This window comes from Ursus arctos, unplaced genomic scaffold (genome assembly GCF_023065955.2).
Source record: "Ursus arctos isolate Adak ecotype North America unplaced genomic scaffold, UrsArc2.0 scaffold_7, whole genome shotgun sequence".
In the NCBI taxonomy this organism is placed as follows: domain Eukaryota; kingdom Metazoa; phylum Chordata; class Mammalia; order Carnivora; family Ursidae; genus Ursus; species Ursus arctos.
Genome location: NW_026623089.1, coordinates 34,482,134 through 34,626,312, shown reverse-complemented (window position 1 = coordinate 34,626,312; position 144,179 = coordinate 34,482,134). Strand labels below are relative to the sequence as shown.

At 40.5% G+C, this 144,179-nt stretch overlaps 2 protein-coding genes across 8 annotated transcripts; one reads left to right on the top strand and one right to left on the bottom strand.

Moving 5' to 3' along the window:
• Window positions 1–15,717: 15,717 nt before the first annotated feature.
• On the bottom strand, window positions 15,718–16,617 carry LOC113243072 (ADP-ribose pyrophosphatase, mitochondrial-like). The gene has a single exon (XM_044378020.2). It carries the CDS (start codon window positions 16,615–16,617, stop codon window positions 15,718–15,720), a length of 900 nt encoding a protein of 299 aa, XP_044233955.2.
• An 8,322-nt stretch (window positions 16,618–24,939) lies between these two features.
• PCGF5 (polycomb group ring finger 5) lies at window positions 24,940–143,505 on the top strand. Of its 7 annotated transcripts, none has more exons than XM_026481641.4 (10): window positions 24,940–25,042; window positions 76,150–76,443; window positions 94,554–94,650; window positions 102,345–102,400; window positions 102,515–102,574; window positions 105,041–105,189; window positions 121,672–121,770; window positions 124,424–124,513; window positions 132,005–132,064; window positions 137,757–143,505. In XM_026481641.4, exons 2-10 carry the CDS (start codon window positions 76,332–76,334, stop codon window positions 137,802–137,804), a joined length of 771 nt encoding a protein of 256 aa, XP_026337426.1. In that variant the 5' UTR covers window positions 24,940–25,042; window positions 76,150–76,331; the 3' UTR covers window positions 137,805–143,505. The 7 variants fall into 7 exon arrangements, with proteins under 7 accessions (XP_026337426.1, XP_057164215.1, XP_057164216.1 ...); XM_057308233.1 differs by lacking the exon at window positions 137,757–143,505 and adding an exon at window positions 137,102–137,679 and having other exon boundaries at window positions 24,949–25,042; XM_048218746.2 differs by lacking the exon at window positions 24,940–25,042 and adding an exon at window positions 73,794–73,900.
• The last annotated feature ends 674 nt before the right edge of the window (window positions 143,506–144,179 follow it).

Here is a 144,179-nt window from a genome sequence, read left to right as displayed (position 1 = left end):
CTCCAACATCTAATTTGCAAAATTGGTGACATTCATTGCTCAAGAAGGTATTTTTAAAGGCTTTGTATTATTTTTTTAAATGAAATACAGGTATTTATTTCAATGTAGCAATTTAGTTTTATTTCCCGTTTAAAATTAAGCATCTTGATGGATTTTTTCTTACTTTCCTCTCCCTCTAGATTCTGAATTCAATCATGCTGTCACTGTTGTGTAACAGTTCACACACAGCTACTTCCATAGCTATTCCTGACCACCACTCAGGACAAAATACAATGTATTTCTTTCCTTGTGGATTTAAATGCTAACTTTTTAAAGAAATAATTCGTATTGTCTCAGACTCTTTATTTCTATATCTCGTCCTGGTTCAAAAAAGTACTGCTATATATGCGTATAACACCCAGTGCACCATGTAATATGTGCCCTCCTTAATACCCATCACTGGCCTATCCCAATCCCCTACTCCCCTTCCCTCTGAAGCCCTGTTTGTTTCCCAGAGTCCAAAAGTTCATATGGAACTTCAGGGAACCAATAATAGTCAAACCAATCTTGAAAAATAAAAAGTTGGAGAATTCACACACACACAAAAAAAGTACTGCTATAATTTGTATAAATCCTTCTGGGGGAGAGGGTAAGTCTGTGGCTATTATCATGTGGTCTAATTTTGTAGCTTCCCTTCTTATTACAAAATGTCAGCACAGGTTCATCATTCAATTCAATAAACATGTCGAGTGCGCAATAAAATAAGTGCTTTGGGCACACAAATATGAAAGACAATATAAAATACTAGACACACCATGGTTTCGGAGCCCCCAGGAGTCCAGTCTAGTGGGGGAGACAGAGGCTGACATGAATAACTCCAACTGGTACCAACAAAGTGCTTTGGGAGGGCAGCGGGAACTCCTATTACCATAGCTGCATTGGGTATTGAGGGCAGCTGTGCCTTAAGGTTCTCCAGCACCCTCATTGTGTAGCTCTTGTCTCCCTGAGCTATGCCAGTCTTGGGATCTATGAGGCTTGGGTAATAAGTGAAAGGGCATTTGTACCCACCCACCTCAAGGTCATATCTGACACCCTGTATTTCCCAGGGTACGCCTTTCTGGTGGGTTCTTCCACTGTGGTCATTCTGCACTGCTTCTTCTAACACGTGCCTAGAAACCCACTCCACTCCAACACTGTGGGCATGCCTTCCAGTCTCTTTGGTGCTGGGCTCTACTGCCCCATCACCATCACTGAAGAAGTTCTAGAAGCTGGGACAGTGTTTTTACCCAGTCTTTGAGTTATTTTTAAGCTCTTAGGATGGCCTCTTTTGCTTGTTCCCCTCAGGAGAGGGATTTGGTGAAAACTCTGCAAAGTAGGGATGGAGATGGCAGACACAACTTCAGAGTCTCACCATCCATGCGTTGAGCACTCATACATATATATTTTTTTCTCCTCACAGTAAATACTTCACCTTCCTGGAGGCATACTGATTCCAGACGTTGGGAAGCTCTTTATCTCCTCTCTGTTGAGCTATATGACTCAGGTATCCTAAAATCTGATTGTCACCTTCAAAGTCCCTTCACCATTTATCCCAGGAATAGAGTCAGTCCCCCATGCAAATGGGAGTCTTGGTGAACTGCCTGGCTATCCCAGCATTTCTGAGGTGACCATTCAGAAGACCTACCACCACCCCTCGCCCCAGCCAATCCTCAGTCCTCTTGCTAGTGCTTTTCTAGCAAGACTTTTTAATTATCAAAGTAATACATGTTCTTTTTCAAAAATTAAAATGATACACAAAATATATATAAAGTAAAAAAGGTCCCCATTGTACCCTCTCACTAATCTCACTTCTCAGAGATAGTTATCATTTCAAATTTGGTGTTTTTTCTGTTTTCACACGTACACACACACACACACACACACTTTATCGTTCACATACAGATTTTTAACAAAATAATATGTTATGCATATTATTTTAAAACTGAAGTTTTACCAATAATAATATATGGCTGTCTTACCACATTGATTCATATAATTCTGTGTTTTTCTTTTCATGGTATTCATGGTATCCCATAATATGAATATGCCATAATGTATATAATCATTTATACCCATGCTATTAATATTATTCCCAATGTTTTGTTTTTTTCAAAAAATACAACTAACACCTTGTATGACCAATTGTGTATATGCACATTTTTATAGATAATGCCAAAATAATAGGATTTTCAAATTCTTTCCAATCATGCTGCTCCTCACACAGACGCTGCACCCTCTTTTATACGTCAGCCCTGCACTTCATCAAGAATTTTTTGTAGGCTGGTAATTCTCTGTGCCTTTGTTTGCCGAAATCTTAACTACAGGGTTTCATTCTACCCCAATTACCAGCATAATGCCTAGCATATAATAAGTACCCTATAAGCACTTGAAAGGGAGGAAGGAAGGAAAAAAGGAAAGGACAAATGCTAAACACTACAGCACATTTGTTGTTTTATTAGCTGATACCTGCATATCTTTAACGTGACTTCTCTGGCACACTCCATGTCAGTAGCTGCTTAAAGAGATCTTAGTTTAGGGGACCTGGGTGACTCAGTCAGTTAAGCATCTGCCTTCGGCTCAGGTCATGATCCCAGGGACCTGGGATCAACCCCCTCATCGGGCTCCCTGCTCAGCTGAGAGCCTGCTTCTCCCTCTCCCTCTGCCTGCTGCTCCCCCTGCTTGTGCGCTCTCCCTCTCTCTGTCAAATAAATTAATACAATCTTAAAAAAATGAGAGAGAGGTCTTAATTTAGTCTATTTTCCAGGCTATGGGTGATGGAAAGTGATTGTAGGAAATTCTTGGTCCTTGGCCTTGAAATTCCTAAGCTATCTCAGAATTAGGGACGACTCAAGATGTGGTAAGTTATTTGTTAAAAAGGCCACCATAATTCCCATCCTTTTTGTGTTATCCTCTCATGTGTCTTTAGATGGCCGTGTAACTTGCTTTGGCCAATGGGACACAGTAAATATGACAGAGAGTCTTAAAAGTATTTGCATATTTGGGCTTATTTTTTCTCGCGGCTCTTGGAAACCCTGAGACTAGCATGTGAAAAAGCTACAATTTGAGCCAGGCTTTTAGAAGGTTCAAGACTATATAGAGCAGGGACAAACCTTCTCAACCAAGGCTTCCTAAATCAACCATCCTGCCAAGCACCAGACATGTCTGTTGCTATCTCAAATCATCCAGGCCCAACCAAGCTGCCACTTGATTGACCTCTGATCAGAAACAGCACCCATAGGGGTGCCTGCATGGCTCAGATGGTTAAGCATCTGCCTTCAGCTTAGATCATGATCTCTGGGTCCTGGGATTGAGCCCGCATCGAGCCCCACATCGAGTCCCGTATCAGGCTCCCGGCTCAGTGGGGAGTCTCCTTCTTCCTCTCCTTCTGCCTCTCCCCCTGCTCATGCTCTTTCTCTCTGTATGTCTCTGTCTCAAATGAATAAATAAAATCTTTAAAGAACACACACACACACCCAGAGCTGACATAGAATCATGTAAAATAATAAATGTTTGTGTTTTAAGCGACTAAGTTTTGAAGGGGTTTTTGTTTTTGTTTTTTCTTTTATGTAGCAAAAGCTAATTGATACACAAGAACTTACTGGAAAATGACAGTATGAGAAACAATAATTTAGGTTAATATTATACCTTACCAAAATGCAAAACCCTACATAACACAGTAGCAAATTGCGTACCACTTGTAAACATGGTATCATCAACAACATGAGTTATCTCAAGAATATATAGGATTTGCCACGTAAATCATCCTATCAACAGAATAAAGGGAAAATGTTTCTAATTGTCTTAATAGATGCAGAGAAAATGCTCAATGAAATGTAACAGTGATTTCTAATAAAGCTCTTAGCAATTCCTTGATTTCTCTTTCTTCTCCCTCATTGACAGCGTATAGAAATGCAACTGACTTCCATGGATTGATTTTATATACTGAGACTTTGCTGAATTTCTGTATGAGTTCTAGAAATTTTGGAGTGGAGGATTTTGGATTTTCTACATAGAATATCATGTCATCTGCAAAGAGTGAAAGTTTGACTTCTTTGTCAATTTGGATGCCTTTTATTTCTTTTTATCTGATTGCTGAGGCTAGGACTTCCAGTACTATGTGGAACAACAGTGGTGAGAGTGGACATCCCTGTCATGTTCCTGACCTGGGAGGAAAAGTTCTCAGTTTTTCCCCATTGAAGATGATATTTTCTGTGGGTTTTTTCATATATCATTTATGATATTGAGGTATGTTCCTTCTATCCCTACATGGCAGAGAGTTTTTATCACAAAAGGATGCTATATTTTGTCAAATGCTGTTTCTGCATCTATTGAGAGGATCATATGACACTGAACTCTAGGAAACAAACTGAGGATTGCTGGAGGGGAGATGGGTGGGGGGAAGGTATAATTGGGAGGGCGCTTGATGTGATGAGCACTGGGTGTTATATGCAATGATGAATCACTGAATTCTACCTCTGAAACTAATAAAAAAAAATACTTCTAGCAAATAGGAACAGAAGGAAACTTTAACCTTATAATCATTATCTTCTTAAAAACACATCTAAAGGGCACCTGGGTGGCTCAATCAGTTAAGCAACTGACTCTTGATTTCGGCTCAGGTAATGACTCTGAAACTGAGCAACCGGTCTCGAGCTCCATGCTAGGGATGGAGCTTGCTTAAGTTCTCTCTCTTTCTCCCTCTGCCCTCCAGCCCCTCTCACGTATACACTCTCTCTCTCAAAACAAAAACAAAACAAAACCAAAACCAAAACAAAACAAAACAAAAAACAACCACATGCATCGAATACCATAGTTAATAATAAAATGTAGAATTTTCCCTTTAAAATGAAGAACAAGATAAGGATGCCTCTATCACTGCCTCTATTAATAACGTTCTGGAAGTCCTAGTCAGTGCAATAAAATAAGAAAATAAGATATGAAAGAATTAGAAAAAAAAGAAAACAAATTTTCATTCACAGAAAATATGATTCTGTAATACAGAAAATCCAAGAGCATCTAAATATATTACAAGTTTAAGAGATATAAGCATACTGGCAGGATATGAAACCAATATATAGAAATCAATAGGATCCTGCATAACAGTGGTAACCAACTGGAAAATTAAATTTTAAAAAAATACTAATCACCATGCTCAAATCCCAGTCTACCCCTGTCTGCTTACTCGTCTTGGTTGTATTTCCATGTGATATGGATGGACTAGCTGCAGATTTCTAAGTTGCAGGAGGGTGGGGACAGTGTGTGTTTTGTTCAACACTGTAACTCTAAAGCCTGGCTCATAGTGGGTCAACCAACTATCCCGGTTTGCCCGAGGCTGAGGGCCTTCTAAGGACATGGAACTTTCAGTGATAAAACCACAACAGTCCTGAGCAAACTGGGACAGCTGGTCACCCTACCTGTTGACAAACCCAAAGGAAAGAGAGAATTTGCCTGTCCATATGCACTGAAAAATTCAGTTCAGTCTACCTCTGTTGCAGGGAAAAACACCACTCTTCCCTACTGTGTGTCTCCTCCTTGTGACTCTCCTTTATTACTAACACAAAACAATTCACTTTTGGTCACCAAATACATGGTTTTCCCCCACACCAACCAAGTCTCTCCAATACCAGGTGGGCATCCTACAATTTAACTCAATCCTGACACTATCTACCAGACACTATCTACCACCCCCACCCCAGCTCCCATCCCCCACTTCACACTCCAGCCACAAGCCCAGGTTAACGCCTTGTTTCTGACCAACTGGCTATAGATTGAAGATTCCAACAACCCCTCTTTGGGTTCAGTTAATTTGCTAGAGCGACTCACAGAACTCAAGAAAAACTCTTACGTTTACCAGTTTATTAAAGGATATGATAAAAGATACAGATGAACAGCCAGATGAAGAGATACATAAAGGAAAACTCTGGGAGCAAATGAGCACCAGAGCTTCTCTCCCCATGGAGTTAAGGTACATCGCCCTCCTGGTGTATATGTATTTCCCACCTGGAAGCTCCCCGAATCCCGTACTATGGGGATCTTATGGAGGCTTTGTCACATAGGCACGATCAATTATTAACTCCATTTCCAGCCCTTCTCTCCTGTCTGGAGGATGAGGGGGTGAAGTTGAAAATGCCAAGTATCTAATGATGGCTTTGTCTTTCTGGTGACCAGCCCCCACCCAGGACCCACCCAGGACCCCACCCAGAGTCACTTCATTGGAACAAAAGATACTCCTAGTACTCTTTTCACTTAGGAAATTACACGGGTTTTAGGAGCTCTGTGCCAGAAAGTGGGCAGAGATCAATATATATCTTCTATCATTGCACACCATGGTTAACCAAGGAATAAGCTGTTGGCTTCAGGGTTAAAAAAGAAAGTGAAAGAATTTTCATTGAGTTTGTTTTGGTAGGTTATTAACCAAATCAGGCTAAGTTAATGAAACAGTGCCTCTCCATGCTAAAAATTATACAGTGGTATTTTAGAATCTAAGACAACGTTAAAACCACCAAGAGTTTGTGGAACTTTTAAGTTCTACACCATGCCAACACAATCTAACAGCATCCCAAAGTGAGAAGCCATAAAAGAATTTTCTTCATTAAACTGCAAGTAACTGCAATGTCTTTTTTCCTAAAAGTAATCTGAAAAATTCAAAAGGCCCTGTTGCTCTGAAAATGAAATAATAATGAAATAATACTCATCTGATAAAACAACTACCTCTGGTGAGAAATATAAGTAAATGAATTTGCAATACCTTCAATACTTGACAATTTTTCTAAAATACCCTAAACAACCATAAGGATTTCCTATTTCAAGTTAATATTCATTACATTCGAAACATAGGGGAGGGGTACGGTGGCATTGATTATTCAATAAGTAAAAAATATCATTTACCAAAGTGTTCTGTCATGGTCCATGATTTACCTATCCACAAATACATGCAAATTCCTTCAGCATGCCTATGTAATTTATCACATCCAATTGAAATCGTAGACTCCTGTGTGGCTTCCGTCTTATTCTTCCTCTGTGCAAGACAAGTCTCGATGATTCTGCCTTTATGGTACTTTTCTAATTCCTCTGCCCAAGCTCATCCTAGCTCTAACATAAGGGGAATAGAAATAGGAAAGAGATCAATCTACAGTACTCTCAGGTTGATTAGCCAAGCAGGAATGAAAAAGAGAGGACAACATATACAGACTGCCTACAATGAATGTGCCAATAAATAAGTTGCCTGATTTAATCCTTAAAATAACTCGAGTGGTAGATATTATTATCCCTGTTTGCTTACGAGAAAACTGAGGCCCAGAAAGTTTGAACAAACTGAACAAGTTCATTCAGCCCCTGAGCTGCAGGATTCAGATTTAATTCAGATTTAATTTGTCTGGGTGAACACACCTGGGTGGCTTGGGTAGTCTATGATAAATGAATCATTTGGACCCACATAATTAGAAAGTGAATTTTCCTGGCTTTAACTGATAAGAAAATGTAAGAAAACTAACTTCTATGAATGTGTAATTCTACTTTTAGAATGTATTATGGACATGATTTTAGAACTCCAATTTTGATTAAGCTGAACTAATAAACCACATATATATAATAATTTTTTCCTGACCCCCTCCCAAAATAATAAAACTTACCACTTTGTGGATAAACATGTTCTCTTATTTTAGTTTCAATGTATGTTAGTAGTTTAAGTTGGAATTTTATATTATTTCAAAAGTACGTCTAATTTAAGATACTTCATTTTGGATCAAATTATCTGATACATGATGCAATGGATCATCCACAAAACCATTATTTCTAAATAATGTTTCTTTCATTAAAATTTTTTTTTAGTCTCAAATGCTTAGCTTTATTAAAACTTACTTTATTCTGTTCAGGTGATATTGTATTCTATGTTAGATTCAGTAATGCTAATCCCGTTTATTTTTAGATTATGAGATCTAAAATATGTCATTATAACAAATTAACAATGCAGTTGTGTAGAAAGAGAAATATGATAGAACAGAGGAGGTTAGAGAAACAGGCAGAAGTCCGTTTACGTAGGGTCTTATAGATCAGATAAAGGAGTTTGGACTTTATTTACGTTCAGTAGGAAGCTAATGAACGATTTTAAGCAGGAAAATAGCATGATCTGATTTACATTTTAAGAAAAGCACTCTGGCTATTGTATGAAGAGTGGATCATAAGAAAGAGCAAGAGTGGAATCCGGAAGGTCAGTTGAGAGGTGCAGTCAAAATGTATTTAGGGGAAAGACATTGGTAACTGAATGGTGGGGAAACAGTGGAAATAGGCAGAAGGGTCGTATTTGGTATCTTATCGGTAGGCTGGGTTGGGAGTGGGCTGGCTAGAGAGAGCCAAGAGCCAAGCGTATCTCCCAGGTTTGAAGACTGAGCTGGATGGCAGCATTTTCTGCAATGGAGAGTGAGAGAGAAGCAGGGCGTTTCCCTTTTTGCAAGGTCTCCGTGTGTGCTTGTCTGGGGATGATGTCTCTCCTAGAATTTCACCCTACTTTACTGCTCATATATATTTTGCAATTTTCCAGTTGTGGCACATAGACTCCACAGTGGTCCCCTTGATCCCAACTTCCTGGTGCTCATTTTTTGTGTGACCCCTTCCCCTTGAGTACCAATGGGACCTGTGACTTGCTTCTCACCAATGGAATACAGCAAATATGATAGAATATACTCGAATACATGTATGTGACAACATTATGTAACACTGTTGCTCATTTTGCTAGGAAACTCTCTCTCTCCTGTTGGCTTTGGAGAAGTAAGCTATCACGTAGGCTGGCCAAGAGGGGAGTCAAGTGACAAGTAACTGAGGGCAGCCTCTGGTTAATGGCCACCAACATACTAAGTCCCTCAGTGCAACAACCTGGAACAAATTGAATACTTCCAACAACTACATGAACTTGGAAGCAGCTCCTTCCCCAGTCAGGCCTCAGGTAAGATAGCAGGCCCAGTCAATGCCTTGATTGTGGCCTTTTAATATCCTAAAACAGCTAAGCTGTGCTCAGATTCCTGATCCATAGACACTGTGACATAAGCAATGTGTGTTGTCTTAAGCCATGTATTTGAGCTAATATTCCTAAGTAGAAATAGATAACTAATAAACCAATTTTCTTAAACTATTCTTTAAAAGAAATTATAATCACAACAGGATTCAGGTTTCTCCCATAGAAAGATCCTTATTACTGTTTTGGAAAAGTTGCTTTTTATAAATGTATAATATTTACAAATGTGTAAGTCCATGTAGTCTCTCCAACAACATACATATACAAGTAGTGCACATATCTGTCAATTTAACACTTAGAGAATTTATAAGCTACGAGGAAATTTGGAGAAGTGAAGCAACTTACCCAAGTTCCTACAGCCAGTTAGTGACAAGTCTGGGTGCAAAATTTACCACATTGAAATGTGATTTTAGCATTCACAGTACATGCAACCAGGAGGAAAGTCTTGACAATCTTCCATTTTTAAAGTGTATACTATCAAAATCTTTCAAGAACTCCCAAAAGACAAAAATTTTCTCACCTAGAAAGTACACTGCCATCTGTAAACTTAGCATTAAACAACTCATCAGAGCGAAATAAAATGGCTTTTATTTGTATTTGACTCCCTATTTCACTCTAAAGTATTTCATGATGCATGTTTTTAGCTTTTATATTTCATTCAGGATCTTATTAAATACATATGAGCCATAGTAGATGCTGAGAAAGAAAGACAGCCCAGCCTCTGCTTATACAAAGCTGCTGGTTTGAAGTGGCATAGATAGTTCTGTCTTGGCTTCGTAAAAGACTGTCTTAAAATGTTTTGTTTGATCCTCATAAGAAAGCATTAATGCTGATGCATGCATAGTCCCTGGCACAGAACGAAAGTACCTGCTCTTATTAGACAGAAAGGAAATGGGAGGTACGCAGGGACAGTGTGTTCCAAACTTTTAGCAGATGATGAAGCAAACCTCCCCGCCCCATGACTATGGAATTCCCCATAATTTCACTGTCGATAGTTTGTCATTTTATTTGATAATGACCCTGATAGAAAGAAAAGCAAAGTGCTCAGCAGCATGCGGAGAGCAACCAGAATGATTCACCAAAGTGAACAATTGCCCAACCATTACCAGGTGTAGAAAGTGGCTGACAGGTGCACCAGTACAAACAAATACTTCTGGACTTCTGCCAGAGGCCCAAGAAATGACAAATGGGTAAACTGGTGGGTTGAGGTGGCAAAACCTTGTGTCTCTTCTTTTTGGTAGAAAATTATTGAGCACCTACTATCACTCAGACACTGTGCTAGATAATGGGAATATAAGAAATGAATGAAGTACAATGTTGGGCTTCAATAAAAATAAATTGTAATAGAGTTCTGCAATAGAACAATATATACAAGACCACACAGGGGAATAAAGGATTAACTCAAGCATGGGAGTCAGAGAAACTATCTTGGAGAAGGTACAGGGTTTCTTTACAGGGTGATGAAAATGTTCTAAAAATGATAGCGAAAATGCTTGTACAGCCTCGTAATATAGTAAGAACCATTGAATTGTATACTTTAAATGGGTGAACTATATGGTATGTGAATTATATCTCAATAAAACTGATAGAGGAAAAAAAGCACAATAGATCTAAGATCATTGAGTGCTCAAATGGCCTCAATTTTTCACATGTCTCGGTGTCTATGCCCTTTGACACGTGACTTTCCACTTCCTCTCACTAAAGAGTTAGAGTCATTTCCCCCATCAAATCTCTGTTGACCTATGACTTGCTTCTTCTAATAGACTGCAGGGAAATGGCTCAGAGCCAGTTCTGAGCCTGGGGCTCAAGAACCCTTCCAGGTTTCCCTTTGACCTTTGCTCCTCTGCCATTGCCTTAAGCACGTACCTGGGTTAGCCTGATAGAAGATGAAAAGACATGTGGTGCCGAGAAGATTCTCTTTAATCATCCTACCTGAGGTCATTTGAGATTAGCCAAACCCAACCAATTACCAGACATGAGTCCCAGTCATGACCAGAAAAAAAAAAAACACCCTATCAAATCCAGCCCTGTCAGCTACAAACTTATAAAATAGATGTTTTTTGTTTTAAGCTACAGCATTTTGGGATTGTTTGCAGGAGTTTTTTGGTAGAAAGAGGTAACTGATCTTAAGTGGTACAACACATCATTCAAGAGTCATCTCATGAACTTCAAGAAAGAGGATAAAGAGTATAGTGAATGAAATTCAGAGCTTTCTGGACACCTTCTCTTACAGAGAAGGAGCGGGAGGGTTAGAATACATACATTCAGGGGCGCCTGGGTGGCACAGCGGTTGAGCGTCTGCCTTCGGCTCAGGGTGTGATCCCGGCGTTATGGGATCGAGCCCCACATCAGGCTCCTCCGCTATGAGCCTGCTTCTTCCTCTCCCACTCCCCCTGCTTGTGTTCCCTCTCTCGCTGGCTGTCAAAAAAAAAAAAAAAAAGAATACATACATTCAATTATATGTGTGTGTGCATAAAAATATGAAAATGCTGGTTAAAAATAATACAAAGTCGTTGGAAACTCCACAGTGACATTTTAAAATATAGCATGTACTGGGGTTCCTGGCTAGCTCAGTCAGTAGAGCATGCAACTCTTGATCTCAGGGTCATGAGTTCAAGCCCCACGCTGGGTGTGGAGCTCACTTAAAAAAAAATTGTAAATAAAATACAGCATATACTAGTTAGTATCTGGTAGTGATCACATTGAAAAATAAACCTTAATTTTTTCAGTATAAAAGTTTAGCCAAACAACATGACATCTGTGGTATTCTAGCCAAAGATGTATAACCTTGACCTATTCATAAGAAAATGGTAGAATAATCCAAATTGTGGGACATTCTAACAAAACAACTGGCCAACACCTTGAAAAGTGTCAAGATCATGAGAGACAAAAAGAGGAATTTTCCCAGATTTGTAGGAAATAAAGGAGACATGGCAATTAAATGAAATGTGGAATCCTTGGATTCTAGAACAGAAAAAGAACATTAGTGGGATGATTAGCAAATTTTGAACAAGATCTATAGATTAGTGAATAGTAAAAAATATTAAATCGAATGTTAATTTTCAGGTTTCAATAATTGTATAAATAAGTTCTCAACATTTGTAGAAGCTGGGTGAAGGATTATACAAGAACTCTATGTACTATTTCAGCAACTTTTTTGTAATTCCAAAATTATTTCAAGATAAAATGTTTTTTAAATAAGAAAGTTAGATGAAGAATAATGTGATCACATTTATATACTTAAAAAAAAAGACGAGAGTATATAGAAAACTGTTAGCAGCAAAGGATTTGTGGACATGCCAGACATTATTCTAGATACTGGTGGTAGAGCAGTCAATAAGACAGAAAAAATCCCTACACTCACTTGTAAGCAGACAGAAATATATAAGATAATTTCAGCTGGTGCTAAACACCATGTAGAAAATAAAACAAGGTGGAAGAGTGAAAACAGATTGGGTAGACTACTTTAGACTAAGTGGCCAGGAAAACTCTTTCTGAAGAAGTGTTATTTGAATGAGATCTGACAGACCTAAGGGGCCTATTTGTGAAGATACAGAAGGAATATTTTAGGCGGGGAAAAGCAAAGCAAAGGCTCTGAGGCAGAAGCAAATAGGAAATATGACAGGAAGAGAAAGGCTAGACTACCCCAGGGTGGAATGTGACCAGGTCAGACCAGACGTAGGGACTATTCAGAACAGGTAGGCTTGGGTAAGGAGTTTGTGTTTTAGTTCATGTGCAAAAAGAAACCACTGCGTGGTTTTAAGAGAGATGGAGCACGCTATGACTGACCTTCTTTAAAATGTCATTTCATTTTTTTGCGGAAATTGACCTGTGAGAGGACGAGAGTGGAAGGAGGAGGGCCTGTGGGGACTGTGATGGCAACAGGTCTAGAGAAGGAGAGATGGTGGCTTGACGAGGGTGTTCAGTGAAGGCAGAAAGCAGGGAATGATTTAGGATATATTTTGTTGGCGGTGGAGCAAAATTGTGCAGATGGATTGGATGTGGGAAATGAGCGAAAGCAAGGAATCTAGGATAATTCTTTGTTTTCTTGTGCAACTTGCATAGATTTGGGTGCCAGTTACCAGAGCAGATTGATGGAGGAAAGTTTTCTTGGGAGAAAAAATTAAGAGTTCTTGGGGGGAAAAAACCAAGAATTCTGTTCTAGCTATATTAAATTTGAGACATTAGACCTTCGTTATTTCAGGGGTTTTGCAATAATTAGTGTGTGTGTACGTGTGTGTGTGTGTGTGTGTGTGTGTGTGTAAGCATAAGTGTCTTTTCTTTAAGGATCTTACATTTTTAAAAAAAAAATAATGAAGGTTGAGGAACGTTCAAAATATGCTTGGCCAAGCAGGTGCCTCAATTATTCAAATAGGGAGCATATCTCATCTGGAAAAGTTACTGGAATGAGACTAATATATAGGACAAATGGCGCCATCCTAAAACTAGCAGTTGTAGAATTCACAAAGAAAAGCAGTGTGTTACATTTGTTCCTGAGCATCAGCAATGCTGGGCATCCATGGGTGAACCTTTTTATAATCATCATCACCCATGTAAATACATCTTTCAAGAGAAAATAATAGAGACCATGCACGTGTCCTTCAGGTTTAGAAAAGGGAACTTCGACCAAACGTGCATGTAGGAAGAGATATAATAGTAATCTCTTTTCTTTTTTAAAGGAACACTACACAGGGATCCTGGGGACTATAGGAGTGCAACTGCAGGAGGGACTATGGTACAGTGGTCAAGGAGGTAAGCCATGGCACCCCACAGGCCGTGCTCTATTCCCACAGACACTGACTGGTTGTACAACATGGTTCAAGTTCTATAACTTCTCTCTGCCTCCGTTGTTATCTGTAAAGCAGGGATAAGAATATGTGGTAGACCCTGTAATGCCCGTGTCCTCCACTTCCCCAGACTCCCCTTCCTAGCTGCTTGGAGTGTTACCAGAAGATGGCCTTCGGCTGTCAGGCCTCTGTTGGGATTGCCTTGCCTGAGGAAATTGTCTCTCCCAAGGTCACATCTCCTTCCAGGGGCAACCTCCATCCAGTGACTGGTCAACAAGGGATTTAAAGGCCTGAACTCCCAATTCAGGGCAGCTAGAAGGGCCTTCCAGCTCCTGAGCTCCATGTGGGTTTGGCAGATGTCCTCTCTGGGCTTCAACTTCAATGTCCCACTCTACCCAGATTCCTTCTCCTCCTTCCCCAGGAGCTCATCCCAAAACCTGTCCCTAAGAAACATCTTGCAATGCTAACCTCCCCCTCAGAGACTTCTCCCCAGGGAGCCCAACATGTGACATAAGAGTACCCTCCTCAGAGGTTGTCTCTTAGGAATAAATAAGTCACTGTACATAATGCACTTCGAAGAGTGTGTGTACACAGTAAGGGGAGAGAACCATTAGCTACCGGTACTAAGGTGCTTTCTTACGAAGTTGCCAATGCCTGCAACAGTCTTCTCCCCCCTAGCCGTAAAAGGCGCATTGCAGCGGCTTGAGTTTATTTTCCGTATGTTGTATTGCGTACCAATAAAGTTAACTGGCTTGTCTTCGGTGACAAGAGAGGAAAGAAATGTATTTCTGGCCTATTTGATGCCACCAGAATCCCTCATTCTTGACTGCCAGAGAAGCATCTTTGTGTTTGCAAACTGACTATGAAAACCTTCTCTAGTTTATACATATATATTTTTTAATTGAGAAAAGGCAGATATGAACTGTATTTTTATTAGGCCGGGATTACATACATCTCCTGACAAAGATTTCTTCACAACAGGAATTCACAGTTATCGAATCTCCTGAGAGGAGAGGAAACACATATCCTGAGCTTAGTCCATTCTGTTCAGAAATAGTTCTGACAACTAGAGGGCTGGATGTTAAGCTCATTTTGTGGCTGCATTTTGTTTTTCTGGCTCATTCATAAGTACTTGATCCTTATGAATAAAATAGAGATGAAACTTTTCCTGTAAAACTAAAGATCCTAAAAACAAGAATAACCAGAGAGCTTTCATTCTGGAAAGCAATGAATACAAGTCCACATAAAACTCAATTTGAAAAACAAATGTTATCCCAAAAAATCAGGTTATACATTAGATTAGACCACACTCAAATGCATCAGTAGAAAAAAAAAAAAGAGGGGGCGCCTGGGTGGCGCAGTCCTTAAGCATCTGCCTTCGGCTCAGGGCGTGATCCCAGCGTTCTGGGATCGAGCCCCACATCAGACTCCTCCACTAGGAGCCTGCTTCTTCCTCTCCCACTCCCCCTGCCTGTGTTCCCTCTCTCACTGGCTGTCTCTCTGTCAAATAAATAATAAATAAAATCTTTAAAAAAAAAAAAGGAATGACAAATGCCAGCTAGCTGAAAAGTGAAGGCTACGGTTGGTAAGAAGTTACCTTTGTACCACCTACAACTCTTCAAAGAGCATTAGTTGCGCAATGTGGTTAAAAGCCACGTACACAACGAATATAACAGGTGACTATACTCTGCTTTCAATTGGAAAATTGAAAAGTTTGTGATCCTGATCTCCTATATTTGTCTAATATTATCCCCTGACACAAAGCCTTCATAGTGCCAACAGTTTTGTAAATAGTCACCAAAAGAAGTTCCTTCCCTGTCCTGTTCAGTGGGAGTTTGGGCTGTTTGTTTCATATACACCCATGTCTATTTGAAGCTCGGGCCTTCATGAGACTCCAAGTCACTAATCATGGCAGTTGGAGTACATGCCCTCCCTCCAATGGGCACCTCGTTTCTCAGCCACGAGTTGAATAAATTGGGAATGGCTGGCATAAAGCTTGAGTTGATCGTTGATGTCCACCCATTTCACTTTCTTGGCATCATCACCAGCTTCCAGAGAAAGATGATCCATTATCTCACCTGTATCGTCGCTGTAGTTCACAGCCTCTGTTTCCATCCACGCATTATCTGTGTTTCGGGGATCATCCACGTAACCTTTATAGACCACAGAGTGTTCCTGACTGAATAGTTTGTGTAGTTGTTTCTCCAAATCCTGTGTTTCTGCTCTAGATTTCTGTAAGGAATTCATGGCTTCCTCCCCAACTTCTCTCTTCAATGTGGTACTAATTTTCTCTCCTGGCTCCACCATTCCCCCTGGGATGGCCCATTCTCCACAGTCCTTTCTTTTGATGGCTACAAATTGCAGGACGTTTCTCTCAGAAACAGGATGGATCACTTTCTTTCCCTTGCTATCCTTTTTCCACCTGGTTAAGATGGGATCAGCAACGTGATTGGGACCCCACCGCCCTAAAAGCCCTCTGCCCACCAGCCCTGTTCTACCCGCGGGATTTCTAGGTCTGCCATTCTCGACCTCATACAAACCATTCTGGCTCCTTCTTTCAACATGCCCATCCTCCTCATTGAATTTAGGCGAGAAGTTCCTTTTGCCCATCGGGGGGTCTGCCCACGTGGGCTGGGCCAAGACAGAACCCGCAATGTACTTGACAGGCTTGTAATCTGGCTGCTGGACCAGCCAGCTCACTTTCTCGTCGGGGACCTGGCTTCGCTCCACTTTAGAGCCAGGGTATGGAGACGTCCTGGCCTTCTTGTGCGGGTTCTCAGCGGCGCCGTTCGAATCTGACATGATGAAGCTTGGAAGAACCGCAAGTGAGGAAGACAGGCTCCAACCAGCCCAGATGATGGGGCAGCTGCCAGGCCTGCGGCAAGGTCATAGGGAGAGACACTGTCACTAACCCTTTGCCAGGCGGTGTCCAACCCTCCGCTGTTGCACGGCCGGTGGGGATGTTGGTGGCGCTTAGGAGTGCGGACTGCGCGTGAAGCCAACGGTGCAGGGGGGCTGCCGTGGGGGGCGGGGGGCGGTGCTCCCCCCCACCCCCGCCATGCATGCCTTTTCATTTTACACTGACAGATTTCGACATCTAGAAGGGCCTCCAAATGCGAAGTGCTGGGGTTGAGAACATCGTCCAAACACCTCAAACAAAATTAGCACACAACAAGGACAAAAGTGCTTTCTTGCTTACCGAGATATTAGCCATTTGGGGTAGATTTCCTTCCCTAGGTCCAGAACCACAGTCTGTTTGGAAGCGTGAAGAATGAATGTGCTGGTGGTGGCAGGTGAGGTGGTTGGCGGGGAGGTAGAGGGGGGACACAAAATGCCTTGTTTGGGATGATCAAAAGCCAAGTGAGTGCAACCTCCAAGGAGCAAGAGAGCTTACTTGGTCCAGAGAACATGGCCCTTGTGGGAAATCCGTGATGCACAAGTTATGGGAGATGGCTCAAATCTTGGGTCCACCATTTATAAGCTGAATGGCTTGGGCAAGTTGTTTCATCTTTCTCTTCAAAGAAGTGTTGGCTACAGCATGCCAGGTGCTGTGTCAAGCACAGAAGATTCTATTGAGGTCTGGACCACATGACCTTGAAGGATTCCAGTTGGGAAGGCAGCACTTACATTAAAAAGTAGAGCTAACACTGCAAGGGCAGGGCCTTGGAATCCTTAAGAGCTGAACAGAATCCAGTTCGATCCCAGCTTCCCTTCTTTCCCTGGGACCTTCTTGGGCAAAATTACTTAAGCTCACTTCAGTTTCCTCATGTGTAACATGAAAATAATAATATCCATCTCATAGGGTTGTGCTGACAATTAAGTGGGGTGTTACACGTAAAGCTGTTAGCACAATATCTGGCCCACTGTGTGCACTCAGAAATGCTACTTGTCATTACTATAATTATCATTACCTTCTTGACCCTGCACCTTGAAAACTGTGTAGAAAAGAACAGGACAGTTGAAATAATTATGGGGATTGAGTAACTCAGATATGAGGTCAGAGTTAAACAACGTACGATTTCTCTGTATGGAGAAATTCAGGCTGAGAAATAACAGCATCTAGATCCTAAAATGGTAAATAATGAGAAGCAGCAGCACTGGCTAAGTCATTCTACCTAAGAAAACAAACCCTAGGGAAGGGTATCTTAACATTCGAAACATAGTTTGGGAACAAATGGAATACTGTAGACTCTAACTGAGACCCGAAGGATATTTAACATTTCCTAAAGGTTGTTGCATGTTGCACCAGTCCCAGAAATGATCTGAGGGTCAAATATGTTTGGGAAATTCTACATAATTCACCACCCTCCCTTAGAAATTCAGGATTCACGTGACTGTTTTAAAGATACTGTGAATTCCAGTAAAAACAAACCGACTAACCCCAAACTATTTAATTCTGTTTCATTTAGTATTTTTCAGATTACCCTGTTTATCAGAATGCCTTGTTTATGCAATAGGCGGTATTATTTTAGGAACACACCTCCTCAACTTTAGATAAGTTACAAAATGTGCGCACTTGAGGGTAGGTCTCTAACCATCTGAAGTTACCACCCTCACAATGGAAAACCACCCATCCCCCTCTTAAAGAACTCTAGGCTAAATGAGCCAGGATTCCAGAAGGCTTGAAACCCAGAAATAGCTGGAACTATGGAGAACAAAAAGTAGAAAAGGACTGACAGCATAGAAATGTGAGACCTGATGGCTGAATAATATTCCTTTGTATATATGGACCACATCTTCTTTATCCATTCATCTGTTGAAGGGCATCTCGACTCCTTCCACGATTTAGCTATTGTGGACAATGCTGCCATGAACATTGGGGTGCATCTGGCCCTTCTCTTCACTACGTCTGTATCTTTGGGGTAAATACCCAGTAGTGCAATGGCTGGGTCATAGGGTAGCTCAATTTTTAACTTTTTGAGGGACCTCCACACTGTTTTCCAAAGTGGCTGTACCAACTTGCATTCCCAGCAACAGTGTAAGAGGGAGCCCCTTTCTCCACATCCTCTCCAGCAATTGTTATTTCTTGCCTTGTCAATTGGGTGTTATACATGAACAATGAAATATGGAACACTACATCAAAAACTAAGGATATACTGTATGGTGACTAACATAACATAATAAAAAATTTTTTAAAAAAAGGATAAAATGGCAAAAATGAAAAAAGAAAAAAAAAGGAAAATGAAATATGAGACCTGGTCATCATCAACCCCCATCATCGTCATTGTCGAGAATGTACGGTGCGCACTGTACAAAGAACCACTAGAAAAGAAAGACGATTATTAAGAGACACAGTCCCAGGTCTGTAAGTCATGTCTTCCTATGGTTGCATTTATTTTTTTTTCCAATTGTGGAATTCTTATTCCTCTGAGCCTCTGGGAAATGTAGTAGGAAAACTACTGATGTGAAAAGGTAAGCATGTTGAAAGAAGACGCTTGTAAATTCCTCATATTATTATTTCCAGGCATCACAATCTAACTCACAAGAAACGAATGAAGCAGGAGGCTTGGGCCTGGTTCTACCTTTCCCCCACCACAGGCTGCATAGCTTTGCATCTGACATTTGGCTTCTTTGGGTCTTGGTTTCTCACTATAAAAGGAATTGGTTGGCCTCTGTTATCTGCTACAGTCCTTCCAACTTTAACATTTTATGATTCTAGGATCTTTAAAAATCTCATTATTGGAAGGCCAAGGTCGATTTTTGCTATGAATCAAAGAAACCCCAGATGTTCAAATATAAACAACCAGATGCTCAGGGGAAAACAGACACTTGAGGAAAGCAAGGGAGCAGGGAAGGCCTGGTATGTCAAGTACAATGCAGAAATAGAGTGGGCCAAAGATGACTTCACAGAACACCTACCTGGAAAGGGACATTAAAACCAGTAATGAGAGGTTTGACTTGTTCTTACTATCATCAAAGAGAAGAAGACAGTTAAATCAGACCATTTGACGATCAAGGTGCAAAAGGAGCCCTAAGGGAAGGAAATGTACTAGAGTCGAGACCAAACAAATTATTTGCTGGGAAGCCACTGGGGAGATTCTCTTTTCTAAATCGTCATCCAAGGCAGAAAAACAAATAGAACTCAACAGAGAATGTTCTGGTCCATGCAGGAGAAAGCCCTGAAGGAACTGTAAACACAATCAGGGAACAAATCTTTGGTCTGTCACTATGAACTCTTCTTGGGCCAGAGATGGCCTACATGACTCCCATTTTATCAAAAAGATTATGGAGGGCACAGTGGGGATGGAGAGGACCGGGCTGATTATAGGACCCCCGCAGTGCACTAACTCCTAACCATCCTTCCAGCCTCTCTTTGGGAAGCAGAAACAAGTGGTACCCGGAAAATTGGATTACCATGAATTACCCATCTCTTCCTAAAGTGATGCTAAACTTCAACTTCTGAAAGAAATCTGGAAGGAAAGCAGAGAAGAGCTTTTCTCCTCTCAGTGATAATACTGATAATAAATAGCAATAATAAAATAACTACCATTTACTAAGTGCTTTCTGTGTATTGGTCTGCGGCGCACCGGTCAGTGAGCGATCAAGGTATTAGGTCACTAGTCTGGCTTTGAAGTCAAAGAGAAAAATGGGACAGTGACTAACTTTTTTGAAGATTAAAGAAAACTGTGCCTTTTAAGAAGTGACTTAGGCAGGATAATTAATTCAGCCATATATAGAATGGGGGCCGTGTACAATTTAGCCTAAGAAATCCGAGGTAGAATGTGTAACAATGAGAGTCAAATAGCCTTTATTTATAGGGGAGGTAAGTTTCAGTGTGTGTGGTGCGATGCGAAGGTGTTAGGAAAGTCCAGCTGCCCCCCCAAAAAAATGTCTTCCTGACCCTCTTAAAATACTGCCTGGATTTACACCATTAAAATAACCCCCTTTGAATGTGGTTTGTATTGTAAAATGCACATTTATTTCACATTCAGCCGTTGTCATGCTTTCCGGTGAATTAGTGGTACAGGCTGACAACTCACTAAGGACGTCAACTGAGGAGACAAAGATTCATAGTTGGAGGAGGAGGGACCCTGTGGGAGGATGTGGGGGGGGAGGGGCATTGCTCCGGTCAGTTCAGCAGCCTGTGGGTGCCAGGGTGGCCCCAGATCCTGAGCTAGGTCCCAGAGATGAAAAGGGAAGTAAATGGGGCTCATTGCTTCAAGAAGCTTACAGTCCAGAGAGTGAACTATGCGAAGCTCATGGGAAGTTTTGAAAAGTGGAGCCAGAGCCTCAGAAAGGAAAGGTGGAGGGACAAAGAAGATTCTCTTCCATCACAGTGTACTGAAGTCTTGGACAGTCGGTTAAAAGAAGGCTTTTTCTTTGTCCCAGGGAGCTCCCCCAAGGAACCATCAAAATCGAAGCTGGAAGGTCTGACACTGTAGGCTGCGGGATGGCAGATCATTCAAACCCCTTTGATTCAGTGATTTTTTTTGTCCTTTGAAATTTAAGTTCATCAAATTTGACTATATCAGAACTTTAACTAGATTGCTGACTGTGAAATAGATGCCCCTTGCCAATTTGTCCTGCCCCCTCCTTCTGCCAGAACCCCACCGTGTGCAGCCCCGATTGTACGGTGGGACTGCTGAGGCCGCTGTTAGAGCAGGCGGCAGGAAATGTAGAGGAATGGCAGCCGGGAGGAGAACGGAGAACTTCTTTAAACAACAGACCAGAGGAGCAGCATGTTTTCAGATGGTATTCAACGAGCACCCTAGAACACAGCTTCTAGGAATGGAGAGAACACTCAATTACTGCTTAAAAGATCTGGGGACTAGTTCTGACTCTGGTATTTACTAGCTGAATTGCCATGGGAAATCCTAATACTATTCACCTCTATTTATGGAAGACAGACTACATGCCAGGCACTGCGCTATGTGTTTTACCTGTAAAAACATTTAATTCTCACGACAACCCACTGGGGTAGATTCTCTCATTTTCCTATTTTATAGATGAGGAATCTTAAACACAGGTAAGTTCAAGGTCATATAACCTAACATTTGTCAAAGTAGTCATTTGAGCACAGGTAGTCAAACTCTGATGTCCACGTTTAGCTACCGTCATACTGCAGTTACCTAAGCCTGTTGGGGCTCAGGTCATTCACTTAAAAATGGACATGTTGGGCTAGACAATGTCTTGACTTCTTTCTGGGTTTAAAATATGATTCTAATTATATGAATTAGACCCATACTTAATAGTCTTAAGGTTAATCTGTGTTTCTGAGTAGTCTGTCTTACAGAACTGAAATCTAAAGACAGATATCTGAAATCTGGTCTTAGATCCCAGCTGTACCTTTTGTTTGGTCAAACTGGACCATATTATTCACTGTTCCACCAAGAAGGCCCTTCCTTCATCCCTGTTTATTGAATTCTACCCATCCTTCCAAAGCCAGCTGAATTGCCAAGTTAGAGCGCAGATCTATTAGGCTGTTGGGGATTGAGATTTGGGACAAATATTTGAGCTAGTGGAAGGAAAAGACATAGAGTAGGAAAAAGAAAGGGTTCAGGGAGCCACTCACAGATGTGGACACTAAGAGCAGAGATGTTGTTGACCTGCACCAGCAAAGCCTTCCCTCTGATGGGGCATAGTTGAAGCCACCAAAGTTATATTCACCGGTACCCAGTTAGGTGAGGTGAAGATGAAATGAGATACCATATGTGAACTATCTAGCACAGTGTCTGGAGAGGACAATGCCATAGTTCTGAATTCCATGGCCTACCGTAGGAATCTGCTCCTCTCCTGCATGCTGAAGAAGGCTGCCTCCTGCCCAGAAAGGAGTAGGACAAACAGAGGTGAGCAGAGACTCCAGGGAGAAAAAAAGAAGTTAGGAGAAAGTATATTAGGATGCGAAGAGAAAAATGAGAGCTAGAGAATAAGAGAGAAAAGGGAAATATAAGGGAATTATGGTAGAGAAGAGGACAGAGGGAGAAATGGAAGCAAAGGGGCAAAAAGGGAACAGAGGGAAGAAGGGAGTGCCAGGGCTTGAAAGGAAAGTTTGCTCAGCTCCTGCAGAACCCCGTGCGGGGGAAGAGTCCCCGAGGTAAGCAGGTCCTCACCCAAGCCCGGAATGCCAGTGGCTTGCCCCTGTACTCTCTGATCCACCTCCTTCCCCTGCTCTGATCTGTACTGTAGGGGCTCTGACCACTGCTCTCTGTCGTCCTGTCCCCTGGCTTCTGCTTTCTACCGCTGGGTGGCCCTGGAGGGTGGGAGGAAGAAACCAGGGGATTTCTTCAGTTTGGGAGGCACCTCCGGTAGTTGTAGCTTCCTTCATGGCTCCCACAACCACTGGGCAAGATCTTCAAGGTTCTGGCAGCCTCTTCCCTTTGTCCCTTGAGCTCTAGGGGCGGAGATGCACCCAGCAGTTGCTAATCTCATGATTGCCTCACTTTCCCCTGGTTGCACTTCCAGTTCTTTCAGTACCTTTGTACCTAATTCACTGCATTAAATCATCACTATTGAATTGCCTGGGAAAGAAAACTTTCACTTGGATTTACCCTCAGAGTTCAAAGGCAGCTTTCCCAGTGGGACTAGAAGCAGCAAATCTAAAGAGAGAAAGAAATCCAGCCATCCCAAGAGTCAGGAAGGGTCTGGGTCTACTTCCTCAGTGTTTGATTGGAGAGGGACAAATCCATACTAACTGTCAGAGCTGAGGGACTCTTAGCCTAGGAATTATCCGTAAAATGACTGGGTTCATGACCATTCGTGTCTATTCCTCCATGATTTACCATATTCACTTTAATCACCTTGAGCCTTAGCTTAAGGAACATCTCAGCTTTATTTCCCCAAGGGTTATCAAGTGCCCATTATGAGTATGGATGGCACATAGCTAGGTGTGGCGGGGAAGAACACAGAGCCACAGGGGAAATGGAGGACATGCTCAGTTTTTGGAAGTGTTTGCTTTTTTGCAAGATGAGGTTTGCAGACTATCAGGAGACCCTCTTCATAGACACTCTCTTGAGTTTTTCCAGTACAAACAGAGCTGCAGACACTCAGTGACAACTTTATTCTCACAGCATTCATCTCTCCCATCCCCAGGGCCCCGTTAAAATCAGGCTCTTGTTCTTAAGGAATCCACAGACTAGTGGGGGCACAGAGGAGGCACATGACTGACCCTCAAGCCAGACTGATGCCAACCACAAGGGGTGAATTCTGCATGGGGTTCGGGGAGACTGCACAGAGATGGTAGGAGATGCTAGACACTGAGCCTCCCAGGGTTTGACAAGCTGAGGGACCTACAGGGTTTTCTGGGTTTTTGGCAGAGCACAGAGCAGGATCAAAATCAGTCTCCGAAGAACAGAGGCGTCTAAGGTGTTGTCTATAGGCACGGGTTTTTGGGGTGAGGGTTGGGCAGTGGAGGGGAGGAGACTGACAGGTGGAGGCCCAGCTGTGGAAGGCTCTGAGACTAAGAAATTAGGGTTTGAGGTCATGGGGAGTCATCTGGGATCTTAGACATCTTGTGGCAAGGTCACTTCTGGGATGGCAACTTAGAATGCTGCGTGAGGACAGGATACAAGCCGAGAAGCTGGAGGCAGGGAAGAACTGAGCCTCCAGGGATAGCTTCTAGACCAAGGTTCGGCTTGACCATCGCGGAAAGTGAACATTTGAGCTGAGGCTTTCTATCCATTCAAGGGCAAGCTTCCTCCGTCTGTTGCGGGGTGGGGAGGGAAGTGCTCCTTCCACGGCCAAATGATACGAAGTCTCCAGCCTCAGAAGTTTCGAATTTCTCCTTGCCAAGGTCGGGCCACTACAGGTGGGCGATCGCGAGCCTTGGGCCAACGAGTGGCTCCATGTCCGTCCCCGGCGGCCGCCGCGGCTCGTCCCCTCCAGGCCCGGGCGCTGCCGCGGGCCGTGCCGGGCAGGGCGCTCCGGGAGCTGCGCGGCGGCTGCTTGAGGAGGCCTGGCGGGCGGCGGCGAGAGGCTGTGCCCCAGTTTGTGTCCAATCAGGGAGTGCGGGCTGTGCCCCGAGCCGGGCAGCAATGCGTAAACAAACCCACGGCAACTCCTCCGCCCCCTCGGCGCGCTCGCCCCGCGCCCGCCGCCACCGCCGCCGCCGCCGGCTCCGCTCTCCTCGCGCCCGCCCGCCGGGCCGGCCCCCCGCCCGCGCCGCTCGCACCCCCGCTGCCCCGCCCCGCCCCCGCCGGCGCGGGCTCCCTCACCTACCGCCCCACGCGCGCGCGCTCGCGCACCACGCGCCCCGCGCGGCCCGCCCGGATCGTGGCCTCCCGAGAGCAAGGTAAAGGCGATGCGCGGGGACCCGGGCGGCTTCCCCGCCCGGCGCGGCCCAGGGAAGTTTCTGGCGTCGCCGCTTTCCGCTGGGCCGGGGGGCGGGGGCGGGGGGCGGAGGGGGGAGGCCCCCGGCGCCGGGCGAGCCTGGCGGGCGGGAGGGGGCCGCCCGGCGCCCGGGGGTCACAAGTTGCCCAAGCTGACATTGGGGCGGGCTGGCGGGCTGCGCGGCGGGGCGGGCGTCGCGCAGAGAGGGGCTGGAGGCGCGGCGGGGCCGGGCGCGGTGCGGGCGAGGGGAGGGCCCCGAGGAACTTTCTCCTCCCCAGAGGGGCTCCTTCCAGCCCCGGCCGCGGCCCCGCCTCGGGAGCAGCCGGCTCCCGGGCTGGAGGGAGACCATGAAATGTGTTTGAAGAAGCTGACGCAGTTTGTGACGCTCGCGGCTTCCTGACGGGGACCGGCAGGAGCAGCGCCTTCTGCGAAGAGGGACGAGCCGGGGCGGCGCTCGGGCCCTTCCCCCGCCCCGGAGCCGCGCGCCCCGGCGCCTAGTTCGGGGGCCGCGGGCTTTGGGCTCGAGCATCTAGCCCGGGCCGGGAGACGGGCCCGGCAGCGCGCGTCGCTTCCGTTTTGATTAGCTCGGGTTATTATATAAGATGTCACGGAGAGGGAAGGGGCGAGCGGGAGGCGCGTTGGCGAGGGCGCGTCGGCCTTCGTCGAGTGGCGGGGAGGGGCGGGAGGCAGGGCCGGGCGGGGACCCACCTGTGCGCCCTCCGCGCCCCCTGCGGGCGCCGCCGGCGCGCGTGCCGGGGGCCGGGGGCTCAGGGGCCGGGCGGGAGACCCGGGGGGGGGGGGTGCGGGCGGACGTGTCCGCCGCTCCCCTCCCGCCCCAGGAACACTTGGGCAGCGGCCGAAACGTGCCGTTTCCTCTCGCCTGGCCTGGGTCCCCACGTTTCTGGCTCCAGGCATTTGTACTTTGAAACATTTGTTTAATATTAAGGAAGCTGCGTGTGCGGCGGTCATAGTACGCCCGGAACGTGTGGCCGTGAGCTCCAGGGCAGTGAATGAATCATCGCCCGCGGACCGGGCGCCGATGATTCATGCGGGGTACACACGCGCGCGTACTCGCCGTGTGCCTCTGACCCAGGGACGGCCGCCCTTCTGCAGCGATGACGCCTGGAGGGGCGGGGGAGTGTTCATGCAAAAGAGCGGCGGCTTGTTTTTTTCCCCCTTACACAATTTTGGGGAACTTTGGGGTGTCAGGCACCCCAGATTTCCCGAAGCTTGTTTCCAATTCTTGGAAGGGTTGCAGGATTCCACCTGGCTGCATTAATGAGTCGGTGTAGGAGCGCTGATGCGCTGCGAGGCTGGGTCCTGGCTCATTCAGAGTTTGGTTGGTGTCAAGTGAGGTATTGGGTTCTGAAGGAGTCTTTCTAGTAATTGCCTGTGTTTAAGGACCGCTAAAGTAATTAGCACAAACTTTAAAAGTTAGTGGATCTTAAAAGAAAAACAAGTGGCTCCTAATTAGGAGTCTTAAAGATTTAGGCTTTTGGGGGGGGTGCGTGTTTTAAGCCAAATTCAAAAAGGAACTTAGTTTGCCATTAATACAGAACTTTTAACCACTGTGACCACCCTTAAAGACTAACTTGACTCATTCCCACCTGACTCCACATTTGTAGGATTAAGAGTAAGGTTTTCTCATCACTCAGGACTCAGGTCAAATGGCATCTACTCAGCACAGGCCCTCTTGATCACCTTAAATAGCTTTTCACCCCTTACCCCAGGAAGCACACCCAGTCCTATTTTATTTTCTCCATGGCACTTAATCACTATCTGAAATGATTTTATTTTGTCTTTAAGTCCTGTCTCTTTGTACTAGAATGTAAGCTCCACGGTGACAGGGATTTTGGCCTGTTTCACTCACTGCTGTAAGTCTAGCACCTAGAACAGTACCAGGCATGTATTAGGCACTCAGTATTTGTTGACTCCTGAATGAATAAATTCTTTTTCCTGATTTCTTGGTAGGGCTGTCTTTGACAGTTGAAATTCGTCAATGCCTTTTGTGAGTAAGGCACTAAGATGGTACAGTTTTTTTCTTCCAGTTTTCTTTTGATTGATTCATTGCCTCCTCTGTGCTATTTAACTGACAACACAAGCTGGGTTTGAGCATCACATCCTAAGATGCTGAGTGTGAGGAAAGATAAGGCATATAGAGCCTCGTCAGAAGAAAGTGCATTACCGTAGAAGACCGTGGGTGACTAAAAATATTACCTGTGCTGATTGAAAAAGAAGTACAGGATATTGAAATGGAATCAACAAAGTCAAGTTCCCACAGTACTGTGTGTTTTCGCTCATATTTGAAATACTGGTAGTTCTCTATTCCTCCCTCCCCACCAGCCTCAACTTTAGCTAAAGTTTGGGAAGGTCCATAGTAAGTAGCACTTAATATGAAGTATGAATATAACTAAGTGAATGCAGGAGGTCTTACCTCTGCTTTATTGTTGTTGTTAATGTCAGTAACTCCACAGAAGAGTGGATAGAAGGAGTTACTTAATATTTTAAACCTCTTCAATGTATTGTAAAGAATTAACACTATAATGAGTCAATGAAATAATGGAAGAAGATTTCAAATGTAGTGCTGAATGCTGCCTCCCTAGAGGGTAAACTTTAGTATACTTTTTATTATTATAAATCATAAGTTTTGGAAAGATATTGGTCAGCTTTACTCATAGCAATGTTTTTAGAATTCAGTACTTCCAAAGTTAGAGAAGAGCGGGCATCCAGCAGTGCCCTTTCCCTGATAATAGTTGTGATCATTTTCAAAAGCATAATCTGATTTCAAGAGTAAGCTCAGCAATAACAGAAGTTTAAAGCTAAAAGTGACCTTGAAACTACTTAGCACAATTCTTTCCTTTGTACCAACCCCTTTGCTGAGGAAACTGAGACACAGTGAGATGACTCGCCAAGGCTGCAGACAGAGCAGGGATTAGGACTGGGCATCTTGACATCTTGTTGGAAGTCCCTAAATTAGCCAGAGCTCCCATAAGGGGGGGAGGCATGGTCTCTACCATTAGCCCATTGACTGACTGCCTCCTGCTTGTGAGCTCTCAGAGTAAAACTATGTCTTATTCAACTTTGTGCCCTCCCTTGTACCTTGGACATCTAGGAGCTCAACAAATGCTTGCTAAGTGTGGTTGGGCAAATGTGTTTTAAGTTGAGGAATATACTTAAGAATTGAAAAAACAAGAAATCATACCTATTTTCCAGGTTGAAGAAGTTTTCTGACAAGAGTCGGAATGTTGACAGTAATTAACCCTAGAACATTCATAGTAATGAAGCTACTACTTAGTTTTCATGCCTCCAGTTTCAAACAAAATGGCTCACAACTTATAAGTATCTGTGCTTGCTTAGTGGGCATAATTATTCACTGGAGAAATAGTAGGAGACAGGAGTCAAGACAGCTGGTAGGTCTTGCCTCTGCCACTGTGTCCAATTAGAAAAGCCCAGACTTGACAGCCAAATAGAATTGGGGCTGAGCTCAGCTCTGCCCCTAACAATCAGGGCTCTCTGTAGCAAGTTACTTCGCTTTTTTTGAGCATGCTCTCATCTCTAAGGTGGAAGTAGTAGCACCTCCCTTTAAGGATTGTTGTGGGGCTGGGATAACATTTGTCGTGACTGGTGTACACTAGGCCCATAATAAATGGTAATGGCTACAGTTATGACTTCTGATTTATGTGACTCTGGGAACAGCTTCATCTCTCAAAGCTTTGGTTTTCTCAACTAGAGCATTGGTTGTGGGGATAGGACAAGGGGTTTGGGGAAAGGGGCGTGGGGAAGAATTAAATGATTTCTAAGATCTGATCTATCTCTGTACATCTCTGTAGTTTAAGGAATCGATAAAGAATGCACAATTCTCCTGCAATGTTAGTCTAAGTAAAATGATTCATATATTCTTGAACTAACGGCAGAAATGGTTTGTTTCTGGGCTTTCCTAACAATTTGGCATATTTAACTTTGATGATATTAAGTATACTTTCATTCTTTTATATGATGTATGATGGATACCAAGTTAACTTGAATATCTCAGCCTCTCATTCAGCTTACTATACATAAAGCAGTATAAGGAGTCTACACGTTAATCAATCAGACATTGGTACCCTTTCTTTAAGAGGTTTGAGAGTCATGTAAGGAGCATAAGACGGGTAACCAAAGGCTGTATTACATGGAAGGACTGTGAGAGGCACAAAGAAAATGCTATGTGGGGGCGCCTGGGTGGCTCAGTCGTTAAGCATCTGCCTTCGGCTCAGGGCATGATCCCAGGGTCCTGGGATCGAGCCCCACATCAGGCTCCATGCTCCACTGGGAGCCTGCTTCTCCTCTCCCGCTCCCCCTGCTTGTGTTCCCTCTCTCGCTGGCTGTGTCTGTCTCTCTCTCAAATAAATAAATAAATAAATAAATAAAATCTTAAAAAAGAAAATGCTTTGTGATTTCAGAGAAGGAAAAGCTTAACTAAGACTTAATTAAGGCATCTTAAGCAAGGCCTTAAACAATTAGTAGGACTTCAGCTGGCAGAGATGTGGGAACTAGCCTATACTAAGACTTGAATGAGAGGATATATGCGCGTATCCAGGAGTGGAGAGGAATGTGGTTAAGGTGGAGGGTGAGGGACCTGGGGGCAGTATAGGGGGGGCAGAAGTGCACGGCAGGGTTAGGACTGTACTGTGATGATCTTGAAGGCTGGGCTTAGGAGCCTGTGTAGTAGTCAGTGGCTCACCATCAAACGTATTTTAAAGCGTGTGTATTGGGTGTGGGGGTGATGTGATTAGCGCTGTGCTTTAAGAAGATTAATCTGAGTCAGAGGAGCCATGGGTAGTCCCGGTTAGGAAGCTATTAAGATACGCTCCAGAAGAGAAGGAACAGAGAATACAAATTAGGGTGGGAGCAGGTGGGTTGGGTGTGACACCATAGAAGTAAACCAGACAGGAATTGTTGACTAATTAGATGAGGGAGTTGAGGGAGAAGTCAAGGATGGAAGCTGAGTGACTTTGGACAGCAATGGCAGGAATTGAAATAGTCAGGAAGAACCACTAGTAAAGGCACTTGCTGGTAGTGTGCAGTCAGTAAGTGTTTGTCTCATTAATGGAAATGATGATGAGTTTGGATTTGGATATGATCACATTTGTGTGCCTGTGGACCACCCAGATGGATGGGAGCCATTGCAAATAGAGGAAATTTGGGGCATCCTTATGAAGGGAATAAGTTGTGAGAAAGGTTCACAGTGTGGGTGAAAAGAATAAAAGGCTGGGGCAGAGCCTTGGAAAAACCAATATTTGTGGGCTTGGAGGGAGACAGAAAGAGGCTGTCAGGATGCTGAGAAGAAAGAAGCAGGAGAAGGAGGAAAAGGCCCGGTAAGGAAAGGTGAGAGAGGAGGATTGGTGGAGGCTGATCGGGTGGAGAAGCAGAGATCAAAGACTGGGAAGAGATCAGTAAACTTGTCAGGGAGACCATTGTCAGCAGCCTTTGAGGACGGGGTCAGTTGGGCAGCGGAGACAAGTCAGAAACAAGTCAGCCAGGTGCCTGAGGGGTACCTGAATGGGAAGAAAACAGTGAGTGTAAACCGTGATCGCACTGTGAAAATCTGAGAGGCCAGTGACTGAAAACAAAAGCATAAGAAAGGCCTGAGAGTATTATGGCTGTCTGTGGAGAGGAAGGGCCTGAAGATCCGGAGAGGTAGTGGGAGGGTAACTGCTGTACCAGGCCCTCCGCAAGTAGGGGGGTGGGAACAAGGGAGAGTGACCGGATGTCCAGATGGCCCAGGACAGTCTTGGTTCACACCTGCTACCCCAGTTTATTTATGGGCTAATATTTGGACAAATATTACAAATATCTGGAAAAATAATGCCTACTTTTATTCTAAATGAGGTTGCTTTTTGAATAATGAATTATTTGATCGCCCAGGTCATGGCACAGGTAGTTATTCATGGAAAAACAGATGCAACATGGAGGCAAAAGACACAGATTTAGAAAGAGAAATTGGGAGCGGGGAGGGCGGGTGGCTGCCTCTGAAATGGGTCCATTCCCTCCTGTTGGGAAACAAGAGCAATGAGGGAGGAGGCCAGGTGATTGGCCGAAAGTAAGTTGGGGTGAGGGGCAAAGTTGGGGAAGGGGAAGAGTTTGGAGTAGCTTCCCATCTGAGTGCCACAGGGAGCCAGAGGTGGCCGGGCCCGACACGTGGTAGAAGGAATCTTCCCTATCTTCCCGACCGTCTCCAGCAGTGCAGAAGGTTGGAAGTGGAGGTGGTGTGAGGACCACTGGCACTGCCGGCTCCGTCTGGGCCCTGGGTGGAGCAGGGGCAGGTGAGACAGTGCTGCTGGGCTGGGGGGTGGGCAGCACACAGGAGCGCGGGACATGTAGCGGCTGCTTCAGCAGGGGCGGCGGGAAGGGAGACATAGGAGAGCATGTGCAGGGGCTGGTGGCAACGGGCGCGGGGAAATTTTAGGGTCGCTTATCATTATGGAGAGGTCAGTTATGCGCGACCATGTAAACTCAGAATGTCCCTGAGCTTGAGAACGGTGAGGGGTCACAGCCATGAGGCAGAAGGTCATTGATCTTCAGGAACTATGAGGCCAGGGTGTATATTATTATATATTATATAATCTACATTTGTACATTTGGTGTGTGTGTGTGTGTGTGTGTGTGTGTGTATGGATATACATATCTCTCAAAGTCTGTTTTTTAAAATTCTGGAATACATTAAAGCCTTTTTGCACTTTAGAGTTGGAAAGTACCTTAAAAAATAGGGAAGTTGGGAAGTTATTCCTTCATTTAAAAGATGGGGAAGCTAAAGTCTTTTAAAGATTTTCGACAAAGAACGTAACTTGCCCCGTATCACAAGCATGTGTGACAGAGCTGGCTCTGGAAGGGGCCAGAATCTCTGAATCTCAGTTTAATATTTTCCTCTAGAGCAGAAGTAATTAAAGTATCCATGAAACGAAGTCTTAGAAACTTCCACTTGGCTTGCCCACTTACTACTATTAGAACACCGGTGTTTTTGGACACAGAAACCCATTGAGGAGAACTGTGGGATCAGGTCCATGTCCTCTGTCTTCTAACCCAAAGGCAGGTGGTGGCATCTTTGAGGAGGACCCATGAAAAGAAGCAGTTCTTCCCCATGAATTAAAAAACAGGCAAGCATCAACAGATAGACAAAATATTAGCTTCATTACTGATAAAGGCTAGATTCGAGGACATAGCTTGGTGTGAAGTTCAAAATGGCCTTGTGCATCTCCACCCTCATGTAGACTTTGGAACAACACGCAGGATAGAAGGTTTGAGGCTGAAGAGCAGAAATACTCAGACCTCTGCCTTTCGCTGCCCAGCCAGAGAAAAAGAGAAAGATGCCAAATCCCTTACGCTTAATCTCTTCCACAGAAAAACTCCATCCATTTGAGAACTGAGAAACAGCTGTCACAGACTAACCAAACAAATTGTTCCACCGCTATAGGGAAGAATGTGGTGTAGGGCAAGAAGACAGGAGTGGACCGGGAATAGCCCTCCGTTGGAAACCTTGTGGGTGGGAAAGCAGTGTTGTTCCCTTTGAACATAAGGCTATTGACCACTCATAGGTTCCTTGTTTGCATTTGAGTTCAGGTAACTTCTGAGGCAACAGGTGCATTTTTACACCAACTGGACGTAAGTGAAATGACTGAGTGTGGTCCTTCATCAGTCAGTTTCGCAGCCATACCTAGTGGGTCTCTGCTTCCTCCCTGGTGATCTCAGGAAACTCACAGACGTCAGAGCAAAGACCATCAGCTTTGATAACCTGTTTGTGAATTCAAAACTTTGGAAAAGTGGAAAGTTCTTTCTCTTCATAAAATGTTTAAGGGGCCCTTAAGTGGACATATAGCACTTGGAATTAGTGTTGATTCCATCACTATTAGTAACCTTACTAATTAACTATTAAATTCCTCCGTTTCCTCATCGGAAGATGACTATCGAAATTCGGTGAGACTTTGTTTTAGGCACTGAAGGTAAATCATGATGACTTTTCCCCCGTTATCCATGTCAGTATGTATAATAATTTTAGACAAGTAAGATTATAGCACTGTGTTTCATGACAAAGGAAATTTCTGACTTTTTATCCACTTCTCTTTTAATTGTTAAAAAAGTAATTTTTATTATCAAATATAACACATATATAACTTTTGAAATGCAAAATGTATAGTTCAATGAATTATTAAAAAGCGAACATCCATGTAACCACCAACCAGCTCGAGAAGTAGAACAATGTAATTTTTTCTCCCCATAGGAATCTTTTTCATTAGATGCTTGGTTTTCTTTTCAGGGAAGTCATGAGTATTTATACTCATGGCAATTATAAGTATGGACAGGTCCAAACTATGTGTTCCTTTTGAGTGGAATGAGATCAAAGATGTAATATTAGTATTTTACTCTGTAGTTATTTTTTATTTCTGTAACTACGAATTTAGTGTTTAGAACAAGTCCCGGGTTTTCAGCCTTAAAGATCAAAATCTTCAGGTTAAGAGTCTTCACATTTGTGTCCCTTGGATGGGAGTGAAAAATTGGGATCATCTGGATGTGAGAAAAGTCTTCATGCTTAATTATTTTTTAAACTTTCTGGTCATCCCTCTTTGCCTGCCTTTAGAAGCAAAACAGCTAAGCTTCCAGTATTGATGATGACGGTGTGCAGTCATCAAAGGTCTTCTTGGAAAACACCTGGCCATTATTGAGGCCAATACCTCTCTGTTCACACCACCGTCTTAGGCTAGATTTGAAGTGGCAAGAAGGAGTCAATGATAATAGCTTTATTGCATGAAACACCTATATTTTCTTTGTTTTTTTTTTTTTTAAGATTTTTATTTTTTTATTTGACAGAGAGAGAGACAGCCAGCGAGAGAGGGAACACAGCAGGGGGAGTGAGAGAGGAAGAAGCAGGCTCCCAGCGGAGGAGCCTGATGTGGGGCTCGAACCCAGAACGCCGGGATCACGCCCTGAGCCGAAGGCAGACGCTTAACGACTGAGCCACCCAGGCGCCCCTATATTTTCTTTGTTTAATCGTAATCTAGTATTGTAAATTCTTTCGTCTTTTAAGGCTAAATTAAAGAGTCAATAAATAAGTCTTTTGGGGTATCCACAAAAGGGTTCTCTTGGATAAGGGTTTTTTTTATGATTAAAAAAAGGAAATGATGATAAACATTAGAATAATTAGAAAAGTATCCTAGCTGATCTGGTGTATCTGTGAAAAGAGAGAAGCTAGGCTTGTTTTAAAAATTGATAAAGAGGGGCGCCTGGGTGGCGCAGTCGTTAAGCGTCTGCCTTCGGCTCAGGGTGTGATCCCGGCGTTATGGGATCGAGCCCCACATCAGGCTCCTCTGCTATGAGCCTGCTTCTTCCTCTCCCACTCCCCCTGCTTGTGTTCCCTCTCTTGCTGGCTGTCTCTCTCTCTGTCAAATAAATGAATAAAATCTTTTAAAAAAAAGTTAAAATTGATAAAGAAAGGCTCATCTTTTGGGGCAGTTTCTATGGTTGTAAGATTTGGTTGTGGGGACTTCAGGTTAGAATTTGGTGGGCTGCATCTATGAAAAGCCTACAGCAAATATTATTCTCAATGGGGAAAAGCTGGAATCCTTTCCCTTAAGATCAGGAACACGACAAGGATGCCCACTCTCGCCACTATTATTCAACATAGTACTAGAAGTCCTTGCAACAGCAATCAGACAACAAAAAGGGATAAAAGGTATCCTAATCGGCAAAGAAGAAGTCAAACTGTCTCTCTAGCAGATGACATGGTACTCTATATGGAAAACCCAAAAGAATCCACTCCCAAACTATTAGAAGTTATAGAGCAATTCAGTAATGTGGCGGGATACAAAATCAATGCTCAGAAATCAGTTGCATTTCTATACACGAATAATGAGACTGAAGAAAGAGAAATTAGGGAATCCATCCCATTTACAATAGCACCAAAAACCATACGTTACCTTGGAATTAACTTAACCAGAGACGTAAAGGACCTATATTCTAGAAACTATAAATCACTCTTGAAAGACATTGAGGAAGACACAAAAAGATGGAAAAATATTCCATGCTCATGGATTGGAAGAATTAACATAGTTAAAATGTCCATGCTACCCAGAACAATCTACACTTTCAATGCTATCCCGATCAAAATACCGAGGACATTTTCCAAAGAACTGGAACAAATAGTCCTTAAATTTGTATGGAACCAGAAAAGGCCACAAATCGCCAAGGAACTGTTGAAAAGGAAAAACAAAGCTGGGGGCATCACAATGCCGGATTCCGAGATGTACTACAAAGCTGTGATCACAAAGACAGCATGGTACTGGCACAAAGACACATAGACCAGTGGAACAGAATAGAGAACCCAGAAATGGACCCTCGGCTCTTTGGGCAACTAATCTTTGATAAAGCAGGAAAAAACATCCGGTGGAAAAAAGACAGTCTCTTCAATAAATGGTGCTGAGAAAATTGGACAGCTACATGCAAAAGAATGAAACTTGACCACTATCTCACACCATACACAAAAATAAACTCCAAATGGATGAAAGACCTTGATGTGAGGCAGGAATCCATCAAAATTCTAGAGGAGAACATAGGCAGCAACCTCTACGACATTGGCCAAAGCAACCTTTTTCATGACACATCTCCAAAGGCAAGAGAAACAAAAGATAAAATGAACTTGTGGGACTTCATCAAGATAAAAAGCTTCTGCACAGCCAAGGAAACAATCAAAAAAACTAAGAGCATCCCGCGGAATGGGAGAATATATTTGCAAATGATGCTACAGATAAAAGACTAGTATCCAAGATCTACAAAGAACTTCTCAAACTCAATACACGAGAAACAAATAAATCATAAAATGGGCAGAAGATATGAACAGACACTTTTCCAATGAAGACATACAAATGGCTAACAGACACATGAAGAAAAGTTCAAAATCATTAGCCATCAGGGAAATTCAAATCAAAACCACACTAAGATACCACCTTACGCCAGTTAGAATGGCAAAAATTGACAAGGCAAGAAACAACAATTGTTGGAGAGGATGTGGAGAAAGGGGATCCCTCCTACATTGTTGGTGGGAATGCAAGTTGGTACAGCCACTCTGGAAAACAGTGTGGAGGTCCCTTAAAAAGTTAAAAATTGAGCTACCCTATGGCCCAGCCATTGCACTACTGGGTATTTACCCCAAAGATACAGAAGTAGTGAAGAGAAGGGCCATATGCACCCCAATGTTCATAGCAGCATTGTACACAATAGCCAAAGTGTGGAAGGAGCCGAGATGCCCTTCAACAGATGACTGGATTAAGAAGTTGTGGTCCATATATACAATGGAATATTACTCAGCTATCAGAAAGAACGAGTTCTCAACATTTGCTGCAACATGGACGGCACTGGAGGAGATAATGCTAAGTGAAATAAGTCAAGCAGAGAAAGACAATTATCATATGGTTTCTCTCATCTATGGAACATAAGAACTAGGAAGATCGGTAGGGGAAGAAAGGGATAAAGAAAGGGTGGGTAATCAGAAGGGGGAATGAAACATGAGAGACTATGGACTATGAGAAACAAACTGAGGGCTTCAGAGGGGAGGGGGGTGGGGTAATGGGATAGACCGGTGACGGGTAGTAAGGAGGGCACGTATTGCATGGTGCACTGGGTGTTATACACAACTAATGAATCATCGAACTTTACATCGGAAACCGGGGATGTACTGTATGGTGACTAACATAACATAATAAAAAAACATTAAAAAAAAAAAAGAATTTGGTGGGCTGCACCTGTCAGTCCCTGCCAAAACCCCCCTGTAACGATGGTGTGAACATGAGAAGAGGCAATGGCAGGTGGGAGGCACGAACACATGTTCGGAGGACGAAAAGCAAACACACCTGTGGCAGTGGGCTTAGTGCAGCGGGGAAAGTTGGTACTTACGTGCTGTGAGAGGAAGTTGGGAGTAGATCCTGGGAAGAAACAGCCAGTTTATCTCCCAGAATCCCAGAAAGGCTCTGCAATGAGAGGCTCTGGAGTGGGGCTGAAAATAAGGCAGTGATTGCAGGTCTGTGAAAGGCACCAGCCCCCAGTTCACTTTCCCCATCCCATACAGCAAGATGAAGCCCTTGCTGGACACTCGACATTCTTTTCCGGAGAAGGTGAAGTAAATTCACAGTTCTGGATTTAGAGCTACCAGGCAAAAAAAAAAAAAAAGGGGGGGGGGTAAAGGTGAAATGCTCGGTGAAAACAGAGGAATTTAATGAAAGTCTGCATACTTAACACTGAGACCCTGTGCTCTCTTTCCTCTGCACAGTCCTAGGAGAGCGAGGTAATTACCAACCCAGGCAGGGTATTGAAGGGGTCTTCTCTGCCTGTAAAGAACAGCACTAGAGAAAAGACATATAGGTACTGACACTGAGGGCCCACACTGTAAAAACTGACTTACTACCCATTCTTCTTAAGTGAACCCACCAGCCAACAACCCTCTTCCCTCAACTCCATGAGTATACAGCTTACAGTCAGCTTTTTAGTACCTTACTCTTAAATACAAGTAGACCGTGTACACTCTTTCTGCTATGCCAGAATATGAGACTAATATGATGGAATGCCTGCCGGACTGGTCCTCTAATTGTGTTTCTTCTCTTCTATCTTTTCGTTTTTATTTCTGCTTCATCTTCTCCTTCCACTGATTTTTTTTTTTTTTGGCCATCTTATTTTTAAATTTCTAATATCTATTTCTTACTATTTTTGTAGGCTCATTTTATGAATTATAGGTGAGTTTAGGAATATGAAATTTAGTATCAGAAGAGATAGCTAGAAGTTTTAAACGTAGTGTGCCTTTAGGAAGTGGGTTTGGGGGTGACCATGAAGTAAGACAGGCTGCTGCTATATTTCATTTTAAGCATGGTAGTATTATATGAATGTTAAAGTCATCTGTATGAGTTAGGTTGACAAAACTAGTAAGAAAAAATAAGGCAGTGCTAGTAAGTGGATTAGGGAATGATTTACATATATCTAGAACTTTAAAAAAATATACATTACAAGTTAAGAGGTGATGTTTTGATATTAGAATCCTTCCTCACAACTGGGATTCCAGCCCTCTGTTTCAGAATCACTTGAGAGAGGTTTTTGAACATTCAAATGACTGCCTCTATCCCAAGATTCTTACTTATTTGGCTTTGGGTGGGCCTCTAGGAATCAGTAATTTTTAGAAGAATCCCATCAGCTTCTGATGTATGGCTTGGGCTAACTCCTAGCTCAATATTTTGAACACCTTTGCTGCTTCTTAAGTGTTTCTTGTATTCTTCCTCTTCTCTCTCTCTTCCTCTCTGTGTCTGTCTCTCTGTCTCTCTGCTTCTCTGTCTCTCTGGTTCTGCTGCAGGTCAGATCTTTGCTCTCTGTCAGTTCTGAACTGATACGGTCTATTTTATGTCAGTAGAGTAGGAGGAAAGAAAGGGAGACGGGGGAGAGGTCATTTGGATGACCATGAATTATGAGAGTGGCTACACAGGGAGCCAATATTTGTCTCCTTTTGTTTTGTAGAAACTACTTAAATTGATGACCTTATCTTGAATTTCCTCTGGAGTAATTTTGGAGCCCAACTTCAAGTAAATTTGAACTTAATAATATTTTGTTATTTCTTTACCTTCAGTGTTGCCTCTTGGAGCTAAATCAGCTGCATCCTGGGGTTACCCTCAAGTTCTTTTACCTCCTTGGGTTTTGCCCCTGCCTCCCAGCTGTGGTCTACCAGATGTTCACCAATAGCAGCATTTCCATTTTGCGCCTGGGATCACCAGCAACTTTCATGGCTTTCTAGTTTTCTGTGAGGGAATTCTTAGAAGGGTAGTTAGCAAGCAAGAGATGAAGGAATGTAAAAATTATATAATTTCCCGAGGGTGGAGGTCTCGTTGCATTAGACCTTTGACTATAGAGAATTCGTACATCTAAAAGAAGTGCTTGTTGTATGGAGGAGAGAAACATTTTAGACTCTGGGAATAAATTTCTTAAAAAAAAAATCTGACAAACTTTTAGGTTTATAAAAATATCAGTAATTACAGAGAGTTAAGGTTTCCTTTGAATCTTTCCCCAGTCCCATTCCCTGCCTCCCTAGATCCAACCACTTGTGAATTGGGTGTGTCAGTGACTGACTTGTAGTCACTTCACGTCAAGACAACGCCCTGCTCCATACAGTGACAGGACTTACCTCTCACATTCCGTCCAGTGCAGGGAGCTGTTCCGGCTGGTGTCTGAGGGACATGTAGCACGTTTATACAGCTAGGCCGAAGTATGCTCTTTAAGATGAGGGGTTGGTTCATCTCATCAGTGCGTCTTATTTAGAGCTTGCCCCCTTGATGCAAGACCCTTCCAGGCCAGGGCTTGTCACAGTTCACCGTGCCCACAAATCATTGTGGATGGCATTACACTGCACATTCCAATTCAGTTGATCTCAAGTGGGACCTGAGATTATGCATTTCTAATAAGCTCCCAGGGGATGGGGCTGCTCTGCAGACCACACTTAGAGAAGTAAGGTTCTGGCCAGTGGTTCTCAGCCCTCGTTGCTCATTAGAATCATCTGGGTGCTTCTTGGACCTATCCTTAGTGAGTCTAATTTAACCGGCCTAGGGTGGGGCCCTGACATGACACATACATGTGTGCAAGTGTGTGTGTGTGTGTTTTAACCCGCCAAGTGACACTAATGTGCAAATAGGGTTGAGAAGCACTGTTAGGAGTTGTGCCCACTTTTGCTGTGACTCATAGGTGAGGATCTTCATGGGTGGACTTTGTAGCAATCGGGGAAGCACCTTCTATGGCTTTTCTGTTGTGGCTACACTTGCTTAATGTTTCATGGAGAAGAGGTTCCTCTTGGATTGCTATGTTCCTAAAGATGAGGTGGGAGTGGCTATCAGCGGGGAACATATCTAGGAAGAAAAAAAGTGGCCTTTTCATTAAAATTGTCACCTGATACCGGAGTGAGAGTCGAAGTGATGACCAAGTACAAAGTTGGCGTCTCTTCATTCAGGGGATCCTTCTATTTTCTACATCTTTTCAGTAAGAGCTTTATGGGAAAAGTATGTTATAAACTTTGATGCTTTATGTTTTCTCCAGAGAAGTCTATAAATTGGCTTCTTACTATTTCTATGTATATGTTTGTCTATAAATATATGTACTTGCAAAGTTTCTGCATAACCAGAATTCTAGTATGTATTTATATTTTTCCTTTGCCAATTATTTAGAAAAATTTAGGGTATTTTCTATGCATTCACTTTTGGGTCTTGTCCTAAAAAATTCAGTGGCAGCATCTGATGAAGGGACTGTTACTCTCGGGAGCTTCCAGTGCTAATGGCAGATTGGTGATTCAGTTTGCTCAAAAATCATAGGCCTTCGCCCAGTCCAAATGTTAATCATTTTATTATTATTACAAGGATGATCCTAGAAGCAAATAATGCAATTTTATGTATATTAAAATTATGTGATTACGATTTCTTGGGAACAAAAAGCCTTAAAATCTGTGAAGTTAAATATAATTGTGCGGCTAAGACATTGGAATTCTCTCCCCCACCTCCCCACCATTCAGTCATAAAATAAGCCTTTGAATTTATTTCCTTAACATCTTGTCTACTTCACGACTACTGACTTCAGTCAGATCCTCATTACGTCTCATTCACCTTCAGTTCCTCCCTGGACCTCGCTCTCTCCAGACTTGCCCCTTCCAGTTCTTCTGCCAGAGTCCTCTCTTGTGGAGGTAAATATATGGTTCTCCCGTGTCTAAGGATAAAATCCAAATCTCCAGAGTATCACGTAGAGCCTCCAGCCTGGCCCTCCCCTTTCTCTGCCCTCGTCGCCTGTCACTTCTCTGGGTGGCATTGTATTCATTCCTCAGCTGAGCTTGAGGATGGGGGAGTTAAATATTGGAGACACAAACGAGTGGCTTAGGAGAAGGGGACAGGAGACTGCGTGAGGGCCATTAGGTGTGGCTGACGGGTTGATGGATGCAGAGTGAGACCAGTTAGCATATGGCCGCAGAATTACAGATGCAAAAGGGTGGAGCCTGGCATCAGGCCAGGTGCCTGACTGAGCCATTCCACTTCCCTTCTTGTCTTGACCTTTGTAGTGCTGGGTCCTCCATCAGAAACATTTCTTATATCTTCTTTGCCCAGAAAAATCTTTCTCCTCCTTTGAGAAACCCCAAGTGATAATTTTCTTCTTTTTCCGGATATTCTCTCTTCATTCCTGTGATAGTCGATCATCTTCCTCCATTCTGCCCCCATCGTTCCATTAGCCAGCCACCGTTACTGCACTGAACCACGCCACCTGTTCGTACCCGGGTCTCCTAGACTGTGAATTCAGCAAGGGCAGGAACTCAGTCTTTTAATATTCCAGAGCCTGGCGTATGGTAGACACATATAATAAATGCTGGATACGTTGACACAAGCTTTCTCTGTGAAGTGTTGAGAACCTGTTCCTACTGGATTGGAGGTCATTTTAAAAATGAATTCCACTTAGTCGTATATGACATGAAAAATTCTAATGCTTTAATTTTTAATTGATCTACCCCTACCAAATATCCAAGTTAATAAGATCTGTCCAAATATACACATATATGTACATGTGTGTATATATGTGGGTACACATACATCTCTGCATAAAAATGGAGGAAAGTTAGAGACCAAAGAGTATGAATCAATATTAAATAAGACTTCATAGAGGTTTGTACAATACCCAAGGCTGATCTGTTCTCTTTCAGGTGGGCCCCTTGGCTAGTAGGGAACAGGTTAAAACCCTAAGAGACATATGAATCAGTGTTGAACACATCTGTATTTTCAAGTCGTGTTGAAGTTATGAGTATAAAATGTAGTTTGAAAGGTTTTTCAAATCATGTAGAAACATGGAGATTTTAACTGCCAAAACAATTTTTTATAGTTTGCAAATGAATAAAACCCAGAGAGAAATTAAGGGGTACCTTCTTCCTGGGGTAATGGCTTCACATTTTTCCTTATGGGGGGGCACTTGAGTTCTGTTGTGATGTGTCATTAAAGGGCTGTGTTGTCAGATGACTTTCCCCACCTCTCTAAGCTTCAGTTTCTCCATGGATAAAATATGAGATTTGGTCTAAATTATTACCAAGGTCATTCTGAATCATCTGTGATTCTGTAAAGTTATGAAACATGGCCTGTAACCATGGTGAGGAAAGTTGATTGGTGATTCCAAAAATAGACTTATTTTCTTCTTCTGCATAACACTGATGCTTTCCCATTGAAAAGTCACTCTGTACATTGCCGTAATAAACCAATTCTTGATTTTTTTTTAATGCCAAGTGTTCAAAGTGAATGAAAGATTGTCTAAAGAAATACCAAAGAAGCTCTTGTCTCTTGTTTTAAATATAGATCCGAATTATTGTGCTCTTTTGCATTCCTGTTGTAGGTATTCAGAAAGCCGAAGGTAGTGATTTAGTAAATTAGAAACTATTTCGCATCCGTTCCTGCTGTCTTTTGTGTTTGTGTGAGAACCCCATTCAAAATATGTCTTATTTATCCTTCCCTTAAAATATACTTTCCTTCTTTTTTCACTTGCTCTGCTGGCAACAAGTCCATATCTGTAAATACTTACAGGTTTTCTCAAGATCCTTAGATAACAGTTGTTTTTCTCTATTTACATATAGATAATCTCGTCAGACATCATTACATTTTCTCCCTGAAGCCCTTTGATTTCTTGATGTATTGCATGATAAGCCTGTCCTCAGTGCAGGGGTGTCCAAAGGGGCCCTCCTGGAGTCACTCTGAGGTTGCAAGGTCTATGGCCACGCCCCTTGGGGACTGTCCCCAGTCTGCAGCACTCCACCTGAACTGAGATATCTTGACCTAGTTGGGCCAAATACAACGCTGGTAGGCAGAATCTCCCTGTCTGTGAGACTCTGTGCTGGATCCAGCCCTTTGAAGCGGAGAATCAGCTCATTAAATGAACAGTTTAAATGCCTAGAGAGATAATAGAAAGTGAATTTTCACTCTGTTCTGTAATAATATATATCCAAAGTATCATATCACCGACCAGCTGTGTGAGATCACAAAAGTCACTTACCTCTCTGAGCCTCAGTTTCCTCCTCTGTAAAGTTTGGATTTGATTTTTAAAATGTCTTTGGCTCCAAAATTCTTTTTTTTTTTTTTATAGACTTGTCATCTCTCTAGTCCTAGACTGACTGATAGCAATCTGTAGTTTTAAGCCCCAGCAAGTCTTAGTCCTTTCCATGGTGCTTCCTCAAACCAGTAATGTTCATTTTTCTACCCATAGGCATTTGTAGAGATTTTTAAAAGGCATCTATGATTATTTTAGTCCATTTATTTTTTTGTACAGCTTGAGACCAGATGACCTCAACAACTCAGTTGTTTTGCTTGTGTGCCCAGATAATGGCATAAAAATAAAGCATGCTTCTTTTTGTAGAAATAACCAACTTTTTTTTTTTTTCAGCAAGCATTGCTGTGAGAACTGAGCTGGTTAGTGAGAACTAAGCTAATTGGATAGTGTTGACCTCAGCTACGAGGCAATATGAAGAGAGCAGTTATTTGATATTTACCCATACTCCTCATCATCAATCAAGAAGTCTTTGTTCTAATTAGTGTATTAAAACCATTGAAACTAAAAAACAATTTGTGGAAGTGGGGTTAGAGAATGTTTTAGGATAGGATAATTTTATTTATTTATTCAAAAAATAGTCACTGAGTGCCTACCAGGTAGTCTTTGGATAATCAGTGAACAAAACAAAGATCTTGACCTAATGGAGTTTATTTTCTAGCAAAGGAAGACGGACAGTAATCAAAAAACATAATAAATATTTGTTATATAGTTTGTTATAAAGTGATAAGAGCTATGAAAAACAGAAAAAGTTGAGCAGGTAAAGGGGAATGAAAAGTGGGTGGGGAGTGGAGATCTGGGTTGTAGTACAAATACCACGGTCAGGAAAGGAGATGTGGAGGGCAGAATGGCCCCCAAAGATGTCATGCCCTAATTCCGAGACTCTGTAGATGGGTTAAGTTGCATGGCAAAAAGGACTTTTGACCTTTAGTTAAAGTTACAGGTCTTGAAATATGGAGATCATCCTGGACTATCTTGGCTAAACCAGTCTAATCAGAGAGACCTTGAAAGTAGAGTAATTATTAGAATCAGAGGGATGTGGCTGAGGTTGAAATCTGAGAGACACAACCCAGAGTGCGGGAGGGTAGAGGCATGGAAAGCGGAAGGAGGAAGGAGGAAGCCTCCAGGAGCAAAAAGCAGCCTCCTACTGAGAGTCAGTGAGGAAATGGGCCCTCAGCACTACAGCTGCAAGAAACCGAACCTGGAAAAGCCTGGAAGCGGATTTATCCTCAGAGCTTCATAAAGTAGTGCAGCCCTGCTGACACCCTGATTTTGGCCTTGTGAGACTGCAGTGGACCCAGCTGAGCCATGCTGTACCAGAACTTCTGACCTACAGAACTATGAGATAATAAATGGGTGTTGTCTTAAGCCACTGAATCTGTAGTAATTGCTCATGGCAGCAATAGAAACTAATACAGGGGACAAGGAAGTTAGCCAGGCTGATAACTGGGAAAAGAATCTTCCAGGCAGAGAGAACAATGAGAGCCAAGTTCTAACATGAGGTCCGCTTGGGGGTGGTAGAGATGGAGCAAGTGGCGAGTATAGCTGGATTGAAGAGACCAAGGGGTTGAGTAGTTGGAGATGAGGTCAGAAAGGCAACTGCAGTGAAGGGTGGAGATCGTAAAGGGCTTTGGCTATAATTCCAAGTGAGCCAGGGAGTCATTGCACCATTTTGATCAGAAAAGTGATATGATTTGACTTAATTATTAAGATCATGCTGGCTGCTCTGATGATAGACTGTAGGGAAGAAGCCAGGAAACCAGTTAGGAAGCAGTAGCAGAAATCCTGACACAAGGTGGTGGTGGCTTAGACCAGTAGTAGTGAAGATGATGAGAAATGGTCAGGTTCTAGATCGATTTTGAAGATAAAGTCTATTCCTTTGTAATTTAGATATGAGATATGAGAGAGAGAGTAATCAAAGATGATTCTGTAATCGGGGGCCTGAATAATAGGAAAGATGAAAGTGCCATCAACTGAGATGTGGAAAGCTATGGGTGGAGGAGATCTGGGGTGAAGGGAAGAATTAGAGTTCAGTCTGAACATAGCAAGGATGGGTTATCTTTTAGACATCCTGTTGAAGATGCATAGTTTGGTAGCAGAATAATGACTCCAAAGATATCCACATCCTAACCCCCAGAACTTATGAATATGTCACCTTAGGTGGCAAGAGGGACGTTGCAAGTGTGATTAAGGGTCTTAAGAGGGAGAGAGTTTCCTGGATTATCTGGGTCAGCCCAACCTAATCACATGAGTCCTTAAAAGTGGAAAACCTTTTCTGTGGTTATAGGAGGGAGATGTGACTCTGGAAGAATGATCAGAGAGATGCAATGTTGCTGGTTTTGAAGATGGAGCAAGGTGGCTCCTGGCCAAGAAATATAGAGGTGGCCTCTAGAAGCTGGAGGTGGGAAAGAAATGAATTTTCCCATAGAGCCTAAGGAAAAAAAAAAACACACAAAAACACAGCCCTGCCAGCATCTTGATTTTAGCCTCATCAGACCCATACCTGCCTGACAGAACTATAAGATAATAAATTTGTATTCTCTTAAGTCACTAAATTCATGGTACTTAGCTTCGGAGCCATAGCAAACTAACACAGGGTAAGCAGTTGGATATGAGTCTGGAGGTACTGAAAGCATAGAGATGCTACTTAATGCCGTGGGACTGCATGATATCACCAGTAGGATGAATAGAAATGGAGAAGAGAAGAGGACAAAGCCCTGCACAGTTAGCACTCAACACCAAGAGGTCAGGGAGGAAAAAGGCAGTAGCAAAGCACACCGAGAATGACCAACCAAGGAGGCAAGGGGCAAACGAAGAGAGGTCGGTGTCCTGGAAAGCAAGTGAAGAAAGCATGTCAAGGTGGAGGGAGGGGTTGCTTACGACAAATGCCACCGATGGGTTCGTGAGTGTGTCAATACTCAGGAAAAGCTTAGTGCCCGGGAGAGGAGCCAATAAGGATGGTTTGAGGGCCCAGGCTGGGCACCTGCTTCAGTAGGAGAATGGCGAGTTCTCTGTGGTGCCCGGAGAGAAGGCAGGGGCTGCAGGGAGGGTAGGTGCGGCGGGAGTGCATGGCGCTTCTCTTCTGGCGCGTGCGTTTCTCAGAGGAATAGGAGGCAGAGGAGAATGAGGATGAGGAGGGTGCCTTGGGTGACTTAGCAGAGCAGGGACACGGAGCGGGATCACATGGCAGCATTAAAAGCCCATTAGAAGTGTATGGTCATGAATTTGAAAGAGTAAATGCCACCACACATATTTGAGAAAAATGCCTCCTAATAACTAGATACCTCTTCCCTCCAAAGGAAAAAAAAGCCAAATGTTAAGGAAAATTTCAAATGGAATTATGTAAGGAAAGCCCAGTATATCTTTATTTTCTTATCATTTCTATCCCTACCTAGATTCCTAGAAGATAGCTGGCCTTGTAGGGTTATTAATATTCCTAAATCATTGAATATGTCGTATTTTACTAAGTCAAATTTAAATGCTATCCTAGCCTGGGTTCCTCTGAATATCAGACTGTGGACCAGTTTATGGACAATTCATCTATTTTGAGGAGTAACCCCAAAGAACAGGATTTGGGCCTGGGAAGAGTTGATAGGGAAAGAAGGAAACCCAGTTTAAGGTTCATTCAGCAACTTGATCACCACTGTGGGCGGCTGGGACGTGATCTCACAGGCGACTGGCTGTCCAAGACTGTGCCTTAGAATGGTCCAGTGCAGAGACAGAGTGAGGGAGGGGTAATTTATTTTCCTGCGCTTGCTCGTGTCCCCCACTGGTCAGGTGTTGCCCACGGGGTGTGGAGTCCATCCCAGGACCGTGCGTGTGTCAGAATGCGTGGCAGGTTCCTACGGAGGGCGAGGGTGCAGCGGAAGTCCCACGAGGGTGGCTTGACAACAGTACCCCCAGGACACATGGAAGGAGCTGAGTCTATACTCACTGGATGCATGGTTTTCATCATTCATCTTGTTCACTTTTTTCCATGCTGCGTGGTTCGTCTTGCCCCGTGAAGCCAGCTCCCACCCGAGGGGCTGCAGAGGCTTTGGGATTCCCTGGAGGACAAGATGCAGTCCCTGCCTTCAGGTCCCACAGTCTGCTGTGGGGCTTCCAGGTCCTTTTAGCCTGTGTGTGACGTGGAGCCCCACTTGAATCCTTTTTAAACAGAAAAACCCCATGACATGGTTTCTGTATTAGAAGCGGACAAGGGAGTTGATAGGCAGGATTCTGGTCCTCTAATGCTGAGTGACAAGCCACCCCAAAACTTAATGATTTTAAACAACCACGATCATCTGTAACTCTCACGGTTTCTTTGTGTGGGAACTTAGAATCTGGTAGCTGTGTGGCCTCTCTTCATTCCACTCAGCCTCAGGAGGGAAGGCTCAAGGGCTGGGGGCTGGCATCATCTTAAGGTTTGCTCGCTTATGTGGTGCCTGGTCCGGGACTCCTGGACTCCTCGAACGCGCTTCGCTCTGTGAGACCTCTCCGTGTGGTCTCTCCGGCATAGAGGTGTCAAGGGAGCCAGACTTGTTACTGGCTCCTGGGGGCTCTCAAAGCGCACGTCCCCAGAGAGAAAGAACCAGAGGAAAGCTGTGTCACCTTTTATGACCTAGCCTTGTGAGTCACATAGGATCACGTCTGCCTAGTCACAGTCCTGCCCAGATTCAAGAGGAAGGATCATAGACCCACCTCCCGCTGGAGGAGCACGTGGGATGGGACATATGTGTTGGGGCCGCATCTTAGGAAATGAAGTCTCATGGGTGGTATTATCATCACCATGACTGCTGGCCTGCAGTCTGAGGTCCAGGCATTGTGCTAAGTACTGGAGGTATTCTATTATTTTTAGCTCCTGATTTGCAAGGTAGCCCCCTTTTAACAATGAAACAGTGAGACCCAGTGAGGTTAAGTGACTGGTATAAACTCACAAAGAATTTCTAAATTTAGTGATAAAAGGGCAAATAGTTGTAAGGAGTATGTAGGAACCTTATTTCCAGAGGGCAAACTTGAACTGTGGGTCCCTTGCCGGACTCCTTCTTCAGCAGCTCCTGGCCAGTTTTCTGCCGCCCTTATTCCCTCCTCCTTCTTCCTCCCAGTATCAGCCTATTTTCAGTTTGTTCACTAAATTTCAGTGATGTTTTCCTGTACCTTTTTTGTGCGTGCAAATCATTTTAGTTATGTTTGGAGTCTGCAGATTGATCCAGAAGCATAAGTATTATGAAAAGGCACACAAACTGATTAAAAAAAAACTTTCTGGGTCATAAATTATTGATATGTTGAAAACTTCTATATATAAAAAGGACACATTTTCTTAAACCAGTGAATCTCCAGCATTTTTGCATCCTGACAAGTTGGAAATACTCCCCTCTGCTTCTTCCCTCCTGCCTTGAGAATGGCCAGCCTGTAGCTCCCAGAAATCCAGTAGCTCTGAAATCCTGTTCATTTTAAACCTCGTCATTGAGCGTCTCATAAACACTGCCGTTCGATATGTATTTAATGAATGAATTCCTTAAATGTAAGCCCTCCCAAACTGCTGGTGCTTCTGTCATCTTCTCCTGCATCTAGGAATCCAGTTTTTAGAAATTAGAAACATATTTGGTCTTAGAGCCTTGCCTAGGTGCCTAAAAGAGCTAATAAATAATTATTTGTTATTTGGCCTTAGAGGACTGATTTAAATACATACCTTCCAAGGAAGCAGAAACATTATTCTTTTTGTCTAGATTCATCTTGCCATTCAGAAAAGAGTTCTCCTGGGGTACGTGGGTGGCACAGTCGTTAAGCGTCTGCCTTCGGCTCAGGGCGTGATCCTGGCGGTCTGGGATAGAGCCCCACATCAGGCTCCTCCGCTGGGAGCCTGCTTCTTCCTCTCCCACTCCCCCTGCTTGTGTTCCCTCTCTTGCTGGCTGTCTCTCTCTCTGTCAAATAAATAAATAAAATCTTTAAAAAAAATAAAGAAAGAAAAGAGTTCTCCAGAGGTACCTGGGTGGCTCAGTCAGTCAAGTGTCTGACTCTTGATCTCAAGAACGTGGGATTGAGCCCCGCGTCGGGCTCCACACTTAGCAGGAAATCTGCTTGAGATTCTCTCTCTCCCTCCCCCCTCCTCATGCTTGTGTTCTCTCCCTCTCTCTCCTTCTCTCTCTCTCAAATAAATAAATCTTTAAAAAAGAGAGAGAGAGAGAGACAAGAATTCTGCAGGTTCTTCTCAAGATGTTCCATGCATGCATTCAATAAATATTGATTATTAAGTGCCAGACACTGGGTGTGGCCATGGGTGGGTGAGTCTACAGTAATGAATCAAAGAGACAAAACTTGTCTGCCCTTGTGGAGCTCACATTCTAGTGGATTGAGACAGCCAATAAATATATAACACATCTACTCTGTCAGAGAGCAAGAAATGCTATAGAGAAAAATCTATCCGTAGAAATGTCAGAGCATATCACTGTCCCTAGTTATGTTTCTGTGGTTCCCATCTTCCCCAAGGAGAAGGCCTTCCAGTGGCAAGAAGGCCCTGCGTGATCTGGCCTCTATTCTCCCTGACCTCAGCACCTTCTCAGTTCCCAGTCACCCTGGCCTCCTTGCTGCTCCTTGGGCATCAGTGTCATTCCTGTTGGTGGCCCTTCCATGTCTCTGTTCATCGCCGCTCTTCGTTCAGATAACCATAAGACTAGCTCCTCATCTCGTTTTGGTCTTTGCTCAGATGTCACCTTCTTGTTAATGTCTTTCCTTGTTTTAAACTTTAGTCACCCTCCTTTCCCACCCCTTGCACTCCTTACTCTCCAGGAGGTCACAGCCCAGCCAAGGAGGTGACGGGATGCCGCCAGCTGGGCACCAGCATAGGCAGAACAACATTATGGGCTTCCTCCCCAGAGGCAGGTCTGACTGTGGTCAGAGAGCCCTCTGACTTTCAGTGTCATCGAGAGTTCTCAGTAAAGGCCCTGCCTAGGGTCACGCTGTGGGGCTCTCGCTGGCTTCTTCAGTCGCAGTGATCCAACCCTGAACCTGGCGAGCGGAATTCCCAGATGGCACTTGCTTTTGTCATACCTCTTAGGGACTAGGTGTAGTCTCTCGAAATAGAGGGCCCCTTTTAGATGGATTCTTTCTCCCCCATGATTTTTGACTGGGTGTGTTGGGTATGTTTAGTCTGCTTCTCCTTGGCAAGGCCATTCTTGTTTTGCTTCTCTCTCTCATTACCCACTGTGACTGCCTCTTCTGAGTCCTCAGCTTGCAGTTTCACTGACTATGCTGACCTTTTATATGTTTCTTGTTTCTGTTCAGAAACCGAAACTGCATCTCATATAAGGCTGGCTTATATCTGCCTCATTCCCATTTTATTAAAAAAAAATAGCTTTTTTTATCCCTTGTCCCTACCACTTCCTTATAGCATTAACAAGAACATCCCTGCTTCCACAGGCCAAGTTCAAGAGTCTATGACTTTCGTGGCATAAAAAACACCATTTAACATGTGATTGTCACAGGTTGGGTTTCCTGGGAAGCCGACTCTGAGGTGTAGTTTAGCGTTCAGGATGTTTATTAGGGGGTGGGAAAGAAGCAAGGGGAAGAGGAAGTCGAATTTTGGTCCAGGCCCAGCAACGACCTTGGTCAGCCCCCCAGGCACCCCTGGAGATAGAATGGCTCTTCAGAGTTGTCTTGACTTGCATTGGGATGGTCAGGCCTTTACTCTCCAGCATCCCTCAAAGCGCGTGACCTTGAGCCAAGAGGGCCTCTGCAGCAGAGGTCATCCCCGTAGAAGTCAACAGCAGCCCCAGCAAGTGTGGCAAGAGAGAGGGTCTGGGCAGGGCCTCTCAGCTTCTCCCACATTAACGTAGGTGCAGGGCAGTGACGGCTCCAGGATGTGATGCGGGGCTTTCGGCAAGAAGTAACCTCCATTGTCACTTTTAGTTCGTGATTGAAATTCGCTTTATTTCGCTGAAAGCATAGGCTGTTGGAGCCTGAAGAGGCCATGGAGATGCCCTCTCCAGGCCTCTTATTTGATGGATGGAGAAACGGAGTAATAAAGGAGAGGAAATCTCCATTTGGTTTCCCCAGAAACATACCCTAAAACAAGGATTTGAAGAGGAACTGGCTCATAGGAGAGCTTCTCCCCCAGAAATATCAGCCAAGAAGTGGGCAAGTGGGACAGGGAAGAGAAGGAAGCCAGCAAAGGTGCATTTGCAAAAGAATTACTTCTGTGGGTTCCTGGAGCTCAGTCCCTTGGGGGAACTCAGGAGAACAGTGCACACACTTTAAAGTTACCCTCTCCAAAGGACAGAGAAGCTGGGATTTGGCCCTCCGTCCTTGGCTGAGGGCTTTTTCCTGGAGGCACTGACTTCCCTGCGTTCCCAGCTGGCTCAGTGCGTGAGCAGCCCGGGGCCCAGAGCCGGAGTAGAAGCCACAGGTGGTCACAGAAAGCTGCCTGCCCCCTGCAGAGGGGAGCCCTGAGGACAGGGGAGGGGAGTGAGGCAGAAAGAGCAGGGATCGGTGCCCCTTTCGGAAACAGTCTAGTCGGCGGGCCAGCACACCTGCGTGCCTGAGAGAGCACAGAAGCTCGCAGGCGTGCGTCGCGGTCTGCGTGCAAGGTGCTGTGTTCAGAGCCAGGCGTTGCCCACGTCCGTGCTGAGGTGCTGCCTCGGGAGGAAAGGGGTTTTTGTTTTGCTTTTCGTTTTAAAGAACAAGTCTCAGTCAAAATTTTGAACATGGGTGGGTACTGGTGACGAGCCGGGGGCCTTGGGCGTGGGCCGTCTAGTTTTTCCTCCTGCTGCCATCACTCCCGGGTCATTGGGTGGTGGGCACATGAAGCGTCTTTCCCTCCTCTGTGAAGTGGGGACGGGAATAGAACCTAATCCCTAGGAGTGCTGAGAGCACGCATGAAGGAGCTGATGTAAAAACATTGAACCGAGAGCCTGCCGCGTGGAAGGCGTTTGGTAGAGTCCGCGTGGTCCTGCTTCTTGGTGCGGGGAGAGCGGTAAGGTAAGGCCAGGTGCAAGAAGCAAGAAGAGGAGTGCCCTGGAGGACGACCTCTGGGACGCTGGGGGGAGGGATGGGGAAGGCTTTATAAAGTCGAAAAGGGCTGCCCACTCAGACCCAGTTCTCATGGGAGCCTGGGTCCCATCAGAATGAAAGTTTTTGGGGAAACCCAATATGTAAAAAATATAAACAGAGCCACTCGCTTGAAGGTGGAGTGGGGAAGCAGGGTCCCGTCTTCTCCCCGCCTCCCTCAACCACCCACAACCCCTGAGGGAATTCTGAGAAACCCCAAAGCTGTGAGAACAAAAACAGTTTCTAAAGAAGGATTTGAAAAAGCTACTGTAACACCTCATTTGTTCTGTATTGAGTTAGTTTTCCAGAAAAACATTTTTTTAGAAACTTATCTTGGTTGAAATTTTAAGTGTGTTACTTTTTTGCCTTCTTAACAAGGCTGAATGAAAACCTTTTAATCTGTTCTTGATGATTTTTGATTATAGTAGTGAACGTTTAGTTGTGGTTCTGTGCTTTCATGTGGTGATTTCCAACCTCAGAGGTTCTGAAGAGTTAGGACGGTTACTTCTACTGGGCTTTTTAAATTGATACAAGCAGCCGCGTGTCTTCAGGGAGGGTCTTGGAATTGGGAGCCAGACACTCTAGGTGTGGCCTTCAGCCTTGCAACTTATTAGCATAATGACCTTGGGTAAGTACTTAACCTCTCTGCCTCAGTTTCGTCTTCTGTAAATTGGGAACAATCATTCTACTTACCCTGTATGGTTATTTTGAGAAATACATAAGTTTTTGTACTCTCGTTGCTTAGAATAGTGCCCGCCTATAAAAAGTGTCATATAAGTGCTGCTGTGATAATGATGATAATGGTTGTATCTGTTTTTATAATTCTTCTTTCGTCTCCTTTGATGCAGCTTAGTGGTTATTAAGCCTATGGGCTCTCAAGCTAAATAACGTGGACTTGATTCCCACTACCATTGTGATTTGGGGAAAGTTCACTAATTCTCTGTGATTTAGTTTATTCATCTGAAGAGTGAGACTAATAATACAAACTAGTTCACAGGATTGTTGTGAGGATTCAATAGGATAAAATTTGTAAAGCCCTTAGCACAGTATCTGGAACTTTGTGTCCTAGCCATTATTATTATTAATTATTAAGGTTCTAGATGAAGGATACTATAACAGTAATGTAATATAGAGCCAGAAGTTTTTACTATATTGACCCCTTCGAAGCCTTAGAAGAAGGTTCCTTCTTGTTACTTCATTGGTTTTTAGTTAATAGAGATTGTTAATCTTACTTAAACAATAAACAATGCGCCTCTTAACATCGGAGTAAGGAGTGGATGGGCAGAGGGATTAACCATTGATGCTGTGTAATACAGTGTTTATTATCAAACGCTGGCTCAGAACTTTTAGATATATTTGTGTGGAAGGAATTAGATATTTTTCGATTAAAAGGTTGACATGATTAGTATTCATACAAGGGGATAATGTCAAAGGAAGAAAAACAGCAAAGAAATGTGTTGGTAAAAATGACTAGAAGCAACACGGGGTAGGCAGCAGATTTTCTGATATCGTATAGAAACCAAACGTGATAAAAAGCAGGCAAAGAGATAGTGATTTTGCAGCCTTGGTTGGGAGGCGGGGAGAATGTTCAGCCACCAGCCACCAGTGTACCCCTTGGTACTCAGCATTTTAAGAGCTAAATTAGGTCTACAGAGCATGCTGCTATCAAGACTAACCCATGCACGAGGGGTTTGTATAGCCAAGGTTTTATTGCATATTCAAGTGTTAAGAAAAATGAGCCAGTGCTTGGGAATAAGGCACAAGGATGATTGCGTGTCCCTGCAATGTTATGCTGGAGCCTTGTCAGTACCCAATCAAGGACCACATAATTCTCTAGGGAAATGTATGTTTATTTAACTAGCTATTGATTGAGAACCAGATTTTATAAAGTTAGATGTTAATTATAAATAACTTACAAATTATTTGTGTCTGAGGGAGAAGATAACCTCCAAGGTTTAGAGTTTTATTGACCTATAGGACCAGTTTTATATCTAAACTAGCAGTCTGTATTTTTAAGCTTATTGTATTCTTTCATTGACTATCTATACTTCAGTCTTTCCTATACTCACTGAACCAGATGTATCATCCTGCTGGTTTTCTCATTAATGATTTAAATAAGTAATTGACACGTGCTCAATTTATATTTGTATGAGAGTCACATTTTTAACTTCTTGAAAACTGTATCCCGACAAACAACCTACCTGTTAATGGTAATTTCCTTTCTTACTATTTTCTGCTTGCACTAACATTTTTGTTTACTTTTCATTGTAATTTCAAAACTAGAATATATTTAGAAGTCTTTTATTTATTTTTTTAGTAAAGGCATTCTGTGAAGAACAGAAGCAAGTGATGGTAGTTAAAAATTTTAAACCTGATTCTTATAGGTTAAGTTGAATTGTGAACCTAGCAATTGCAGTAAGATCCACGTTTCCGAAATGTGCGTAAGCTAGTGTAACACTTTTACACGTTTTCATGTGATTGCACAACTAGTTGCTATTTGTTGTAGTTGATTGAGTTTGCGGAGCATGACATTGAAGATTGTAAAAGTTGTTCCATTTTATGTAACCAGAACTACAAATGAGATAGTGATGACATCTCTAAATGTATTTTTTAACAGTTACTTGCTTTTATAAAGAAATGTTTTAGAATTATGAATATAATTTTAATTTGGATACAATCCTGTCCACTCTTTACTCCTCATACAACATTCTGAAAAGCCTTGTGATAGGGAGGAGAACTATTTGTTAGGGATGTCTCAGGATCCCAGCATTGGATCATAAATTTAATCTGTGACCTTTAAGGTCATGTGGATTGTTAAAGTTACGTGATCCTAAGGTTTTCATGAAAAACTTCTTATATTAGCCCCTCCTCCTTTTGTTAGAAGTTTGCTTTCAACTGTCTTAGATACCTTAACTAATAATTACATGATAGATACTTGTTTAATATTAATTCTTTCGGAATGGAAGCTCCATGCGGACAGGTGGTATCTGCTTAATTGACCATTGTGTTCAGGCACCTGTCACAGTTCCTGGTATGCAGTAGGCCCTCAGCGAAATATTGCGGGGGGAGTGACTACATGCTTGCCTTCACTCTGTTATAAAACCAGGAGCACATTTAGAACTTGATCATAGACAGATGATTTCGAATGCTGAATGTGGCTAGAGGTTTAGCGGTGAGAATCGTGGAGACACAGCATATCCTTCCAGTTCTCTTGTTGTCTTCTGTCTCAAACTCATCCATTCTCTGCAGTGTTGTTGTTGTTGTTTAATTAGCCTGTTTGGAAATGACCAAAATAGGAAATTAATTGATAGGAAATGGTAGAACCATTTCTATCCAGACAAACTTTTGGTTCTCAAAAGTCTTGGAAGATGATTAACCTGAGAACCCCCAAAATGCTAACAGAGAGAACTCAGAGGATAAAAGCAGTTAGTGTACAATAGCAGAAGATGCCCCACTCCCAAGTCATTGTTGCTCTGTTCTTTTTCTCTCTCTTCTGTCTGCAATTCCTTCCCCCTTTAACTGCCTTTGTTTCTTGTTCTGAAAATGAGTACTTTGGGTATTGATTCGGTGCTGTGTAAGAGTTTAAGAAATGTAATAAACTGCCTTTATCTGGGCACAGTGTTAGAAGTTTCCTAAGCGTTCCAAGTTTTAGCTTCTTTCTCACATGATGCCAAAAATGATGATTTTTGTAAAATTCAGAGCATGTATTCAGTGTGTCTAAATTGAATATATATATACATATATGTAATTGAATATTAAATTTGTAATTTTTATCTATATAAACAACTCCTTAAAATTTTGTGGGCAAACCAAAGTCTAGATAATACAGGTTTAGTATCCTTATCCTTCCAGTCCAGTGAGATTATATCTGTAAATACACTCATTTTTAAAGCATCAAATATGAGAGAACTCACTAGAGTCACTAAATTGGGCAAAATCTTCATCTCCTTGATTCTCTATCATCCATTCTTGAGCACAGTTGCTCCCAAATTGTTTGAAAAGATGTTGTTGAATTAATTTTCCTCTTTTTCTGAGTTTCCAAATTACAAAGAGCACATATCTGCCACCCCTCCCCGAATCAGCCCTCACCAACAGTATGTGAGTAAAAACATACCTGTAGTCCCAGACGGCAATATTCCAAGTGACGGTATTGCATCCAAAGTACATTTATAACCTGTCATGAACCAAACTTAAGGTACATTTTTTTTCCTCTAAAAATTCTGTTATAAATATTATAAATGATGGGTTTCATGTCTCCTATCTGACGTGTGCCCTCTGCCGGCTATGCCCTTCCCCAAGTTACTCATACAGTTTAGTCCCTCGCCTCATTCAGATGTAAGCTCCATGAGAGCAGGGTCTTTGCTTCACCTTTCTGTTTCCTGTGACAGTGACAGGCCACGGCACATTGTAGAATTATGAGGTGCATTTTCAAAGAATGGAATTTTAGCCCAAAAAGCTGCTTTTTCCTAAAAATCTTTTAAACAGGGATTTTTTTCAGCCTGCCATTTGATATATTCAATTTCAAGACCATTTTGGGTGAGGAGAGGGTGCAGTTAATGATGCTATTCTGTATTCTTCTACCAGAAGGTCGAGGTATGGGGGCCGTTTGCGGTTGCATTGTTTTTCTATCTTTCACTTTTTTTTTCTATTTCTAACTTTTTATTTTGACAGATTTGAAATCTGCAGAAAAGCTGCTACAATGGTTCAATGAACATCCAAATACTTTTCACTTAGATTTACCATTTGTTAACATTTTGCCATATTTGTTTTATATCTCTATATACATACATTATTACAGTTCTCACAGAACTACTAAATATTTAAGAATAAGTTGCAGATATGACCTTTTACCTCTAAGTGCTTCAGTTTGTTTCACCTAAGAAGGAGATACAGTTACCATATTCGGGACAGTAACATTGATACAAGAGTATATCTAGTGTGCACCCCTGTCTCAATGAACAATGGAGAACAATATACATATAACAACAGGAAAGAAGTCCCAGATCACAGATTAATCCAGGAAACAGTCCCAGATCACAGATTACATTTAGTTATGGAGCTTCTTTTTAACCCTTCTCAGTTTTCTGTGTCTTTTATGACATTAACATTTTTGAAAAGTACAGGCCATTTGTTTTATAAAATGTCTGTTGATGTGGGCTTATTTTATATTTCCTCATAAGTAGAGTCAAGTTAAGCACTTTTGGCAGAAGTCTTATGCAGGTGATATCGTATCCTCCTAATGTCACCTCAGCAGGTGCATGATTTCAGGTGGTCTCATTAGTAATGACATCAAGTTTGATCATGTGATCTGGGTAATGTCCAACAGATTTCTCCACTGTGAAGATACTTTTTTTCCCTTTGTAATTCAGAAGTAATCCGTGGAGAGATACTGTAAAACCATGGAAATATCCTACTCCTCAACAAACTTTCATGTAATGGTTTTAGGATCTCTGGAGATTCTTGCCTGAATCCATTACAACAGTGGTGGTTGCAAAATGGTCATTTTCTGACTCTTTCATTTATAAATTGTAAATTCCATGATATATTCCATTGTAAAGAGGGGCTTCCACTTTACCCATATGTTTATTTCCTTATTAAAAATATGGATTCATGGATTCTTTCCTTAAATTCAATGTGTTATAATCCATTACTGTCATTTGTTTTGTTGTTCAGATTGTCCTAGCATTGGCCTAACTGCACTGATCCCTAGCACCTGGGGAGAGAAATACCTAATCCCAAGAGTAGGAAGTATTTTTAGTACATTCACAATGCTTCTGAAATTTTAATTGCATACAGATCACCTGGGGCCCCAGATTCTGCATTCCTAACAAGCTCCCTGGTGATGCTGACGGACTGTGGACCGCAGGCGACATAGCAGAGGTGTAAGCGTCTGTGGGCTGATCTGGAAGACTTAAAATACATCTCGTTCTACCTCTATTAGTGTGAACATTAACCTTATTAACATGGAAGAGACTGATCGTTTGAAGAGTGTATGAGCTCTGGTAGGCAAGGGGAGAGAAGAGCTATACCCCACCGACGTGATTCCCAGAAATCATGATGATGTGGAACACTGTATTCCCCTCATTCATGCTTACTTTTGAATTTCCCTAGAAATCCTGACCTTTCAGGGAACTGTCTTCAGCTCCGATACCCGGGATCCGGGGAAATCGTGACGACCTCCGGGAGGATGTGTCTCTATCCATGTTTCCGTTAGTCAGGCCCAGCTTTACTGGTACCAAGGGAGGTTAGGCAGTTTGAGCTCTCCTCCTCAAAAAAGAAATATTCATTTCTTTTTTTTGCTCCACAAAACTTATGAGTTTCCTGTCTTTGGCAGATTTCAGTGGCTTTTGGTCAAATAATTTCCTTCTTCCCTTTTAAAGTTATTTTTAGACAGATAGTTGTTGGCGCTCCGGTCATCCGCAGTTTGTGACCACTGCATTCATAAAAACTCCAAATGTCCATGGGATTTTGTATTGGTTAGTCGTCTTGTCTAAGCTATTTACATTTTTATCAGTAATCTTCTTTTCCCTTGGCATAATTTCATTTACCCATCCGTCATCCGACTTTACTTCATCCTATTAAGAATGGATGGGAGCCTCCCTATAGAAGAAGAGAGCTTTACATCTGAGGCACTCCCTCTGTGGAGGTTGTAGAGGGAGCATCAGAAATCAGAGGACAGCTAGGGTGACGGACTGTTTGTGCTACTGACCAGCACTGGGGAAATAAGTGAGTGTGGAACCCATGGGCACATACCAACCCATTTAACAGAATCCAGAGGATTTCTAAAATGAATGTTTTGTTTCTGTTTGTTTTTGTGTTTGTTTTAATCTCTACCATTTATATCTTCTGCTGTTTCTGGCATTTAAATAGATAGCTGATAATAGTATTAGACTGAAGTAAAGCTTGGGCAATTTCTGACTTATGAATGGTTTACAAGTTCCCATGGCCCAATCAGCGCTCTCTGTTAGCTCCCAATTCCTTTCAGAAGGCCAGCTCCCACTTCCTGCTAAGGGATGCTGTCTTACTATTACTGCAAAGAATCTACCTGCTCCTAGAGCCTCCGTCTCTAACAGAAAGTGCTGTAACCCTCGTGCTCTCTTTCTTGGTCATGGCGCCTAATAACATGTTGATTGAATTATGTGGGGTTAGAAGGGATTTTTATTCCCCCTCTCTGAGTAACATAGGTTACAGAGGGTGTGTAATATGGCCACACTGTGAAAATATGATGTCTGAAAGCTAACCTGGAAATCTAGGGAGGTACATAAACAAGTGAATACCTTTTACGCTTTGTCTGTTAGGGGATACAACCTGAAGATTTCTAGTATCAAACTGTATAATTGGCTTAGCCTGGTGATAGATGGTTGTCCCTCAGAGGTTCAGTGGTTGCTGTAGAAGCTCGGGGCCAGAAGAACCGTGCCTGTGTGGGCCACGATGAGGGTGTTCGGGGCCTTGCTCATGGCTGGGTGCCAAGGCCCTGTGGAAAGCAGAAAGGCTGTTTCAGTGCCCCAAGTGCTAGACACCTGGTACCAATTAGACCACACCTGCTTTCTGCTGTTTGGCCTTTCCCTTTCTCTCTCTCCTGTGAGCTACTCTTTAAAAAAAATACTGGAAGTCAGAAATGGTTCAGATTCTGACTCAGATCTCTGTGTATCTTTATAACCTCTCGAAACTGTGAATTCTGGTGATGGTAGTAGGAGAAAAGTTTCACCTATTCTCTCATTCAAATATAGAAGAATATCTCATTCTAACGTTGAAGAATAGACAGGTGAGCTGCTTCGCACACATACAAGAGAACTCAGCAGGACCGAGGCAGCATCCTCCACGGTGCGCAAACCAGTTTAACACGTAGGTACTGGAAGTGCTTGTTAAGTGATCCAAAGCAAAAAGCAAAATGGCAACGAAGTGCCTTTTATTTTCATTTCCCATCGTACCAGCTTTTTCAAAACATCAATTTGATTCCAACAAACTTGGATCCCTCATTATATTCCCAGTGCTGTATTTGAGCATTGCTTGAATGTCTGTCCCTGGCTGTTTATGCACACACATATGCATACACTGATTTGCTGTATCCAGACGCAGAAATGCCTGCTTAGTTGACGTGATTAGCTAGAGGAATTGGTTGTTAGGCTGAGAATACCCTGGAAGTTATATGGGCCTTTAATTTTACCCAAAAAGTCTTGAGATGATTTCTTAGAGTGTTACTTTATGACAGTGAGCCACATTAATTTTACTTACTATGTTGCTAGAGAGGTTATTATAAATTCCACCAAGGATTACTAAGTATCCCTAGGTTCACAGACCTGTGCTGCGCCCTGTCTGTCTCTGCGCTCTGGTTACCTGCCATCTTTTCTGGTAGACTACAGAAACACAAAGCCTGAATAATGCCGCATCAGCTAAATACCAGGTGCAACTCCAGCAGTTCTAGAAAAGAGAGACTCCAATGAGGTGGAAGCGTTGGAAGAAGGAACAGTTTGGAAAGAGGTATCATTGCGGTTGGCCTTAATGGATGGTGAAAAGGAGGAGAAAGAAGAGAGCATTCCATTTAGTGGTGAACAACGTAAGCAAATAGAGGTTGGCATTCACAGCGTTTTCGTGGGTCAGTGGCAGCTTGGTCCAGTTGTGGTGGAGAGGTTTCCAGGTTGGAAAGAGTGCAGATAAGGTGGTGACAAGTCCCAGAGGTGTTAGGCTGCCACAGCCCGAAGTGGTCTGGAACGTGGTTGAGCCGCACCTGGACAGTCCCGGAGCCGCTCTGCTAGGTCCCACTCTTGCCTCCGTCGGCCCTGAGCTGTGTGAACCTGGTTGTCCCACAAACTCCATGCCACTGTTGCCTCATTTGTAAAATGACGACAGCGATTTTTATTTATTTCACAGGCTTGCTGTTGGAGCAAAAGAAATAATAATCACACCAATTGTTTAGCACCATTCTGGGTACTTGATAAGGCTTGTTGCATCATTAATTATTAGCAAGGGAGAGAAAGAGTGACAGCTATGCCTTAGAAAGCTGACTTTGATTCAGGATAAGCTGATTGAAGCTTGGGGAGGCTTTGTGGAGTTGCCTTTTGCCTGGATGGAGTTGAAGACAGAATTTTAGAGGTGTCACCATAATTTCCAACCTCTATAGGAAGGCACGGGAAAGGGTACAGGGTGATGTGTTGTGCAAAGCCATTCTGTTTCCACTACATCTCCATTTCACGGATTTTAGAAATGATCATGCTTGATAGTCATTCAGAAATGATTTGGTAAGAGTAATCAGCAGCGTTCCTTAATGGCCACAGAGAACTCAATGCTGGTCAGCTAGAGGAAGTGAATTGTTGAGCCAGAAGTAACTGGAAGTTTATTTGCTTTTTTTTTGTTAATATTTTATATTGTGTACCCAGAGGCTGCTGTGCTGACAGGGATAAGATAGAGAATTGAATCTGAATAAATCAAAATGGAAAATAACTCTGAATATCCCTACAAGAATTGCAGTGCCTAACTTCGGTAACTCATGCATGCTAATTCTGTTTGTTGTACGTACACTTTGGGTGAACAAGACAATGGAAGGCAGCTCTCTATAAAAACAGGAAATCTGTTGCATACCTTTCCTTGAAGTTGTTCTTTCTTTTAGTTATCAGATTTTTAGCTGGAAGTAAGTTTAATTCATCTAGTAGGAAGTTTAAATTTTTCTATGCTTGTCTTTATAAAAATATGAACAAGCTGTACTTCAGTCCTATCTTCATGGTGGAGAGTTGTATGAAAAAAATTTTATAGCGTGAAGAAACAGCATCCTCAGAGGATAACATTACAAAACATTTACATTTTTGTTTATCACAGTTAAGTTTTACTTCCTAAGTGCTACTTGTCTATATTTTGACTCTGAATATTAAAGATGTTTCCATATGTGGTATGGAGTGTTCTTATATGCAATTTAAAAATGGTTTCACATGAGAGACTATGGACTATGAGAAACAAACTGAGGACTTCAGAGGGGAGCGGGGTGGGGGAATGGGATAGACCGGTGACGGGTAGTAAGGAGGGCACGTATTGCATGGTGCACTGGGTGTTATACACAACTAATGAATCATCGAGCCTTACATCGGAAACCGGGGATGTACTGTATGGTGACTAACATAATATAATAAAAAATCATTAAAAAAAAAATGGTTTCAAGGGTCAAAGCTTATAAATGCTAATAGTTCTGGGATAGCGCTCCAAGTACGATACCATGCATGTACTGACATCAACAGCTGTTAATTTGTCTGGGTGGTATTTGTGCCTTATAAAACATAAAAGAGATAATCATTTAAAAATGAGTGTGACTGTTAATGTTTGAAGAAGCACATCTCCCTAGTTCTTCATCTGTGCAGTCTTTAATATATATTACGCATATGTGTGTACATACATATATGTTTATGTATGTATGTATGTTCTGTGACTCTGTGACTGTTTGGCTCTGTGTAGCACAGAGTAGTTCTATGCCAGGTATTGTAATAAGTGTTAACCTGAATCAGATTCCTTTGAATGAATCCAAAAGAATGTCTAGAATTAAACACAATATAATTTGATTTTAAAATAAGCATATTCTGGCTTATATACTTGGAAATTACATTAATATAAATGGGGATTCACTACCCCTCCCTTTCTGCGTAGTTCAGTCAACCCCTGTCTGGATTCCTTCTCTTCCTGGTCCTCACAGACCCCAGTGTGATCATCCTGACTTTTCTCTTAGCTCCTTTCTTCTGCCCACTGTCTCTATAATCTTTTACCCTTTTGGCCAGTCCATTTATCCGTTTGTGCTGCTTCTCTACCAGCAGGGCTTTCTGCAAATCAGTGCCACTAGAAAGATGCTGTCCAGTTCAGCTAGGGTCTGCGCTAGTGCTGCCGCTCCAGTCTCTGCCTGGGTCACCATACGGCCGTCTTCCCTCTGCGTCTGTGTCGCACATGGTATTCTCCCTGTCTTTCTCCTGTTCTTATCAGGACACTAGTCCTATTGGATTAAGAGCCCAGCTACTCTAGTACGACCTATTGTAAGTAACTTCATTATACCTTCAAAGACTTTATTTCCGAATAAAGTCACATTCACAGGTATGGGTTAGGACTTTAACATGTCTTTTTGAGGAACAAAGTTCAACCCATAACAGGCATTTAGAATACATCAGCGTAATATTTAACATGTAATACTTAACATGCATGTTAGTGTCTTAAGGGTTTGTGTTTAATGTGGCATAGTAGGATAATGAAGTTAATGAGCCAAGTACGGAAGAGTGAAACATTCACATGGTTGTTGAGTATGGGTATTCTAACACACATGTCAACTTTTAGAAGTTAAATTCTATTTATTCGGTTTTATTAATAACTGGTTTGTTGTTGGGCACTTCTAAAGTGATTTAATTTACATAACATAAAGCCTTCATGGAAGCATTCATGCCTATGCTTATAAATTCAGTTTCCAGTTACAGAAATGCTTTCCTTTTCCAGCAGAAATGAGCACTCCACTTAAAACTTCAGACTTCATTGGTAAAAAGATGATTAAAGAATAAATTGTTCAGGAAATACTATAAAGGAAACAGTGATCTATTAATTGATAATTATCAAGTTCCAATTAACTTCCTCATCAGTATTTGTGATAAGCATCATCCTTCTAAAATTTTTAGGAAGTGAAGTACCACCGTAAGTTGTTCAAATCAAGAACAACAATTCTTGACAAAACTTACCTTTTAAAAGCACAAGTACGTGCAATTTGCTCTCTTCTTTGGATTTTTCTTCAGTTTTCTTAAATTAGTAAATTAAAATGCCAGTATTCAAATGACCTAATCTTAAAGCCTCCTCTTTTGTAATTCAGCAGGATAGTAACGAATGGACCTCAGTGATGATGACTTATGTGAAAAGTACTTCAAAACCCTTTTCCGCTTTTCTCAGATTCTTCTTGATTTGCCTCTAGCGATCATCCAGAAAGCTGGAAGGGAAGACTGTGATTACGACCTGAGTTGCATCATAGGAATAGAAGCATCCTTCCTGCTCCTCAGGCTGTCAGGCCAGGTCTGGTTCCCACAGCTCCAGTATCCTCATTTTAAATATGCCCTCTCTTGTTGGAGCTGCTGTTCTTCAAAGGAAACAGGATGGTGAACCCTCACCACCCTGCCCTTCACGGCCTCTTCTCAGACAGGGATCCGGGCTGCTGAGGCTGGCCACAGGGAGACTGAAGGGGACACAGACCCACGTTCCAGCATGACTTCCCCAGGTCAGGCCAGCTTCTAGTGCGCTCTCCAAGTATATAAGCAGATAGCTTACCCCTTGATAAGCAGATAGCTTACCCCTTGAAACCCTGTTCTTTCTCTTAGATCAGCACTCTAGAATCCCAGGCAGCATGGGGAAATACTCTCTCTTTAAATGCCACTGGGACTATATGGTATCTTGAAGTCAGAGGTGAGAGACTAAGTCAGCTCTTCAGCAAACAGGAGAGAATGTTTCTATTTAATATTCCTTTTCTCTTTGTTGGTAGACTTTCTCCATTGTGACATAGGAGAAAGATCAGATTATGGCAACCCTTTACAAAAACAAAAGATAGTTTCTAACTCTCTGAGCTATTTGATGATGATGATGATGGTAATGATGGTGGTGGTGGTGATGGTGGTGATGATGATGATGGTAATGATGGTGGTGGTGGTGGTGATGATGATGATACCACCACCTTTTGGTAGTTAAGCCACTGTATTCTACTCATTGCCTGGGAAATAGAAATCATAAAGTTAAGTGTTACACTAAGATAAGAGCTTATTGGAATTACAGAAGTTTTCAACCCTGGAACACAGGAAAGTTTTTAATTGCTATCATCTATACATTGTTCACAGAGATATGCTCTAGATCAGGAATTGGCAAACAATAGCCCAAGGGCCAAATCTGGTTTGCTGCCTGTTTGCCTGTTTCTTAAATAAAGTTTTATTGGAACACAATTATATCCATTTGTTTATGTGTTGTTTTTGGCAGATTTACCCTATATGGGCAGAATGCAGTTACAATAGAAACCATACGATCCACAAAGCCTAAAATATTTATCGTCTAACCCATTACAGATATAATTTGCCAACCCCTGCTTTAGGTAATGCTTCCAAATTGTACAACCATATAATTGAAGAACTTTAAGGGTTATTAGAGATTATGTATCCAAGTCTAAAGCAGTGTTATAAATGGGTACACCGAGGCTTATGAAGTGCTTTACCAACGGTCTTAACTGTTTGCTGTGATTTTCTTTTCCTTTTTAAGAAGGGAAGATTTTTCCCATAACATTTTTTATCATGGCAAAATATACATAACATACATTTTACCATGTTAACCATGTTTAAGTGTATAGTTACACTTATAAATACATTCATATTGTTGTATAATCATCTCCACCATCTATCTTCAGAACTTTGTCACCATCCCAAACTGAAACTCTGTACCTATTAGCCTAACTCTCCCCCCCTCCCCCGAGTCCCTGGAAACCACCTTTGTGCTTTTTATGAATTTGACTACTCCGGATACATCACATGAGTAGAATCATACAATAGTTATCCTTTTGTAACTAGCTTATCCATAACTTTTTTTAATTGGAGGAAATGTGCCTTACAGAAACAAGAAAATTCTAGCCTTATCCCTGACTTACTTACCACTTGACTTGGCCCAAGGTAAGCTGATCAACTTTACTTAATGTCCTCAGCTCTTAAAATGGTACATTTTAGGGGCACCTGGGTGGCTCAGTCATTAAGTGTCTGCATTCGGCTCAGAGCATGATCCCAGGGTCCTGGGATCGAGCCCTGCATTGGGCTCCCTGCTCTGCTGGAGCCTGCTTCTTCCTCTCCCACTCCCCCTGCTTGTGTTCCCTCTCTTCCTGGCTGTCTCTCTCTCTGTCAAATGAATAAATAAAATCTTTTAAAAAATTAAAAAAAATAAAATGGTGCATTTTAGTATCTTTCTCTAAAGAATTCAATACAGTGTCATGGTATTAGTCAGTTATAGTAAAAAAGAAAGACCTTAAAATTTACAGTAGAATAATCACAGATATCAATTTTGCAGGTCAGGTATTTGCTTCCAGCATTTTGGTAAAAGGGAACACAAATGAGTACTCAGAAAGTAACTTTGTGGGCATTGGAATCAGAGTCAAAGGTGAAGGATGATAATTCAGGTCTCATGAACCGCTGATGGGTAGGACCAGAGCATACTTCTCTGGTGACTAGTTCAAAGTTTGCCAAATTCAGTGTCTCCCTGTCCTAGACAGTGCTCCCTATGCACAGCTCATATCTTGCCCTTTGCTCATTATTCTTTTTCTACTTACATAAAGTTACTCCAGATGGGGTAAAATATAATTGATTATGTCTTAGTTTACTAACTGTCCCATTTCAGTTCTGCCTCCCTAAGACTATACCCAGGTCACTCAGTCGGAATTTTGAGTGTCCATAAAACTCTCTAGACTTCTGTGTACGTCCTATTTCTTGATTTCACCTTGAGTAATTTAAGCTGTGATTTTCATATTTTACTCATTTGCCACTGAGAGAGTAACCTTATTTTAAAATTCTTACAGGGCAAGGAAGGGCAATTGGCAGGAAAGTTGGGTGACTAAGTGTTGACTCCACAGCATCCTCAAAGCAAGTAGATCGTACTAAGGCATTTGTTCTAAGTACTTGTCTGTCATTAGACCTTACGTTGTGTCTTTTGTTTTATTGCTGTTTTGTCCAAATAGCGGGGAAGGGTATAGATATGAAATTCTTAAAATTAATTCAGCATTTGATTGCTTACTGTGTACTAAGTGCATTGCTGGTATTATCTCCTACAATCCCCTTAAAAACTCCTGAAATAAGTACTTTTATTATATCCACTTTAGCGATGAGGAAACTGAGACACAGAATAGTTCTTTGCCCTATGACATATATAGCCAGTAAGATTGTGCCGGGGCACCTCGGTTAAGCGTCTGCCTTCGGCTCAGGTCATGATCCCAGGGTCCTGGGGGGGGGGTCCCTGCTCCACAGGGAGTCTGCTTCTCCCTCTGCCCCCCCCCCCCACTCCTGACCTCTCCCTCTGACTCTCATGCTCTCTTTCTCTATCAAATAAATAAATAAAATCTTTAAAAAAGAGAGAGAGATTGTCCCAGAATTTGAATGCTGGCAGTCTTGATTGCAAAGTTAAATTTCATTTATTTGCTTGTTCATCTGTTCATTTTTTCCAACAAATATTTAATGAGGTCCTGTTATGTTTTAGAATTGATTCAAGGGACACAGCAGTAATGATAAAAACCTTGTCCTCATGGAGCTTATGCTGCTCACCCCTTTTCTATGAACCAAATTGTATTCTCCTTCATCATGTGGTCTAAGATGCTTGGATGCTAGTGCTTTTTTCAGCTTCTCATCAAGAAGCTATTAGGAGGTTTTGGTAAGTGGTAGGAGCTTTTCCAGTCAGCTAGGATAACCCCTTTCAACAGACAGAAATGAAGAAACCATGGAAGACAAATATTGTTTCTTTCTTCTTGAACTATCACAGACAGGTTATCATAGCTTCTGAAACTTCTGTAGGGTTATCACCCTGAAGGCCAAGAATTAAGAGTATCTACCTTATAGCTAATGTTGCCCTGCTTTAATTTAGGCCAGTGTTCTTTTAGTTTTCCTGCAAACCTGAACACAAAGTTATCAGTATCTTAGTCATTTAGTCTGAATAGTGAAGACAGTAAGAACAGACTAATTTGCTTCTTGTTTTCAAGAGTAGTTTTTTGTTTTGTTTTGTCTTTGATCCAAGACAGAATTGTGAAGTACAAGAGAGAAGGTTGTCTTTCGTGGTTTGCTTTCCCCCTCTTTCAGTTACACTTTTCCTTCCTGCTGCTGGTTGCCCCACCTCCTAGCCAGCAAAGTGTTACAGTTAATATCCTGCTAAAGTGTTAAGTCATAACTAAAGCCTCCTGTCTTTCCCTGGCCTTTCTCCCTTCCTTTGGACTAAGAAGTCTACTAATCCTGGTGAGCTAGGAACCCATAGCTCAAGAGATGGCTCATGAGAACTTGACTGTGACCCCGCCTGGAGATTTTGCATTTTAATGAAAAACATACGTTTCTGCTACCCCTTCATTTGAGGGGAGCAAATAAAGATTTAACATACACTTCTGCAATGTTGAACTAACCCAAATTATTACACATTGGGGGGGGGATTAGTTTTCTTTGTGTGTCTTTGAATTGCTTAGTGTGAAATATTTAGGTTTTCCCATCTTATTTTTAAAAATTGGCTGTGATAAATACTGAGTTTGGAGGAAGGACTACTTTGTGACCATCACATGCCTTACTTTATGCTGTGTCCTCGAACTATTACCTTGCCTGGAGTGTCTCATTCATCCTGTAAACTATCTCAGCATCCAGGACCTCTGCTGGACAGTACAGGATTACCAGGTCCTATTCACTTGCTGGTGGGCCACAAGATTGCCACTTATACCTTAGATTTTGTAGTCCTTTACACTTTATAATTTAAAAAACATTTTTCACTTATCATCTCATTTAATCTTCTATATGCTTATTATAATAACATACAAATATATAAAGAAAAGACCAGTGATTAAGATAACATTAATTTCAGTTTTCATAGGAAAAAAAAATGAAGCCAAAGGAAGTTAAGTGACTTGCCCCAACTAAAAACCAGGTTCTCTTGCTAGGTCCAGTGTCCCTTCCTCTAAACCTCAGCTACCTGTAAAACGAGGACTTTTTCAAATCATGTACCTACTCTCCTCTGGTATTTGAATGTTTATGTGAGTAAATTTTTATATTGCATTTGCCCCATTTGAATTTCCATATCTTTTTTTGGTAGGGCTTTTTCCCCCTAACTTTCCTATAATCACTCCTAACTTAGAATACTCTACGTTCAGATTTGATAAAATAGTCTTAGTTTCTGCATGTCAGTCATTTGTCCATTGATGATCCTGTAGGATTTAATCTGACCTCCCAAAATAATATCTGGTTTGGTCATGATGTTTTAAAGTACCTGTAGCCCTGATGATCGGAGTAAATGCAGTTTTTCCTTAGAGTCTGTACCTATTTTAGTTACATTCTCTGTTCTTCCAGTATAAATGGAACTTGCTCCAGCCAACTGTTGAAATTGCAGTAAAGAAAATACAGCTAGTTTTTTCTGCTTCTCAAAAGAGGGGAAAAAAAACCCAAGTTTTGTTAGTCTGTCTTTTTAGCATAATGTATTTAAGGCACTTTAAAATATTTATTTAGCTAGTTGCACAGTCTTTCATAGACTAATCTTGTCCCTATGCCTAACGCTATTTATCTGTACCCAGTTTTAGTATATTGACTTAATTTCTCTTTTTTTCTGCCTTTCTCATTTATTTTTCATATCCATAGCTTTTAGTATTTTGCCTTGCAATCCTTATTACTGGCAGAGTCTTAAGCATGTAGGATTAATTTCTTGACCACCAATAGCACTCCTTCTTTCAGCTGAAGTTTTTGTCATTTAACACTTTATTAATAAATTTGGTGTATTGCTCCATAATTGTTTCTTGTGGATAAGTCTCTATTCCCTGTTGTGATTTTAATTAGTAGTCCTAGATGGCAGGGATTATGCCTAACATGTCTTTGGAAAGATCTCTCCAAGAAGAAACCAGAGAAAGAATACCCAGAATGTGTCTTAGAGTGCGTGCAAATATTCACCTTTTCAGTCAGTATTTATTTGAATGCTTACGTTTTGCCATCCATTCTGCTAGTGAAGCACAATCAAGCAATGGGTCTCCTGGGCTTACACACCAGGAGGCGGTTGACCAGTTAATTCATGACAGTGTGTTGTGTGGGGCTTGAGAGAATAAGTTGAGTTGTTATGTATGTATATGGTATGTGTATATCAAGGAAGCTCTTCAACAGCATCAAGGTGTCTGGGAAGGTAGCCTTTCATATCGTCTGATACCTGCGGGGTAAACAAGGGTTGACCAGATTTAGCAAGGGTGGGGAGGGGTGAAGGGATTGGGACAGGTTGCTCATTTAAAATAAGAAGATCCATCTCTCTAGCTAGAGGGTAAAAATGTTCATTAGGGCTACAGCATAGAGTTCAAGGGAGAGGCTGCAGAAGTGATGGGGATCTGGAATGGACTTATTAAGTGTTTGGGTGTTCTTTAAGCTGGGGAGCAGCACGATCAATTCGTAGTTAGAGAGTCCTCTGGCTATGCTGTAGGGAATGGTTTGACAGAGAAGAGCTATAGCTAAGAGTTCACTGAAGTAATGGAGGGTGGAGATGATAGTAATCTCAACCAGGGTAGGTTAAGTGGAAGGATTCAAGAGACGTTTAGCAGAGAGAGTCCTTAAGAATTATTGATTGCAGGGGAGGGGTGTGTTAAAAGAAAAAGAGACATGGCTGAGGGTGATTGGAGGTCCTTCAGTTCTGTTCCCTTCTCATTCCTCCATCACTGATTTTAGGTAGTCATAGATTTTTGAGCTGTAATATCCATGCCTATAAAATAAATACATTTGGGCCCAGGGGGACACTTTACATTTTAATATTTTCTAAAATCTCTGTAGGAAGACTTTTAGATTACAGAGGATGGTTTTACGTTCGAGATATTCTATGTAAAAAGATAAAATAGCATACTGAGGTATGTAAAAAGAATTTACAATAATGAAAAAGCCATCTTATTTAATATCCCAGGGGAAATGTAAAGTTCTAACCCTATTTTTAAACATTATGCTATTAAGTATCAGTTCATTGATAATATATTTATTAGCCAAGGAAAGAATCTGAAATTTTCAGTATAGAATTATCCATCCATTAGCTAGCCTTAATGGAAATAAAAACCTAGACATGAAATATAAAGTAATGAAAATGTTTGTTAGTCATACAGATAGCTCCAAGTAGTTTCAAGGGTTATCAAGAGCCATTTCTGGTTCCCTGGAAGAGTCTGAATCAATGATCAAATGAAACAAGTTATTGCTTTGGGATCATGCTTCTTTGGTAGGAACTCACCAGTGGCAGTTCCCTCCTAAATAAATACCGTATAGGCAGTTATTTCCCTCTCTCCCTTCACCCATTCTTCTCTCCTTTTGCTCCTTATTTTCTTTCAACTTAATTTGTTTCTTACCAAACCTCCCTTAAATTCTTGGACTTACGAAGTTCTCTTGAGAAGTACAAATGATATGGAACTGGTACCTTTGTTTTGGTCTTGGCTTTATCAAAAGCAGGTCTGTGATTATGAACTTGCCACTTCTCAGGATCTTGCTTTCTACATTTGTAAAATGAGAAGTCTGAAGTAGATTCGTGATAAGGGCAATCGCAGCGATGATTCTTTTTTTTTTTTTTTTAAAGATTTTTTTTTTTTATTTATTTATTTGACAGAGATAGAGACAGCCAGCGAGAGAGGAGGAGCCTGACGTGGGGCTCGATCCCATAACGCCGGGATCACGCCCTGAGCCGAAGGCAGGCGCTTAACCGCTGTGCCACCCAGGCGCCCCCCAGCGATGATTCTTTTATCTGCCTTTCCCCCCCCACTCCTGTATATCCAGTTGCTTCCAGGCCTTTGTTTATTGGAGGGTCCCAGTGGTACTTGAGATTTATCAGAGCCACCCTCTCATACTGAGGCTTCTGTGGTTTGTTCCAGCCCCACCATGAGAACCAAAGGACTAAGAGGTGAGTTACTGGAAAGCATTCCCAGGTGGGGTGTTTGCTGAAGAGGGAAAAGGAGAAACCACTAAACATTTTACTACAAATTGTACTACCTCCAGGGGCACAAGGCTCAGATTTCATTACAAACGTTGTAATTCTCTCTCCCACCCCCAAGGCCACCATTTGCAGTTTTGGTCATGTCAGTCTCACCTTTGCACCTATCTGTCCTGCTCTAGCATATTCATCACCTCTCCTTCCATTGCTAAGGAAAGCCTTCCTAATATTCATCCTCAAGTTCATTTCCTCAGGGAATGCTGATTAACCCCACTTACTGTCAATCACCAATCACATTTAAGCCCCCCTGAACCTTTGTTAAGTGTTATGCTTTAAAAATTTATTTAAAATAGGTTCAGATGCAAAATAGGAAAATACCAGTTTTTAATAGTATATACAGTAGTGTCTTCCATTTCTTGAAACAGGGTGACTTTTCACATATTGATCTGTTTTGTCTCCGAGATGAAAGATCTGAAAGTACCCTTCACCTGTAAAGTCATTTAACCAAACGTGTTTTCTGTGCTCATTGTGTTTGCTTGACTTATTGAAGTTGATCCTAGCTTAGAAATTGGCATGTATGCTTTTGCAAAATGGTTCTTATAAGGACTATAAAAATGTGATTCTTGAAAGCTGTTTGAGAAAATGTGTTGTTCTTGCTGTGATATTAACCATGGTATTTTTTAAATGTTATGTCCCCTCTACATAAGTTTAATTATAAATTGGGTATTTTTTAAAAGCTGTCTTTCTCTACTTTTTTGATGTATTCAAATTTGATGTAGATCTTGGAACACCTGTATGGCTGCTGGGCCCATGGTTGTTGGGTTTGCCACTAGAACCACCTCCAAGATCTATCCCTCTGATAATAAGGACCGTGACTCCTGTCAGTAGGAGATAAAACAAATACTTTGCATTAATCCCCCACCCCACCCCAATACTGTCAGTTCCCCAGCCCCCACTGCTCTCACTTCTACAGAAGCAAAGATGATGTAATTACAGCACCTTTTCTTCTAATACATAAATTGAAAGGACCCTTTACTGATTCCCGTTGGGATGTTTGTTTTAACTTTTGTTTTACTGGTGGAGACCACATTGATTTGGCTGCCACCCTAGGATTACTTGATTGCAGTCTTCTAAGAAGCAAAGAACCAGGTCTAATTTAATGTTTAGCAAAATAGTGGTTGTGGTAGAAATTTGTAAGTTTTTGGAATGCAGTAGAATAGGATTGAATGACGTTAAGGAATCCTTTAATGCATGCTTTTGAATAAATCCTTACCAGTGAATGGTCTCTTGTAGTTCTCAAAGCCACTAGAAAGAGAACTGGGGTGTTTGTTTTGAACCTTGCAGATAGTAATAACTCTTTACCTTTCTACTAATACCCCCACCCCCACCACTCTCCTGCTTGCTTACAGTTGTCAACTCCCCACCCCACAGTAGCAAGTTCGTTAGTGATTTTTACATAAGGTGCAAATCGAGGAATGTCTTCGTCCCGGCTGCGCGCAGGTGGGACTAGCTTGGGGAAGACGCAGCTGAGTAGACAGTTTCGCAGGGTGACTCATTATCAACACTGACCGTTGCTTTTAAACCCACCAGGGAAAATGTACCAGACATTGTTATGATGAAAACAACCGGGAGGGGTGGTGGTGAGGAGAAGAACCGAGATTAAATTTGGCCAAGGCTACGTGTCGCACTAAAGCCGAGGCAGCGGGGCGGGCAGGGAGGCCAAAGCACCTGCGAGGAGCGCGGGCAGGCGGGCGTGGCCTGCGGGCGTGGCGCCGGGGGCGTGGCTGGGGGCGTGGCCGGCCGGCGGCGCCGGCAGTTGGAAGGGGGTGGAGTTGCCCTTGGAGGCGGCACCGGCCCTGGGCCCCGAGGCCCGCCGCGCCCTATCGGGCCCGAGCCGAGTGGCCCCGCGGAGCCAGCGCGCTCCCGCCTGCAGGGGGAGGGCGGACGGGGCGCGGGGACCGGCCAGGCCGCGGCGGGCGCTGTTTCTCTTTCACTTTCCTTCCCTCCGAGGCCGGCGCGCTGGCGGGCGAGGAGCGGCGGTGGCGGCGGCGGCGGCCGCGGGGTAGGTACCAGGAGGGCTTGAGAGGCGGCCGAGGGACCCCGGCCGCCCCCGCGCTCCCCGCCCAAGTTTGCGCCCGGAGCGGGAGTGGCACCTCCACGCACCTGCCGCGGCCGGCCTTGCCTGGAGCCGGGAGAGCCCCTCGGGGCCGGGGACTGGGGAGGCCGGCGGGGGTCTGGGGGCTTCGGAGCCGCGTCCTGCCCTCGGGCGCGGAGAGGGCGGCGGGCTGCCGGCGCTCGGCCCCGGGAGAGGCGGCGCGTCTTCCTCCGCGTAGCCCGGGCCGGGCCCGAGCCGCGCGTCCTCCGGGCCCGGGCCCGCGCACCTGCCGGGCGGGCGGGGCGGACTTGGGCTTGGACCGCCCAGGGCCGTGCCGCCGGTCCTGCCTGAGGACGCGGAAAAGTTCCGTGCCGCCCCGTCACAGCAAGTACTTGCTTCCTTTAACTGTCTTGGTGACAGGACTCTGTGGCTTATTCTCTTCATACCACCCGAGGTCGGGACCGTGCATTTCCTCTTTCAGAAGACTTTCTCTTAACTCTGGAGCTTCCTGGCAAACCTGTGGAAAAGGCAGGGCCGTTAGTCCCGATGTATAGAGGAGAAGCCGAGACCCAGGCACGGGTGTTAAACGCCTTACTGAAGGTCGTACAGGGCTAAGGACCAGACCCCCCCAAACGCCCTTGACTGTTATTTATGCTCCCTTTGTGTTACACCCTCGACACAACTTTCCTGAGCGGGTAGGATGATACCACGCAGAACCTATTCCGTGCATATTCTTAATGTCGATGTGTCCATGAAATGATGCCTTTTGCCTCCCCGGTCGCTTTATACCCGTGAGTTAACAGCTAAGATAGGAGAAAGGTTCCTGTTTATAGGATTAACTTAGGAAATCAATACCTTCTTTCATGCTGTGTTTTCTCAGAGAACACATTTATTTGTAAGAAATCTTTTACACTTTATTTTTTCTTTAGCAACCCCATGTACCAGCAAACAATGCTAAACATTTCTGGGAAAAAAATGACTTAGCTTTTACTGTGTGCTAGCTTTATGTATATGGTCTCATTTAATCCTCACCACTCTAGGGAGCTGGCACTTTTAATTTTACAGTTTTAAAAAACTGAGATTTAGAAAGGATAAGTAAGTTTCCCAGGTTATAGATTTACTGAATGTGATTGGTTTCTATCAAAGATTGCATAGTCTATTACAGGACATAAAGAATGAATGTAACTAGAAATCAAAAGGAAAATGTAACAAAAGAGAAGGATTAAACTTGAGAAGACAATACACTGAGGATAACTTTGGAGAAGGGTTTCAAAGGATATAGGTAGGATTTAGACAGAGGGCTTTTTTTTTTTTTTTTATATATAGACCCTGCAGAATGGACTGTGTGAGAGTGATCCTTTCAGTTTGCCTAAAGAAAAGTGTTGAAGGGTATGCTAAGGTCAGCCTGTGGAAGGTTTTACATGGAAAGCTAAGGAGTTTAAATGTCTTTCTGTTTGTAAAGAGGAGACACTGACAGTCTCTGAGAAGAGGACCCAGATGTGATAGAATAAAAGCTGGTAGAAGGTAAGATGGGCTGCAGGTGGAGAGGTAATATTCAGGTAGGGTGACTATGGATGGAATGAAAAAGGAAATTAACTTGATTTCACTGACTGGATGTGGGGTACCCAATGGAAATAGGAAGCATATTGGTAAAGAGGACAGTGACTTCAATTTTGAATTTTTTTTAAAAGATTTTATTTATTTATTTGACAGAGATAGAGACAGCCAGCGAGAGAGGGAACACAAGCAGGGGGAGTGGGAGAGGAAGAAGCAGGCTCATAGCGGAGGAGCCTGATGTGGGGCTCGATCCCATAACGCTGGGATCACTCCCTGAGCCGAAGGCAGACACTTAACCGCTGTGCCACCCAGGCGCCCCTCAGTTTTGAATTTTTTAACTTGTATTGGCAAGAACTCCTAATAGAGCAGTGGAGCAAATAGCTGAAATGCATTACTAAAGAGGTAAAGATATCAAAACTGGGAGTTAATCGCTTTGGCTGTCATTTGTATAGAGGTGATAGTTAAGGCTCCAGGATTGGATGGATCTGTCATTATCCTGAATTAAATCATAGTAGGTTTACAAATTAATGTGACAGTAAGAGACACGTTGTATTCACCCGTTCACCCAATTTGGAGCATGTAACCGTTGCTGCTAATATGTTATTAATATAGAGGAATTTGACACTTTTTTTCTCTTTTTAAAATTACTGTGGAAACAGATATGGGAAAGCAGAACCACCAAAAGGAGTGATGACCAGCGATCTCATGATAAATCTGGATGTTAGTTCTCATGCCTCAGGACATCCAGTTGGGAACGCCACACCAGCTCCTGGGATCAGACTTCATCCACTTACTACCCCTCTTTGCCTGAACTACTAAAGCCAGTCCTAGCTAACCACGAATGGCTACCCAAAGGAAACACTTGGTGAAAGATTTCAATCCTTATATCACCTGCTACATCTGTAAAGGGTACCTGATCAAGCCAACTACAGTGACGGAGTGCCTACATACCTGTAAGTATTATTTTATGTCCTTTACCCGTCAGAAGTTATGGGTTACGCTTGGTTCTTTTAAAACTACCACATTTTGTTTTTATATCTCGATTTTCATTTTCAAAATGATGACTATTCCAAGAATCATCCTAACTTTGAATTTATTTTCAGGATTGAATTTGTCATTGGGATACCAGTGGCATGAAATTTTTCTTGTATTATTATGTAATAGTTGACTATTACTAATTTTAATGTTCTGAAAATCATAAACATGTTGTCATTGGTTATAATTTTTTAAAAAGTGAACTATTTTAGGTTTTTGATTTTAAAAAATTATGTTGAAGGAATTGATCTGCTCACAGGTTTTGTTTGGGTATGCACACTTTAATCCATTGGCTTTTTTAGACCACTTTATTGAGGTGTGGTTGACACACAAAAAACTATACATATTCGGTGGATACAACTTGATGATTTTAAGGATGAGTATACACCCACGAAACTATCACCACATCTATGCCATAAACCTGTCCATTACCCACAGAAGTTTTCTCCCATGCTGTTATTTATTATTATTATTTTTGTGATGTGAACACTTAAAATCTACCCTCTTAGCAAATTTTAAGCACACAACACAGTAATATTAACTATAGGCTATTCTGTTAGTAAATCTGTAGGACTTACTCATCTGTTTAACTGAAATTTTGTACCCTTTGCCCAAAAGCCTGCAGCCTCTGCGTCACCTGGGAACTTGTTAGAAATGCACATTGTTAGGCCCCACTCCAGAATTACTGAATCAGAAACTCTGGGAGTGGGCCCAGCATTCCGTGTGCAGTAAGCCCTCTAGGTGATTCTGAAGCACGATCAAGTTTGAAAATCTCTGTTCTAATATGATTACATCTGTGGAACTCTTATCAAGTTTCTTTCTCACCTCGCCTATCAGCAGAAAAAGATTTGGTGGATCGATGGTGGTGAGGTCCATGCGTGTGTATTTTGGAAAACCTTTCCAAGTGATGGTGATATATATTACCTTTGGGTATTACTGGCCTATGCTATTCAATTAGCAATTAACTATGAACTGTCTTGAAATATTAATTTACTGTTGCCCCATGTCATTATTTAACTTGAACATTTAAGTTAAATATCATCGAACAAATATTTATTGGATACCTTCTGTGTCCCAGGCACCATCCATTCCAGACAGAAAGGATACAGTGGTGAACAAGATAGTAAAAAATCTATACTCTGGAGAAGTTTAATATTCTATGGGTGAAAGTGATACTAAACATGTGCCATGTTAGATAGTGATAAATGTTATGAAGGGTTGTAGATAGGAGAGATGGGGTTATTTCACATAGAGTATCAGGGTTGACCTCTTTGATATGATGGCACTGGAACACAAACCTGAAGGAACTGAACTCCGGATATATGGGAAGAGCATTCTAGATGGGGAAAAGCAAGTATAAGGCCTTGGGGCAGGAATGTCCTTGGTAGGGTTATGCAACAGCAGTCACTGCAGGTCAACTAAAAGATTATAGAGTCTTCAACCAGAGTAACAAGGTGTAAGATTGGAGACTGGGAAGAGTGACTGGACTGCGGATGTATTTTGGAGGAAGAGCCAGTGGATGTAGCTACTCTAGCGCAAGGACTTCCTTCCTTCCTTCCTTCCTTCCTTCCTTCCTTCCTTCCTTCCTTTCTCTCTCTTTCTTTCTTTCTTTCTTTCTTTCTTTCTTTCTTTCTTTCTTTCTTTTCTTAAATTTTTTATTATGTTATGTTAGTCACCATACAGTACATCCTTAGTTTTTGATGTAGTGTTCCACGATTCATTGTTTGCGTATAACACCCAGTGCTCCATGCAATACATGCTCTTCCCAATACCCATCACCGGCCTATCCCAATCCCCCACCCCCCCTCCCCTCTGAAGCCCTCAGTTTGTTTCCCAGAGTCCATAGTCTCTCATGGTTCATTCCCCCTTCTGTTTACACCCCCTTCATTCTTCCCTTCCTTCTCCCACCGATCTTCCTGCTATTCCTTATGTTCCATAAATGAGTGAAACCATATGATAATCGTCTTTCTCTGCTTGACTTATTTCACTTAGCATAATCTCCTCCAGTCCCTTCCATGTTGCTGCAAATGTTGGGTAATCGTTCTTTCTGATGGCTGAGTAGTATTCCATTGTATATATGGACCACATCTTCTTTATCCATTCGTCTGTTGAAAGGCATCTCAGCTCCTTCCACAATTTAGCTGTTGCGGACAATGCTGCCATGAACATTGGGGTGCATATGGCCTTTCTCTTTACTACGTCTGTATCTTTGGGGTAAATACCCAGTAGTGCAATTGCTGGGTCATAGGGTAGCTCTATTTTTAACTTTTTAAGGGACTTCCACACTGTTTTCCAGAGTGGCTGTACCAACTTGCATTCCCACCAACAGTGTAAGAGGGTTCCCCTTTCTCCACATCCTCTCCAACATTTGTTGTTTCTTGCCGTGTTAATTTTTGCCATTCTAACTGGCGTAAGGTGGTATCTCAATGTGGTTTTGATTTGAATTTCCCTGATGGCTAATGATTTTGAACATTTTTTCATGTGTCTGTTAGCCATTTGTAGGTCTTCATTGGAAAAGTGTCTGTTCATATTTTCTGGGGCAAGGACTTTCTGTTATACTCCCATGTTTCCCTCTACACCAAGCGTGGTACCTGGACATGGCCCACAGTCTGTTTTGTTACGCTCCTTCTAACATTCGTGCATTATTTTCATATTCGTATTTCTCCAGCAAAAACCATCAACTCTGGAAAATGAGAAGAAAGCCCAAATTCCCCAATTTCTGCCTTTCTAACACAGATTTTATATCTGTTTTTCTGAAAGAAAATTTTCTCTGGGGCATAATGAAATCTCAATTTAAATGCCACTTTTTTGGAGGAAAACAAGAGATTCCAGAAGTATAGAAAGTCAGGTTATAAGCAAGGGCTATGTTTATGTTTGCAATAGCAGTTTAAAGTCTAAAGGGGTAAGTGACAGTTAAACTGCGCAAGTCATTCTAGTCTGAAAAACTCCTTGGATGTCATCAAATCCCTTTACTGAGAGAGAATGTACATGGCCGAAGTGGAATTAAAAGACAGTGGTGAATCATAAATGTGACCTTTATCATCAGCAGGAATACAGAGTAGTAGAGTAAATGATGAAGGAGTCAGATACTCAACCTGGTGTCTGTGGATACCTGAGGATCCTGTAGTACTTATCTTTATGCACTTTCTGGTGCTTGGATTTCTGGGGATTGTTTTGTTTGTATTTATATTAGGGCTTGTAGGCAAAAACTATCCCATTTGCAAAGTATCCTCTTATTTGTAATGATAAAATAAACAGTACCGCAAAGCAGTGTTCCTCAGTCATTAGTTGGGTTTTTGGTCTTACCCAGTTTTCTTATGTATGTGTGTCAGATATAATGATACTGTGATTTGAGATAGTATGAAATAGAAAAGTCAGATGGCAGAAAGCGACAGGAGGAAAGAGAAATGTTAAGTGACATTGTAGTACACCATAATATTTTTTATCTTGATTTAGGCAAATAATATCTTATTAAAATAACTTTGTACAAATACTATGATTTTGTGAGTCTTTACTGTAAGTAAAGAATGGGTAAAACATAGTTCTTATTATGATATTCATAATAAAATATAAAAACTTTAGTCTTACTTTTCAAATTTGAAATATATAAACGGAGCTTTATTATTGATGAGCAAAACCAGACATGGAGTCTTGCCCTTCTGGACTTCCTGGTCAAATGAAGAGAGATAGAGTAATCAAGTTAAGAAATATATGAAATAAATGTGGATGCTGATAAGTGTGATGAAACTAATAAACAGAGTGATATAGCAGGTGTGGGTCAGGATAGTGCAGCAGAATGGTATGCAAGAGAAGAAACTAGAGTGCTTTTTAAAATTTCTAAAGCCATAGGCCTTGGCCTTCTCCGACAAGGACATGAGTACCCTTGGGCCTGGCTGCGGTAGGGGTGCTGTGGGATGCGAGGTAGGGATGATGAGTGGTTCTCCTTGCTTTAATAGGGGTAAATGAAGTTACTTTAGTCTTCTTTCAAAATATTCTGCAAATACATTTCATCTCTTTCTCTCTCCTCCTCAAATCAGATAGGTTGATGCTCTCTCATTCTCCCATTGAGAAATTCTGGAGCTAACATTGCCTGGCTTCCCTATCAATATAGAAAGAAGGGCCAGCAGGACCAGCAGGATGATGGACTACTGTAGCCCTTGATGTTGTTAGCTCTGCAGCTGTGTGGAAGAAAGAGAAAGGGCCAGTTAAAAGGATGGGAGAGGCAGAGATAGCAGGGCAGACAGTGTCCTAGGCTCCTGGCAAGGAGTTGCAAAAAAACCAAAAACCAAAACAAAACAAAAAAACACTTATAAAAGCCCCATCTTTAAGTAGGCTCATACCTCACCTGTTAACACCACCTCTTTTCAGCAGGCCAAGGATACTTGATAAAAAGATAAAATTTTAAAATGAGGTAGAAATTAAAACAGAGGGGCACCTGGGTGGCACAGCGGTTGGGCGTCTGCCTTCGGCTCAGGGCGTGATCCTGGCGTTATGGGATCGAGCCCCACATCAGGCTCCTCCGCTATGAGCCTGCTGCTTCCTCTCCCACTTCCCCTGCTTGTGTTCCCTCTCTCGCTGGCTGTCTCTATCTCTATCGAATAAATAAATAAATCTTTAAAAAAAAAAAAAAGAAATTAAAACAGAAACGAGTTTTAGCTTTAAATGGTCACTTCGTGCTAGATGAATTAAATCCACATTAACCATGGTTATAGGTCTGTGAGATAATTTTAACCCAAACCAAAAAACCTAAGGAAATAAACATGTCCACCCAAATAATTATTGAATTACTTAAAATAATTAGTTGTCCGGCACTCTGCTAGCCACTGGGGTAGACTGGTAAAAAAAGACAAATTTGGAACTTAAACTCCATCCAGAAACACTTCTCATAGGCCAAAAAGAAATTTCTACATGTGTATTTGGATTGTTTTCTTTTCCATGTGAGCTCATCTACTCCGGGACTTCAGCTGCATGTGCTGATGTCTCCCAAATCTTTATTTCTGGCATAAACTTTTCTTCTGAGTTTCAGAATCCTATTGGACGTGCACTTGGATGTCCTAAAGCCACCTGGGGCTCAGCATGTCTAAAAATGAATGAATGGGATGCCAACACTCAGTCATCCCAGCAGGAAATAAGCTCCACACTTGACTCTGTGTATCCTCCCTAACAAAATGGGGACCGAGTCCTGTCTGGTCTCTCTCTTTAATATCTCTCAAATCTGTCCCTTCACTTCCACCCCCTTGTTACTGTTCTATTCAGTCCCTCATTACTCCTCAGCAGTCACTGCAGCCCACTTCTAACCTGTGTCAAAGTGTGATCATTTAAAACAGCTGCTGTCTTCCTCACTCACTCTTCAACCAACCCAGAATTTCCTATAGAAATCCTAGGGCCCTCAGGAGAAATTAAAGCTACTTAGCTATGCCCACCTCTTCCTCCCTCACCGTCTGCTGCACACACGTGTACGTACGTGGTTCAGGCATGTTCTGCTTATAATGCACTTTGCCTGTATGCCTAGCTGGCCGTTACCCACCCTTTAAAACTCATCTCCTCCAAAGTATGCCGCCTACCTGTTACCACAGTTATATTTGGGTTACGTGTATCCTTGGTACCTGGTACTTGAGTGCTTAATAAATGATTAAATGAATAAATGACCAATTTGTTGATTATTTTACTGTATTTTCTTTTAAAGATTCATATGCGGTAATAGGTAGCTTGAAAAGCATGTAGGCAATGTCAAGTAGGAATTACGTATTTTGAAAAACTGTCTTCTACAATATAGGTGGAAGCCGTGTAGGTCTTAGAGAGGGAGAGATGCTGGATTGGGGACCAGAGATTGGCAGTTGTAGATTAAAGGATGCTCTCTCTCTCTCTCTTGCACCAGGATCCTCAGAAACTTTTTGAGGTTGTTTAGAGTATATTTGCTTGTGGTTGTATAGGTTGTTGACTTAAAATGAAAGACTTTTCACTTAACCTAAAAACAAAAGAGTTTGTTCCAGCAGCTAAAATGTGAAGAATACAGTGCATTGGTTCTTAACTCTTTTGTGGTTAGAGGCCTCCTTAAGAATTTGATGACTCTTTCCTCAAGGAAAAAAAAAAGGTTATAGACATAGAAATCTGTGGTACAGGAAAGGAAAGCTTTCTTCTTTGTGCCCTTTCAGAGATTGTGGCAGTAATCCCTTCACTAAGAACGAATTCTTTGGAAAAACATTGTTGTACTTAGTTTTTAACTTATGCAAAGAAGACAGATTAATTGATAATTAAGTATAGTTGATGTGACAGTTAAGGGACTTGGTGATCTTATGTGATAATTAGTAAACGTGAAGGAACAGCTTAATCAGAAGATAAAATTTGAGTATAACCAACTGTTTATTGTTTTGGAACAAGTATCATAAATACACAAGTATTTTAAAGTACAGAGATCTCTTGAAGTGTAAATATTCAAGGTTTAAACACCTTGGGCTCCTGCATTTGCTGTGAGCAGTGCGGTCTCTAGCCTAGCAGCACCCACAGCAGCACCACCATCTGGGAGCTTGTTAAAAGCGCGGCTTCTTGGGCCTTACTGTAGATCCGCTGAAACAAAACCTCTGGGGAGAAGGCCAGAAATCCGTGTAATAAGAAGCTCTTCAGGTGACTCTGGGGTGCATGAGTTTGAAAAGCACAGCTCGTGACCATGCGTTTATAATACTAGCAAAGTCCAACCAGGCGGTTTATAATCAGGCAGTAATTAAATCATACCATAATTAAAATAAATGCTAATAAAAGGTTAAACTAATGGCTGTTATTTATTGAGTGTTTGTTGTATTTGTGGTCATGAGCTTCACATTTATTACCTTATTTACTCTTCCCGAGAACCCTTCTAGTTGGGTGGTATTGTTTAATCGTTCAGCAGGTGTTTATTAGCACCTCCTTGGTGCCAGTCATTCTTCTAGCCAGTGGGAGCACAGCAATAAATAAGCTGGCCTGGTCTGTGCCCTCCTGGAACTTGTGTTCTAATAGGAGAGACAGACACTAAGCAAGTAAACAGTATCATTTCAGATGTTATGTACAACAAATGCTAGAGAAGAAAATAAAACAGGGGAAGGTCTTTCTTGGGAGTTACCATTTGAGCAGAGACCAAAATAATAGGAAAGAGAAAGCTGTGAGAAAGTTCGAAAGAAGAGTATTTCAGATTTTACTCCAGTGTCTTCCACAGAGACAGGACTCAGAAAGGTTAAGTAACAAAGCTAACAAATGCTGGAGCTGGGTCCTGAATCCTGGACATCGGACTCTGGCATATCTTCATAATAAATTATGACATTTTCCTAATTTTATTTTTTCTTCTTTTTGCTTGGTCTTGTTTTCTGAAATTTCTTCAAACAGATGAATTTAAACATATATATATTTATATTTATATATGTATAAACATATATTTATATATTATAAAGCCTCTTCCAGCTATGTTTGCATGACAGTATACTTGTCATTATGTACCCAGTCATGATCTGAATTTATTAATTCTGAATAAATAGCCATTATAATGAAGGAAAGATATAAATTGAACTTTCCAATAATGTATTCTTTATAAAATTCCATTTTTAGGGCCAAGATTTGTTTTTAGAATAAAAATCAAAGGTCTAATTAGAAATTACATTTAAAATCTCAATAGGTTGCAAATACAATGTTTCAGGATTGTATTAGAAATGAGGTCATTCGTATACTGATGTTACATGTTTCAAACAATATTTTGGCAGAAACTAGTCATTTGTTCATGAAAGTGAATATAGCATTCATTTTGATGATTCTTTTTAAATAAGAAAGAACAATTGCAGGTTTTAAACAGTCTAGGTGTCACCTATTATTAGCAATAATGCTAAAGAAAAATTATAATAAATTTATGATTCTTTTAGCTTTTGAAACTGCGTTAGATAGTAAGGAATGTTTAAACAGTTGAGCAAAGCATCATACTGGACACTCAAAGACAAAACTAGGGGATAACAAATTAAAAAATGAAATTGTCTTATATTGACTTCTGAGAATAAATTATATCTATATCATAATCATTTGGAATTGATACCACTGATGGATTGAGATAAAATATGTACCCTAAAATATGTAGTTATTCAGAGTTAGAAATCACGGTTAGTGGACAGGTATGTTTAAGGGTCTAGCACAGGGGCACCCAGGTGGCTCAGTCGGTTAAGCATGCAACTCTTGATTTCGGCTCAGGTCATGATCCTCAGGGTCATGAGGTTGAGGGGCTCATTGGGCTCCATACTGAGTGTGGAGCCTGCTTAGGATTCTCTCTCCCTCTCTCTCCCCCCCCAACCCCCGCTAGTGTTCTCTCTCTCTATGCCTATATAAATAGAATTTGTTAAAAAAAAAAAAAAAGTCTGGCACAATGTTCAAATGTAAACATTATGGATAAGTACAGTTCAAACATGTAGAAAAGCAGAAGATAAATTCCGTTTGGATACTTTGAAGATTTTTTTATAACTACTGATGTTTTATAACATACTGGTTTTTACCAGACTACTATATTGTATCAAAAATTTAAAAACCAGTGGACAAAGCTATGTTCTCTCAGAATGCTCAACCACTGAATTTCTTTACTTAATTAACAGAAAATTATCATTGTATTTTAGAAAACTAAAACAGATTTTAATGTGTTTTGAAGTAACTTTTTTTTAATTGTCAAAAAAATTATTAAACTCAGAATCTCTTCCCTTACTTAAGTTGAAAATGTGGGCTGATTTCTGATTTGACTACAATAGGACACTATAGGCCCTAAAATCCTACCTCCCTCTGTAATTCCTAACCCTCGTGTCCTCGTTTATTCCATCAGTATTTACTGAGCACCTGCTCCTCCAGGTGCTGTACTGGGCACCTGGGACACATTAGGCAGCAGAGTAGGCAATAGGTAAATCACAGTGTATAGTGGAAGGTGCTAAATGCTATAGAAAAAAGGAAAGTCAAACTGGGTAAAGGGAATAGGGCAATCAGTGAGATGTTACGATTTAAAATAAGCCTTTGTTCAGGGTAGACCTCATTAAGTGACATTTGAACAGACTTAAAGAGGTGAAGGAGTTAGCTAATCACATATCTGAGGGAAGAATATTTCAGGTAGAGAAAGAGCAAGAGCAAAGGCTCTAAGGCAGGTGTGTGCCTGTCATGCTAAAAATGGTCAGGAGGCCAGTTTGGCTGGATGGCGGTGAGCGAAGGAGTTGGGAAAGGTAATGGGGTGGATGTGGACCACAGGCACAGTGCACAGTTCTTGTGGTGCCATTTTAAGGATTTTAGCTTTTACTCTGAGAGAATTGAAGACCCATTTCAGCAGGGTTTTGAGTAGAGGAATGACATAATCTGACTTATATTTAAAAGCATCATGCAGACTACTACTGAAAGTGGACCTGTAGGAATGATTGCAGTAAGCCAAGCAGGAGGTGGTGATGACTTAGACCTACGTGGTGGTGATGGTGGTGGTCGTGGTGGTGGTGGTGGTGGTGGTGGTGGTGGTGGTAAAAGTGGTCAGATTCTGGTTTTGTTTTGAAGGTAGAGTTTTATTTGCTAATGAGCTATCATTTAGAAAAAGGAATCAAGGATACCTTCAAGATTTTTGGCCTCAGAAATTTGAAGGATAAAGATATCATCAAATCATATAGGAAAAACTGAGGGTGGAAGATCAGGTGATTATTTTTTGGAAATTGAATGTAAGCTATGAGACATCCAAACAGAGATACCTGGTTGGGAGGTGGACATATGAGTCTGGAGTTTAAGAGCATATAGTTTGTTAACAATGCAAGCACCAAGGAAATGAGTGTAGATAGAGAAGAAGATGAAGGACTGACCCTGTGGCTTTAAGAAGGAGAGGACGAGGCATGAGTTAGGAGGAAAACTGCATATCATGTCAAGGAGGAGGAGTCAACTAAATCAGCTGTTGAATAGGATGGGACCGAGACTAGACCTCTAGGCTTAGCTATGTGCAGGTCGTAATCTTGCAGAGCAGTTTCAGTGGAGTGGTCAGGAGCGAAAGTCTGGATAGGTGTGAGAGGATGGAAATTTCTTAATTTTCTGGTTTTGATTATTGTACTATGATTATATAAGTATTTAACCTTAATGAAGGTAAAGGGTGAAAAAGTTAGGAAGAGAAGTGTTGGGGGTGAATGTATGTACCTCTGAAATGAGGTGATAGCTCACAAGGGAAGTAGGGTCAATAGAAGTTTTTTGGGTTTTGGTTTTTAAGATGGAAAAATAATATATTTGAATGTTGTTGGGAATCTCAGTAAAAGAGTAATGTAGGAGAAAGGGGAGAAGCACTGGAGCAATGTTTTTGGGTCACTGGGAGGGGATCCAGGCACAGGCAGAGCTTGGCTTTAGATAGGCACGTGGATGTTTGGGGGATGGGCAAGAGCGCCACGTATAGATGCTAGGAAGTTAATGGATGTGGTGGTATGAATTCTTTGTTCCGGTTTTTTTCTTTTTTTTCCTTTTGCTTTCAGTAAAAAGGAAGTGAGGTCATCAGTGGAAAGTGAGGATGGGGAGGAAATGTTGGGGATTTGAGGAGAGGAGAAGGTATGAAATATTAGCAAAGAGCATAATGGACTTGGGGCGTTGAGTGTGACTGCCTGGCAGATGCGGCCCCCACTGGTGTTCATGGTCAAGAGTTTAAGGTGAGAGACCAATCAGCATGGTGCATGTGTTTCTCCCAGTGTTCTGCTCTAATCCCGTAGAGGCAGAGTATGTAGAGAGTTGGATTTAGTCAGAGTGTAATAGTTTGAATGAGCCAGATATGCTGAAAGAGAGACAGAAGAGGTGCAGTAGAAAACAGCAGAGCTATTCAAGAACATGTGTGTAAGGAAGTGATTATTTTGATTGATCATGAAATTTCTGTTGATAAGGAGGGGAATGAGGGCGGCCCTGCACTGACTGAGCTACCAGACTCTACCTTGACCCTGGAGCTGTAGTTGACTCCTTAAACCTGTCTGTGGAAGTGGGGTAAACGTTCCAGCCTTTCTGCACCTTTTGGTCTCCTGGACTATTTGGTCTAAGATCCCGCTACCATGCTTAAATCCCAAGATTCTGTCCTGACCCTGTTCAAAAAACTCTGCTGCCTGTTCCTCTGTCCTGTAGAGACAATAATAAAGCATTCTACTCAATAGAAAGGAATGCTGTCCTTAGCGTTCTCCATGAAATTGCAACTCATGTAAGCCTTTGAAAGAAATGTGCCATGTATATAACATAAGAGAAATAAAGATGTTCGTTAGTTCCTTATGTAAGTAAAACCAGAAGATACTGTCTCATGGAAGCAAATTACAGCTATTTTGGAAAACTTTTATAAAAATGTCAGTTTCACACATTAAGACTGTGTATCAAAAGCAGGAAACTGATGCCTCTTCTCTTTGCAGATGACCACAGTTTACTTACAGACCGTTAGCAGGTAATAGATAAATGTTTCAAAGGCAAACTGTATCAAGTGAGTGCTATCCTTCTTGGCATATAAAGGTAGTGATGTGCTTAAGAAAAGAAGAAAAAGCATGCTTCTATGTTAACAGATAAAACTAACATATTCAGATGATTTTAACAAAGGAAGTCAGCGTTTGATCATTTTCAATAAACAGCGCATTACTAATGAATGACTACACCAAGGACACAAAAGAAAAGAATACTATTATTTTATTATCAGTGATAGCAGAATCCGTGCTCATGAAGAGAAATTTGTGTAGATTACTTTGTGTCATCAAAGCTGGGAAGCTAGCTCTCTGATACGTAAGAGACGTGGGTGGACCACACATCCAAGATAGCAACAACAAATGGTCCTTGTACCTGTTGTGAAGAACCCCCTCCACCAAGAATTTGAAAATAAGGGCGTCTGGGTGGCTCAGTCGGTTAAGCATCTGACTCTTGATTTTGGCTCAGGTCATGATCTCTTGGTCATGAGATCACTGCCCCGCCCCCTGGGCTCCACGGTTCCTGCTTAAGATTCTCTCTCTCCCTCTCCCCCTCTTCCACCTCTCCCTGTCTCTCTGTCTCTCTCTCCCCTCTCTTGCTCCCCCCTCCGTCTTTTTCTCTCTCCCTCTTTCTCGCCCCCTCCAAAAAAAATTTGAGAATAAGAAAGTAGGATAGATAGTCCTTGAATAGTTAAGCTATGAAATCAACAGATGATCCTGCTTCAGAGCAGGTATGTGCAAGGTGATCAGGAAGAGACAGAGCACGGTGAGGCCTAGACCAGTGGGACTTTGCTGGAATTATATTAAACATAGAAATCAAGGAAGGAATGTATAATGGAGAAATGTTGGTCAATCTTGGACCCTCCACCCCAGAAAAAAGAAATACCACACATGAAGAGATTGGGAGTTTCCATTTAGGTGAAGTAGTGTGTCGTAAATATCATACTTAAATTGCAAGACTATCTCTAGGGTGGACATGGCTGCAGAGGATTAATACCAATGCATGATAGACATTTCAAGTTCCATTAGGAAGATCATCTGTTATTTAAGATGGACACATGAAACTAATCGTAGTCAAATGCCATCTAATGTTCAGTTACTGCAGTTCTCCTCCTCATCACTTTATGCTCATCCAGTGATCTTACACAGTGATAGCTCACATGTACTGAATATTTGCAAGTTCTCCAACACTCATTTACACATTTTACTTATATTACCTCATTTAATCTTCACAAGAACCCTGTGAGATAGGAACCTTTACTATCTCCCCTGTACATAGAAACAAAGAGTAAGTAATTTGCCTAATGAGAGAACTGGGATTCAGATCCAAGCAGTCCGCTGCAAGATTATTTTTATCTAGAACAACCTTGCTGTACTACTTGGCTTCTCATGTGAATCTGCATTATAAGGAAAGAGCGCATTAATTCCATATTCTTTTGATTGGGTTTTATCCTGTGACAGTGATTTCCTAATGTGAATAATAAAGTGACTTCTGACTGAATCCTTGGTCAGGATTTCCCAGTTCTTTTTTGGCCGCCTCAGCGAGAGAGCTTTGCAAAGTTAGGGTCCTGGTGCTGACCTTCGGGTGTGGTTCACGAATCTGTTTTTTTGAAAAAAAAAAAAAATCACACTGGTGATTGTGGTGATTTGAGAACCACTGCTTTTTTAAAAAACATATATTTTTACTGAAGAATAATTGACATACAATATTGTATTAGTTTTAGGTATACAACATAGTGATTCGATGTTTATATATATTACGAAATGGTCACCAGAATAAGCCTAGTTACCATCTGTCACTATATAAAGTTGTTACAGTAACATTGACTATTCCTTATGCTATACATTACATCCCGTGTCTTATTTATTTTATAGCTGGAAGATTGTACCTCTTAATCCCCTTCACCTATTTCATTCACCCCCCCCCCCAGGCTCTTCCCCTCTGGCAACGATCAGTTTGTTCTCTATCTCTGAATCTGTTTCTGTTTTGTTTGTTCCTTTTTTTTCTTTTTAGATTCCACATATAAATGAAGTCATATGGTATTTGTTTTTCTCTAACTTATTTCACTTATCCTGTAGGTCCATCCATGTTGTTGTAAAGGGCAAGATTGCATTCTTTTTTATGACTAACATTCTATTTTATATACATACCCCAGAAAAAGAACCACTGCTTTAGATGACACAATGACTCTTACTGTATTAATTTGTACAGCAACCTAGCTCAAATAGAAGAAATGGTCAAAGGAACGATTTGGTCTTAGTAAGCTTTAGGCAGAAGTTTAATGCTGTTTGTGATGGGCTAAATGTAAGCATCAGTTAAAAATATGAAATCTTAATGCCAGGCACCAAGTGTTATTGACATTAAGATGTGTTGCATAGGGGTGTGGATTGTAGGCCTGGAGTTGCACAACCCGAGGGTGGATATCGTCTCTGCGACACAGCTGGCCAGCTGTGGGCAGCCTGCTCAGGCTCTCCGGTACTGCATTTCTCATTTGCCAAAGGGGGTGGTAAAAGTCCATTCTATAATCCATACAAAGCCTTGAGCCCAGAGCCTGATATTCGGTTAGTACTCAGTAAATGTTAGCACTTGTTGCTATTTAAGTGTTTTTCCAACTAGGGATATCTTTGGTGAGCCTGACTCCCTTTCTGACCCAGGTATTTCTTGTGGCTACAGCACCTGTCTGTAGAGTAGCTGGTGAGAGCGAAAACTCCAGTTGGTCTCCATACGCAGTCTTAAACACAGGCGGGTGCTTTTTCAACATCTTCCTTGGACCAATTGAATTAACCAGTACAGCAGTTGAGCAGTTAGAAAGCTTGGTATTAAAACTTCAAGATATTTTAAAAATTCATTTTCCAGCTAGTATAAACAAAATTATAAACTAAGAAGCAAAGGTCAGTTTTGTAATGATGGGTTTTTTAAGTATATCTAAGGGGAAAGCAAATCCTCCTTTTACTTTTTTCAGTTTCACTGAAATTCTGGCCTGGATTTTCTCAGGTTTTAATTCATATTAGGTTGTGCTTTATGTAACAGCTTTTAAAAGCATGTGGGAAATGTATTTTCTAGAGGTTTTTTTTTTTTTTTAAGGGATAAATAAGCTGCTTAAAGGGGCTATTTTGTGCAAAACATTTAGCTTAAAAGATCTAATTCTAGGGGCGCCTGGGTGGCACAGTGGTTAAGCGTCTGCCTTCGGCTCAGGGCGTGATCCCGGCATTACGGGATTGAGCCCCACATCAGGCTCTTCTGCTATGAGCCTGCTTCTTCCTCTCCTACTCCCCCTGCTTGTGTTCCCTTTCTCGCTGGCTGTCTCTATCTCTGCCAAATAAATAAATAAAATCTTTAAAAAAAAAAAATCTGATTCTACGGATAGACATTTTTAAGGTTCCCAAATTAAGGGGCAAGACATTCTTTTTCTATGTATTATAGACCTATAGAAATAAAATTAGAAGAAAACGTGTCACTAGGCATGTGTTAGTTAAGAAAATGGGCTCTTGATTAAACCCTGGCTTTTCCCACTTAGTGATTTTTGGCAAATTACTAAAGTTCTGCTCAGTGTCTTCAGCTGTAAGAGGCCTAATAATATTACCTAATAGGGTTGTAACAAGGATTAAATTATTAATTAGTGTTCAATTAAATAAATGAAGCATTTAGGGTGGTGCCTGATACAGCTGGTATTTTTACATAACATTCTTTTCCTTTGTAAAGTTAAAAAAATCTTTAAAATTTGACATAAAATTTGTGATTTCATATCAGAAAACCTGGATTCAAGTCTCTGCACAGCCATTCATCAGAGTAGGGAGGTAACCTAGCCTATGGAAACCTCTTCTTCATTTCAGAAGTAGAATAAAGTGCTGTATCTCAGATGTTGGTGTGAAAAATAAATTCACCTCCTGATGGGGCTTTCTGCATCCCTCTAAAACACCACTCATTCAGTAGAAATAAAATGTGAGCCACGAGTGTAGCTTTAAATTTTCTGGTAGCCACATTTTAAAACAAGAAACAAATGAAATTAATTTTAATATATTTTATTTAATTCAGTATGTCTAAAATATTTTAACATGTGATTAACATGAAGTTGATGAGATTATTTTTTCATGCTGAGCCTTTGAAATCTGATGTACATTTTACGCTGAAAGCACATCTCAACTTGAATTGGGAACATTTCAAGTGCTCAGCCACATGTGGCTAGTGGCTGCCATATTGGACAGTTCAGATCTAGATACCGATGAATATTCCCCATCAGCATCCTTGGGCACTGGTGCTGCCTTCACCTTAAGCAGTGAACACAGCCTTATTCTTGAAACTGTGTGCGTGTCTGGATGGATGATCCTTACATTTCTTCCTTTACCAACCCAGATTAGTATCTTAGCCCCTGGGAAGACAGGCTCCTACCCTTAATCTTTTGGCTGACCTGGATGAGGACTTGCTCTGGGCATGTCACTTGCCTCTGTTTGGGCCAAGGCTGGTAGACAGGTAGGAATTCCTGAGCCCTTTGAGTGTGATAAACCTTTTGAACCACAAGGATCAGAGCTCCAGGATCAGATCAGAGATTCAGGATAGGATCAGGCTTTGTAATACTCTTCATTCTTGCCTCTTAATCTGTCCTTTTTGCCTTCTTTTCCAAATTTCAGAGGCTTATCTAGTGTCCTGGGAAAAGAGCAAATACCAGCAATCTTTTAAAAGAATTTAGCTTCTCTGTTCTCCACTTCGGTATAGCTTACCAAGAAACTCCTCCCTTCCCAAATATTGACTCTTTAAAAGACATTTAGAACATTTTTGGGGCCAAGAGTTTTGGAAGACAGAGGAGGTATTGCTATTTAAGCCCTTTAATGTTTAAGGTTTTCTGATACTGTCTTTCATCCAAATTTGAGGAGAATTTTAGTGAAGGGATATTGTCCTTAAAGCTATATGTCATGGTAAAAAGAGGTAGAGAAAATGGGATTCAGGTGTACTTATCCAACAACAACAACAAAAATCTGTTCATATGTCGTCATCTTAGAAAGTCCTCCCCTGGCCACTCTAAAATAGCTGCCAGTGCTTAACACTCTGTCTACCTTTTTTTTTTTTTTGGTAAATATCATGTGTTACTAACTAAAATTCTTTGTGTGCCTTTCCAAATAGAATATAAGCTCCATAAAGGTATGGACTTTGTTTTGTTTGCCTCTACATCCTAGTACAGTGCATGGCCTTCATTGTCTGTTGAGCCGATGAGTAGGTGGAAGGAAATACCAAGATCCCATTCTGTATATATATACTAATGACTTTAAAATTAGATACCTAGAATTCTTCCTTGACCATTGTTGCTCTGACCAGTGTATGTGATATGCTTGAATTTTCAGACCTAATCTCAGAAGAATCCTAGTGTTTACTTTTGATCAGTTTTTTAGCTAAACTTCTTCTTTTAGATTGTGTGAGGCATGAGGAGGGGGCAAAGAAGTAGTTTGTAGTGGAGTTGAAAAAGGGAGTTGGGGGAGGTGATCTGTAGCAGGTGAAAATTTCAGATTACACAGAGTAATAAAATAGAGGACAGGGCTATTGGGATAGGGAATTAGATCAAAAAATGTCTATAGTTCAGGGACGCCTGGGTGCTCAGTCATTAAAGCGTCTGCTTTCGCTCAGGGCCTGATCCCAGGGTCCTGGGATCGAGCCCCGTGTCAGGCTCCCTGCTCCGCTGGGAGCCTGCTGCTTCCTCCCACTCACCCTGCTTGTGTTCCCTCTCTCGCTGGCTGTCTCTCTCTCTGTCAAATAAATAAAATCTTTAAAAAAAAATTTTTTTTATAGTTCAGGTGCTTTAAATATGTTTAAGGTTTTTGGGCAAGACAGTTGACATAGTAGTTAATAAAAACGTAAGGAAAAGGTGAGAGAGATTCATAGCCAGAAAGATTCGTACTATTAGAGGAAGAGTAGGCTATATGGGCTAGTAGCCACAAATCCACAAATCATATTTCTGTTGTCTTTGTTTAGAACCTTTATTTAAAATCTTACTTATCCCTGTCATTTTCTCAGTCGTTCTTCTACTTTATCGTTCATGCCTTTGTACCAACTTGATGCCACTCCCCATATTCCAGGCTCCGTGGAATTGCGGTACTTGTGAGCACAGACTCACCATGCTCTGCAAAGGCCAGAAGTTCCATTGTAACTCCCCGTTTGTCCCGGGAGCACCCTGTCAAGCGAAAGTAATCCAAACATGTTGAAAGCTCTCAAGTTTTATTAAGAACTATTTATGTTGCATTCAAAAGAAGTCACTGCAGACTTATTAGTTTATACCTTTCTTTGTCCTTCTTTAAATGAGAAGAACTGTTGTTTTATATACATACCAGCTTTTTCATAGTGGTATGAATAAATTATTTGGTTTGTCAATATATTTAAGAAAGCAATCAGCAGAGTAGTATATACTTTTTAGTTGACCGTAAGCTTTGTTTCAGTTGTGTTTTTGGTTGGTTTTTTTGGTTTTTTGGGTTTTTTTACAGTGTTAGAATTTTAAGTTTTATAAAGTTTGGTTAGAGAATAGTATTCTGCCTATAATAGGCAATTCTTAAGGACTAGTTCTAATTACACTTAGTTTAAGTTCAAATGATGCATTTTAATCGAAGATCTTCTTTCTTCTTAGTCTGTAAAACTTGTATTGTCCAGCACTTTGAAGATAGCAATGACTGTCCAAGGTGTGGCAATCAAGTGCATGAGACAAATCCATTAGAAATGTTGAGGTAAGTAAATGTACTTTATAGTTCATCTAACTTAAATTATATGAACTCTTAATATGTTTTATTATGCAGCATAATATTTGTTAGCTCCTTGACTCAGTTAATACAGGTTTTATGAATTTGTTTACTTTTCTTTTTAAAGCATTTTGTTTCATTTTAAGGTGTTTTATTAAGAGGAATTTAAAAATAAGTCTGTACGTATTAAACATTAAATAAGAAATATATTTCCAAATTTAAAATTATAGCTTTATCTCAAAGCTCCTTTAGTTGTAGTTATTTTCAGTATTTTGATAGTCTGCACCTCTCTACTTTTATTGAGCAACATGGTAGTGGAAAGAGGGCAGACCTAACAGTGAGAGAGGCTGACCTTGTACTAGTAATTTTTTAGTTATCTCAAAAAAGTATACAAAGGTTTATGTAAAACTTAAAGAATTTTTTTAAATGACTACTATTCACTTAAGAAGTATAATTCTGTATTTTTAAAGCTGGAAGTAGTCTTTAAGATCCTAATCTAAACCCTTTTTTTCCAGATTAGGAAACTGAAACTTAGAGAAGTGACACAGCTTTTCCTAGGGCTTCAACGTGTTGAAGCCAGATGTCCTTACCACTAAACCCATCAGCACCCTATTTTTCCTACCGTAGCTCCGCCACAGATCAGCTGTGTGATCTTAGGGAAGTACACGGCTAAACACAGAGCTAGATATTCTCTAGATAGCCCCTATATAACCCTCAAAATCTCTGTGATGTCTGCCATCATTCTATAAATAGGGATTTGCAAGTCCTACATTTCAGACTTTTTAAAAAATTTTAGTGCCTGTCATTGGAGTAATTTATCTATAGGTAAATGTCAAGCCCAGTGGTTTTCAAAGTGTGATCCCCAAACCATTAGTGTCTTGTTAAAAATGACAGTTGTCGACCCCACCTCAGACCTGCTGATTCAGAAACTCGGGAGTAGGGCTCATCTTAGCAAGCCTTCCAGGTGTTTCTGATATAAGCGAACATTTGAGAACCACTGTTCTACTGTGGTCTGTAGTCCTGATCGGTGTTTCTCAACCACTGGTGATTTTGCTACCCCCGCCCCCCCGGTGTACTTTGAGCAACATCTGGAGACGTGTTTGATCGTCAGGTCTGAGAGGGTACTGCTGGTGTCCAGTAAGGGCTAGGGATGCTGGACACCACTGAGCGTCCTGTGATTCACAGGACAGCCTCCTCCCACGTCAGGGAGCCAGCCCCAAGTGTTAGCAGTACAGAGGTCAGAAAACCCTGAATGAAGTCACTCAGAGAAGAACAGGGCAAACTCTTCCCCTAAAATTTTTTCCTGATGCTTTTATTAAAAACTATGCCAAACAGTAATTATTACATACTCCATTTTAAAGTGCTTTGTTGGAAGAAAAATAACTTTTGGTTTTGACTGTTAGATACCTGAAGGGATCCAATCACCATTTAATCAAATGTAATCCCTTGGCTAAAGTATATCACATTTTTTAACTTTTTATTTAGAAATAATTTAACACTCACAAAAAGATCCCAAAATATGAGAAACACTTGCATCCTCTTTACTCAGATTAGTTTATTGTTAACATTTTATCTCATTTGCTTTATCATGTGCATGCCTACCTGTTCCCTGTTTTTTTCTGAACCATTTGAGAGTAAGTTACATACCTCATGGCCCCTTACCCCTAACTACTTTAGTGTGTATTTCCTACAACTAGAGATATTATCTTACATAACTACAGTGTGATTACACTGGTATAATATTTTAATCTATCCTCTATATTCCAGTTTTGTCAGTTTATCTAATGATATCCTTTATAGAGTTTTTTTTTCTTCCTATCCCACTAAAATTATTCTACAAAGGAATAACTTTTAAAGAAGCTCACGGAGATGATAAGAACAAGAACTCAGTATTTTTGGCACTTGGGGATAACTCCTAGAATACAGTGGGTTCTCAGTAAAGCCTTGCGGAAAAGATGAGAAGTGATGGGAGCAAGAAAGGGAATTAGAAAGTGATGGTCGATCAGATCCAGGAGACGAAGTCTGATGGGAGGTGGCAGGCAGAAGATCTTCACCAACAGGTCCCCCAGCAGGCTTTCTCTTATTGGTCCGAACTAGGGCACATGCAAACCCTAGGTAAAAGGGTGGTGTGGGGTCTAGAGGTGCCTTAGCAAATTCTGATTTATGCCTGAGGCTGGACATATTGCTGCCAGAACATAAACAGATTTTGTTAGCAAAAAATTAGGGGGATTAAGGCTTCTTCACCTGAGGAAGAGAATCTTAAATCTTATTTAATTTAAATGAAACCCTGAAACAGGGGGAATACCTTTACATTAAATAGAACCTTACTGTTAAGTAAATTAAAGTTACTAAACAAATGCATTGTTAAATATTTTAATGCATAAACAAAACATTAGAATTTTACACAAAATATGTAAAATACTTTTGTTAATGTGCCCACTAGAAAACTTAAAATTACATATTTGACTCACATTATATTTCTACTGGACGTCGCTGATAGAGATGGTAGAAGGAGTATGGAAAACGCTATGAGGAATCATTCATTCAGATATTTACTAAATGCCTGCTATGTTCAGGCATCATACTAGGTGCTTTAGTGGGCAAAAGAGATCACGATTTTTGCCTTTGTATCAGTAATATTTTTGTGGGGAGAGATAGATAACAAATTGTATAATAAATAACTTACATGGTACGTTAGAAAGTACAAAGGGGAAAAAGGAGAAGGTGCTGGTGAGGGGGGTCAGGAGTGGGAAGGGAGGGACAGATTGCGATTTTAAATGAAATGGTGAGGGTAGGCCTCATTGGCAAGGTAAGCTTTGAGCAAAGAATTAATGGCCATGAGGGAGTTAGCCATATATAAATCTAGGGAAAGCATGCCTGTTCCAGATAAAGGGAACAGCCAGTGCAAAGGAACTAAGTCAGGAGTACACCTAAAACTTGTTTGAGGATCAGCAAGGAAACCAGTGACCAAGGGAGAGAACAGTGGGAGATGAGGGCAGAGAGATAGTGGGTGTCATGTAGACCACTGTAAAAATGTTATCTTTTACTCTGAGTGAAATGGGGAACCACTGCAAAGTTTTGGTTAGAGGATGGACATGGCCTGACTCAAAAGGATTATTTTGATGGCCATGTTGAGAATGTACATCGCAGGGCAAAGGTAGAAGCAGGGAGAGCAGTTAAAAGGTAATTGCAGTGATCCAGGTAAGAGATGGTAGCCACAAAGGGCGCAAGAGATGGTTATATCCTAGATAGAGTTTGAAGGAAGATCCAGCAGGACTTGCTAGCGGATTGGATATAGTAGAGAAAGAGGAGACCCTGACCTGAGAGTCCTGACTGAGCAGCTGGAATGATGGAGTTGTCATCAACTGAGACAAGGAAGACTAAGGATAGAGCAGCTTTGTGGAAGGGGTAGATTGGGAGTTTGGCTTTGGACATGTTGAGTCTATCATTTCATAGAAGAGGCAAAGTTGGCAGGTGGATATACAAGTCTGTGGTTCAAGGAAGAGGTCTGGCTGGAGATAAATATTTGGTAGTATTCAGCATATAGAAGGTATTTAAACTGAAACACAGGATGAGTTCACTTGAGGGAGTACAGAGAGAGAAGAATAGAGGACCGAGGAGTGAGCCTTGGAGCATTCCCACATTGAGAGATCAGAGTGAGGAGAAGGAATCAGCAAGGGAAGCTGAAAAGGCTCAGTCAGTGAAGTAGAAGGAAAATCCAGGAGTGTGGTTTGGAAACCCAAGTGAAGGATGTGTATCAAAAAAAAAAAAAAAAGAGAGAGAGAGAGAGTAATCAACTGTGTCAGATGTTCCTGGAGTCAAGTAAGGTGAATACAGAATCGATGGTTGGATTTCACAACATATGGAGGTCATCAGCCTTGACAAGAGCACTTCCAGTAGAGTCATAAAGCAAAAACCTAATTGGATTGTTTCAAGAGGGAAAGGGAGAAAGAATAATTAGATACAGTAAGTTAAGTATAGACAACTCTTTCAAAGTTTTGTCAAAATTGGAAGCAAAGACATGGAATAGTAGCTGTTAGGGGAAATACAGTCAAGATTTCTACTGCTTCTGATACAGGCCAAAAAAATGGCATGTTTGAAGGGAATGGTCCAGTAGAGAACAGAAAGTTAATAATAGAGTGGAGTGGGGGATTGGTGAAACAATGTTCTTGTGTAGATGAGAGGAAATGGAATCCAATAGAATAAGTGAGGGCTTATTATATTATAAGATATATTAATTACATATATATTATTATAATAATGAGACTGGCTTTATCTAGGAGCACTGACAGATCATCTGTAGCAACAGACAGGAGGGCGGTGTGTGTGGGTGCACGTGCTGTAGGCACATATGGTGGTCAGAGTCTGTGGAAGTTTTTCGAGAGAAAAATGTTTATCAGCCAAGAGTAAGGATTCAAAGAGGGGGTGTAATGGCTTGAGGAGAGAAAAAAATTGTGTTATCCAGGAATGTGAGAGAATAAATTGGGGAAGTATAGTAGGATTCCTAACAACTTTAAAGGCACGTCAGAGTTGTAGTTAGGAATTCATAGGGGTGTGGTTGTGTTTTTTCTAGCCATGGATGGAGGTTAATGGAGAATTGGATTTAGCCAGTGTTGTGGTTGTACCAAATAATTTTGAGCAAGTGAGAGGGGGACAAACAAGGGAAATGAAGGTTCATGCAAGGATGTGGTTTTGATGGCTGACCTTGGAGTAAATCAGTCCTAAACTGGATAGGAGGACAGAGGACATCAGTTTGGTGAGGGATGCCTCAGAGGAACAGAAATGAAACTCATTGGTTCCTGATCTGTTTGAGAACAAATTCTTTTTAGAGAACAAATTCTTTTAAAGAATTTGGGAATAGGTACATGAAAATGAAGAAAGCAATTACACTAGAGAAAGGAAAAAGTTGAATGAGGGGATGTCTATAATCAGAGTACACTGTAAATATTTATATAATTATAACCATGTAAACATTGGTTATTAAACCAAAAAATGGTAATAAAAGTATATCAGGAAGATGAGAGTAGTATATGTTGGGAAGAAAGAGGGCTGGCAAGATGATATCAGAGAACCAAATCTTTATTTTCCATAAAAGGAAGTCAGAAGAATTTAGACAGCAGAAAAGGCATGGCTACCAGAAGAAACAGGTTAGATTTGAAAGTGGCTGCCTCTGGGGTTGTAAGAAGTAGGTTTGGGGAGGGTGGGGCATGAAAATGTTGTATTTTTTTTTTAAGATTTTATTTATTTATTTGACAGAGATAGAGACAGCCAGCGAGAAAGGGAACACAAGCAGGGGGAGTGGGAGAGGAAGAAGCAGGCTCATAGCGGAAGAGCCTGATGTGGGACTCGATCCCATAACGCCAGGATCACGCCCTGAGCCGAAGGCAGACGCTTAACCGCTGTGCCACCCAGGCGCCCCGAAAATGTTGTATTTTAATATAAGTTTTGTGAGGAAGTTTGATCTGTAAATGTGTATGTGTATTACTCTGATAAAAAAAAGAAAAATACTTCTTTTAAGTACTACTGCTATTAAATAGTCTGGGGGAAAAATATGAATGAGTTAGTATTTGAATTAAGTCTTAAAGAATAAAGTGACATTGGTTGGGTTGGAGAGCAAGAGAAGAGTATATGAGCCAGGAGGAAGAGCACGAGGGAGAAAAACAGCTTGGGAGTGACAAGGCATTCTTAGGGTAACTGAGTAAGGTAGTTGCCTGGGGAAGAGAGACACTAGTACCAGTTACAGTTTTAGGTTGGACTCAAGTTATGTGAACACTCAAAGCCAGGTGGTGGGACGAAATTAGTTCTTGAGCAGGCAGGTAATGATCAAATTAGTGCTTAAGGAAGATTCACGGTGAGCACGTCAGCTTGAAGGGAAGGAGCTCTGTGCTGTCCTGTCAGTAGGGTGGCCGTTGGCAGAGTGGAAGCATGGAAGGTGTGGGAAGACTAGGTGGGAGAAACATGGAGAAGGCGTGGTCAGTGGGGCTGGGTGAGTGAATGTGTGAATTGAGAGGAAGGTGGGAGAAGGCTCAGATAATTCTTGCATTTTGAGTCTATTTGGGAGAGAGATGATATCATTTCTGAATTTAATTTTTAAAAAGTAAGACACTGAGAGAGGTATTCAGTATTTTGTTGAAGGGTAGATGAGACGGTCTTGACAGTGATGAGCAAAAGGAGGTGCTTGAGATCTTCAACTTCGGCTAGAAATACAGACCGTGAGCTCAGCAGAGAGGTGTAATGTATATGCATTGGTGTGTACACGTGTCATCTTGTCTGTAGGTTCGTTTTCAAGCCATAAATGTGGACGCAATCATCAGGGCAGGCAGCCGGTAGCAGAGGTCAAAGAGTGCAGAGTGCACAGCAGTGGAGGACACTCAGATTTTGAGGCAGTTGGAAAAAGAAAAATACTTAGGGACAAAGAAAAGCAGACAGGAAAAAGGAGAACCAGGAAAGGGGATTTTCAAGGGGCAGTGTTGGCAACACTGTCAAACTGCTATAGAGCAATATAGGAGAAAAATTACTTTTAAAAATCATCTGCAATTTTTAAAGTAATTCTAAAACAAGAATTTCAACCTATTCAATGTGGAAGTCATGATGATTTCAGTAGAGTAAAAGAAGCAAAGCCCAGAGTGTGTGGCAGAAATAATGTCGATCATGCTTTAGTTGGAAGAAAAGATTGAGAAACTGCTAACAGCTTGAAAAGACAATTGGTTCAGCAAAGATTTTTGGGCTTTTTAGATGTGCGAAAGTTGTATGTGTTTGTATTCTAGGAGAGTAATGCTGCTGAGCCTGGTGAGGGGAATGGGGAGAGAGGAGGGCTGTGGGAGCAGGAGGAGACTGAAGGACCAGCCACGGAAAGGAGGTGTTTCACTCCTCCATGGCAGGAAAAGGAAACAGGAAAAAAGTCGAGATAAATATTTACATTTCTTATCTAGAAAGATAGAATGACCAAAAGGTCTAAATTGCTCAGAAGAAAGGAATTGACATTATTTCCTTTACAGGAAAGAGCCAGAGTAGTGGTAGAGTTTGAGAGCACATCTATCAACTCTTGCTGCATAACAAACAAGCCCTAAATTTCATGTTTAAAACAGTAATAAAAGCGTTTATTATTCCTCACAGTTCTGTGTGGTTCACAGATCTAGGTGATTCGTGGGTGTTGGCTGGGCTCACTCAGGAGACCGCAGTGAATGAATGATGGCCTCAGCAGGGTGGCCTGGCATGTACGTGGTGTGCCAGCCTCCAGACTCGTTCTCAGGGTGGCAGGATTTTAAGAGCGAGGGCACAGAATTAATGGGAGGCCTCTCAAGGCTTTGGCTCAGAATTAAGCACGGTGTCACCTGTGCCACATTCTGTTGGCCTGATAAGCACGTTTCAAGGCTAGCCCATGTATATTCTGGAGGTGAGGAAATAGATGCCACCCTTTTTTTGAGGGAGGAATTTCGAAGTCCTGTTTAGAGAGTAGAGATGTAGAGAGAGCTGGGGACTGGGCCATTTTTGTAACTGATCTGCCCCTGAGGGAAAGGCTAGAAATGGGTATCCTCTGCGTGCGGAGGAGTTAGTATGGTGCCTGCGCTAACATCGTCTGTGTCCTGCATTTTGTAATACGTGTAAGTACAGATCTCTGTTTAAATAGTGGATTTTAATATCTTCATTGTTAGTATATTCTCTTTTTTCCCCTTTGGAAGGTTGGATAATACATTAGAGGAAATTATATTTAAGCTGGTCCCTGGACTACGAGAACGTAAGTTGCTTTTTGGCTTCTTGCAGATTTTTGTGTTCTGTGAAGTCAACGTTTCTATTAAAGATTTCATGATTGTTTCTATTATTTTTATACTTCTTTTTTCTTTTAAATTAGAGGAACTTGAGCGTGAATCTGAATTTTGGAAGAAAAATAAGCCTCAAGAAAATGGACAAGGTGACTTTTTCTTATGTCTGTAGCTGATACAATCTCTCCAAGTGGCTTTTTGTAGCTTTGGTGAACTAAATCTTGAACCAAGCTCAAGATTTCTCCCGTACAAAATTCATGTAGCCCTTCATTTACATTATGACCCTTTTGTACAGTACCATGAGATTTTATATACATGTGTGTAAATCTGGAGTCACACCAATGAAGGCAATTGGAAGTAGAGAAAATTGGACTTTGGGAAGAGAAAAAGGAGATAAAACTGACTACTGATTATAGCAATATTTCCTGGAGAGCTAAAGGAAACTGAAGAAATAGCCATAGTCTGCAATTGAACACTGAGGGGTTTTCTGTTTTATTGGAGAAGGAACCAAGATGTGGCTGAGTGCCAGATCAGGGCATCTGTCTGTGCTCCGATAATCTGGAATTACATGTTTATAGATGGAACGCAGATGATACAAATTTATATATCCTGAGATATGAAAAATACTTCTAGGTGCTTATGGGAATTGTCTCCATCACTTATACTGAGTGTCCACATTTCTCTTCTGGGTCCCAGGAGACTCTGCCATCAGTTTAAATATATAATAATCTCAGCAAAGTGGCAGACATTACTGGGCAGAGGAAAGGCTTTTAGTGTGTATAATTCACACAACGGGGGGGGGGGGAGGGAAAGCATAACATACCTGAAATTAAAAGGAATAGTATGCTTTTCCCACTGTTAGTTAATATGGGTTTTACTTCAGGATAGCCTAAATACCATTGAAATCTTCTAAGAATGTATGTGTGTTTTTATAGGCTCATTGTGAGCTCAGTCTCCCACCCTTGTTTTTCCCTTAAGATCATAGGATTATCAGTTACCTATCATTAAGATAGGTGAGGAAATCCTGTCTTTCTCTTTTCATCTGTAAACTGAGGTTTATAGTTTTATTACTTCAACTTAACTGTTCAAGGCTGGCTTCCAATAGCAGGGGAGGTTTGAGAATAGTTTTCAATTACTGGAATAAGGTAGTTAGGGATTATTTTTTATCTATAACAACAAAATGGGCAAAGAAGCCCAAGCCTGACCAAAAAATTACTTCACTAAAGACTTGTTTTACCCAAGTGTAAGTTGCAGTTTAGGCAGTAGTGCTATGATAAAAATATAGGTAATATAAAGTTGACTAAATGTTCCAATTTTTGACTGTCTTTTCAAGAGAACAGGAAACCAAGGGACTGTCATCATAAAGTATATAGAAGGCTTAGTCCAGGACTCAGTGTATCCTATAGATAGACTCATGAAGGACTACAGTCTACTTTGTATCTCCCTTCACCCATATTTCTCTCTTTTGAAAGTATTGTATGTTTTATCTTGAGTATGTGAATCTTTTGTTGGTGCTGGGAGTTTGATTCATAAAAGGTAGCTCCTATGTGGGTTCCACATAAATATACAGAAGAAAGAATGCAGAGGTAAGAGAACCCACCTGCCGTTTATGATACAACTGTAATGCTTTTATTAGGCATTAAAGAGGAGCTAACATGTGATTCCCCCCCCCCGGGATTTTCTGTACGGTAATGCTTGGCTGGCTAGTTCTTTCAAGATTCAGCTTAGAGATATTTATCTGGAAATCTTCCCTGAATCTCTGCTTCACCCCAAGTTTGGATACCTCTCTTATAGGTGCCCACATAGTCTATTTTTACCTCTTCCATCAGAGTCTTTATCATGTTTCTCCATCTGTCGGTTTTCTTTACTTGCCTGTATCTCCTCCTGTACCCTGACAGCTATGAGGGTGAGGATGATAACACTCTAGTTTCGATGTTCCCCCAAGCCTAGCACAATGCATATCAAACACAGAGTGAACGGGACACTGTCAATAAATGAATCGGCACACAAGTTGTATTATATGTAGGCTGCAGGTGTTTCATAGGTTAAATACATTTGAATATAACGAAGAATGCGATTCAGATTTCTTTCTTTAATGGATTTTTAACGTTACATTGCTACATACATGTTTTAAAAAGCTAATTCATTCTACTCATTTCAATAGCTGATTTTATGAGTATCTAATAATTTGTAATTTTGAAAACTCAACATTTTTTACTTTGAAAAGAATACTTGGTTCAAATTTGATATATATAGAACTTGGAATATTTTTATATCCCATCTACTTTCTAAGTGGTCTGATCATTAATTGCAATCATTTTTGTGGCCAGATATAGCTAGTTCTGAATCTTTCATTTGGATATCCCAGTGAGCCTAGAAATTTTAGGTTATGTTAATAAGTCACTGATGGCTTTTTAAAAATACTTCTATTGTTGAGATGATTGGAACATTGATATTAAAATTTTCAGTTATTCATCATCAAAACAAAAATGTTTAAAAAGCATTTCTTAAACATTTTTGTTTTGATGATTTTTTTGTCTTGATTAATATACTGTTGCTTAACTTTAAAATCAACTTTGGGTTACATCTAACTTAGTTTTGTTTAAAATGTACAGATGATACGTCAAAAGTTGACAAACCTAAAGTAGATGACGAAGGTGATGAAAATCAAGATGATAAAGACTATCACAGAAGTGACCCACAAATTGCTATATGTCTAGATTGTTTGCGAAATAATGGACAGTCGGGGGACAATGTAGTAAAGGTGAGTGGACAAGCACAGTTACATTTTATCATTTTATAGTAAATCTTTGATAATCTGTTGATGAATTTGGCTAGTGTTTGCTTTCAAAAATTTTATTAACATCATCAAGTAGAACGCCATTCTCTGCCAGCCCCATAGCTCCAAAGGACCGAACAGTTGCTTACTCCAGGCACCGGATTTCCAGCCCCCACAACCGAACAGTCCTGGGCCAATGCCACCACCTAGTGGCTAATTCCAAGTATCACTCTTCTATTTCTCTGTCACCTCCTTTTATACCTTTGTTGGGAGTTCATATACATTGTTTCTGCCTTTTTATGAACTGGTTACCAATTCAGACTCACATCATTACATCACATGATGGGCAGTGTCTCCAACTCTTTCTTTCATCCTCTCTTCATTTTCTCCTTTATTTTTCTATTTTTATTTGCAACTCAAAAAGCCTTCCATGTCATGGCCAGTACATTTTATAAATAATATCCTTGGTTTTGAAGTAAAATTGGGTGTCCTAAAGTGCCTGTAAACTTTGAAAGTCCTTAAAGGCTCCCAGATATTTCCTGTAGAATCTCCATTTCTAATCCCATTTCCCCCAGTATCTACCTGTTAATTCAACCTCTTTGTGAAAGATCTATATACTAGAGAGTTTAAAACACCCTATTCACTTTTATTTATTTTCTTTGGTCTTTAAATGGTGTTATTTAAGTAATGTTTTCTGCTTTTTTATTGCAAGCAACTTCCCTTTTCATTATAAATGTTCACTTTAACTCTTAAATAGATTTTTGTCAATGATTGAGAATATTGTTTTTCTCTTTACACTCCATGTTTTATGCAAATACCTGTATTCAGTGTCTCTTATTTTCTTTTACTTCCACTGTATAAATCTGTGAATGCGTTGACTTTTTCACTAATACATTAAATGATATTTTCCTATTAGAAAACTAAAAGCAAATAATTTTTCAACTCAGATTAAGTAAGTTTTCCCAGCATCTGACAACAAAGAATATATAGGAGCATAGTGATTCAGTGAAGAGATAAGTCATAAAAAAAATTCTTCACTCAAGGAACTTTTTCACATACAAACAAACAGTTATAATTGGTGTAGTTAACAGGGATTGGTTGGACAAGGCATGTAATGAACTGTAGCAGTCTAGAGAAGTGGCCATGGGACCTATTTATCCTTCCAGGCTTCTCTTGGTTTTTATGCTCTGGTGTAGCACCCTTTTCTTTTTGTAATTGTTTTTTCAGGGTTTTTAAAAACCGTACATTTCTCTCCTTGCCAGTCATGTCAGTAACCCTCCTTCTGAGGGATCCTCCTTAATGGAGATGGTGATCATCCTGTAGCTCTCTGGTACATGAGTTGTCACTGTCTTGTAAGTTATTAATTGTATCTTGAAAATGAAGTCGGTAGAAAAGCTGAATATCTTTTCATAAATAAATGTGAAGTCTACTTCCTGTAGATTCCTAGTGTGAAAGTTATAAAGCATTGAATTTTAGAGATTCATCTCAAAAATGACCCCTTGCCTTGATACTCTCTTGACATCGTTGACAGTTCACCATCCCAGTTGACCTTTTATCCATTCACTCTTTCCTTTATAGACTTTTCTTCATCCTTGTGCCTTCTATTCATAAAACAACTTTCATAGCTTAAAACAACTTTGCTACCCTGATTCCCACTTTTTCCTCTGGCCATTCCTACACTATCTCTACGTCTTCTTGGCTTCTGCTTGATATATGTGAGTATCTCCTAATACCTTGTCTTCCACTCAATTATTCTTTCTCTGGATTTATCCTAGGAGGTCACGTCTATTTTCTGTGACTTCAACTCTGCAAAGAACTTTTAAATCCCCATTTCCAACCCTGCCATCTCTCCCCAGTTGAAGAATTAAGTCTCTACTTTTAAATATCTCAGTTGGAAGTTTTACTAACACCTGAAACTTAACATGTTTAAAGACAAATTTATTATACTTTTACCTAACTTTACTCCAAACTTGCTCTCTTGGTTATCACTGCCATCTTTGTACCAATCATACAAGTTCAAAACCTTGGAGTCATCTTTGACCTTTAATGTTTTCCTTCAACCAGCCATAAGTCCTGAAAATTTGCCCTCAGTCTAGTGCTGCTCACCTTGTATAGATCTTCTAAAGCAGTCTCTTAAGTGTTGTCTGTACACTTAATTTCTCTTTTCTTATCCAGGGCTGAGACTACAGCCTGAAGGTATGGGCCAGAGTTCTGGCCAATATCAGGGGCAGATGGTAAATATTTTAGGCCCTATGGAACTCCCAAAAAAGGTATAAAAGGAGAGATGAAATATGGTCTCTGTTGCAACTACTCAGCTTACTCATTATAGTGCTAAAGCAGCCTTAGACGATAGTGAATGAACTGGCTTGTGCTCCAATAAAATATTACTTACCAAAATAGGTGATTTTGTCTTGAGGGCTGTAGCCGTAGTTTGCCACCTTCTGGCCCACAGAATCAAGTCTCATCTCCTTACGTTAGCATTCAGGGCCTTTCACTAGCCCCTATCTTGATAAATTTCTCTCCTATTATACCTATCAAGTGAGTCCTCCTCTCAAGACAAAGGATTATATTAAGAATATTTAAAACCCTCTAAAACAGAAATGCTTCCTTTTTTGGCATGTTCTTGCCTCTTCTCACCTGCTATGCTTCTGTCAGACCCAAGCAGAGACCTCTATTCCTTGTGATGCTTGTTGACCCTTGTGGATCCCTTCTCTGAAATTCTGTAGGATTTGCATTTATAACTCAGGTGGTTATTTATTAAATCAGCATTCATACTGATACTGTCTTATCTTTTGGGGATATGTCTTATCCTTGAAACTAGATTTTAAACCCCTTCAAGTTAAAGAAACCGTGTCTGTGTTTCTTCGTAGCCTTCTCAGGCATCTCACTTCTCGGCAGCAGGGTGAGTCTCAAAGGTGGTGGCGTAGTTGCATGTACAGTTTCTACAGTATACTTGCTACTTTTGTGATTCCAGAAATCAAAGTCAGGAGCAGGAAGGCAGTGAAAATAGTAGCATAAGGACCTTCAAAAATTCACTCTTCCATAAAAGCAATGAAAAAACTGCCAAAAAAAAAAAAAAACCTCTCAGAATCAACTTTCTTAGGAATTTGATAATTAATCAAAGGCTTGGGGCACCTGGGTGGCTCAGTCATTAGGCATCTGCCTTTGGCTCAGGTCATGATCTCAGGGTCCTGGGATGGAGCCCTGCATTGGGCTCCCTGCTCAGTGGGGAGCCTGCTTCTCCCTCTCCCACTCCCCCTGCTTGTGCTCACTCTCTTGCTGTCTCTCTATTTCAAATAGATAAAATCTTAAAACCCAAAGGCTTGCAGAAACCCATGGAGCATTTGATCAAGAAAATGGTATGAACAGGGAGGTTTGTGGCATTTTAACTTGCCTTAATCCAATCTCCCACTCTCCAGCTCTGGAGTAGCCTTGAAAAAGAAAAGCCAACTTTCCCACTGTAGCCTTTCAGGCACCAAAGGGCAGAACAGAGGTGGAACTCTTTCAAAGCCTAATTGCCAAATAATTGTCATTATTTGACCTGTATGGTGGTTCCTGGAACACCCCACTTATAGGGCTGTCTATATTATGCCTGACGTGGAGCTTGCCCATAGAAAAAACATTGGTGAGCTGGAAAGGGCAGAGCGTTTTTCAGAACCAATTACAGACAAATATTTGTTTTTTTATTTTTTTGTTTTTAAAGATTTTATTTATTCGACAGAGATAGAGACAGCCAGCGAGAAAGGGAACACAAGCAGAGGGAGTGGGAGAGGAAGAAGCAGGCTCATAGCAGAGGAGCCTGATGTGGGTCTCGATCCCATAACGCCGGGATCACACCCTGAGCTGAAGGCAGACGCTTAACTGCTGTGCCACCCAGGCGCCCCTACAGACAAATATTTGAACTTTATGGCTGTCTGAGGTATAAATGACATTTGGGGCAAACAATAGACAACCAAAATTCTTGAAAAGCTGGTGAATAAGAGGTCTATATATATCAAAGCCTCTGCGAGCTTTGAAAATCTGCTGGGAATGTGCGAGTCCAGGCATATACACAGGACTGTGTACATGCTCAGGGAAGACCTAAGCAGGCCTTGAGCTCTCACCTCTGGCTGACCTTGAGGCTCTGCACAAGCAGGATGTGAAGATTAAGGCAGAGTTGTCAACAACCTGGTTGAGTATTGGAGGTGTGCCCCAAAACACATGGTCTCCTAGCAAAGACTGGGAGATTTATTGGTTCTGAGTGTATGAGGAAATCTCTGTTCAGTCACTAGCCAACCAGTAGGTGGAAACTTCAGTGGCCACGTATTATAAAGAATACAGGCTTCTCAGTTTAGGAAAGTCACTAAACAAAGAGAAACAGCAAGATACAGCCACAATAACAAAGCCTATGAGGCAGTGGGAACCTGATTTCCACTGTTGCCACATTGTATTATTTTCAATGTCAAGTTTTCAACAAAAAATTATGACAAATAGAATTAAAGTATAGCTCATATACAGGAAAAGAAGTAGTCAATTAAAACTGTCCCTGAAGAAGTCCAGACATTGGACTTACTAGGTACAGCTTTCAAGCCAACCATTTTAAATGTGTGAAGAGAATGAAAAGAAACCATATGTCAACACTTAAATGAAAGTGTAAGAACAGAGCAGAGCTGAGGGACAAATAGGATCCTGAGCTCACAGTGTCCCACAGATACACCAAAGCAGCAACTGCATCTATTGCAACTAATTTTAAAAATGACCTTAAAACTGGCAGAACAGATCTTCCACAGCTAGTCATAGAAAGGCAGCTACATCAAAAAGAGTAAAAGGAGTGAAGATATGGTTGGGAACCATACTAACCACAAACAGGAGGGATATCACAAGCACAGAGGAGCAAGGAAATCAGACCCCATACCAGTCACCCCCAGCCCTGGGGACCCACACTGGGAAGATTAGTCCCTATAATGTCTGGCTTTGAAAATCAGTGGGGCTTAACCCCAGGAGAGCTAGCGGATGATAGGAAACCAAGTCCCCACCCTCAGAGAGCCAACACACTAACGTGCCCTAAAATACAGCATAGCAGCAACAGTTTGAAAAGCATTTGAGGTATACATGAAGGATATTTATTGACTAATCTTAGAACCTATACCAGTGGGGCAGGGATCTGCAGATTTCTCCAGGAACAAAACTGTTTGTCATTTTTCTTGTCCTCCCCAGGCTAGATAGCTGGGTGCTTGCAGAAGTCAGTTCTGACACTCTCCATCTACCTTGCTAGCACCACATACCTGACCCCAGGGTTCCCCTGCAGATTTGCCCCATCGAACACATTCAGTTCTGCAGACATCCCTCCAAAGTGGCTCCTTCCCTGCCTTGCCCAATAGGCAGTCCCAGCCAGGACTGGCACCACTCCAAAGTGACTCGTGCCCTGGGGAGGGGAAAATTTAACCCCACATACCCTTAGCTCTTGCAGCTGGGCGTTTTAGCTGGCTACACGGGGAGCAAGCCGTGCCCTTAGCTGTTGCAGAGGCTAATTGTAGAAGCTAGGCTGAATACCAGCCCCACTCGCCAGTGAGCCCATGGCAGCTGCAGCCAAGCCTCCCAGTTGGCCATGCAGGAAGCAAGCCCTACCCATCACTGCACCCACACCTTTCCCAGTAGCTAAGTAAAGACAGCTAGGCCATGTGTGGTCCCCACCCACGAGCAAGCCATGGCAGCTTCAGCCGGACCTCTTAACAGCATGGGGAACAAACCTTCACCCAGCAGGTGAAGCAGGTCATTGTGGCCAACTGGGCTGAAGGCCAGCTTTACTCACCAGCATGTCCACAGCAATCACAGTTCAGCCACAACAGGAATGTGTATGCAGCCCACACAGGGGACACACCTGGAGCACCTTGTTCTGGTGACCAGGAGGTATTGTGCTAGAGGGACCTCTTCTACACAAGGCCACTTGTTTCGAAACAGGAGATGTAGCTGACTTACCTAATACATAGAAACAGAGTTAGACAAAATGAGACAGAGGAATGTGTCCCAAATGAAAGCACAAGATAAAATTACAGAACTAAATGAAATGGAGATAAGCAATATTCCTAATAAAGAGCTCAAAGTAATGGTCATAAAGATACTAACCACACTTGGGACACCTGGACAGCTCAGTTGGTCAAGTGTCTGCCTTTGACTCAGAGTCCTGGGATCCAGCCCCAAGTCGGGCTCCCTGCTCAGTGGGGAGTCTCCTCTGCCCCTCCCCCTGCTTGTGCCTGCATGCATGCTCTCTCAAATAAATAAAAATCTTTAAAAAAAAAAAAAGATACTCACCAGATTTGAGAAAAGAGTGGATGAACTGAGAACTTTTCAACAAAGAGATACATAAAAAAACAACTTGTCAGAACTGAAGTGTACAGTAACTGAAATGAAGAATACACTAGAGGGAATCAACAGCAGATTAGAGGATGAAGAATGGATTAGCAATCTGGAAGGCAGGGTAATGGAAAGCAATGAAGCTGAATCACAAAAAGAAAAAATAATAAAAATGAAAATTAAGATTAAGAGAATTTTAAAAAATCATCAAGCATAAAAACATTCACATTATAGAGAGTCCAGAAGCAGAAGAGAGAAAGGGGCAGAAAACTTATTTGAAGAAATAATAGCCGAAAACTGTCTTAATCTGGAAGGAAATAGACATCCAGGTCCAGGAATCACAGAGAGCCCCTCACAAGGTAAACCCAAGGAAATCCATACTGATACACATAATAATTAAAATGGCAAAAAGTAATGACAAAGAGAGAATCTTAAAAGCAGCGGAAAAAACTGAGTTACATATAAGGGAACCCCCTTAAGAATATCAGCTGATTTTTCAGCAAAAATTTTGCAGACCAGAAGTGCTGAAAGGAAAAAATGTAAAGCCTACAACCAAGAATAAGTCAAGTTATCATTCAGAAATGAGTGAGAGAGATAAGAGATTCCCAAAGAGGTTAAAAGAGTTCATCACCACTAAACTAGCCTTATAAGAAATAATAGAAACTCTTTAAGTGGAAAGTAAAGGCCATAAGTAGTAATAAAAAAATTATGAAAGGAAAAAAATTTCACAAGTAAAAGTAAACATACGGTAAAGATAGATCACTTATAAAGCCAGTATGGAGGTTAAAACACAAAGTAGTAATATCAGTTATATCTGCAGAAATTAGTCAAGGGGATACACAAAAAGATGTAAAATACGTAAAACATGGAGAAGGGGGTAAAAATTTAATGCTATCAGAATGTGTTTAAACTTAAGAGGTCATAAAGTTAATACCGACTGCTGCTGTAGACATAGGATGTTATATATGAGCCCAGTGGTAACCACAAATCAAAAACCTATAATAGATACACAAAAAAATCAAAAGAATCCAAGAAGAGCACTAAAGAAAGCCATCAAACCACAAGGGAAAAGAAGAAAGGAACAGAGAAGAAATATAAAACAACCAGAAAACAATTAACAAAATGGTAGTAAGTACATACCTATCAATGATTGCTTTAACTGTAAATGGACTAAATGCTTCAATCAAAGGACTTAGGGTAACTGTTGGATTAAAACAAACAAACAAAAAACATCTATATGGTGCCTACAAGAGACTCACTTCAGACCTAATGACATACAGACTGAAAGTGAAGGGGTAGAAAGAAATTTTCCATGCAAATGGAAGCAAGGAAAAGAAAAGGGCAGAGTAGCAATACTTATATCAGACAAAATAGACTTTAAAACAAAGACTGTAGCAAGAAACCAGGGCACTACATAATGATAAATGGATCTAGCCAACAAAAGTATTTAACAATTGTAAATATCTATGCACCCAACATAAGAGAACCTAAATACAGAAAGCAAATATTAACAGACATAAAGGGAGAAATGAACAATAATACAATAATAGTTGGGCGCTTTAACACCACACTTAACATTGACAGATCATCCACACAGAAAATCAACAAGGAAACTGACTTTGAACAACACATTAGACCAGATATATACTGAACTTAATAGATTTAAGTCTCGGCTTAACAAATATGTACAGAATATTCCATCCCCAAACAGAATACACATTCTGTTCAAGTGCGCATGGAACATTCTTTAGGATAGACCACATATTAGGCCACAAAACAAGTCTCAATAAATTTAAGACTGAAATCCTATCAAGCATCTTTCCCAATCAAAATGGTATGAAACTAGAAACCAGTTACAAGAAAAATACTGAAAAAAACCCCACAAACACATGGAGGCTAAACAACATGCTACTAAACAACCAATGGGTCAATGAAGAAATCAAAGAGGAAATAAAAAAATACGTGCAGACAAATGAAAATGGAAATACAACCATCCAAAATATTTGGGATGCTGCAAATGCTGTTCTAAGAGAAAAGTGTAGGGGCGCCTGGGTGGCTCAGTTGGTTAAGCATCTAACTCTTGATTTCAGCTCAGGTTATGATCTCAGGGTTGTGAGATGGAGCTCTGTGTCAGGCTCAGCACTGGGCATGGACCCTGCTTGAGATTCTTTCTCCCTCTCCCTCTGGCCCCCACCCTTCTACTTGCACACTCTCCAAATTAAAAAATAAGAGGGAAGTTTAGAGCAATACAGGACTACCTCAAGAAACAAGAAAAATCTCAAACAATCTAACCTTATACTTAAAGGAAGTAGAAAAAGAACAAAGCCTGAAGTTAGCAAAAAATAATCAAGATTAGAGTGGAAATAAATGAAATAGAAACTAAAAAAGAAGAAAGAAAAGAAAAATAGAAAACATCAATGAAACCACCAGCTGGCAAACAAGAGCTGGGGGGCACCTGGGTGACACATTTGTTTGAGGATCCAGCTCTTGTTTTCAGTTCAGGTCATGATCTCAGGATTGAGAGATTGAGCCCCGCATTGGGCTTTGCACTCAGTGCAGAGTCTGCTTCAGATTTTCTCTCCCTCTCCCTCTGCTACCACCCTTGGCCCTCCTCCCCACTCACACACATGCGCGCTCTCTCTCTCTCTCTCTCTCTCAAATCTTTTAAAAAAAGAAGAAACTAACAGCTAGTTCTTTGAAAAGATAAGGAAAATTGATAAACCTTTTTAGCTTGACTCATCAAGAAAAAAAAACCTCAATATCAGAAATGAAAGAAGAGAAATAACAGTTACACCACAGAAATACAAAGAATTATAAGAGAATACTATGAAAAATCCTATGCCAACAAATTGGGACAACCTGGAAGAAATGAATAAATTTCTAGAAACACACAATCTTCCAAAACTGAATCAGGAAAAAATAGAAAATTTGAACAGACTGGTTACTAGTAACAAAATTGAATCAGTAATCAAAAACTCCCAACAAACTAAAATCTAGGATCACATGCTTCAGAGGTGAATTCTACCAAGCATTTAAAGAAGAGTTAATACCTATTCTTCTCAAACTATTACAAAAAATAGAAGTGAAAGGAAATTCATTCTACAAAGCCAGCATTACCCTGACACCAAACCAGAAAAAGACACTACAAAAAAAGAAAACTATAAGCAAACATCCCTAATGAACATAGATGCAAAATTCCTCAATAAAATATTAGCAAGCTGAATTCAATGATACATTAAAAGGATCATTTACCACGATCAAGTGGGATTTATTTCAGGGATGAAGGGATGGGTCAGTATTGGCAAATCAGTGTGTTACATCGTATTAACAGGAAGGATAAAAACCATACGATTTTCTCAATAGATTTAGAAAAACCATTTGACAAAATACAATATCTGTTTATGATAAAAATTCTCAACAAAGTAGATTTAGAGGGAATATACTTTAAAATTTAAAAAGGCCATATATGAAAGACCCACAACTAACATCATACTCAATGGTGAAAACAACTTTTCCTCAGATCAAGAACAAGACAAGAATGTCCATTCTTGCCACTTTTATTCAGCATAGTACTGGAAGTCCTAGCTGAGCAGACAAGAAAAAGAAATAAATTCTCAGACAAGAAAAATAAAAGCTCCAAATTGGTAAGGAAGGAGATAATCTCATTATTTGCAGATGATATGATATTATATATAGAATAACCTAAAGACCACCAGAAGTCTATAGAACTGATACATGAAGTCAGTAAAGTTGCAGGATATAAAATTAATATAAAGAGATCTGTTACATTTCTATACACCAATAACAAAGTAGCAGAAAGAGAAATTAAGAAAAGAATCCCACTTATAGTTATACCAAAAATAATAAATTATCTAGGAAATTGAAAGAGGAGAAAGACCTATACTCTGAAAACTAGAAGAAATTATAGAAGAAATTGAAGGTGACACAAATGTAAAGATATGTTCATGAATTGGGAGAATTAATATTGCTGAAATGTCCATACTACTCAAAGCAATCTATAGATTAAATGTAATTCCTTTCAAAGAACAAATAACATTTTTCACAGAATTGGAACAAATCGTCCTAAAATTTGTATGAAGCCACAGGAGATTTTGGATATCCAAAGCAATTTTTAGAATAGCAAAGCTGGAGTCACCACAATCCCAGATTTCAGGATATACTACAAAGCTATGGTAATCAAAACAGTGAGATATTGGCACAAAAACAGATACGTAGATCAATGGAAGAGAATGGAAAGTCCAGAAATAAACCCTTAATTATATGGTCAGTTAACCTGCAACAAAGGGGCTAGAATATACACTCAGGAAAAGACAGTCTTTTCAATAAATGGTGCTGAGAAAACTGGACAGCTACATGCAAAAGAATGAAACTGGGCCATTTTATTACATCATACACAAAAATAAACTCAAAGTAGATTAAAGACTTAAATGTGAGATGTGAAACCATAAAACTCCTAAAAAGAAAACATAAGCAGTAATCTCTTGGACATCACCCTTGCAACATATTTATGGATATGTCTCCTTGAGCAAGGGAAATGAAAGCAAAAATAAACTATCGGGACTACACCAAAATAAAAAGCTTTGGCACAGCAAAGGAAACTACCAACAAAACAAAAAGGCAACCTACTGAATAAGAGAAGATATTTGCAAATGATCTATCTGATAAGGGTTAAGTTAATATCCAGAATATATAAACAACTCAACATCAAACAATCCAATTTTTTTAAATGGGTAGAGGACCTGAAATAGACATTTTTCCAAAGAAGACAGATGACCAACAGACACATGAAAAGATCCTCAACATCACTAATCGTCAAAGAAATGCAAGTCAAAACCACAATAACATAATCACCTCACACTCATGAGGATGGCTATTATCAAAAACAGAACAGAAAACAGCAAGTGTTGGTGAGGATATGGAGATATTGGAACCTTTGTGCACTAATAGCATTTAAAAAAAGAGTAAAATACTTAGGAATATATTTAACCAGGAAAGCATAAAATTTGTATACTGAAAACTGCAAAACACTAAAGGAAATTAAGGCTCAGGTCATGATCTCAGGTTCCTTCCTTAGCAGGGAGTCTGCTTTTCTGCTTGTCCTCCCTCTGCCCCTTCCCCTGCTTATGCTCGCTCACTCTTTCTCTCTCTCTCAAATAAATAAAATCTTTAAAAAAAAAAAAAAAAAGGAGAAGGTGGCCTAAATAAATGGGAAGACATCCATGTTTGTGGATTAGAAGACTTAATATTGTGAAGATGGCAGGCTTACACAGATTATTTTCAGATTCAGTGATAACCCTAACCAAAATTCTAACTGCCATTCCTGCAGAAATTGACAAGCTGATCCTAAGTCATAGAAATCCAAGGGACCTGAAATAGTCAAAACAATCTTGAAAAAGAACAACAAAGTTGGAGGACTCAGTCACAATTTCAAAACTTGCTTCAGAGCTACGGTAATCAAGACAGTATGATACTGGCAAAAGGGTGGACATATAGATCCGTGAAAAGAATTGAGGGTCAGAAATAAACCCTTATACTGATGATGAATTTCTTTTCGACATGGTGGCCAAGATAATTCAAGGGGAAAAATAGTCTTTTCAACAAATGGTGCTGGAACAATTGAATATCCACATGCAAGAAATGAAGTTGGATCCCTACCTCATGCTATATATGAAAATTAACTCAAAATGGACCTATAGCTAAATGTAACAGCTAAAACTATAATACTCTTAGAAGAAACATAGGGATAAAATTTCAAGACCTTAGGTTTGGAAGTAGATTCTTAAAAATGATACCATCAGCACAAGCATCAAAAAAAAAAAAGATAAATTAGATTTCATCAAAGTAAAAACTTTTGTACATCAAAGAACACTCACAAGAAAGTGAAAAGACAACACACAGAATGGGAGAAAGTATTTGCAAATCACACATATGGTAAACCTTTAGTATTTAGATTATATAAAGAGCTCTTACAAATGAACAAAAAGATAACTCATTTTTTAAAGTGGGCAAAAGATTTAAATAGACATTTCTCCAAAGAAGATAAAAAATGGCTGGGGTGCCTGGATGGCTCACCCAGTTAAGCATCTGCCTTTGGCTCAAGTCATGATCCCAGGGTCCTAGGATCGAGCCTTGCATCGGGCTCTCTGCTCAGCAGGGAGTTTGCTTCTCCCTCTCCCTCTGCTCTCTTGTGCTCGCTCTTTCTCCCTAATAAATAAATAAAAATCTTTTTTAAAAAAAGAAGATAAAAAGTGGCCAATGAACACATGAGAAGATGCTAAACATCATTAGTCATTAGGACTATGCAAATCAAAATCACATGACGTACCACTTCAAACCCAGTAGGATGCTTTTTTAAAAAAAAAAATAAGGATAGTGTATAATAAACTATAAGCTAGAATCAAATACTGATACATGCTACAACATGAGTGAATCTTGAAAACACTATGCCAAGTGAAAGAAGCCAGACACAAAGGTAACATATTGTTATGATTCCTTTTCTATGAAATGTCCAGACTAGGCAGTCCATAGACACAGAAAGCAGATTGGCTTTTGTCAGGTCTAGGGAGAAGGACAAAGTAGTGACCGCTAATGAGTAAGTTTCTTAGTGGGGTCATGAAATGCCCTGGAATTAGATAATGGTATTGGCTGCACAAACTCATGAACATATTAAATATTACTGAATCATACACTTTCAATGGTGACTTTTATGGTATTCGAATTATATTTCAATTTAAAATAAAAGTCAAAGTCAAGCTCGACAGTTGCTTTAGCTGGTGAAGGTACTAGCCATACCATTCCAAAGATGAAAGGAAAAACACTGTTAGGGATGTGGATTTAAAAAAACCAACAGGGGTGCCTGAGTGGCTCAGTCAGTTAAGCATCTGCCTTCAGCTCAGGGCCCTGGGATCAAGCCCCGCATCAGGCTCCCTGCTCAGTGGGGAGCCTGCTTCTCCCCTTCCCTTTGCCCCTTCACCCCCCCACACACTCCTGCTTTAATAAAATCTTTTAGAAGAAATAAAAACAAAAACCTCAAATAATCATTATAAGAACTAGAATTTGTTGAATTGTATCCTACAGCTGGAAAACTGTGTAACCCATGATATTGACCACTAGCTGATTTCAGATCTAGTTTCTTAACTCTTCTAAAACAAAGGGATAAAGATGCTTCTAGGGTAACCACCTTAGAAGCAGAAAGAGCTTTTTTTGAACTGTTCCTCTCCTGGCCTGACTTGGAAGGAACAGGTTAGAAGGCAAGGGCATTGTGCCATTAAAAGGTAACATTCTGGAAACGCAAAACAAATCTTTTCCCATATAATATTTCTTCAGATATGCAGGGGAGCCTAAAATGTTGATCCCCCCAGAGCAACTGGCAAGGCCTGAGCTATACAGCTACTGTCCCAGGCAGCAGTCTCCCCTTAACCCCTTGTTTGTAGTCCAAATGTTTCCATTTTCTGTGTGTGTTATGAAAGGAAAGCAGCACTGCTCTTAGGGTCATCTCTTTAAGCTCCTCCCCACCATCTTCGTCATCTCTGCTGAGCACTATTAATTTTCATTGCTTCTCTTAAAACATGTTGATTACTTTTCAGAGACCTGTATAGCAGCAAGTCCAGGGTGTACCTAGCTAGGAAACAGCAGGGTTACCTTGTATAATTGTAGAATGTTTCTATAGAGAGAAAATGCATAATTGTCATATTGTCATTTTCTAAGTACTTACAAATCAAATATTAAATAATTCAGGCCAGAATTTTGTTAGAGATTAATGTCAAACCTTATTGAATTATAAATTCCAGAAACAAGCTTTTGTCTAGTTTTTAAAATCTTCCCTTAACTCTTCTGACACCTCTGTACTTGTTAACAATTTCTGAAAAGTTATGAGTAGCGATGCCATGGTCATTTCTATAGGTTTTTTTTAAGACCTGAGATTTCTCTGCAGAAGAGAATACATTTAGAAGGTCTTCCTGTACCCGCACGTTATACTCTGACTTCACTGGGATCTAGAAGATGTGCCAAGCATTCTCTGTAAGCTGTTTGGAACAAGAAAACAGACAGGAAACCTTGGGTAGTTGAGATGATGTGAATAGATAACAGGGAAGATCTGTGCGAATATTTATCCCTCTGTTTCCATGCTGTCTAGACTATCAGTCTTCCCGTTTGAAATGGCTGGAGTATCTTTTGCTTTAGATGTAACTTTTGACTTCTTTTTTCTTTTATGGATACTTTACCATCTAAATAGTGACCAAGTATCATTTGTAAATTTGTTTCTGTTGGTCTTTGCTAGGAAATATATTTTGCTAGGAACACATTTGCTAAGAATAGATACTAACTGGATGACTCTCTTTTTCTTTTCTTTTTTCTTTTTTTTTTTTTTAGAGACAGAACATGCATGTGTTGGTGGGGAGGGGCAGAGGGGGAGAGGGAGAGCAAGAATCTTAAGCAGATTCCATGTCCAGTGTGGAGCCCAAGGTGGGAATCAGTCTCACAACCCTGAGATCATGACCTGAGCCTAAGTAAAGAATCGGACACTTGACCAACTGAGCCACCCAGGTGCCCATGGATGGCTCTACTTTTGACTTAGTGAATTTAAGAACAATTCTGCTTGCTGACCTAATATCCTGTATATATAAGTAGAAGTAATACTTTATATATTTAAAAGATTCGATTGCTGGCTTTGTTTTACTATTGATAACTTTTAAGGTTTGAAGATGTAATTGTGTTTCACAAATTGGCTCATGTTTATCATGTCTACAAACTTCATTTTGATTTTTTCAGTTTGAGCCTTCATTCTGGATTGGTTCTTATATTTTCTTTATGTTTTTTTTATTATATTATGTTAGTCACCATACAGTTCATCCCTGGTTTCTGATGTAAAGTTCGATGGTTCATCAGTTGCGTATAACACCCAGTGCACCATGCAATACGTGCCCTCCTTACTACCCATCACCAGCCTATCCCATTCCTCCACCCCCCTCCCCTCTGAAGCCCTCAGTTTGTTTCCCAGAGTCCATAGTCTCTCATGCTTCATTCCCCCTTCTGATTAACCCCCCTTTTTTTATCCCTTTCTTCCCCTACCGATCTTCCTAGTTCTTATGTTCCATAGATGAGAGAAATCATATGATAATTGTCTTTCTCTGCTTAACTTACTTCACTTAGCACAATCTCCTCCAGTGCCGTCCATGTTGCTGCAAATGTTGTGTAATCGTTCTTTCTGATGGCTGAGTAATATTCCATTGTATATATGGACCACAACTTCTTAATCCAGTCATCTGTTGAAGGGCATCTCGGCTCCTTCCACTATTTAGCTATTGTGGACAATGCTGCTATTGGTTCTTATATTTTAGTGATGCTCATGCTTAAAGGGTAAATTAGTACTGCTAATAAAATGAGAAAAATCAAGACACATAGAACATTGCTTTTCCAGTAAAGTACTGCCACAGGCCATCAGATACCTGACTTTTAGTTGTAGGGGATCTTGCGGCCTAATTGACCTCTGTTGAACCCTAGGGCTCCTTAGAGCCCCATTAGAAATCACTGCTCTTTTAAAAAATATTTTAGGGGACGCCTGGGTAGCGCAGTCGTTAGGCGACTGCCTTCGGCTCAGGGCGTGATCCTGGCGTTCCAGGATCGAGCCCCACATCGGGCTCCTCCGCTGGGAGCCTGCTTCTTCCTCTCCCGCTCCCCCTGCTTGTGTTCCCTCTCTCGCTGGCTGTCTCTCTCTGTCAAAATAAATAAATAAAATCTTAAAAAAAAAAAATAAAGTTACGAGACTTTTTTAAAATATCCCTAATACTTTTAGAAGTGACATTATATAATAAAATATTTTATATGCTTTCTGTGACCTTTATTTTTGATTAAACTCATAATGTGTTGTTAACCAAATTATCTAGAGGTATGCAGATTGTCGATTGCCCAGGATTTTCCTCATACATTTTTGAAGAATATCATGTAAGTATCCAAGAATTAGGAACATTTTTACTCACTAGTACTAAGGAGCTATAATTTGAAATGTTTTCAGAAAATACTTTGAAAATACTTAAAATGATAGTGGAAGTGACACCTGTGGTTTCATTAAAAGTAAGGTAGAATATTTTAATTACTAATCTTTATTTCCTTTAGGGTTTAATGAAGAAATTCATTCGATGTTCTACGCGTGTAACTGTGGGAACTATTAAAAAATTTTTAAGTTTAAAACTAAAACTTCCAAGTTCTTATGAGGTAAGTTAATAATCTAATCTTGATCATTTTGATAATTCTGATCTGAAATAAAATTCTAACAAAAGAAGTAAAAATTAACTGAAAATGCATTTAATTTTTGTGGAAACTTAGGTTATTTTCATGTTAAAATTTAATTTCGAGAATATTCTATTTAATCTGTATTTTTTATTTTAACATCTGACTAAAACATGCTACTAATGCATTTAGTGGTTTATAATTAGAAGAGATACTTAAATAACTTATATGTTCCCAAAATAAATAATACAGCTGACTAGATTTTTTTAATGCCAACGTGTTTTTTTTTAATGAGAACTTTGAGATCCATTTTTACCAATTCTTGATAGACTTCTTTTTCAGAATGTAAGAACATTGTCGTTTTATGTAAAAGGATTTTGTAAATAATGTTCCCTTAATTGTGTCATATGCAAAAGTGATATTGTTTAGCAGAAGGTAAAACCAACATAATTGCATCTGCATAAATGCAATTTACCAGTTTCCTTACGGAGAGATAAATTGCCCTCAATTTGATCACAGCACAGCTTGTAATGTGTTCAATGTTTAGCGAATGTTTATGATCCTAGGAATATAGATATAATGTAATGAGGAGACATGGCTACCATTTCTCACCTGCCCAAATGGCAGTCTTAACAACTTGTATTAATTTCTCTTCCTCCCCTTTGGGTTCTGATAGTAGCAGCTTCTGAAGAAACGAAAGACTAAGACTAGTTTCCTATATAAACACAGACAACAAAGACACCAAAGGCAACATTAGTTCTTCATTATGTACACTAAGATTAATGTGGACAGTTTATCATAGCAGAAATAAAATAGGATTTGAACATAGGCACTGACAGGTATTAAGTATGTATTTTGAGGAAGCCTCTGATCCTAAATTTATTTAAAAACTCTTAGACAACTAATAATCTATGGATTAAAAATTCTTTCTGTGGTTTGGTCCTACAAATATTAAAACATTTCCAGAAACATTAACTAACTTTTACATTAGGGAAAAAATTGTGAAAGTTAATCAAAGCCCTATGTACTTGGAAAAGTAAAAGATGACAACTTAGATACAACAGTGAAAATAGAAAAAGAAATTGTTTTTATGATTTGGTTTTGTACTTTATTCTCTTCTTACAAAATACCACATGCAGTTTTATTTCCTTACTTTTAAGTGTGACCCATTGAGTTATTTTCTAGTTTCCAGGAAGTTGTTAGAGCTGAGAGGACTATTTCTCTCATCCAGTCTCACTGCTGGCACGTCATGGATCCCTCCATAGAAGCAGACAGCAGGGCAGGAAACTCTGTCCACTGACAGCTCCTTATCTATCCCAATGTAAAGGACTGTTCCTGTGATTTTTAGTAACGTTTACTGGTTCCCCCCTTATTTTCCTGCCTGACACATACGGCGATGTTTTCATGAAATACCTAACAACTGAAGCTTTTGAAACAGCATTGCTAACTGGGGCAAGATAGTTCCATTTTTAAATGACGAAGAAGCAGTGTACCTAACCAGGGATTGCCTCCCAAATCTCTTTACTTCTTTGCTTATGAATTTATTTTACAGGCAAGATTTAAAAAAATAAAATTATCTACTTTGTCCTTTTAAAAATAAAATGTCTAAAAAACGTTTGAGGTCCATGTAAGTCAACATAATCAAAATATCAATATAATTCAGCTAAAAATGTGTCTAATACAATTGGAACACTACTCATTTTAGACTTAAAAGTTCAAAACTCTCTAGTCTCAGTCTAATCAGACATAGAATTACTTAAAACCCATTTTTTTTCCCTTCCCACACTTTAAATTCTATCAGTTTGCCTTTAATACCTAGAGAACTGGAATGTTTTCTTTATAGGGACCTGTGATAAACGTTTAACTATACTTTGTTGAATTGGTAAACCATAGCCACAGTTCCTGGGGCCTTCTTAAGGATTTGTGGGGGGTTGTTTGGTTCCTGCAACTCTAGAGCAAAAGTGAGCTTTGGAAAGCACATCCCTTTTTTGAAGTTCAATGCAAGGTGAGAAGAAGGTCCTGTAAGTATTATTTAAGTTACCAACCAAGCCAAACAGGCCAGAGAGCCTTAGAAGATACAGGCCTAACTGTTCTCTCCACTTAGCTACAGGCAATTACCGGAAATTCTCAAATGCCTTGAAGTCCCCATAAATCTTGTATCCACATTCGTTCCTTTACCCTCTTTGAATACAAACTAATGAGAGGAAAGCAAGTCTAAATCTTGAGAAGGTGAAAGCATTCTGAGAAGTGAATTCATAAGCCAGAGGCGCTATGAGGTCTCCACAGTTCCTTCCCATTCTGTAAGAGACAGTCACAGAAGTCCCTCTAAACCTTTAAGGTTGCACAGAGACATGGACTGAGAAAGCTTACACTGCATGTCAAAATTATGTATATAGACTTGAGTGACAGGTATGTGGGACAAGACAAGCACTGCTTCATGTTGCTTATATCTGAATTGTTAATTATTATGAGATGGACCAGTGCTTTTAATAAAAATATTCAGTGTTCTTTTAAATAATGGTTAATATTTCCATTTTCTTATAACTATTTGAATCTTTTTTGAAATTTGGGGGGAAAATGTAAGACACTAATGAATTTTTTACTTACGTTAATGGATCTGTAACTATTCTTTTTAAAGTTGGACGTGCTGTGCAATGGTGAAATTATGGGGAAGGATCACACTATGGAATTCATCTACATGACAAGATGGCGACTAAGAGGCGAAAACGTAAATTGCTTTTATATTTACCTATGTGTATATTTAGTTATATGCCATTGTGCTACTCATAATAAACAGTATTACTTAGAAACAAACAAAAACTAGCTTGGGAAAGAGAAGAAACTGATTCATTTTACTGTTTATCCGAGCTACTCCATGATAATTGGTCCTAAGTACAAGACCAAGATCTGTGTGAAATGTGGTTTTGTTATATTTAAGGTGAGTTAAAAACACCATCTAAATACGTTCAGAACTCTACTTACCTCAATACAAAGATGGCACTTTTTTTAAAACCCCAATGAAATATGGGAACTTCTAACTATATGGAGTCAAGTGAGGAGACTAAGTTTTGCCCTGATTTGTATGTTGTTTAATGGTTGATATTATTTTTTGGTTGTGGCATAGGGTACAAATAGGGTAGAATCTAGGTAATCTTTTTTTCAGGTACCTCCTTTACGTGAAAGTGTAAAATTGGATCAAAGGGTAAGTGAGTTTGCAGTGGTTTCTGATGTCAGAATTAGATTGTTGTGGCTTAGGCCCTAGGCAATATGAGAGAAATGATGTAAAAGGAGAAAACCTGAGAAAAACTCAAAACACCCAAAAGGAGAATTCTGTATTTTGAACTATACCTTTGCTTAGGGTTAATTAGAAAGTTCAAGCATATCTTATCTGAGTTCTGTGTAACATTGATAGTAGAGAAATCCAAGGAGCTAGGGATTATAAAGCTGATGTATTATCAGTGAGGAATGTAGTAGTAATGCTACCAGAAATTCTCTTTATAATCTGCTTACATGAATACACATTAACTGAGATAGACTGGAAAGTTGTACTAGGTGACTTCCAAGGTCCTCTCAGACATCCAGATTCTGTGGTGTTTATGGTACAGTATGTCATACCTCTAAACTCTGCATAATTTAATCTAATAAGCTAGGTTTTATTACATTTTCTTATGAAAATATAAATTAACTATTAAAAATACAGAATGAAGAAATGTAATCTCACTCAAAGACAGGTAATACAGAATCTGAATGTAATGAGGGTTGCCATGTTACAGTGGTTCAAAAACATACTTCTGTGGAATGTAAACATCTATGGAATTGTTATAAAACCTCAAAAAGTCATTATTGTGTGTTGTATTCAATGGGTAGGAAAATAGGCTGTGTTTTTCAGAAATGTCTAGATATGATATAACAATAAATGAAGCACCTAACATCTAAAGTCAGAATTTTTTTTTCTGAATCCCACTTGGGTAAAGCTTCCTTGTGAGGCTGAATTCTCATGACCAGGAAGAAAAAATTATGGTCTAGTACCAGTCACCAGCTAGTCCTGTGCCCTGGAAGAACTCATTAGCCCTCTCTCAGCCTCATTTTTTAAAAAAACAAATCTAATTATCTTCGTGTTTGGTAAATTACTACCTGCCTTTCTAAGACATTTTATAGTTTTTTTTTAAATGGTTCTACATACATCACCTTCATTGAATCCTTCCAACTAAATGTTTCAGGGACCAAATGCAGATTACAGAGGTGGTCAGTTCTCCCTTACCCAGCACAGCTGGGGCCTAGATACTGTGATATTACATATAATATCATAATATAATTTTAGCTTTCTTTGGTAAGTCATTGGGCATTTTATTATTTGTTAATGATTTTCAAGCGCTATGAATAGGTTTGCCTTAAGGTTGAAGAGATGGAAAAAGTCATCTATCTACTCACTTGTTCTTCTCCCAGTCCCTTCCCACACTGCCAGTTATTTTTAAGTCAAATCATGAAACAGCTAATTTGAAGAAATTGTTGTTAATTGACCATCAGTTAAATCAGTCTTTACTACAATTATATTTCTGGTTACACATATCTGATAGTTTAAATTCCTATGTTGTTTAAGGCGTATTTTAATAAAAATTGGTTGGGAAAATGGTTCAGTACCTTATGATTTTTCATTCATGTAAAAACTAAACCAATAAATAGAAAAATTACATTTTATATTTAGTACAATGGTAAGTAATATATTAGTCAATTTTATTTTTTCAGCATGACAAACCTGTTTTTCGTTTATTCTCCTCCAAACCTGTTTCTAGCCTCAGTCTTTACAATCTCAGTAGTTCCAAGATTTTTAGTTCCATTTTTCCAGTTTCTCAGACCAGAATCCCCGAAGCTGGTCCTGATTAGTTTCTTCTTTCGTCTATCCTTAGCAAATTCTGTGACCTCTCCTATCAGAATCCAGTTATGTCTTACCACCTCCACTTCTGCCACTCTGGGCCCCACTGCTGTCACCATTCTCCAGACGTTCTGAAAAAATCTCCTCCCTGGGCTCTATGCTTCTTCTCCTGCCTCCAGCCAGGGTCTCCCTACTGTCCTGGCCCAGCACAGCAGCCAGAGGGATACTCCGAAAACAAGTTAGAACATGTCCCTTGGGGTGCCTGAGTGGCTTAGTCATTAAGCATCTGCCTTCGGCTCAGGTCATGATCCCAGCGTTCTGGGATCAAGCCCCACATCAGGCTCCCTGCTGAGTGGGAAGTCTGCTTCTCCCTCTCCCACTCCCCCTGCTTGTGTTCCCTCTCTCGCTGCCTCTCTCTCTGTCAAATAAATAAATAAAATCCTTTAAAAAAAAAAAAAAAGAACATGTCACTTCTCTGCTGTCAACTTTCCAGTGACATCGCATACCATTTAGATAAAAACCAAAGTTCTTCCAAGGACCTGTAGATATGGACCCCCATGACTTTTCCCAGACACCTCTGTGGTCTTATTCTTGCTGTCCTTTGGCTCACCACATTCTGGCCCCACTTGCTTCTGTTTCCTCTAACACGCTGGGCTTTCTCCTGCCTCCCTGAGTATCCACCTGAATCATTTTCTTTACCCTCTTCACCCAAAGAATTTTGCTTCTACATCACCTTCTCAGTGAGGCCTCCAACTTTCCTTATAATACCCCACCCCTGCTCCTAGTATGGCACTCTCCCAATCCGTTTTATGTTTGACTGTTTTCTATAGTATTTTTTTCATACCATCTGGCATACTGTGCCACTTAGTTATGTTTATTGTTTATCCCCCAACTCAAATGTAGTCTGAGGACAGGGATGATTATTTGTCCACTGCTGAGTCTCCAGTACCAGAGCAGTGCCTGGTACAACCTCAGTAAGTATTTGTTCATAGAGTAAATCGAATGAAAAGTTCCTTTTATAAGATCATAGTTATGCAAAATATATCCTAAAGATCATCTCATTTATTTGAATCTCCATTTCTCCTTTGTTTTCTCTTAAATTTTAAATTTTTGCTCATGTTCCAACTAATTATGAATTAGAATAGTAATTGGTGAATTCTGACAGTTGGGAGTGAATGGACAAATTAACAATAAAACAGTCATTTCTTGATCAAGCCCCTTCCAGGGTATTTGTGGCAATCACATCCCTCCCCATCTCCACCCTCTGTTGCCAGCAGGATGCCAGGATGTGTGACAGGCTTACATGACTCTGACTACTGTTACTGCTGCCTGGCTGTGGTAGGTCTGGGATCAGCTGGTTTCCTAAACTCATGACCACCTTGTGGTTCTTTTACTTGTTTCTAGTACTTTTTTACATTAAACATTTTGATCCACCTGGGATTTGTTTACCTACATACACATACCTACAATGAAGCTAAGACTCTAAATTATTCTAAGATTTTTTTTTGCCAAAAATGTAATTTATTGATAAGCCATACTTTATCTCAGTGTTTTGAGTTGTCACCGTTATCTGTGCATATGTATCTATACACGTGTATACACAGGTATGTATACACATGTTCCTGGACATTCTATTTTGTTCTTCTGCACATGTCTTACACCTGCACCACGCTACCCAGTTTGTATAGTTTTTATAAAAATCCGATCATATACCATTCCTAATTAAAAGCCCCTCAGTTGTCCATTTTCTTTGGGATAGGTTTGAATCAAGTTCAGACTAATTTATAAGGCAAATAGGCCTTTTAGGTTGCTTTATGATGTTACGGCTAAGCTCATTATTCTTTTAAAAATGGTGTTGGCTAATTTTACCCACTTATTTTTTTCAGATGAACTTGAGAATGGGATTGTGATTGGCATTGGAATAAGTTTTTAGGTTGATATGGCTGAAATTGGCATCTTTGCAGTTTTTTTAGTCTACTCGGGGCCATGAGGGTGGGGGTGTTCTCCTCATCCGTTCCAGGCTCTCCTAGGTCTCTGAGTCAACCCCGTGGCTCTCTTCCCTCTTCGTGCAGGATGCTGCTTCTGCCCCCGGAGTCTTCTGCCTCAGGCAAGGCCACTCTGTGTTCCCATCACCTCCTTACCTTGTCTGACGCCTACACTCCTAGGAAGAATCTTGGAGAAGTCTGTTTGGCCTCTGTTTCTCCAGAGCAGCAGCCCATCTTCCTGAGCCCCACAGCATATCTGCCTCTTTCCTCTTCTTTATCCTGGGGCAGTTCCACTGAAGGCTCAGCCTGTTTTCTGTAGTCTTGCACATTCTGGATTTTATCTGTAGGAATCAAATATTTTTACAGTTAGCTAACTCTTAGAGATTTTTCAGTTCATAATAATAGTGCTACCTGAAGATGTTATACTCAAGACTGGTGTTCATCTTTGGATTAATGGGAGAAAATGTACCTTTTCTTAAAACCAGTGCTTCTCAAATTTTAATGTGAATAGAAATCACCTGGGGATCTTGGTAAAATACAGATTTGACTCAGTAGGTCTGGGGTGGGGCCCAAGAGTCTGCATTTCTAACAAGTTCCCAGGAGATGCCAGTGCATCTAATCTTTGGACCATCTTTTGAGTGACAGGATTTTAGGAAATGTGATCCATAACCATTGGCTTACCCTGTGGCTTCCACATCTGTAAATTCAGGGTGTAGAATTACAGAATTAGATCTCAGTCTGGAAGGGACTTAGTTATTTAGACTAATCATCAATAATACATGATCCTCTTTATAATATCCATGCAGTGTTCATCACATTTTTGAAACATAAATTTCAGGAATCATATGTACTGTTCTGCAACTTCTTTTTCCTCATTTGATATGTCATATGGAGAATCAACAAACTCGATATAATTCTTTGTAACAGGTTGATAGTATTCCATTTGTGGAATAATCTGATTAACACACTCTTTTAGTGGAAATTTAGACTTTTTCAAGTTTTTTAACATCACAAGCAATGCTAGATTCCAGTACATATATCCTTTTGCACGTGTGCAAGCTTATTCATTAGCTAGATTCCAGATGTGGATTTAAAACAAAGTGTGCATGTTTTGATAGATACAAATTACCCCCTTAAAAGATTTTAGCAGTATATAATTCTGCCAGTAATGTATGAGTGCGCCCATTTTCTGACATCTTCACCAACACTAAACATTATCAATTTTGTATTTCTTCTGTGAAGTTTCTTTTCCTATCCATTGCCTTGCTGCTCTTTTTCCATTACGATGTTTGTCTTTTTCTTACTAACTTCTAGGAGCTCTTTGTGTATTCTGGATTCTAAAATCTTTGGTTATATGTGTTGTAGCTCTTTCCTCCCAGTTGTGTTCTGCTTCCTAGTTTTTTTGTTGTTGTTGTTTTTAAGATTTCTTTGTTGAGAAAGAGAGAGAGAGAAAGAGCATGAGCCAGGGGAGGGACCGAGGGAGAAAGAGACTCCCCTCTGAGCAGGAGTCCAGATGCAGGGCCTGATCCCAGGACCCCAGGATCATGATCTGAGCCGAAGGCAGAGGCTTAACCAACTAGCCCCCCCCCAGGCGCCCCTCTGCTTCCTGGTTTTGACTCGTTTTTTTGTTTTGTTTTTTTTTTATCCTTAAAATTTGAGTGAGATACCTGTCTTGAAATTTTTCAGTAAGAATGAAATATTATAAAGTACCTAGCGGAATGCCTGACATAGTAAATGTTAGTGAGTTTATGAAGGGCTTATGTATGTTACATTTTGTTATTATTGTAATTCTCACCTAACTTCCTCTCATCCCTGGGAGCTTACTGTTAATGTTTTTCCATTTGGCCTCAGCTTTCATCATGAGCTCACATTCTTCCTGCTCACCTTTTCTCGGGTAGGTTGAGTACTAACTCTCAGTACAGCCCCTCCTTCCCGGGTGATGCCGGTTGGTTTTGTCTCTTCTAGCAACTCCCTGCCCAGACCTACCTGAAGTTACTGCACCACATCTGTCTCGCTTTGCTTTATCTGCATTATCAAGCAATTTTAGGAAAAGCAAACATCCTTCTTGACTGATACCAAAGAGATGAATAATCACTTAGTGAAATAGCCTCTTTCACCTTAACTCTTCACTCTTAAATGCTGTTTGGGACTGGCGTTGAGGACTTGCGAAGTCTGATAGGCCAGAGCTTGGGGAGTCTTCAGAGAGAAAAGGAAAGGTTGCTAAGGAGAGCAGTGCTCAGCATGCCTTATAGCATGTTGATGGGTCCGGTACAGAAAGTCAAGAACTCACTCCTGGAAAAAATAGCTAGTCTTTTGGGGAAATGGGAAATGTCTAAAATTTTAATTAAAAGGCTACCAATACATTTGTTTTAAGCATTCCTTCCCTTGGTATTCTTCCAGAGTATACTTTTCTTAAAAGCTGCTTGCTCTAGGATGTTAGATTTATGCTGGTTAATTTACACCTATTTTTTATGTATTTTTTCCCCATTTTGAAGAGGCATGCAATGTTGAATTCATATATATGTAATTTTTAAGTACATATTTCATTGTTTATAATCATGTTACAATTAAAATAATGTTCATGTTTAGTAAGTATTTAGCTCAACATTGAAAAATCAAGATTTGGGAATGATCTTTTTTTTAATATGAATGGTTAAACTGTTAAAAGTTAGTGGGTTTACAACTGAATCTACTCAATAGTTTAAAATGTGTTCATTCATTGATTTACTCATGAAACATTTTTTTGAGAAGCTGCTGTGTGTGCCATTTCTGGGCCTTAGTTATTAAGACTATACATATGAATAAGATAAAGACTCAAGGAGCTCGTATTCTCACACTATTAAAATAGACATGGAGACTAAAAATCTAATCTGAGCAATATAAAGAACCTAACCTAAAACAGAAAATAGACCCCTTACATGAGGGCACAAGCCGCACACCCCTTTCAGAGCTCTGAGGTCCTAAAACAGTGTTACTTTCGTGGGTAGTAGAAGGGCGAGCTAAGCGAGAGTAAGCACTGGAAGAGGGTACCCCTCCTGGACTGAAGAGGTGAGGGTTTTCCCAGGAATTATTATCTGAAGAGGAGATGGAAAGGATAGCCACCATTTTGGTAAATGTTTGCAGAATATTAACAAAACTGATACTTAGATACTAAAGTTGTCTCAGGCTACATTTTACCAGTCACTAAGTTATTAAAATCTTTAAAAAGAAAAAAAACAAAACTACTACCATAGTTTGGAAAGTGTTTACTTAAAATTATCATGTTGACTCATGTTTGACGTTAAAATAGTTTAAATAATCAGTTTTAAATATGTATCCAGTTGTGGATGCCTCTTATCTGATGAGTTCATCTCCTCCGCAGTTTCGGTGTCTGAACTGCTCAGCTTCGCAAGTCTGCTCTCAGGATGGCCCTTTGTATCAGGTAAGAGGCACTCACGACTGTACATATGCCCCTCCTGATGCCCGCCAAGATGGTGACTGCTTTCATCCCAAACCCGAGTTTCTGAGACCTGTAACTGCAAAACTAATACTTGAGCTACAGAACTTCATTTTTCAACTTGTGTCCCCAAAGTTTCCCATTATTTTAGTTCTCTTGCATTTATCTATCTAATTTCACTGAACTAAAAATGAAATTATAAATGTTAAGGCCATTATTTATGAGTCCGAATTTAATAATTACTAGTTTCAGCCCTTGAGAAATCTGCTGCATATTGGATCTCTGCTCCATGCTCGACCCTTCTTTGTAGAAGTTTTTGCGTGTGTTTTTTTTAATCGGTCAGTCACCCACAAGTGGAAAATAAAATGCCAGATGAGGTGAAGGTCCGTAACAGCAACGGGCCCGACAGAACCGCGAGCTTGCCGACTCGGCCCTGCCCTGAGCGCTTTACTCGGGTTATTACCTCTTTTAATGGAGAAATGAGTGTGGACTAATTTTAAAATGCACTGAGAAAAACTTCCCTCAGATCCATTTTCCAGTCACCTAATAAAAGTACAGTTTAATTGGGATGATAAATTGTAGTGATGCTTCTGCCCTTAACTATAACATACATACGTGGTTTTTTGCTTTCACTCTTGGCACTGGTGTCAGTTTCCTTAGAAATAAAGATGTTCATAAACTCTGATCTAAAGTATTAGAGAACAACTGGAGTAAGATCAGATTTTTAAAAATCCTCACAAATTCCCTCTTCTTTCTTCAACACTTCATTATGGATTTTAGTCCCGTCACAGAATTGAACTTATAATAATAAGATGTACATTTAGCCAAAATTCAGCTAGAGATTTTCAGGGGAAAAAGTGACCACTTTTTTATTTCGAGAACACATTATGTATATAGCTTTATACTATTTAATTTTTAAATTTAAAAAAATTTTTAAAGTCCATGAAATGGACAGTTTTCTAGCAAACTACCAGTGGACTAAAATTTACCCATGAAGAAAGAAAATTTGAATCACTAAGTCATGAAAGAAAATAATAATTAAAGACTTACTTCCTCAAAGGATACCTAAATGTGGTCATGCTCTCTCCAATTTTCAAGCAACAGATTATTCCCATTCTAAATTGTTTTAAATTATTGAAAAAGGTGGAATTCTTCCAAATTCATTTTACAAAAGTAACATAATCATGATACCAAAAAATGATAGACACCTCCAACTAGAAAACGAGTATCAATCTCATTTTGAATACAAAGATAATAAATAATATACTAAAATCTTACACTAAAAGAACAATAAACCAAGACCAAATAGTATTTTTATCAGAAATGCAAGAATGGCTTAGTATTGGGGCAGAGAAGTAATATATATTAAATAGTAGAAACACATTTTGGTTTTTTTTTTTTTTTTTAGAAACACATTTTGTGCACACGAACACACAAAGTCAAATCAGAACCATCAGTAGGTACTGAAAAGGCATTTGATCAAATTCACTATTAAGTCCCAATTTTTCCTACCAACTTATTTTGAAAATTTTCCAAAAAACAAAAAAAAAAATAATACAAAGGAATATCCTTTACTTTTGCTTAGATTTTTACCAATTAACATTTTGCTACATTTTCTGACCCCCCCGTTCCTTCTCTTCCCTTCTCCTTATCTTATTAATTTCTTTATAATTCTATTGTTTCTTTATGAAACCATTTGAAAGTAAATTGCAAGTATCGTGACAGTTGACCATTAAATATTTCAGCATATATTTTCTAAGATCAAAGACTTCCTCATAAATAACCAAAATACCACTTCACACACAAGAAATTTAAATAGTATATGAGATATTACAGAGTTCTCCTTTTTCCCCATAATTAAATTAGGGTTTGATGTAGTTCCGAGCACACTTTTACCAGGTTCTTGTTTAACTTAACAGAATCAGTCACCCTAAAGTTCACCAGGAAGTATAAACCAGTGCTTCTGGTCAGTCACATTTTTCAGTGAGTAATCAGGGGGCACGTGCACTGCCACATGCTGAAATGTATCTTAAAGCTGAAGTAATTAAAATAAAGCTGAAGACTTAAACACAGACATATGAATAAAAAAAATAGCTCAGGAACAGACTGTCTAGTATGTATGAATCTGTAAAGAGAGTATTTCAAGTTAGTGGAAGAAAAATGATTCATTTAGCAAATACTGACTGAGCACTTAACTATGCAGTGGGCACTCTTGTAGGCCCTGGGGACACAGAAGTAAAAAGGAGCAAAATTCTTCTTCCTCATAGAGCTTATGCTCTAATAATGGTAACAGATGAAAAATAAATGAGTAAAATTTGTAGTGTTAAAAGAAAAATTAAAGAGACTATTTTAGATAAGATAGCCAAGGGAAGACTTCTTTAAGGTGGTGATTCTTGATCAAAAGGAAGTGAGAGAACTAGCCATGTGTGTATCTGGGGTAGGGTGCTTCGGATGAAGGGAACACAGTGGAAAGATCCGGAGACGTGGTTATGTCTGGTTGCTTGAGGGTTGCATGGAGGCCAGTGAGGCAGGACCAGGGACAGTGGTTGGTAGTTGGCTGGGGTAATCAGTGAACTCAGAGTATAGATGTGGGGGGTAGGGTGTGATCTAATAGGTTTGTTTCCAATAAATTTTTGGTGGTAGGGATGAAGATTTAGTCCATACCTCACATTCCAGGAGATTTTCATGGCTTAAAGTGGTAAATATTAAAATTGATACCATCAAAGATCAGGAAGAAATATAGTTGAATAGTCTCAGAATGGGGATGGCCTTTCTCATTTTACATATAAGAGGAAACAAAGACAAACCAAGTTGACTGTTAATATTGAAAAGTACATGGCAAAAATACCATAACTGAGGAAATATTTGCATATAGGACAGAAAGATTTAATGTCCTTAATCCATGAAGAATTCATACAAATCTGTAAGAGTTCACCTTTCCTTAGAAAAATGAACAAAAAAAACAAAATGAACAAAAGACATGCTTAGGGAAGTCACAAAAGAAGGAAACAAAACTGACTTATCAGCATACAAAAATGGTTAATTTCTTTAGAAGAAATAAAATACTATTTTATGCTTATTAAATTGCCATATTAGGAGAGAAGAAAGGATAGTACTCATTATTGATGAGGCCATTGAAGAATGAGCACTCATATTTCTTTTGGAAATATAAAGATAGAATAACTTTTTTGAAGCCCAGTGTGACAGTATTTATCAAAAAGCCTTTAAAAATGTGTATGCTGTTTGAACTAGTAGTTGCACATCTAGGAACCAGCCCTCATTATTGGGTCAAGATTAATTTATAATTGAAAAAAAAAGGAATAAACTAAAACATATGACAAAAGGATATTTATTGATAACTTATAATTCTTTTCTGTAAAAGCATTATATTCATCTTTTAAAAATATCATATAGGATATTAAATAGTATAGAAATAAGTCATGAAATTTTCTAATGGAAATTAAAATTTTACATGGATAAAATTATTTTCCAAACAATATGTGTAGCATGATTACAGTCTTGAAAAAAAATACATACATAGACAAAAAGACTAGAAGGATATACACTAAGATAATTCTGGTAGTTACCTTTGAATGGTGGTATTTAAATGATATTGCTTTTTCCTTGGTGCTTTTCTTTATTTTCCAAATCTATCACATTACTTTTATGATAAAGATTTTTTAGAAAAGTAGTCCATCAGTGAAGGTCAGCATTATTTTCTAAAGTTTTCACAATTGAAATATATACTGTGGAAGTATCTGTGTTTTATTTTAGTGCATGATGAGACTGAGGACGAGCAAGCCTACAAGTAGGTCCATTCAGAACAGTCACTGAACGCTATGGGGGGCGTGATGGGCCATATTTCATGATAGTACGTGCAGAGCGCCATTTTACTTCAGAAAGCAAACTGAAATACAACTAGAACTTAAAGTATGTCTTAACAGTTCCCAGCATTTTAAAACATTTCAATAAAATTAAACTTCATGTGTCATCATAAAACAAACACAAATGGTTGCTTGGAGAAAACAAAACCAACTGGTTTTCAGCCATAACCAGAAGATCCCGACCACTGACAACCAAGCCATTTTACTTCCCTTTCTACCTTCATCCCAGTAGACTTGGTGGTGGATTCTTCTATATATTAGAAAGGGATTCTAGAACAGATGACTTAAATATTTGCCACAAGTATGCAGATTCAACAGTCCAGAATGGAGAGCACAGCTGGGAAAATTGTCGTGACGGAGGGCAAGCGGCCACTTGGGCCAGGAAGAATGGGAAGTAGCGAAGTTAGGGTAGGATGTCTGGGCAGCAGGCACCACATCTGGTGGAGCTTCAGAAAACCCAGGGAGTTTTTTTTTATAAAATGCAGATTCCTGTGCCACTTCCAGACACTCTTGTTCAGAAGGAACAAAGTTTAAATAAAAACAAACAGAATTTAAGCCAAAATAGATTTAGACCATGGAAATCTTAAGAGACTGTGACTTTTACTCCAGCCCTCAGGACTCCTGGTGGCATCACCTTACGTCCTCAGCTGGAAAGGGCAAGACCTAGAAATTTTCATTCCCATCCTCCAGTCCCATCCTGAGCTAAATAGGAAAAGACTCCAACGACGAGTCTTCTCAGTGTATAACATAGCTATGATAAGTACAGAAATGGTCATTTTTAGGATTATAGAACCTCGGTCCATCTCTCCCACCGATATGAAAAAGTACACGATTTTCTGTCCTGGAGTTTTATGTTCACCTACATGGAGATGAAGGGGAACCGTCAGTGACAGTCTCCGCACTTTCTTGGTTTCGTAAAAGTTGCTCCTCGAAATTGCATTTAAAAGGGAGTCTGCAGCTTTCAGAAAAGGAAAACCATTGGTTCTCCAGACCGTTCTGACTCTGTGATGTTTAGGTTCTAAATGATACGGTCAAACCGCGGGGAGAAACAGAGACAGAGAGGGCCGTGTGGCCCGTGCCCCTTGTGGGCAGGAAGCACTTCCGTCTCCTGTGTGGTGACGCAGCATACCTTTTCCAGAGTCAGAGCAACCAAGGACCACCCGCACCTTTCAGTTGCAGACGAGCCCACCGTGAATATACTATCAACTGACCATTGAAAGGAGGTAGCAACCTTAAATGTTCACGTAACAGCTACTCGTTTTTCATTTTTTTAAGGACCATTAAAGTTTAAATGTTAAAAAGAAAAAGGTGTCAAACTTAACTTTAAAAAAAAATGTGATTTGTGAAAACTACCCCAGTTTCATGGATTCCTATCAAGAGGTCTGTTATCGTGTGACTCAGTGGGCTGTCACAGACAGCAGCTCGGGATGGAATCCAGCCCCACAAGGTTAACGATTGACGGCATGAACGCCTTTACGCAGAGTCCAGAGCCTTCGGTCCTCCCCTGGCCCTGCCCCTCCCTAAGTGTCAATTAGTACGGTTCATATACCCACATCAGTGTGATATCGCTGAGCCTTTGAACTTGACCTTTGTTACATAGAACAGAAAACTTGACTGATTCTGAAAAAATGGCAATTTAAAAATAATGTTAATGATAACTAGTCTTTATCATAATCCCTAGTACCAGGAAATACTGTAAAGTATAACCCTGCATTCTAAAAATCTTTTATATATAATCTTTATTGTTTTCATATAAACACAGTCTTATTCATCATCATGTTTTTATTTTATAGTCCTACCCCATGGTATTGCAGTATCGACCAAGAATTGATTTCGGTTAGACCAAGGGGCCTAGATCCCACTGAGATGAATCCTGCACTTTGTTTACTCATCAACAGATCGCACAGTGAACGGTGTGTGGACGAGAGGGACACAACCAGATTTTCAGCATGCAAATAAGGCCATTGTCTGTCTCTAAATTGTCAGTTGCATTTATGTTGTTTCTATTAAGAGTGAACCAAGTGCCATTCTGCTCCTGAACCGTCTGCATAAGGTGTCTGTGCCGTCTCAGTGTGCGGTACTAGTCAGGGTGGAAATCAGCCAGGCGTGCAGCCGTGATTCAGCCTCCCGCCTATCTCGCTTGCCTGTTCCGAGACTGTTCTGATGTTTGATTACACTAGTACTATGACTCAATCTGTGTGGTGTTGCAGTTTTCACATACTTAATATTTTATTAATTTTTGTTTAAATAGACTACTGTACAAGAAATAATTAATGTATCAAAGTTATTTTGTATGGGAAAGTATTTAGAAGAGTGGTTTTGAGCCACTGTCCTGTTCTCAGTAAGCTTTTTGTGTGCGAAATTGTTCACTCTTGAGTGTGCAAGTCTTTGGGGAAGAATTCCAATTATTCTTATCATTAGAGCACATTATAGCTGTAGACATGTAAGTCCTCCGGCTGTGTAGTCTACCAGATGCACAAGGAGGGCGTCGTAGCCCTCCCAGTTGAAAATGTGTGTGATTTCGTGGAGACCTGAAGTTCAGTTCACAACCATTCGAGATGTGGACAGCTGGTCACATTTACTCTAACAAAATTAATGCGTCAGTAAGGTCAGTCTTTCATAGGCCTGATGACAAGCAGGTGCTGCTTCACGAAACGTCACTGTGTAGCCCGTTTTATGTATGCGTCCTTATGTCGTGGCTCCCATTTAACGAGTACAGTGTCTCTCTTTTTAAGTTGGCCTTAGGTGTGTGTCATTGTGGCATGCAGAGGGTTATGATGATTTTAAATATTAGGATTTCTAGAGCAGATAACATTAGCTATTTTATGGATTTCAGAAGTCTCAAGGCAATTATCAATTAAAACTGTTAGTTACCTATCACATTTCCAACCATATGCATTAACTAGAATAAATGCAGTGTAGTAGGTAAATATGCTATAACCAAAATCAATGGTTTGAGGATATTTCATTTTAGGTCCTGTAGTAATCCGGGGGAAATGGGATTCTGCTTTTAGACATAAATTCATTAAGGTCATGGCTGTGATAATGTCCTTGATTTTGCAATTTTGTTAAGTCTTCCATTCATTTTGGGATTAGTTTGCAAGTCAAAGAAAGTCTTGTTACCTTAAATTATATGAAGAACTTCATTTTAAACCTTTTAAACTTGCAGTTGTTTTCAAAAAACTTCTTTGGAAATTAAGTTTTATTAATTGCTTCAAAATAAACAAGTTAACCTCTGAAACTTAGGAAAAATCTTGGAAGTTAGGAAAACTGTTCTAGAAATCTGACATGAGCACAATCTGTGTGTTACACACATAGTTTTTATATTGTATGCAGTGTAGGTGTGCTACATTTTCCAGTAGAATGTATCACGGATTAATGCCTTCTGAATCTCAAAATGCTTCTTAGAAATAACATTGTACAACTCTAAAAACATACAAAAATACAGCTAAATCTTGATGCATTTCACAACATAAAAGGCTGCAACTTCATGATTATCTCTTCCATGTGTCTTTGTTTCAAGTTAGAGTGTCTGTATTAAAGTCTTCTTTTGTTTCTGTTTTGACTTTTGTGAAAAAGGTTATGGCAATGCTTTCTGAATTTCATTTTGTTGGATTGTGTTTGTGCCTGGAAGGACTCACAAGCAGAATTTCAAAGGCAGAGTTTTGTTAACTCTTTAAAAATGGTTAGAACAGACCATTACACTCAACCAAAAACAGAATTTACTCTCATCTACAGAAATTATTTTGCTGTGCTGTGAATTCCAATTCCCCGACATCCCTAAGAAATTTTAAAATGATGAATCTGTCACATCTAGGTCAGTGATTAAAATAGTGTTTTACATATGGAAGTTAATTAACTCAAAATGAACTGAGAGTGCATTTTAAAAACCACAAATGAGACCTGCATGTTACTGGGTCCCCAGCCAAAACTACAGCCGTAAATGAGTTTTGCATACCTGATCTCTTTAAATTTGGCCTGTTGCTGCCTCATCTCATGTAATTTCATTCTTTTCCAAGGGAATATATAGGAAGCAATTATGGGATTGAGAATAGTTTTATATAAAATTCCTTTATTCAATGTTAACATTTTTACTGAAATGCAATGGAATATGTGCCAAAACATGTGAAAGAAAACCTTACATAAAGAAGGGCATCAGTTACCGGTTAGGGAAAGGTACACATTTTATGATGGTCCTGAGTAATACAGTGTTACTATTAAGAACCATAGACTTCTTCGACCAACCTCTTTTGGTATATTCAACTATGATTTTCTAAGTATGGGACTACTTTCATGTCTAGCAATACACTAATTAACCCCTAAGTCAGATTGTGGAATTTCCAAGAAACCAGATCCAGAAAAAATAAATATACAGGCAACTTTTGTGGTTAGTTTTATAAGTTTAGGGTGCTAATAAAACTCTTTATATAAATAACCTGTAGAAATAAGCATCTGAATCTGCAAAATTGGGGAATCAAACTAATTTTTTTTAATCTGTTGTTTCTTAAGCAAAGAACCGAAAGAACTTTACTTCCGTAAAAGATTTTGTCATCTGTTTTCTCTGCCTTAGAGATCAGAGATGCAAGAGGGTCAGGAACCTGGGCTATAAAGAAGGACTGTGGTCCACAGATACCACGTTAGCTGGAGTGATCACATCCGTTAATAGAAAAATCAGAATATCGCTTTTTCTCTAGATTAACAAAACACTTTTAAGAAGTATAAGAAAATAAAGTCTCATTGATGAGGAAATATAAGGTCATTCAGTCTGGTACAGGTACCTTGGGTAAGGTCTTTTACTTTTCTTAAAGTATATTATTTCTTTATTCATTGGAAATATGTCCCATACGAATATGCCACATTTTATAAATGTAATGAGTTTGCTCAACTACATTATACACTCAAATTTAATCTAAATTTAAATGACTCTTTAAGGGGAAAAAAGTGGGTTATATAATATTGTCAACTGTTTAGCTTTATTGAAATATTTAAGAGAAAGTGCCTCATTGCTAAAGTGCATTTCTGTTTAGATTTATTGCATAAATTTTGAGTTATCTGTACCTGTCTCTTATGAATGGTTTTGTATCTAACTAGGCACTCATAAGTTAAGAGTAATCTCTTTTTGAAAGATTTTCATAAGAAATAGAGATCACCAAAGACATTCTGCTGTTCATTAATAACCATGGTAAGAGAGACAGTTTTAACAGTTTGGAGGTTGGAATCTTCTAGGTTGCAAATTAATTTTATATAGTTAGTAACGCAATAACCTTGAGTAACTGCTAAAATATCACCAAAGAAAGGCTTTAAACTGAATTTTTGTGATGAGATCAATCAAATGTAGGTTTTTCTTGCAATAATCAGAGCACACGTCCTTTCAAATATGTCCCTGTTTTTCCAGCACCACTCGATAGGTTTTAGAAAATCCTCAAAGGTGAGAAAGAGATAAACACCACAATTGGCTTCCCCCTGGATGCAAGGGGGAGTAATACATCCTTTGAAAAGAAAACTAAAATGGGGATTTTAAATTCTAATTTGAGAAGCTCTTTAATCCATTTCATGGAGGCCATATAAACTAAAATTATGCTTATTTAGTTCCTGGGTTCTTAATAACATAAGAAATTTTACTAAAGGCAGACTTTGGTAGAAGTGCTGACCATGCTTACGTGTATAGAAAAATAGTACATTCTATTGGACTTACCTAAGTAAATGTTTTTGTTTTTTTTTTTTTGTATTCAGAAGCAAATTTTTCATAAAGGACTATTTTGTTTTAAAGTAACTCTTTGTCCTGTTTCTCAGTAATTATTGTGATTAGAATTTAGCCACGCAGCCAAACTTGGCAGAAGGGGCCCAGATTGAGAGCATATGCATCAAGTGAAGCATTCCCCCTCCCCCCCATTCTCCTTGGGACGGACGCTGGGGCCACCTTGAAGGTAAAGCCTCACATGGTGCGGTCTCTCTGATAGACCACTGGACAGACCTCCTTGGAGGCACTCTGTTTCATACTTTGGTTTATCATAAGGAATCTTCCAGCAGGCTAAGCTTTAGGACCAGTAAGATGTTGGTTGTAGGAACTGCAAAAATGAATGAGTTTGCCGTAACTTTAGTGTTTTGGATTAGAAACAAACATGAAAATGCTCTTAATACTTTGAGATACATATCCCTGCAGTAAGGAACGTAACATGTCTGCCAGATCTGGTCTATGAAAACCTGAAAAATATTAAATATACTAGAGACTCAGAAACCCCTTTGAAAGCACAAAATAACCAATCAATTCTGGATTTACTTGATACACCTAGTTCTACGTGTAGTATTTTGATGGAAAAACATCAGATTGGCAGTTCATTAAGATGTATTTAAATATACATAACAAGGTTTTCATGGTTTTCTTTTTCTTAAAGCAAAGGCATTCTCCCAATTTAAAATGATTCTCTTCCTCGTGTAAAGTAGTCTTCACAAACAGTGTGCTTACTCACTATCCTTTGCAAATAGAATTTGCAAATAGAATTAAAATGCCTGAGCACTTCCTTTTCAGAAAGTTATGAAATTAAACTTAAATATAATTTATTTGAAATGCTCATTCAAATGTGTGTACTCATTGTGCCCCCTTTTCTAGGATTCAATCCTGAGACATTGTTCAGAAATGCCTTTTAGTTTTAATTATCTTTAAACAGAGAATCAAGTAAAACAGAGGTGTTAAAATACCAGGTCTAGTTTTCTTCCATCTTTCAGAGCTTCATGGAGTAAGAAACTAATTTAGAACAAATGAAGATTAAGTATGTCTGGGCAATGTAGAGATAGTAAAGAGATCATCTACTCCTAGACTTCCCCTCAGTCCACTGGAGCAAAAGTTCTACACATTAGAAACGTCATAGGATCAGCCTAACATTTTGGGGGGTCGGTTTTCTTTTGCTGTATTTTTTAGAATGGGGATGGGGGCCTAAGTGTCCTTACGAAGGTGTGGCCCACGACAAGAGCTTGTGGGAGAGCGCCAGCCGTCCGCAGCTTCCTGCATCTGGCAACACAACAGCAAGCACCAGTTTTTAATAGAGTAGCCCTCACGTGACATAACCATCCTAGAATATGTTGTACAGTTACATTGCTAATTTTCCTTTGAAATATAAAGTATTTTAAGCTTTTTTTGTCAAAAGTGGTAACATCTTAATACAAATAAAAACCTTTTTGTGGTTGTAAGATTTAGCTTATAAATCATTCAAATTGAAGTGAAAGATTACCAGGTCATTGTTAATGACTTAGTCTATTAAGAATATATGTATTTTTGTAAAGGAAAAGCACTTGTAGATATTTAATCAGTACAAGATATATGTCTGTTCTGCAGAAATAAAATGCTGCTTAGAGATTCTCTTTAAATATTTTTTATTTTTGTGCTCAAATGTATTTTCTGTTGATCTATGGAATGTTCTGTATAAAAGCTGTATGGTTGTACTGTTGGGCTAGATTCTTTTGTTTTTTAAAATCTGGACTTAGCCAAGTATATTTGACCATGTTAAAAATAGTATCTTTGTTATTAAATTTTTGATTGCATAATTTATTGTTGTCTGTCATCCTTAATATTAGTCATAGATTGCAGCCTCTATCAATTTCTACTGTAGCAAATTTTATTAAAAGCTGATGAGTATTTGAGATCATGGATACACTCTCAGGATTCTTGAGCTATTTAGTTTGAAGACGGTAGGCTGCCCCTCAAGGGATACTTGAGGTCTGCACCCACACATACACTTTAGAACAGTCTCCTATTTTGTTAGCGTAATCGAATCCAAATAACCCTTGGAAAGAAACTGAGTATCAAAGAAAGGCCCAAGTGAATTGAAAGACAGACTTTCTTCAGCCAGTTAGAGAATAGTTTTGTTTCATTAACACCCCTGTGTGTTCTAGTGAGTTCTGGTTCTCTGTTGGATGTTAGTGGTTAGAAACCCCAAGCCTTCGAGTGAGATGTGGGAAGCAGCCTCCTCTGAGCACGGCTCGACACCTTCCTGCTTTTAGCCTCACCCCCTTCCAGGCTGTTGCAGAATGGGAACACGGAGGACTGTGCACGGGAGGTGCTCGGAAAGGCACCGCACGTTACTTCGGTCACATGTCCTTGGCCAGGACTCACTCACACGGCCTCCCCTACCTGGGGTGCAGGCCTCAGGGAAAGCGGGACCCCAAGGAGAAGAGAAAACAGGTGTGTGACCTGCTGGTCAGTTTCTGCCAAACCTCAC

What these genes read in the sequence shown, in the direction of transcription:
- LOC113243072 (XM_044378020.2), bottom strand. Translation starts at nt 16,617, where the DNA reads ATGTCAGATTCGAACGGCGCCGCTGAGAACCCGCACAAGAAGGCCAGG.
- PCGF5 (XM_057308232.1), top strand. Translation starts at nt 76,332, where the DNA reads ATGGCTACCCAAAGGAAACACTTGGTGAAAGATTTCAATCCTTATATC. An exon ending in AATCCATTAGAAATGTTGAG is followed by an intron (nt 94,651 to 102,344) that starts GTAAGTAAATGT and finishes CCCCTTTGGAAG; the next exon opens with GTTGGATAATACATTAGAGG. An exon ending in GGCGACTAAGAGGCGAAAAC is followed by an intron (nt 124,514 to 132,004) that starts GTAAATTGCTTT and finishes TCTCCTCCGCAG; the next exon opens with TTTCGGTGTCTGAACTGCTC.